The sequence below is a fragment of the Cryptomeria japonica genome, chromosome 2 (assembly GCF_030272615.1).
Source record: "Cryptomeria japonica chromosome 2, Sugi_1.0, whole genome shotgun sequence".
Classification (NCBI taxonomy): domain Eukaryota; kingdom Viridiplantae; phylum Streptophyta; class Pinopsida; order Cupressales; family Cupressaceae; genus Cryptomeria; species Cryptomeria japonica.
This window is the reverse complement of record NC_081406.1, coordinates 608,055,262-608,199,440: the sequence shown is the minus strand read 5'-3', so window position 1 is coordinate 608,199,440 and position 144,179 is coordinate 608,055,262. Positions and strand designations below refer to the sequence as shown.

Genomic DNA, 144,179 nt, shown 5'->3' with positions numbered 1-144,179 from the left:
ACTATCCTTCCTGAAATAATTAGTGGACATTGGATCTCCTCAAGTTGTTAAACTTCTGTAAAAGAGGACTAAGCTTTGATACCAATTGTTAGGTCCCGGAGACAACTGAGAGGGGGGGGTGAATCAGTTGTCAAATAAATTCAAACCAAAAACAACTTAACCAACTTAATGCTTAATACCGGTAAACTAGTTAAGTATGCCGGTAGACAGTGTTAACAGTTAATTGCTATACCAGTAAAGATTAATGCATGAAACATAAACATAAAGTCATCCACAACACATAACACCAATATTCGTATGTGGAAACCCTGTAAGAGTAAAAAACCATGGTGGGAAACCTTACCCACAATCAAATGATACTACTGCAGATAGTAAGTGTACATAAATGGGGTCTGCACATACAGAAAGGCCAAAATCCTAGAGCTCACTGCTCAATCACAAAAAGGGAGTCACACTGACTACAGTTGGATGGTTAAATCCAATAAGAATGTACTGCACAAAATAGCATCTTCATATGTTGGATTCAGTACTGGTGTAATGCTGATATGCTTTCACAAAAACCTAGCTTCACTTTCAAATGATGTCTTCGTGTATAGCTCTACTTAATCTCGCATATACCTTCTCACAATTCTTTTTTGCATTCCACATTCGATCTTACAAATAAGATCTTACATTTATACCATAACCTAAGACCAATTTTAGTAGGTCGGCTCTACAAGATATTACAATAAAAACATTTTACAAACAATATAATATCCGATGCAATAACTGATTAAACATGTCAGATTAAAGCATTTACCTAATTAATCAGTGTGCCATGCTGATCTCGAAAAGATAAACCTGTCGGTGTAACCCTGGACCTATTTGCCGGTAAAAGAAAATATGCAAATATGAATATACCAATGATTAATTCTTCAAAACAAAGTGTCCAAATGATGTCTTCGACATTACCAAGTGTCTTCCATATCATCCAAGTGTCGGTGATCATTATATCCTGCTAGTGAACCATATACCAGTAACTGTGCAGTAGTTACTTGCTTGCCGGTGAATGCTGCTGCATCTCCAAAGTGCTAGTGTTTTAGTAGGTGTTGACATCAATGACAAAACCATACCAAAATACCAACAAGTTTATCCCTTTAACCCTGATTAATTTATTTAGAGTGTTTAGTTCCATTTTAATCCTTTCTTTTACAATTAAATATTATTAAAAAATTGTATTATTGTTCCAAATTTTGTGGATATTTAGGACTACAAAATTTTTACTAGACCACGCATCTTGGTACTTCTTACTTTTAGAAGCTCACTCCTCTAATGTTTGATAAGATAGATATGAATGATTGACCTTAAACTACATGTTTTTAAAGATGAAGGCGCATTTGGCGTTTAGATGATCTTCCATGACCAAGTCAAAGGAAAGTGATATAAACCTATTTTAAAAATTATATTATCATTATACTCAAGCCATTTGGAAAATATAAAAAAATATATCCAATCTCTTAACTATTTTTCTCAAACCTAGCATTTTGTTTGCCCATGTGAGTGCTCCATTCCTAGAACTAATAGATAAAGAGTGTATTCATGTAGATAAATGAATTAAAATCAATTTGTGATAGTAAACATTCACATAGCATGTATAATTTATTTATTTATGATGGACTTTTAAATGCAATAAATTATCTCCTATAGTTATCTCCTAAAGGTGAGGCAATTAGGTCCATATATGATGAAAATCAAAATAAATAGTTTGAAGATAATATTAGTTACCTAAAGGATATTCCACTTGATTATTTGGTATATCATAACTATTTTGACAAATTTTGAAACCATTAGAGGTACCTTTTACTTCTGTAGATGAGGCATTCATTCATGTTGAAGTTGTGATAGCTTATTTGCCTCTTTATAGACAACAAATTATCCATACGAATTATCATATATACTTGTAACCTCCATCCCAAACCACCTATTTCACTCTTCTTCCTTTGTGTACCTCTTTTATTCTTCCATTACCTCTTTGCTTACCTAAATTCAATCCAAAATATAGTGTATATAGCATCAAAAAAATTCCATATTTGATTAATATTATCCACAACATATCGAAAAGAAAAATACCACACTTACTGTGTCATCAACCAAAAATAATTTACTTACATATTCAAAGAGTTCAATAATGGAGAAACATCCATGCAGTGCTCTACACATGTCCTCGAAGGTTCAAGAAATACTTATCCTCTATTGGTCCAAACTTTAAATCACTTTCTATGCATGAAAATAATTGCAACCATACACAATTTCCCACCCAATAGATTCTCTCAAACTATTTAACTAACTTAACATAGGGTCAAGGAAAAGCGGGCCAAAATAGGAATCCAAGTGTCTTAAAAGCCTTCAAGACCATAGAGGTGAGGATTGAATTTCTTTCTTTAGTGGTATCTTTCTCTAGATTAATTAGTTGGGGATTATATTAGGACCTTTTCCTAATTAAAAAAAATATATAAAGATTACATCCCTAAATATTGCATTCATAATTGAATAAATTTCTGCAATGTTGAGACTAAATTCATACATATATAAATTTTAATTCACACTCAAATAATAATTAAATAAAATAAGCATTTGTAAAGAAAAGATTTAGTCATTCGATGTTACATATTATCTGACGGAAAGATCCTAGACGATTCTTGGAGAAAGGAAACATCATTGATAATCATTTTTTGCAAATAATACTGAATCAAATAAATAATAAATGTTTAATGCATTTTTTAAAAATAGAACTCGTTCAATGCTTTCATTCACCGACAGCAAAGTCATTTGACCCACATCATCTCTCGCCATCGGAATTCCAACGACAACTAATGAAACATCCGACAAGGATGTTGTATATCTGACCTCACTTCCATGTCGAACGGTCGTCGAGGAGAAATCATAACATCCGTCGAAAATCCGACGGAATACGCCAATATTTGTGGTGAGGGGTGCAAATATAGCCGCCGTCGGATGAGTTCATTACATTGTTGGATGACCGACGCAAATGGTATCGTCGGGAAGCCCAACGATGATTTTTTGATGGTAAAGTTGGTCGAAAGTCCGACGTGTGGTCGTCGCAAATCCGACAATTAGCTGTCGGAAATTAGACCCAAATGTACTAGTGATTTATAGATTTTTGAGTGTATAAGCCTAGGTGGCAAAGATCAATGGTCATGATTAAATCTTAGTTTTTGGATGGGTATGAGAAAGAACCTAAAGGTTGAGATGTGATAGATAAAGGTGGAAGATGTCCCTCCTATACCTACAGGATAGAGGAAAAGATGGAAGGAGAAGCCAAGTGTCAGAAGGCTCACCTTGACTGAGGAAAAGACTTAGAGAATCTAATATTGGTTGGAGAATATTTAGGAATGGAGGGACAAGTGGAGAAGGACTCAGGTTAGGTGGACAAAACCTCCTCCAAGAATATAGGAGTGTTGGAGAAAAAATAGGGAGATTTAAAAGATTATGTGCACGTATATATTTTATTCATGAATATGGAAGTTGGAGGTAAGTGGCTCATAAATGATTTACTTTTATTGATTTAAATTAGCCACATGATGGATGAGTTGGCAAAGGTGGAGATGATGTGGAGATGAGGTGAGCTGGAAAGTGGTAATTAAATAATTATGAAATTACTTAATAATGGAACTATAGGATAGTGAATAGTGCACAAATATGATAAGGGTTGATAATTAAATATTAAATATTTAGTTATTGGCTTAGAAGAAAGATGGATAATGAATTAATTAATTAAATATTTCAACTCAATTAATTAATACAAGAATATTAAAGACTAATGAATTAAATAAATTAACCTTTTCAAATTAATTATTAAATAGAAGAATAATCATTAAATAAATATAAAATATTTATTTAATTGCTCATAGCCAATTTTATGTGCATACAATAATCAAAAACAAAAATAGCAATTTTTCTCTATTCAAAACAATCTATTTCATTGTATTTTTATCAAAATGCTATTGCCTCTTCTTTTTGTTTTGGGCAAGAGCTTGCAATATGGCATAGTATTCAATGCATCTTTTACTCTACCTATGAACCTTAACAAAGTTATGAGAAAATCTGCAAAATAAAAAAGATAATATATTCTGATGTTGTGGAAATGGGGACAAGGCAACAACAAAGTTCTATGTTAATAAGTTAGTTTCAACCATAAAACCAAAACAAAGAACTAAAAAGCTTTCCAAACATATCAAAAGAGATTTCAAAAAGCATGAAAGAAACTTTTAACAAAACAAAAGAAAGGAGAAGAACCTCCCTAAGATACTTCCATGATACCTTTTGATGCTTCTCCCTTGTTTCTCCCTCTCCATGTCCCAAATGAGTGTAGATCTCAGTTTTTAGCACTATCCATGGATGCCATATGGAGATTCAAGATGGTTGTAGATGATAAACAAATACTTATGCAAGTGTAGATAGTGATGCTATGAGAAAGCTCTATGCTAATACCAGTATAGTAACAATACTCTAATGCTTCCTCCTTTGCTTGAGGAGAAGGGTTCTATTTATAAAAGAAATGGGGAAATGAAGGGTTAAGATTGAGCAATCTTAACATGGGTTAGGATTGAAAGATATTCAATCCATGTGGGAATCTCAACCCAATCCCATGTTGACAAGTGTCACCATGAGGAGGTTTGAGAGGAGAGATAAGGAGCATTAAATGCTTGATGGGACATGATGGTTACCCTGGGGGGTTGGGTTAGGGTTAGGTTAATTGATATTTCTTTTATCCAAGGGATAAATGAATGTGCAAGGGTTAAATGGTTACGTTAGTCAAAGAAATAAGTACTTTGAAGAGACCCATGAGTCAAAAGGATGGTTAAGTTAGAGGAAAGTCTCTAACCAAAGGTAAAAGGTGAGTTAACCATAGATGGTTATGTAAGAGTCTTTAATAGTTTGGAAGAGTTTAGAGGTTAGCCATTTGAAGACATAAAGCCTTTAGTGGTTATTGAAGACTTTGGAGGTTTTTGAGAAGTGACTTCCTTTTATTTAGGAATGTGACAATGATTAGGATAAGATTAGGCTAATTAGAAGGAGTTAGAAGAATCTAGAAGGGATTTAGGCATGCAAGTGGGGGGAATTTTGGGATTTTCAATTAAAATAAAATCATTTATTTCAATTAAATGGTGTAATTTGCATTTGGATAGATATTTAAATAAATATTAATTTATTTAAATAAATCTTAATTTATTTAAATAAATCTTAATTTATTTAAATGAGAAAAAGGGGGATAAAGCATTAAATGCTTGAAGACTTTGAGGGAAACCATTAAAGTCTTAAGAAGACTCTAGAAAGAATCCATTAAGTTTGAAGACCTTAAGGGAAACCATTAAAGGTTTGAGAAGACTCTAGAAGGAAGTCATTAAGCTTGAAGACTTTAAGGAAAACCATTAAAGGCTTGAGAAGACTCTAGAAGGAATCCATTAAGTTTGAAGGCTTTAAGGGAAGCAATTAAAGGTTTCAAGTGGGTGAGAATAAATAGGAATAATTTATTTATTTAAAATAGTTGTGCAACTTGCATTTGTAGGAAAATGCAAGTGGGTGGAGGATAAAGGTGATTTAAATTTATTTAAATGTGAGAGATGGGATTTTGGGGATTTAAATAAATTAGAGAAGATTTAATTAAACAAATATGATTTATCTATTTAATTAATGGTCTGAATTTGGTAAAGTGAATCAAATCAAATAAATTTAATAATTTATTTAATTAAATAGGAGAAGAGGGTTAATATGAATTAAATATTAATTTAATTAATTGTTGATCGATGGTTAATAAAATCAAATAAATACTAAGTATTCATTTAATTAAGTAGACAGATTTGGGTGTCTACATATCCTACTATGAATTAAATAAATATATACATTATTCATAAATAGTTGATTGAGAGAACGTATTTACGCATTCAAAGAAAGAAACCATCTATAGATTATGCTATTGAAATTCAATCATCTATAATTGTAAGATTAAATCCATGCACATGGAGTGTAAATCAATAGCTTATAATAGATTCTTTCAAACATGATAATATTCTTGAAACGTTTAGAATAATATCTATATAACATGTGTTCATAAATATGAATGAAAATTCAAAATTATATATCACTTATATAAAGAAAACGTCAACAGATTTAATTTTTAAAACTTGGGATCACTAAAAAAAATCACACATATTTTGAATTTTAAAAATATATTAACTTAAATTCTAAAAGATATTTGTTAATATATTTTATGTTTATACTAGAATTTAAGTGCATTTTGAAATATCAAAGAATCAGATTGGTGGTGCTCCATATGGATGGTATATATTTTCTAGAAAAATTCTTTTGAATGTGTGTCATCCCCATTGATTCGACCTGTTTAACGTCTATTTCAAAAGAAATTGCACGGCACCTTGTCTAAAACTATGAAAAATCACTTGTTTGGTGAGGATCCAGCTGTACCGAGCTTAAGATAGCAATAGTCTATTATGTCCTTCATTATTGTTGCCATTGTAGACGTGGAAGAAAGAAGATTTTCTTGGTCCTCTACAATCTCTTCTTAAAGGGGAAAGAAGATTTTCTTGGTCCTCTGCAATCTGTTCTTAAAGGGACGTTAGTGGCGGTGAGGTTGGACTAAGAAATTGATGGAGATATTTCTCAGAAAGACAAACTACATACTTTGCATGCGCACCACACTGCAATCTCCAAAATTACCACCACATTAAAGACTAGGAAATAGATGGCTTGATATAGTCCATCAGTAATGTGGGTGAGGTTAACTCCATTGATGCGACCTATTTAAAGTCTATTTCAAAAGAGATTGCACGGCACTTTGGGGACAAGCCTGATAAAGCTGTAACAACTTTAGGGTAGCAAAAGTCTATCATATCGTTCATTTTTGTTTTGTGGGAAGAAAATGCCTCCCTTGAGATTCCAACTGGTCTAAACAGTCCATTATGTCGTTCATTTTTGTTTTGTGGGAAGAAAATGCCTCCCTTGAGATTCCAACTGGTCTAAACGGTCCATTATGTCGTTCATTTTTGTTTTTTTCATGGTATTCGCTGGATACTCTGCAATATATCTTCGTACCTATAATAGTCTATTATATTTCTCAGGAAGACAAACTACATACTTTGATTGCAAACCCTAAAATGGGGTCTTCTCGAGGATCCAGCTGTATCGACTTTAAGATAGCAATAGTCTATTATATCGTTCATCTTTTTTGTTTTTTTTCCATTTTAAACGTGGAAAAAGAAGCCTTTCTTGATACTCTGCAATCTGTTCTTATAGAGACATTAACGGTGGTGAGGTTGGAGGAAGAAATTGATATGGATGGTTTCGTACCATTGATGAGGATATTTCTCAAATATTGGATTCAAAGATTGCGTCTTCGATGGACTTAGAAATAGATGGTTTGATATGCAATCTTTTTCCTTTAAATATTGGATTCAATTGCTGCTAGCTCACCCACATAGTTTGCATGATATATCTTTTTTAATCTATAAATTATAGTTTTCAATAGATTTTATTACTACAACCTTTCTTAATTGTAATTGTTTTCACTCAAGCAACTTCCAAGTAGAATAAAAGATTGGATCTTGTATTTAAATAAGAAACATTAGAACATACAATTATTTGGGTTTCTTTAACGTTTACAGTTTCCAATTTTATTTTTATGAAAGAATATATAATTCTTTGGGTTTCTCTAACATTTACTATTTCTAGTTCTACTTTTGATGGAGGATTTTTCATCCACAAAGTCTTTTTAACTACCAAGAGGATTGGATCTTGATTTTGAATAAGAAAAACTAAAATATATAATTCTTTGGGTTTGTCTAATTTTTCATCCACAAAGTCTTTTTAACTACCAAGAGGATTGGATCTTGATTTTGAATAAGAAAAACTAAAATATATAATTCTTTGGGTTTGTCTAATGTTTACTATTTCTATCTCCACTTTTGATGGAAGACTTTTCATCCACAAAGTTGTTTTAGCTACCCAAGAGCACAAGTATTAGACCAAAACCTCTTTGGCTAAGAGCCAAGGACTGAGGGGTTTCTGTTCTGCCCAATTTTTCAAGGGCATCATCCCAGGCCCATCCGTTATGATGCCAGAACATTATAGTACTCAGAAATACTTGATCCCTAGTGGCTCATTAAGAACCATTCAACTTCATGAACAATGCAAGGACCCATTGACTGCTCTACTTTTATATAGTAAAAGTTTAAGATATATAATAAAATGTGCATATAACCTATTAAATCTTATATGTAGATTGAATTTATCATTGTCAATTTGTAACTTAGAAGGGTCTAAATGAGAGCCTAATTAATTTTAAATATTTGGAACTTTCCATTTTGAATTCCTCATAATTCCACATTTTTAATATAATCTATATAAATAAATCTTCTTTTATATTGATTATTTGAAATCTCATAGTTGGGAATAAGCTAATATGAGATTAAAGAAAATCAGATATTATTAAGAAGATATTTACTATAGGTTGAATATTACTCTCTAAATGTAAAAACCTTATAAATTTATAATAAGTATAATCAATTATAATTAAAGGAGAAAATAATTAGAGTGTTTTGGATTCCTCCTCGTGTAATGGCTAACAAGTTAGTAAATGAGTATTTAGTGTCACCTTATAGTAAAAATCAATAAATAGTCAAGAATATTTTAGACTAAGAATTAATATAAACTTTCATTGATTGGTTATATGGTTACCTCTATAACTTGTCATATGTATTCAACATTTTTGTACTCTAGTTAATATCAAAGAAAAAAGGGAAGATAGAAAGAAGATTTATTCTATTTTCTTCTATAAATAAGCTAATAAATATGAAAGAAACATTTTCATATTATGAAGTGTTTTTGTTTCATAAATATAGGAAGAATGTTTACCTTGTATCATTTTATAAAATAAATAAATAAAAAATTATAAAAAAGGTAATAGGATCTCTTCTATTGAGATTATTTTATAAGCTTAAAGTAAAGGATATTTTATTTATCAAATCTTATAATTTAAAATACTCATGTTAATATAATTTATTGATCCAGTATTAGATGTCACTTTCCCTAGATGAGAAGCATATTTAATAATTAAACCCTAATGTTATCCAAATACAATTGTGGCATGGGTAGTATAGAATAAATAATCAATCTTTAGTGTATCATTCTAACTATAATAAATGTTATGTAATTATTATTATTTTTAAATAGTTCAAATTTCCATATTTTTTAATGCAAATTAGAGATAGATTCCCCAATCTTGCAAGTGTCTTTGTCGACTAAGGCTTCAAATCTTGGATCAAGATTCTTTGTATATCGATCTCTCCTAAATTCAGCCAAAAATCATCAAACTATGCAACTAACTGGATTGGTTCTAGGGTTTTTTCTTGTTCAAAATTTGAAATTATGTCTCAATCCGCTCTTCGTAATTATTTCACTTTAGTAGTTATCTTGCATGTAGAGGGACAATATTGTGTTGTCCAGGGGCTTCCCTAATCCAAACCTTGTGTTGGTTTTTCCACCTCCACTACAATTATCATGATACTACCTTGGGATTTATAATGGTGGTGATACAATGCTCTTTAGATACTTCCTCCAATTGTTAATGCAATAACATGATAAATAATAACAAAATCTATCATGAAAAATATACTTGAAGATAAGTTGTATCTTGACACTCCTTCGACTCAAATCTACTCTTGATGAAGGAATACTTGCTCTTGAATGAAAATTTCTACATGATAAAAATGAATTAGATATAATGCCTTTACATAGGGCTCTCAAGGTATTTAAACATTTAGGACAACTTCCAACTATCATATCAAAATATTGCGATTAGATTACAAATGGCAAGAATTGACACTCTTAAATGTTCAAATTCAGGCCCCTTTTGGAGGGAGTAACACACTAAGCACCATTGTACACTTGGAATAGGGCATTAGGAAGCACAATCCAGCTAAAAAGTGACTAGAGAAAGATGGTTGCAAAGTGCACAAGCCTAACACATAGGAACAAGTCACATCATGAGCATATGATGACAGTTTAGATGTGATAAGGCCAAAATAAACTCAAAATGACACAAAAAAAGAGACACTAAATCAAGGGTCCAAATAGAGTGTGAAATTGTAGATGAGTTACAATAAATACGACACTATACTAACCAACAAAAAAATGTAATGTCATACTACTTCATGAATTAGTTCCTCAAAAATAATATCAAGATAAATGTCAATATCTGATTTTGATCTGAATGATTAATTTATAGAAATAAGTAATAGAGTTTTACATGATATTTCAATATTTTAATATCAACTACAAAAGTCCAAAAAATGGTCATATAAAAATAAATAAAGCACTTGAATTTATTCATAAACATATAATTGAAATTATCAATTTAAGAAACAATTTCCAATTTGACCAATAAAAAAACATGAAGCTCAAAATATAAATAAAAGTAGGTGAATTGTAAAGAATTAATAAGAAATGCCTCCATAGTTGATTAAAGCTTATGAAAACTATCCAATTAATCATCCATAAAGTCAAAACCTATTTTGACGATCCAACTATAATTTCAAAATATAATAAAAAAATCCATGTAGGTATAGCAATTATCACACATTATGCATCAATGATACATTTGGTAAGAATTCACAGCTACAACATAATGGGCACTATAATTATTGATTTAAATTGATGTGGAATTAACTCAATAAGAACAAAAAAAAATATCCCTAAAAATCATACAACTTGAACATAGATATTAAACAAGATTTTTTTAAGAATAGAGAAACAAAGAAAATTAAAAAAAAATTAACATATTAAGAAAGAAAATGTATTTTACATTGAAAGTTTGAAGAGACAAAATGAACTAGAAATAAATTATGATTGTTTCAATTATATTATTTACTAGAAATAAATTATGATTGATTGTTTCAATTATATTATTTACTATGTGAGGTGATCATAGAGGTTGTTGCTTCTAGTTACAAGATTCAACTTCAAAATAATAATGCACAAAATGGATGTGAGATATTTGTAAAAAAATAACGGATTTAATAGTTTCCCTCTCAAAATATTAATGGCAAAGAAAATTATGGAAAACTCGTGTTTATATATTGTATGATAGAAGTGTGCTTAGAGATAAGGTTTTGATCACAAAATTACACAAATTTTTTATAAAAAAATCTATGGTAAAAGTTTAAAAAATTAGGTTGAATCTAATTGTTACAAATGCATCTTCAAGTGAATCCCCACATAATGTATGTCAAGAAAATGTTGGAATGAAATCATGTGTAAGAAAATCCTCACATGTTTCTTTTGTATTTAAAAAATGTCAAATAATCTTTATTTTGCTCATTAAATTTTAAAATTCGACACATTTAACATAGACAAAGTTAAATAAAAATAATTTCATTAGATTAATAAGCAATTTCTATTTTGACAAAGGAAGTGAAGCACAAAGTTTAAGCTAAAGAAAAAGGAGATGATTGTGAAGAAAGTTAACGTATGCCTCTATAACTAATGTAAGTTTGTGGCAATTATCCAACTCCTCACTCTTGGAAGCAAAACTCTTTTTGATTATATTCAACTCCCAACACCAAATGCAATCATACAAAAAACATGTGATTATGGAGATAATGTTATCTAATCCATCAAAGACAAACAAAGAAATGCTCAAATTAAAAATAAAATAAAATACCTTAAAAATATTGATTAATTTAGACAAACAAAAACTCTAGTGATTTCAAGAAATGAAATGTTAAGTTTAGGGTTAGGACCCTTGTTTTCCATTGGTTCTTTGTTTCTGTCAAAAGCTTTTTTGTCTCTTTGTGGTTCTTTTAGGCTTACTGTTGGCGAGTCTTGCTCTAATTGTCTTGATGGTTGTTTTGACTGATCTAGATCCTCCCCCAAATTTATTTAATCAATACTCTAGTGATGTTCAAGAATTAAAGATAAAAAACAAATAAATAATTCTATCAAAATCTGTATGCCACCATCATGTTTAAATGAAGAGCTCCCGCCTTAAAGACGAATCTTGTCTACCACATTCATAAAGGCAATGCAAAGAGCAACTCAAATTTATGCGTCATCTTTTTGTCTCTATATTTGTGTAGTTGGAGTCCAAATCATGACCTTTTTTACTATATTTAGTGAGAAGAAATTGAATGACAAAGTGCATCCATAAAAATTAAACGAACTTCAATTTAATTAATAAATACAAAAAAATAACAATCAAAGATACATTTTGATCCCTGAATAGACAACCACCAAAGTGAGCCCATGATCATCAATAATGTAGGTGAGGTCAACTCCATTGATTCTATCTCTCTATTTCAAAAAAGATTGCACGACGCTCCTTTTCCAAAGACTGAAGCTATTCTGGCTCCAAAACAGACCTTTCGTACAGCGTGTCAGCAACAGGTTAGTCAATCGCAGCCGTTTATTGCAAAATCGATGGTGTAAAACGCGCGACTAACACGCGTGTTAGTCAATCCGTACTGCCGTTTTGGAGCCAGAATAGACACGTTCTTTTCCAAACTTATTCAATTCCTTGTCTTTGATAAATTTGTAACAACTTTAAGATAGCAAAAATCTATTATAACATGAAAATTGAACGATTTTCCATTTAACTAATAAATACAAAAAAAAAAAATACAAGACAACGGCCAAAATGAATCTATGTCCATTAATGTGGGTGAGGTTAACTCCATTGATGCGACCTATTTAAAGTCTATTCCAAAAGAGATTGCACGGCACTTTGGGGACAAACCTGATAAAGCTCTAACAACTTTAGGGTAGCAAAAGTCTATTATATCGTTCATTTTTGTTTTGTGGGAAGAAAATGCCTCCCTTGAGATTCTGCAATCTCTTTTCAAAGAGACGTTACCGATAGCCTCACTAACACAGTTTCCTGAGGACCCTCCTAACTGGACAAGTTTGTTGTTCATGATGTTTCTTAAATTATTTTGTTCATTCTCATTCAAAACGTGGAAGAAAATAAGCCTTGTTTGATACTCTGCAATCTCTGGTGAAAGTGAAGTTAGATAGTTCAAAATCAATGGGAAAATAAGCCTTGTCTTGTGGACCCACTGAAAATGAGAAAAACAAACAAGAAATGAACAAGCTTAGATTTCCTGAGAATCCAACTGTTCTAAACAGTCCATTATGTCGTTCATTTTTGTTTTTTCAAGGTATTCGCTGGATACTCTGCAATATATCTTCGTACCTAACTACATACTTTGATTGCAAACCCTAAAATAGGTGCTTCTCGAGGATCCAGCTGTATCGACTTTAAGATAGCAATTGTTTTTTTTCCCATTTTAAGCGTGGAAAAAGAAGCTTTTCTTGATACTCTTCAATCTGTTCTTATAGAGACGTTAACGGTGGTGACTGGTGAGGTTGGAGGAAGAAATTGATATAGATGGTTTCATACCATTGATGAGGATATTTCTCAAATATTGGATTCAAAGATTGCATCTTCGATGGACTTAGAAATAGATGGCTTGATACGCAATCTTTTTTCTTTTAATATTGGATTCAATTTACTGCTAGCTCATCCACATAGTTTGCATGATATATCCTTTCTTTTCCCTCATCTATAAATTATATATAGATTTCAATAGATTTTGTTTCTATATCCTTCTCCATTATAATTATTTTTAATCAGACACCTTTCAAGCAGATAAAGGATTGGATCTTACATTTGAATAAGACAAACTAAAATATATAATTCTTTGGGTTTCTCTCGATCTTACATATGAACTACAAAGGTTAAAATATATAATTATTTGGGTTTATCTACCATTTACTATTTCTAGTTCTACTTTTGATGGAGGATTTTTCATCTACAAAGTCATTTTAAGTACCTCTTCGACTAAAAGCCAAGGACTAAAGGGTTTCCAATAACAAAGGCTAAAATGTATAATTCTTTGGGTCTCTCTAACATTTACTATATCTAGCTCTACTTTTGATGGAGGTTTTTTCATCCATTAAGTCGTTTTAAGTACCTCTTCCAGTAAAAGGTTTCCATTCTACCAAGTTCATGAGGCGTGATCCCGGCCTCATCCCTTATGATGTAGAAGTCTTGTACTCGCCAAGTCTCATGATCTCTGGTGGGATCATTAAGAACTATTCAACTTCACTAGCAGACCAATGGCCCATTGACAATTCTACTTTTCTATATAATAAAATGTGCATATAACTTATTTAAATTTTAAATGTACATTTGAATTTATCATTTTCAATTTGTATGTTAGAGTTATTATTAATCTATTTTATGATTAGTTTTTTTATTGTTTAAATGTTATTCATTTTTTAATCATTTGGACTAATGCTTATTTTAGACTCTATCATTTTATTATATATTTTTTTTTATTTTCCAATACAATATTTTAATTACACTAAAACATTTCAGACATCTTAATATCTTTTTATCTCTATTAATATTATAGTCAAACCCTAAAGGATCCAACTTTTCCAAAGTCTTATGTTAAGAGACTCAATATAATCTCTTAAACAAATTGCTAAGTATTCTAAGGATCAACATTCCATTGCTATAATAAGTCCCCAAATGCCTAGAATGTGATCCTTCCTATCTCTAGATGGGATGGCTACTAAATGTAGACCATTCCCATCAAATTAGTTATCATTCCCTCTTATTGACATGCATTATATAGAGAATAACCTTAATGCAAAAACAACATGTCATAAACATACAAAACAACAATCGATATTTGATTATTAATAACCTTAATGTAAAACACAATGATCATCCTCAATCTTGATTCCTAACATAACCCAACTTCAATGCAAAAGCATCAAACTTCTAGTACCATGCCCTAGGTGGCTATTTTAAACCATGTGAATGTTTTTTTCACCTTTTGAACCAAGAGTCATTTTTCTTAAATCACAAAAAAATAATCTACCTATCACATATAAATTTCCTCCTCGAAATTCCCATGCAAGAAAGTAGTCTTAACATCCATTTTCTCAAGTTTATAATCATAAGCAGTAGCAATAGATAATAAAATTCAGCCTAGTAATAGGAGAGAAAAAATCACAAAATCAACTCCCTCTCCCTAGGAGTAGCCCTTGGCCACCATTTTGGCCTTGTATCACTCTTAGTGATCATCTACACCAATTTGTTTCTTATATACCCACTTGCAACCAATGGGTTTCCTTCCTTTGGAAAAAATAACAATATCCTAAGTGTCACAACTATCCAAGGTTGTCATCTCCTACTGCATGTCCTGCATCCAAGACTCATTTTCCTCCAAATAGAAAGCATCCCTAAAAGATCTAGGTTCATTGTCAATACTCAACAAATAAAATACATAATAAAAATCTGGTCGGCTATACCTATCAATTGGATTTCATTATCTTATGCACCTCCTCAAGGTAGGAGTATAGGTAACTGCATGTTCTTTTTTTGTGTGCTCATCTGATATCCTCAAAACTCTTTGAACCCTTTTCTTTTTCTTCATCATCAAATCCATTTAAATGTCTTATCTTTCTCCTTTGGTTGTGTTTCACATGATAAAGCTCTAAACTCCTTGAATATCACATCTCTAGAAAATATCATTTTATAGGTTAGAGTATTCCAACCTTATAACCTTTTACAATCTTACTGTAACCAATGAAGATGCATTTTTAATTTTTTGGATCTAGTTTAGATCACTTCTCTTCATGCATGTGAACAAAATCCTCACAAGAAAATACCCTTAAGTGGAAAATAGAATGATTTATACCTATCCACACTTCATAAGGAGTTCTATCAACAAGATTTGAATAAGGAGATTGGCACTGGAGCATCTTGAAGCCATAGACTAGACCCAAAGATGGAAGTGTGTGGGGTTTTCTTAAGCCTTGTAGATCATATAGATCATGTCACGTGATGGATATGAGGCTAGAGTGTCTTCAAGCATCTAGATTCGATGCACACATTAAAATTGAACCTAGACCCAAAGGAAGTTGATGTGGATCACTCTAGTGTTTGGAACTAATATACAAGCACTTGGAGATTCTTTGAAAATCATCATCAATAGCTAGGGAGTAGTTAGGTAGTAGTCATTAAGGAAAAGTGGATCTAGAATAAAATTAGTTTATCATTTTTCCGTGTAATACTCTCATGGTAGCCTATATGTCAGCATGTGGGGCCAATAAGATGAATGTTTTGATCATGTGAAGGCCTGCCAGTATGTAAGTTTGTTACATTAGATAATAAAACTCATACTTTCATTTTCATTCAATTTCCTATTATTTTTTGTTTATACTTTCTCTGCAAGGTTGGACAGTCCATTCCAGACCCTCCAACCTTGATTTCATCAAAGATCTATTAATCAAATAATAAGAAATACTTACAACTTTTTCCCAAAATTATCTATCAAGCTTAGCGCCACTTAATGTATTCCTAGCTCTTTCCATCAATGTTTGGTTTATTCTTTTTGCTCCCCCATTTTGTTGGGTAGTATAAAGAGTATTGTTTTGCCAAATGATTCCTACATGTTTACGAAACTCATCAAATTACTTGAAACAATATTCACTCCCATTATCAAATCCCAACACCCTTATCTTATAATCCATTTTTTTCTCAACTAAGGCTTTAAATTACTTAAACTTAGTGGAGACCTCAAATATTACATGTATAAAATAAATCCAACTATATCTTGAAACATCATTAATGAAAGTAACATAATACCAATATTTACCAAAATAGTCAACATCCACTAGTCCAAACACATTCAAATGAATGGTCTCTAATAATCTCTTAGTCTTCTCAATTCCATTAGGAAATGATAATATATCCTATTTTCAAAACACACAATGCTCACATAAATTATTTTTACTAATAGAATGATTAGAAATACCATCAACCAATTTTTTATTCGAAATGGTATTAAGTTGTTTTTCATTTATGTGACCCAATTTATGGTGTCACAACATACATCTATTTTCAATATTAGTTACATAGGCAGTGTTGTAAAAAGTAGAGACATTAAGCCTAAATAAAATCCCCAAGTGAGATGTTTTATCAATCACCAAACTCCCTCTTACCAACCTACTGCCAAAGTTGTCAAATGTCACATGCATTCCAAAATCAATAAACATGGATATTGAAAGTAAATTTTTAGAATATGCAAAGAATTATCAAGGGTTTTAATCCTTCCATCACTAAAACACAACTTTACCTTTCTCTTAAACCAACAATATTCTTTGTATTGTTATTACCAAGAACAAAATCTCCCCCATAATATGCTAAGTATGTGGAAAACCACTCCTTGCGACGAGTCATATGGTAGGATAAACTTGAATCAATAAGCCAAGAATCATTACTATTAGTGTTAGCTAAAATAAACAAAACATTAGAATAATTTTTGGGAGAATTTTTCATGGAGGAATTAACACTCTTTTTCTTATTCTTACACTCCTTCGCATACCTCTTTTACCATAATTTCAATATTTTAGTCTACTCTTTTTGGAGGTTTTAGAATATCCTTCACATTTGTCATTCCTTTTATCCAATATAGGCCCTTTCTCTTTGGACCTACTCTTCACATGAAAGGAATCTTGGGAGCCAACATTCATAGACTTTATCCTCATCTCTTCTAAAAGGTATGAAAATGATGTTTTCCATATTTGTTTGTATATATTACCACTTTACCACTATTTATGGCCCAAAAATTAAAGTTTTATAAGATTTAGGGAAAAAAATAAAAAGATACACTCATCTTCATCTTTTATCTTAACATCTACTTATGCAAGATGACTTATAATCAAGTTAAATGCATTTAAATGATTTGCAATAGAACCACCATCCTTCATCTTTAAAGAATAAAAATGTCTTTTGAGATATAATTTATTAGATAAACTTTTAGTTTGATCAATTTTACCTATCGTCTTCTACAACTTGTATGCAATTTCTTATGTGGAGACATTCAAGCTAACAAAATTTGCAAGACACAACTAAATGGTTCCTCATGCCTTCTTGTATAACTTCTTCCAATATTCATCTATCATATTAGATGGATTTGTTTCCTGTGAAACTAGTAGCCATTGATCTCTCTCTTTAAGGAAATCCTCCATCTTTAATTTTCGCATTTTGTAGCCAATGCTATTGAATTTCTCAAAACTTTGATGAGAGGTATTGGTCATGATATATAATCCTATTCACATGTCTATAAGAAACTACAATGCAAAAGCTCTCACAATATCATCCCTCTCTCAATAAAATTATTTTCTTTGATAACAAATATTGAGAACAAGGTGAAACTAACTATAATAATGAATGTGTTTGCAAATCCGAAAATTATATTGGCCAATTTAGATATATGTGATCTCACATTCAACAATAATGAAAAAATCAGAAAACTAAAGATAGCACTAGATTTACATAGAGAAAACCTTCCGAGAAAAAATTCCACACAAGAAAGATGACAAGTATATTATTAATATTCAACAAGAGATATACAGTAACACACTTTGTAATAAAACTACCATCTCATGGCTTCAATTTATAAGGGAAAACCACTAGCATAACCCAAAACAAGAGGTTAAAACCACTTTCAAAAACTCATGCCTAAGATAATGGATAGCCAACAAAAATGGTAATAAAATGATAAATTTCACAAGGCTTATCTTTCATATTTGAGGACCCAGCTCACAACCCAAGTCATCTTCCCAAAGTGGATGCCTAAGAATATGTTTTTCAATGTTGTACTTTGTAACCATCACCAACATGTTTTTGCCTCTTTGTAATGCAATTATAATTTGTCATTAGAAATAAATATTAATGTTTCGTGTTAAAATGGAATCAGGTAGTATTAGGACCTAGATCCACTTTCACACTAATATTGGAATACAAAAGCACCTAGAGAAGTATTGTACTTGACTAACTCTTGTGAAAGAGAGTCAAGTGATACTTCTAGGGTTTATATTCCTTATTTTCTATGGAAGTGAATATGGAATGTTGAGAGAATGCAAAATATAGTTGAACTATGAAAGAAAGTGGATGTAAAGGTAGTGTAACAGAATAATAAACAAAATAACTTGAGCAACAGACACAAAAATGGGGGAAGAATCTAATTATGCACCTGTAACTAAATTTTGTAGCTGATTTGACTAGACCAAGGTGACAGAGCACCTTGGTCTCCCTGACTTGAGTTGTTGTCAACAGGTCCAAACCCTAAAGTAGTCTGAGTGCCAACATTGAAATCTAGTGCAGAATTGTGAGGTCGGAGGCACCCTAATGCCTTGATCCTGGGACAAGGGCACCCAAGAACCTTGGTCTCTGAAAAACAAGCTCATATTTTAATGACAGACTTGTATCAACTTTTTTATGCTTCCCGAAATCTTTAGGCTCCATTGGATACCTATAGTTGCACTTGCAAGATAGAAAATGGTAGGGTGGTGGCTATATAGAGGTTTGCCTTGGTCAACCTTCCATTTGGTGATTTCTACCTCCACAAATAACCAGTATTGTAATTGGAAAAGTTTGTGTGCTCTTGAATCTTAAGTGTTTGACTAAGATTAATACGAGCTAAAATGTATAGCATGCAAACTAGAATCCTACTCAAATGTGTTAGAGTAAACTCTAAATGATTTTAATGAAAATGGTTTTTTTAATTACAATTAGGAAGCAGATCTTAAGCAATGATGTAAATCTGAAAATCAATATGAGGTAGATCTAAAGTTTAATGGAGAAACACAAGATTAACATGAAATCATACCCAATCCTGTAGGAAGAGGTACAAGCAAATCATCAATTGGTGATTCCCTTGTTATCCTCCAATGTCCCTTGAAGCTTCCATGGATGAAAAGATGTTGATGAAGACTTAATATGTAGTGCCCCACCCTGACTCATCCTTCTCCTTGTACATTTATAGACCCTATTGGCATAGCTTAGTTTAATTTATGATAATATTCGATGGTATTATACTATGTGCTGACTCTATTTATATTTCAGATGTTTATGATGATACTTGTTATTGATGATCATGATATGATGGAATTATATTAACGTTCTCTATATGCACTTGCTATGTTAGACAGATTGTATGGATTATGAATTTGATAGCATTATGATTATGCTAACCCTACTTCCTGATCATATGTGATGAGTTGGTGTTATGATGTGTCTGGTTATTGTGTGATTGTTTTCATGAGTAGAGATGATGTCATATTACTCATTGCGAGCATGATATGTCGTCGCGATTCTCTACCACTTTCCTTTTCATTATGATATATATGTATTATATATATTGTGTTTAGCGTTGATGTAGGTTTGCAAGTACCAGACATAGACTCCATCTGGCTTCACAGGTTTGAGCATGTCTTAAAATCCCAATGGCAAGTTGTCAGAGATGGAATGAGTTCCCTTCATATAGTCTAGGCTTAAGTTGTCTACCTTGGTCGTTAGTTGTCTTGGCATGATTCACCATGTTAACCAGTGAGTTGTGGTCTTTTGATGGGTTGTGAGTATGTGGTTATTTATTTAATTAATTAATGTTTGATTTATATAATTTATTAATGATTAAATTAATTGGTATTTATTGGTTTGTTGTTTATTTGATATGTAATATTTAATTATTATTTATTTATTCATTTATTGTTTAATAGTGCTTTTATATTTTAATTTTGATTTATTTTTTATTGATGGCTTCTATTTATTTATTTGGATTTAGTGTTTATTTATTAATTATTGATTTATGTTTTATTTGGTATTTATTGTTTAAATAATATTTATTCATTTATTTATTGTTTAAATAATATTTATTCATTTATTTATTGTTTAATGTTGCTTTTATATTTTAGTGTTGATTAATATTTATCAATGGCTTTTATTTATCTATTTGCTTATACCTTGGTTATTTATTTATTTATGCAGTGAATAATACTTTATGATATTTTATTACATTTCTCTTGTTACAAGGGTAAATGAGTTTATTGTTATTCCCTACCTACCGTTAAAAGTTATTGGTTGTATATGTATTGGGGATATAAATTATATTATAAGCTTGGGTAGGTAAGTTTTATATTATTTTATTTTATTTCGACTGGTCGATTTTGAGGCTAGGGTTTGAATATTTTTTCTTTTTATTTGGTAGCCTATGCATTGTATTGGGATACCTTTCTTGGAGATTTCTTTGCATTCTGGATTTTTGGAGCTTGAAGAATTTTGTCTGGAGCTTTCTTGGATTGGTTTTGCGCTTCATCAAAATTTCCTTACATCACTTCAAATCTCTAGGTTGGAGGTTCTTACCTTTGCATTTTATTTTTAGAATATTGTTTGCATCGTGTCTGCAAAAAAGAATGTTTTCTGAGTGTTTGGGAAATACATTTATATTATATAGTTTGGGTTTTGATTTGTTCTATGTGATTTATATTATATAGTTTAAACTTTAGTTGGGAAAAAAATAATCTCTTTTAATTGGTTGTGAGTTGTTGTGAACGGCCAGCACTGTGGATTTTGTAACTGGTAATGTTGGGTCTTTGTGTGTTGATATATCCTTTAATTTGAGTATATGTGGTCTAGATATCTTTTATTTGGTGTTTATGAGATCTAGGAGTGATTGTTTCTCCCTCTATATATTTTCTTTGTTGAACATTGTCGGAAGCCATTCTTTTGTGATTGCAATAAGTCTCTATATGGCTATTTTATTTTGAGGATTTTATGTCTTAAGTTTGCAAGGAACTATTGTTTTCATTTTGAGTTATTTTTGAGTTTTGGCTTTGTGTCTATGGCTCTGTCTGTGACTGATTGTGTCGGGAGTTTGTATGGCTAATTTGGTGATATCTTGGGTTATGATCTATGATTATTTATTTGGTTTATTTCATTCGTTTCCTTATGCCTTGGCGTCACTTTTGAGTATGGTTTTTGGACTTAGACATTTTCCTATGATTTATAATTTGAAGTCAAAATTTGGTCTTTTTCGTGCAAATTTTCTATCTGTTTCGTATGCATCATTCTATTTATTGTATGTGTCATTCTATTTATTGTATGCACCATTATGTTTATTGTATGTGCCATTCTATTTATTGAATGCACCATTCTATTTATTGTATGTGACATTTTGTTTATTGAATGTGCCATTATGTTTATTGTATGCACCATTCTATTTATTGAAAGTGCCATTTTGTTTATTGTATGTGTCATTCTATGTTATTTCAACATTTTTCCCAGTTTGGTCAATCTGTGAATTTTCTGATCTGTTATTGTCCCAAAGGCTTATGTTGGGGTTTTCTAATGTTTTCTAGTACTACATTTTATCTGATTTGATGTTATTCGGTGATTTTTAAGCTTTGATATATTGATAAGCCATACCGTAGACATTTTGTGTGTCTCCAACATGTTGATAAGCCATGTTGAGAGAATTGTTTTTATTGCTTTGTGCCAGCAAATTGATGTGCCTTTTTTTTAATGATTATGGCAGATTTTGATTGACTTTGATAAGGCTTTTGAAGCACTATTTTGATACGAGGCTCATTGTTGGATTATTGTTGATGTTGGCATTGGATTGTTATGGATGCATCATGATTATGGATCATTCTTAAATTTTGATTAGAACCTCTTGTTATTTTTGTTGTGTTGGAACATGCTAGGGGGAGTGTGCTTCCTTATGATGACCAAGGTCACGAGAGATAGGCTTGCATGAGGTTCCTTCTAAGGATGAATGAAGTCTAGATCGCTAGTGGACATTGGAATTTTTCCTTATTATAAACAAGTGATAAAATTAATAATGAATTAAATGGATTGGGTAATTAGGACTCACCTAATCATGATAATTAATAGTTGAGCCCCAAGACTTGATCCTAGGGAGGATATTTTAGGATAAGCTTGGAAAGGCCACTGCAGTGGTAAGTCAATCTCCCTTGATTCTATCATAGGTTGAGATGGCTCCACATGTCTATCGGGCTTATGCCTTGAAGGGTTGTGTTTCTATATTTGAGAGGATAGCATGTGATGACACTCCACTCCTACATGTGTCCTTGTTGGTTGTATTACACCTTTTCTATTGTTATGCCTCTAGGAGTTTCTATTTGTGGTTTCCACGTGATTGGTTGTTGTGTATGTGTAGTTGTGACCCTTGAGTTGTGAGTCTCCTTGGTAGTTTGGTGTCATCTTAGGTCTAGAGTGTGGGTTGGGACCTTGTGTCATCTCCTAGCATGGGGGGTGATTCCTTTGGTTCCACATGGTCGTGTGGTTGGTGTCTTTCCACCATTGGGATGTTCTCATTGGATTAATATGCATGGATGTGGATTCTCCTTCATTGTAGCTTATGGTTGATTATTGTAGTGGATGAATGAAATTAATATCATGGATTATGTAATGTGATCATATTGTAGAAGTTGTGGATGAGACTATGTAATTAAGAGAGCTATGCCCTTGCTGAAATGATCATATAATTATATAGTAGATGATGTTTTGGAATGGGCCTATGATTTGTAAAATGGATATTGAGATGTATTGAAAAGTAATTATCTTTGAAAGGGAACACATTCATGTTAATAGATATGTTATAGATTATCTTGTAATGGTTCGTAAAGGGATTCATTAGTTTTGATATCAAGGCCATGTAATAGGAATTTTTGTTCTTGTTTAAGATAGAAAAGAATAGGAAATTTGATATGGTAATTAAAGTATTAATGTAAATGTAACTATGTAACTTGCATTTAGTGGATATAAGTATTTGGACTCGTAGTATGATGAAATATTTAGATCTTGTAATGGAATGTAATAATTACCTTGTAATAGGATGATCTTTGAGTATGGATGTATATGCAAATATTGAATGAATGATCTTATGGAAAGGTCGTTATTCTTGATAAATGGATACTTCTAGATTGTAAGAATGAGCGGGTAGTTGGTAAGATAAATTTAGTTAACCTTAAGGAAATGATTTAGATTTTTTTAGTTAATGTGGAATGAGGTTACAACTCTAGTGGTAGAATAATACATGGGTGCATCTCAAAGTAATTGAATATTGCCTTGCTAATGGAAATAATGTAATTGTATATGTTGTATGCATTTATCATTACGTGTAAGTTATGATTGTTAGATGAGCTCGTATATTAAAGGTGGAAAAGAACCTATGTAAGTAGGATTTTTGTAGTGTAGGACTTGTAGTTGATAAATGATATTATGAATGTGATAATGGCATTTAAATTTATGGATGTGTTAGAAAGAAACAAGGAACCATGTATAACATTTAAGATGTTTGGTTAAGAAGGACTTTATGATTATTGCATTATGCACTTAGGAATCATGTAAAGGAAAAATGATCATGCTAGAATTATGAAATCATGCATAGATATGGGAGTATTAGATAAGTAAGGAAAATTATGTCTATGCATTATCAAGGTAGGAGAGCAGAGATCATGTTAATAGAAAATGATTAAGGGTTTTAGGCACATTTAGATTTGGTGCATAAAATGAAAATAAGGAAAAAGGGATTAGTCTTGCATTGAAAATATTAGCATATTATATTAGATTAATGAGTAAGTAGGTTGCATACCATGAAGGATAGAAGTAATTGAGTTGCATGTGCATAGTTAATGAATAAGAAATACTAAGTGTATTGCATACGTGCATGAATAATAATTAAGGATGTTAAAAGTCATAATGGAAATGGTTAGATATTTATTGCCTATGTTAGTAGAGTAAGTAATTTTGTTGAGATACCATAGGGGGATGATAGTGAAGATTATGTTATTTTTAATTATGCTTGTGTAATTAGTTTATGTGACATGTTCAAGTTCATAATGATTACGAGTAAATTGGCAGTAATTTATATTGCATAGATGATGTTATGTGTTGCATTAGATGTTATTTTAACAAAATAATTATCTCCATTAGTATGTTAGTTTTCTTTAATTTCTCTAGGGTATTTTGGTGAGCATTACATATGGTATCAGAGCCAGGTTGCAAACAATGGGATCTTTGGTTAAGGTTGTTGCTCTTAATCTTGCGTAGGGCGTCATAATATTTTCTTGAATTAAACTACTCATTGAGATGCTTGTGAAAAATGTCATTTGAACTTCGGTGATCTTAGATGTCTATACTTGTGTTTCTCCCTAATCTCTTCTATAAATCATAAATTTGTGCTAATGTGTATTCATTTCTTATGCATAACTCCTAGATGGAAGGAATGTCTATATGAATCTATGCAGTCTTGCTTGTCTTGTAGTTTCTATTGCTTACCTGAATGTTTAAGGTTTCTCTCCCTATAACTATTGATTATGTTGTATAATGAGAAAATATTGTGTGTATTCTCTTAACTAATGCTATGTTTATAAGATTAGTTGGTTACGTTGATTTTCTTATGAATAGTAAGATGTAGTGTTTGCATGATGCATATAAGAATAATTTAGTATGGACCATGATGTGAAATTGAAGAACTTGTGTGTGATGCATTTATATTTAAGAAAATAGTAGTTTAATAATGCCCTTCTCTATATTTTAATCTCATACTTAAAATGTAAGGAAGTTCACTAGTGATGTATGGGTACCGAGTAGAATTGTTGGATGTTAATATATATGTGTTCAATTCTGCATGTAAGAAAGGATTGTTTGAGTAAATCATATCTTTCAATAAGGATTTGGGATTTCTAGCTACATTCGTAATGATAGGAGACTTCAAGAAAAATTAAATTTGCATATCTTAGAGAAGGATGTAAGTAGTTGCATTTGGTGTGGCTAGGAAATTCAAATTCATCATGCAAGATTTTTGTGTGTGTATATTGATTGTTTGGAAATGCCTTCTGTCCTTTTCTCTTTATTTTGGTATAAGATTAAAGAGCTTGGGAATTTATTGATATTAAATAGAAGGAAAGCATAATCATCATTGGATGTGACTTTGCATACATTAGAAGATAAGCCTGGATGGAATAAATTTGCATTGAAGATTAAGATTTAGGCATTGCATCCATGACCTCTATTTTAAAAAGGAAGAATTGGTTAGATAGAATATCTCTTCATAAATAAGATAGAATATCTCTTCTTAAATAAGATAGAAACTTTTTACAAGATACTAGGTTAAAAGGCCATGTTATGATATATGTATTAAATGAAGTAAGATTGGTGCAGTACATATGTAGGAAATTGAAATGATACTATTGTGTCTTTATTTGGTTTGGTACGATAAAATTCTTAGCTTTGAGTAGGAGTTGTGTGGCTTAAAAGAAATGTTTTTCTTGATCAAATGGGTAGATTAAGAAAGGATGTTATTTCCTTGCCTTATTTGCATTCTAGTAAGTTGAAATGATAATAAAATGTATAAAGTTTTATTGTGATTCTAAGTGATAAAGTCCCTTGAAATGTTGAAAATACATAGTCTATGAATGATTATAACTAAGCAAAGATAGGAAATGAGTATGAATAGAATAATGTGTGTATTTATTTGAATTTGTATGACATCGAATGAAAAATAAACTAAGTTTCTGCAAGTAGGGTTGTGATATCATGGCTAACAATATGTTAGGAGATTACAACTAATAAGACGTGTGGATGTGATTGGAAACTGATATTAAATACCTCTTAGGTAATGAGACTTATTTGCTTGTTTAAATGTATGTTTGACTAAGTTGCTTAATGATTTTATGAAGGAAATTCTAGTCATCTATATGCTATTAGTTGTGCATTAAAAGAAATGGTGTACAATGTAGTATTTCACCAAGTGATTAATTGAGGATTCTCACATCTATTTCTATAGTAACTTGGTAAATGTGATCATTCTATAGATAGGATACCTTGAACAATAGTCATGGTATGAGTGTATTCCTTATATTTGTATGAGTATATTAGTCTCTTTATCTCTTCCTAGCATATATCATCTTTTATAAAGGATAAATGTCTAGACTTTCGTAGAGATTGCATTGCATTAAAGATGATTAAGGGAATATGGATATATGGATATAATAATGGTCTTAAATGTATGGTGTGAAATCTTTAACACATTTAGGGTGTTGTACCCTTGGGTGTTGTGTAGTGGTTACTCCCTTTGGCGTGATTGATATCGATCACCTCATGAAGTGGATTGGATGAGTTGTCTTTCCTTCCTTGAGTTATTTTGTAATTTGTGTGAAGTATTGTTGGAGTTAATTTGATTTTGTGATTTCTTTAGTCTTGGGTTGACAACTAATTTCTTCCTTCTTTTATATTTCTCTTGTGGTGGCACTTGTCACACTTCATTCTTGATTGATTTCACGAAAAAATTTCTTCTCTTTGTGATTTAATGATTGGATTTGAGGATATTCCTTTTGACTTTCTTTTTAATGTCTATGGTGGTCATTCTGAATGTTGAAGTATTGTGAGCCCTTGTCATGAGTCAAGTGTTGTCTCTATCATGTTCATTGTGAACCTATGATAGTGTGTGCAAGGGAGGACACCACAGATAAGTGCACTAGACTAGGCAAACAATTAGATGATGTTGATATTAGTTGAGTAAATGAAATATGTTAGTAGGATAAAATGTATTGGTAACTTTCTAGATTTTAAAGTAGATATAAGTGTGTATGGAATTGAGAAGTCTGTAATTTATGAGACAATTAAATGAAAACTAGAGGGTGAACTCACAATACTTGTTCCCACTTTTTGACCAACTTTGACACTTAGATGAACATTTTGCAAAAAACCTTCACTTTCCGACACCTATATCTTTTAAATCATTAAGAATTTGAAGATGATGTAAACTAGTGATTTGTAACATCCTTTTTGTAGATTCTAAATATATTTTTTTCAAATTTTTTTGAATAAAATTTTATTGATTTTTCCATCTCCCTCAAAAGTAGTTTTTTACAGGAAACAACATTTTTTAAGAGTGATGTGCATCCCGAAACGTATAAATTTTTTTCTATAAATGATAAAACCTTATCTTTTTTAAATTTTGGTTTGTAACATCAATACCCAGGGCATGCAGTTGGTTTGATAGTGATATGTTGAATATTTTTTATTTTATTAAGTTTTGAAGTCTGACTAATTATAATTTAGATATAGGTGTACGTTTGAACACATAACTTGCTCTATATATATCAAAATTAAGTTATATTTTTTTTGTTAGAAAGAAGACATCAATACCTAGGGCATAGATATTTTTCAAAAAAAATTTGAATTAGTTTGCTATTTTCCCCAATGCATTGAACAAAGAAGTTCATGTTCGGTGAAAAACCTACATTCATAAAAAATAAAATAAAAATATATTAATAAACTTAAATATATTAAAAATTATACTATTTGGAAAGCTTATAATAAGGACTAAATCCTTAAGAAAACAAAACTTCTAAATGAATTCGTTTGACCCCTCAAAAGCTAATGTAAAATTGGTTTTTTATCAGCATTTGATAGATGCAAAGGAGACTCCATTGCAAGTATGATTTAGAAGTAGAGAGGTTCTATCCAAGAAATTTTGATCTAAGAGCCTTTGATCTAACTCTCTTCAATTAATTACTTCAAATGGGACCTCTTAAAGCTTAAATAATTATATTTTCCAAAAAATGTATGATATCAGCAAAAATCAGGATGTACCAAAAAGTGGGAACCAGCTTTGTGAGTTCACCCAAGATGTTAATTTCATGCCTTCAAAAGCTTTTGTGTATACATCATGTATGAATAATGGATAAAGGATTCCTTTGGATGATTTGATTTGATGAAGGATGTACCTAATGTTTGTATTAGATTAGCACAGTAGAAGCATAGTGGATATTAGGATATCTGAATGTTATAAATCTTGTTCTTCTAAGTAAATGAGCTATGTATATTTTTTGTTATTGTGTGATGTCTCGATTATATCTTACTTGAAGAGGCTTATTTCTAAGAATTTCTCCCTCATTTAGGCTTATGACATGATTTCTTCAATAATATAAGAATGTGCTTATGTGTAAATGTATATCTCTCTTCTTATTTGCATGCAATTAGATGTTAAAGAGTGTTGCTATGCTTATTCGGTGTGAATTATTATGATTTTTGCTTATGGATGCTAACTCATTGACATAAATTATACTTTTGTTATGCAAAGTATGGTTAAATGAAGTTTCCTTGAGAATATTTTAATGACTTAGCATAATTATTGTAATTAGTAAGATTTTTGTGATTCGTTTACTTCTTGTGTGATGCATTTATTTTGAATATTTGAAGCCAAAAGAGGAAAATGTTGTTGTCATTATCTTACTTTGAGCTAGGAAATGTTTCAACTAAAATGATTTATGGATTGACTAATCCTTAAATAAGGAAGATTAGGTGTACTATTGATAATTGTCCTAAAAGAAATATTATAATTTGTCCATGTTTAAAGGAAGTTTTTCACTAATACATGCTTGTTATCAATTTAAACCTTGTGACTTCTAGGAGTAATTCGAGTCCAAGGGGGGTGTAATGCCCCGCCAGGAACCCAAAAGGAAAACAACACAACTAGGCAACTAAAGGGTGAAATAATTTTTATTTATTTTTTAAAGACTAAGTGCATTAGCTACAACCATTGCACGTTTAATAACACAGCGGAAGTCTAACATATGATTTCCTAAGGATTACCAATGAAGATTAATTCGTAGATTATATTAACACCACAGTTAATCCAATTGTCCATTTAATTAAATAAATTAAATGCTTAAGTTTAAAACTACACATACATCTAAATTCCATAATGAAGAAATGAAAGTATTCCAATGTATCCAACTTCCATAAAACATTTTAACATGAGATCAAATCAACTGAAATAACATACATTCCATTGACATACTATTACAATATCCACAAATACATGGCTTCTAATAATGCCACAAATTTACAAAGTTACAATGTCCAGGTTACATAAAAGGCTGATACAATGACCACAAGGTCTCAACTAAACAATGATCTCGAACAAGAGCTGGTACATGAACCATGAACCAAGAAACACCAGCAAAGCCTTTCCTCGCCTCAAGATACAATCGAGAACATCCAATGGGAAGTGGCACTACCACTTGACCATGTGATCCCGAAATGGAACCACCCCACCATGCTAGGAGATAGTAGAAAACCCTCAAGCAAGCAAAGTAAGACAAGTACGAAAGGACTACAAGACTCTGCAAACACCCATGTAACTCAACTCACAAAACACAAGTGACTCTAAGGAGAGAGTGTCATCGCATGTCTTATGGTGGATACCATGGTACAACCTCCATAGGTCCCGATCCCCATCCTGGGTTTCTCCTGGTAACCTCTCCCGAGCCTCCGGTTCCAACTAAGTCTCATGTGGACCCTACTAATCCTTTCATGAAGACAAGGTGGTAAGTTTGTCATTCCACGCCTTCTTGTAACATTATAAGCCCTATACAAGCACTCACCTATGCACGAGGTACATTATCTTAATTAATATTTATCTCACTCCCCCCAATATATTATTAGGCTATCACTTTTTAACTGACTTTCGACAGGTTATCCTATCATCCACTTCGAGCACGGCCCCTGCTCGAAATCCACTCTCTCTCATAGGACACTAACAGGAAAGGTCTCTCTATGAGAACTCTATGGCAAAACAAACAACCATAAACAATCCTGACAAAGCACGTGTGAAGGATACATAATCACTAACCCAAGATTGACCATTTGGACAAACACACACAATGGCTCACATCAATAAGGTTATACAACAACACCTAACCAAGGAGAAATAGTAACATAGGACACAATGACAATTCAACCGGAATTGCAATGAAATTAAACTTGACTGAGAACACCATTACACAAGATCCTAATACAGACAATCTTTTCTTAAAACAACCAAACCATAAATTATTTGCAAATAAAGATTTTTCAGATAATAAGAAAATACAACTATTTAATACAAATAAATCCATCTTGTCATTTGCCAATAAAGTTAAATAAATTCACATATGAATTAATCTCCTAATGTTCTCAAGCATAAATCTAAATCTAGACTTTACAAGCTTATCTGAAAACACCCAAACTATAATTTAATTATATTCATAAAATATAATTGTAACTATAGATTAAATTATATTCATATAATATATTTAAATGTTTACCTATATATAATTTACTTTTAATTATATTACAAAATATATGTTTATCACTTCAAAATTTAATTTCCACAGTATTATAAAAATAATACCAAACTTCATAAAATTAACTTATATAATTCTATGTATATATATATATATTTAAAAAGTCAATTTAATAAAATAACAATTTGTAAAAACAAACCCTACACAGATATCGAAAACACTATTTTTGGACTATACCACACGATTTTAGAAAGGCGCATTAAACCCCCATGCCACTGTGCACGGGAGCAAGTACTATCATCTGGTAGCACTGTTACCGTAGGTAGCAGGCACTACCGTCTGGTAGCACTGCTATTGTCAATAGTACTGCATATTACCGCCGGTAGCAGATGCTGCCATAGGTAGCTCCCTACCTAACTACCATTTTTTTAAAAAAATATATATATATTTATTTATTTTTTAAATATAACCTTTTTACAGTAATTTCAATAAAAACAATACTTTTCCAATAATTTCTTTTTTAATCCTTCACAATATATATATATATATATATATATATATATATATATATATATATATATATATTCTTAACCCAAATAAATATAAGGTATAATTAAATTTTCTTAAGGTAATAAACTATTTCGCAGAGATTCCATTAATAAACAAAACTGTCATAGCCAAAACTTAAAACAAAATCAAACGAGAGAAGATAATTTCTCAGGTAAATACCCTTTCTTACAAATCTTGCAATTCTCCATGCATCATGAAACCTTGCTAAATTTTCTATAATAATTTTTCCTAATTTTCCCAAAATCACATTTTTCCCATAAACTAGAAATAATCATCAAGCATGAATTTTAAATCAAAACCTGAATTAACCAGAAGAGGGTTTTGGAATTGACAATAATTTACACACACATCATTCAAAGAAAAATAGAAATATTTTCTAATAACCCAAAATCAAAGAAGCCATCCAACCTGGTATAGCTTTCCTGGAAGAAATTTGTAGAAGAGCCCTAATCTTTCCAATAAGCTTCCAATAAATTTCTTCACCTAAATTCCTAGCATGTTTCCTGTGTAACTAAAATAAAGATTTTAGAAAACTAGTCTAATGGCTCTTTTAAACTTTATGGAGTTAAGTTTAAGCTGGACGCTGGGCTCATTTCCACTATGACCGGAATGCCCCACACTGGACTTAATTTCTTTTGAGACCTTAAAGTCTCCAACAACGCAGTTAACCTGTTCCCGCAGAAAGAGAAAGAGATGGCTAAAATTGGCAAGGCCATTGGGGGCTACTATGAAGCTGCAAACATCAAGAAGTTATGAGGCTGGGTTCTGAATGCAATTATGGAGTACATCATGGTTGAAGGTCGTTTCTCCAGGGCCCACACCTACCACTTCGTGCTCTTAAACCATTTCAAACATGACAAAAAGGTATCCCTACCCTACTACCTTTTTCGGTCCCTCAACAAACACAAGATTAACCCTTCCAGTCTAATTCTCCACTATGGGCTTCTACTGCTCATCTATGAGCATTGAAAAACCCTCGCCCTGCTGGAAAATAAGAGGATTTCCGTCTCTCCAGGCAAGATAAAGATGGAAGAGGGAGAAACTAGCAAGGAAAAGGCATCCTCCAGCAAAAAAAGGAAAAGTGTCCCTGAGTTGGAAACAGAGGACATTGTTAAGGAAAGTAGTGGAATGGAGATGGACGACTCCAACAGTGAAGACAGCTGGAAAGATGAGGAGCTGGGTAATGAGGAAGAAAGTGGCAATTATGAGCCTAGTCAAGAAAGCCCTATCCTCAGCAAATGCCCTGGTAAGGACAATAGCCATCTGATGGAAGAAGCGGATCCCAAGGATAACAAGGAAACCAAAGTGAATTCTGAGAAGGAAATGAACAAAGGCTCTGAGAAGGACCTGACTGAGGATAGGGATAGCGAGGACAAGGAAAGTGTTGGTAAAGGGCTTATCCTAGATAACCTCAAGAATCTCTCTGAGGCTAGAATGGATTTTGATAGATGGACGTACGAGACCCTAAAAAACTTGGAAAAGAAAGGGATAAATATGGATGAAAAGAGGGAGGATGAAAATAGAGAGCAGATTAATTGGAAGCAGGAAATGGAGAATGAGGTAAAATCGTTGGAAGAGGGAAAAGAAGCGATGAAAAATATGATGGGAGTTATCCCAAGTATCCTCTCTGTTGTCACTAAAAACCTGGAGGAAATCGCCAAGGTCTTTGATCATACCTGCACTCCTAAACCGGTCGTGGATCTTGACCTGGAGGAAGAGACCATCCAGACTGGAAGCAGTGATGCTACTTTGGTGGGCAGTACTGCGAAGAGAACCAGGGCCAGTATCAAGAAAGTTGTGGTTGCTTCAACAAAGGATCCCCCTAACTTCAATGACAACATCAAAGAGTTGTATGAAATCAGCAACACCCTGGCTAAAGCCTTGGAAAAAATCTAAATGCTGGAAGGCCTGCTGGCTTTATGGGGCTTTTTTGGGTTTTCTTTGGTTTTCCGCTGGTTTTTTGTGGTTCTGTTCTTTTATGTTTCTCGTAGCTTTGTTGTTTAAGTTCTGCTTGTAAAGGGTTTCGGGGCCCCTTCAAAACCTACTTTTTCCTTAATCAAAAACTAAAATAAAGACCTATTCCCCCATTTAAACTAAAATTCTAGGTTCAATAGCTTTTTCTCAAAAAACCTAAATTTAGAATAAAAGTAATTTTTTTTCTTTTCTAATTTTATAAAAAAAGATAAGCTAACATGCAATAATTAAAAATCATTATTCTTTCTTTTATTTTCTCATGCAAATTAATTAATTTTATAAATAAAGAATTAAAACAATATTTTAATTCTAATTAATTCTTTTATTCATTTATTTATTTATTCTTTTATTCTTTTATTTATTTATAATTCTAGGAAATAATAAATACAATTAATCTAATTTATTTTTCCATTTAAATAAAAATATATTTCTAATATCATGCAGCTTGCAACTTAATTTAATAATTTCTTTTAGTTAACTAAATTTATAATCTCAATGCATAAACAATACAACTATGAGATAATTCCATAAACTTAAATAATTAAAAATCCACTAAAAACACTCAAATTAAACAAATCTCAAGCAATTACCCATAAAAAGATCAAATGACAAAATACGAAGGCCGAACAAACTAACAAGATGACCAACTGATGACACTCATACGAGTGTAACTAAGTAAAATAGGGTCAACTACTATCTCCTCCACTTCCATCGGAAAATATAAGGCACGCTCAGACCTATGAAGCCAGGTGGAGATGATACCCCATACCTACCCGGTACTTGTACCTACAATAATCTGCATCACCGAACCACACATGCATATATACAATATAGAAAACACGGCATACACACCGATGAAGGAGAATCACTAAGTTCCCTGTCTCACTGAAATGAGTGAAGGAAAATCGTCCCCTTGCATCCAATACACTCGCAAACACACAACATATAATTACACATTGCATAGATAAAGTAAAATGTGAGTACATAGCAATAATTCATAAAATGCCATAAATCACAAGTGCTGAAATACAGCAAATAAATTATGCATCTCATATCCAGATAAAGCATGAAATAATGTCATATAAGTTTGATTAACACATCTTGGTAATGTATCCACTGAAACTAAACAATAATAAAATATGAGTCTAATGAGTTCAAACGAGTAGGGGTAATACAGGGGGGAGGATGTAGTGCTCCACCCTAAAAGAATCAACTAAATACTATCAAAAAGGGAGCAAATAATATTTTTTTTAAACATTAATGAACTTAAAGATAAATTAAGTTAATCATTGCAATAACATTTGCACAAGCGAAAGACTTATCTTAAACTCCTAAAGGGTTTCCAATGAAGATTACTCGATAATCCAATGTCATGAATTGTATTTTTGATAATGTGTTATTAGGAGAAATAATGTAGATTTTTATTTATGAATTGAAATTAAAACAAATATGAGCATTCATTTTGATGATAATACAGTTGTATACAAATAATAGGAAATGATGTATGCATTTTACTCATGCAATATGTAATTAGATATCTCGTATTATATTAAATGAGGATCATGCTGATGAATTATTGAGTGCAAGTGATACAGGGATGTTAGGGTTCCCAAAGATACTGGGAGGGGGGGCTGAATCAATATCTAACCGGTTAATTGAGTTTCTTAATTTATTAAATGAAAAGCATTCCAAAACTGTGTATCGGTAAACCAAAATTAATGCAGTAAATAAGAACTACAACCACAACATGAAAGAGACACCATAACATAGTATTTTTAACAAGGAAACCCGGTGTGGGAAAAACCTCGGTGGGATTTGTGACCCACAATATTCGCTTACTAGCCAATAAGAGAATATTACTGTTACAATAGGGGCCTACACATGTAGGAAGGCCAACTACCTAAAGCTCACTGCTTAGATACAAAAGAGAAGTCTCACTGACTTACAAAAGTGGATTATGAAAACCCAATATCATGTACTGCTACAAAGGGGCATCTTCTATGCCAGATCCAATACTAGTTTAAGCTCTACAATAATCATAAACGCTTATCCAAAATCTACCTTACAATTCACACATTAGGTCTGCTATAATCTTTCCATATGCACACCTCCTAAATGATCTACAAGATCGCATACTTATATAAGTCTTATTACAATCTGCCATGTCGGCTTACAAAAAGATTTTACAATTAAATACAAAATACAATTAAACAAAATTCCTATCGGCCGATAATCAATCTTTTCGGTGTCGGTGAACTGTATGCTGGTGTAGAGTCTATCAGTGTCAGTGCCTACTGGTATCATATGATTGTAAGGTTGCCATCAATGACAATACCTTCAATCACCTACAATTTCTCATTGGAGTGTGCATTTGCCAACAATCTCCCCCTTTGGCATTGATGGCAACACTCATGAGAAAAATCCAAAAAGTGTCCAAAAATGTTATCCAAAAAGAATCTACCAAAACTTATCAAAACTGTGTTACCAAAATGTGTGCTCCCCCTGAGTTGATGATGTCTTCATTTTTCTCATCTCCACTACTCCCCCTTTGGCATCAATGACAAAGGTTGTCATTCAATGTCAATGGAGTTAGGTTCCTTCCTAGATCCTTGGAACCGGCAGGTTACAATCTGATAGATGTTCGCCAATGCAAAATTTTGACTATCAATGAACTTTTCGATGTCCTTTATTGTTGCTTCAATTCTTTGAATTGTACTAGTGAGTATGTGCATTTTATCTTCCGGTGTCTTAAGTCTTGGAACCAAAGCCTCGAAAATTTCTTTTCTCAAAGATATGAGGTAATCTAGTTTAGGGCCTAGTTTATATTTTAAATCCTTAGCCTTATATTTTATTCTTTCTTTATCTTTTTCTAACTTTTCAATTTTCTCCTCAAGAACTGCAATTTTCTTTTCAACTACCAAAAATGAATCTGATGTTCCTATTAAGTTGTTAGCAATATTATTGATTTCCTTTTGTGCTTTGCTAATCTCTAAATCTATGTCCTTTGTCAAAATGTCAGTTTTGCAGGTATCTCTGTACAGTTTCTTGAAATCCAAAATTGTTTCTCACAATGCCAATAATAAGGTTTCCATTTGCTCCTTATTATTCTTGATTGTTTCCTCAAAGAATTTTTCTTTTTCCTTATTCATTTTCTCTTTGAATGTATCTTCATTTATCTGGTCCAATGTTATTAGGTTGCCCGTTATATACTTAGACAATGTGTCTAATTGGCTCAAAGAATCTTTATTATCTATGTTACACTTTGGAACTATCATCTTCAAAATTGGTAAAATATCATCTATAGCTTTATAAGCTTGTGCATTACACTCTGTTATTTTTTTAATTGAATCCAAGAGTACCTCTGTTACATTTGTTGGCCTGAATTTAGTCATTGATGTGCCAAATGACTATCCAACTGTTCTCACAATCTGTAGTCCGTCGGTGGTAGTGATAGCTTTGCTTTCCTCTTTCTCTGGAGGATCTATTTGAGTTTGCATTTCAACTACCATAGGTTTGGGCTTTTCAGATGTAGCCGGTGGTACAGTCTGAGTAGGTACCTGTGAAAGAGCCTATTGCTCTGATGGTTTCTATGTTTGTGCTTCAAATGATTTCACTGTGTCATCCACTGCCGGTTTTTGTGATTGTTGCTCTAATCTATATGTCAGTTTCTCTTGATTTACCTCTATACTGTCTACTATCAGTGACTCAATAGATACATTCATGTGTGTACCTATGGTATCTACCTTTCCTGTATTCGGGGGATCATTTGGTGCTTCTATTTGTTGCTCATTTCCAATTTCAATGTTTTCAACTGCAACATTTTCTGTTGGTGGCTCTGTTGCCATATCCTTCTTGTCATATGTTTCCTTATCTACCACAAAATTGATTTCTTGAGTGTCAATGTTCATTGTGTATAACACCTCAGAATTAGGATTTGTATCCACATGTGGTGTATCCATACTCTCAGTTGTCAGTTGTGTGTCAACAGTTTCTACCGGTGGAGTATCAGAGGTTGGTGGGGGTAAATTATCTGTTATTTTTAGGCTCAGAGGTCCACCTACCTTACCTTTCCCCTTATCCTTTTGGTAGACTTTGATAGTCTTTGGTCTCTTAAGTTCTTCCTGTTTTTCTTTCTCAACAAAAAATATGTCCCACTTATCTGTTGTTTCCTCTGATATCTCATTTACTCTTCCTGCCATTAATGCTACATGTCGGTGTCCAGTGGAGAATACTATCCGGTTAGCTTCATTGATTATCTCATCAATCTCTTGAGTGGAGTTCATTGGCTGAATTGCAAGTAGTTTTTCTATTTTTATTTTCTTGTCTAACTCCACAATAGCTACCCTTCTAGCTTCTAGTCTTCTGTACAGATCATTTGGTATGTCATCCACAATTTCCATCAAGAATTTATTATAAATGTCAAGATGTAATATTACACTATTTTCTATGCTCTCTTTTTCATCATTGGATAATGTATTATACAACTTGCTAATATTTGTCAGTTTGCCATCTTCAATGATCTCTTCCAAAAGTTTTTCACAGGAGGAATAACATGTTTTTGTTTCCTCTTCTTTGGTGTCAATTTCTTAGCCGAAGGCCTAACTGCCTATTGTTTTTGTCTTGTCTTTCTGGGTGTAGGTGAGGGTGTCGGTCAGGGTTTTCTCTTTCTTTTTACCCTTTTGAATTCAGTCGGTATCTCACTGTCAGAAGAAGTTGCAACCAGTGAAAGATATGCTTCTAGTTGAAGTCCTTTCGATTCACTTTCCTTAATACCAGTTTTCTTTAATACATCTTCTTTTATTTCTTTTTTCCTGTTTGGTTCCCTTCCTCACTATCTATTCAGTTTTCTTAACTCTTTTATAGGATTGAATGCCACTTTCAATTGTTTCAGCATTGCCAAATACTTTTTCTATCGGTTCCTTGGGGGCTTCTAAGAGGGCTTTTGCATAAGTTTCAACTATGTTGTCATCAGCCTCATATCCCATCTTTGTAACCCAAATAGTCCTAGGGATTACTGCCTCCATCCAGATTTCATCTTTCTTGATCACAAAGCATATCTCCTTTTGATACTTATCAAGAATTGCTTGAGATAGCCTTATTCTTGTCTTCATCTTTGCTTTCAAGGTTTGGAAATGTTCGTTCATATTTTTCTCTCTGTCATCTCCCATGTTGTTTAGTATCTCAAGAAATTGTTTTCCTACCGAGATATCAAAACCAAAATCTTTCCTACCAATACCAGGAACTTGCTTGGTAATGTACAGCATTAAACATACAAGCAGGTTGCCAAATCTGAAAGTTCATTTCTTATCACCTTTTATTTTCTTTAAATTGTCTATCAGTTCATCTTTTAGCCACTCACATACATCAATCATAGCATTGTTATTCACCATGTCATATGCACTTTTAATACATAAGCTAGAGACAGAGTTTAGTCTGTTTGCATGTGTAGCCTTATAACCAAGAATCATACTGATAAATCTAACATTGATGTCCTTCACATCATTGACTCTTAGGGATCTTTTATCAAATGTTGTGCCGGTTAAGGTCATCACAGTGTCATTTGGAACCTTTTTAGTTCTGTCAGGCCTACTACCGGTGGAAGGTAAGCCTGTTACTGCCCTAACTGCCTCTTTAGTGATCTTATGGATGGAATTCAACCAAAAGAACTCACCATGTACTCTGCTCAAGAGAATTCTTATCACATCCTTGGGAAAATCAGGGATACTAAGAATGTCTACAAAACCTAGGGTTTCCACTACCTTGTGTTTCGGTTTAACATTTCCATTCTCATCACAAATTACAATCTTGTACATGTTCTTGATTTTATCATCTCCTAATTCCTCAATATGACAATTTATATAGATTCTAGGATCTTCTGCATAAACTACTCCTTTAGGTATTTTCGAAAATGCTCCTAGGGTATCATCTTTCTTCACAATTTCAGGAATAAGTTTGAACATGAGCCTAGGGTGCTTAATAACTTCAATCATTGTAGGGTTTGCAATGAATTCAGGTGCAGAAGAAGAAGCCATAGTTATAAATACCTTAATCTTCCTTTAGGATGATTGCTTGGATGAATTGCTTCACTTTTTTCTAAGGATGCCTTCGCTCGAGATTTTTGCACTCTCTAGAGATTTGAATGCTCGGTGAATGAAAAAAATGTTATAACCTTCAACTGCCACATTTAATGCCTTCTGATTAAGTCAAAACTTAACTCATATGCTGGTAAAGAAGTAATTCAACTTCTCACCATCAGCCGAGGGGTAAACTAGCATGTTTTTCAATTTGTTGTCATACCCCCAAAGGATTTTCCTTCAGTTAGAGGAAGAATCTCCTGTCGGTGGAGTGATACTCTATTTTGCCGATGGATTGGTATTCCCATCAACATTCTGATCTAACTTTCTGATTCATTGCTTTGAAAATTCTGTCTTTACCTCTTCAACTTTTTCTTTACCTTTCAAGCTAGGTCCTTTGTTATTTGTCGGTGATGCCTTACTTCTACAAAATTTTGCAATATGTCCAATCTTGTTACAAGCATAACAAGTCACATTGTTTTTCTGAATAGCTTTCCCATATCCTATGTCGGTATGTGTTCTGCATTGATTAGATAAGTGTCCAAATCTTCCACAAACATAACATCTTACATTCATTCTCCAATTTTCTGAATTATGACCAACTTTATTGCATTAAGAACATTGATTGGTGGGTGTATTAGTGTTTTGATAATTTCTACATCTACACTGATTTTCTCTATGACCATACTTGTTACAGTTAAGCATTTTCCATTGAATTTGTAAGCATTAGGTTGTCTTACCGGTTTGTTGTGATCATGATTGTTTGCAGTACCAGAGCTTTCACCAACTTCAAAGCCAAGGCCATTTGTATCTCCATTAGGTTTCTAATTCTTCAGCATGTCATCAAGTTCTTCTGAACTTTTCTTGAATTTCTCCTTGTGTTGGTTTGCAGTAGCCAACTCATTTTCCAAGAAATCTTTTTGTCTCATGAGTTTAGTTTTATCATGTTCTAAGTGAATTAGATATGTCTTTAGCATATCATTCTCATGACTGAGTCTTAGATTTTCATTTGCAGCATCATTGATTCTTCTAGCCAAATCATCTTCATTCTTCTTTCTATCTTCAGTGTCTTTACAAAATCTCATAACCATATCTTGCATCTCATTCTTCATTGTACTATTTTCTTGTCTCAAATTATTCACAAGGTCATTAAGAGTTTCTATCTCATCATCATCACTCTGCATCTTCTCAGAAAGTTCTCTTCTTTTGTTCCTATCAATAGTGAAATTTTTCTAAAGTCCTTGAATTATTTCCTGTGCAGCCTTCAGATCATCTTCAAGTTTCATACTCTTCAACTTTTCTGCACCATAATCTGCAAGAGATGTTTCTAGTTGCTTTCTCAGATTATCCATCTGTACCAGTGTCAAAATCTTCCTCAAACTATTAGGCTTTTGAAAATAGAGGACCAAGCTCTAATACCAATTGTTAGGGTTCCCAAAGATACTGAGAGGAGGGGGTGAATCAGTATCTAACCGGTTAATTGAGTTTCTTGATTTATTAAATGAAAAGCATTCCAAAACTGTGTACCGGTAAACCAAAATTAATGCAGTAAATAAGAACTACAACCATAACATGAAAGACACACCATAACACAGTATTTTTAACGAGGAAACCCGGTGTGGGAAAAACCTCGGTGGGATTTGTGACCCACAATATTCTCTTACTGGCCAATAAGAGAATATTACTGTTACAATAGGCGCTTGCACATGCAGGAAGGCCAACTGCATAAAGCTCACTGCTTAGATACAAAAGAGAAGTTTCACTGACTTACAAAAGTGGATTATGAAAATCTAATATCATGTACTACGGCAAAGGGACATATGCTATGCCAGATCCAGTACTGGTTTAAGCTCTACAATAATCATAAACCCTTATCCAAAATCTGCCTTATAATTCACACATTAGGTCTAATATAATCTTTCCATATCCACACCTCCTAAATGATCTACAAGATCTCATACTTATATGAGTCTTATTACAATCCGCCATGTTGGCTTACAAAAAGATTTTACAATTAAATACAAAATACAATTAAACAAAATTCATGTCGGCCAGCGCATCAGTAATCAATCTTTTCTGTGTCGGTGAACTGTATGTCGGTGTAGAGTCTGACGGTGTCGGTGCCTGCCGGTATCATATGATTGTAAGGTTTCCATCAATGACAATACCTTCAATCACCTATAATTTCTCATTGGAGTGTGCATTTTCCAACAAGGGACAGGTGAACGAAGATGAAGGCGAGAACATGACTCACGTAGAGTTGTGTTTAACTTATGACTTCAGTAGGCTAGGGGAATCTCACACACCACAATAGAAAATTTGTTTGTGCAAATATGAATTCATCGATGCATCATTGTTTCAATTGTGACTTCATCGATGCTTAATTTTAAATTGAAATGATTTTAGTAAAAATTAGTCATTATGTTGATTTCATATATGAAAATGTCTAATAGTTGAAAAATTAGAGTTAATTAATTAGCGACTTTACATTTCTATTAAATATGATTTAGAATACAAACTTTATGTTGACATGATTTCAATCGTATGAAGTTGATTATTGTTTTTATAAGTTATTGTTTGTTTGAAAATGAGTATAATGGTCTCGTCGATTAAGTAATTGTTTGTGAGTATAAATTTCATAATAAGTTTAATGAAATCGATATATATATGTAAATATATAAATTTCATATATATATATATATATATATATATATATGTACATATATGTACATATATGTACATATATATATATGTACATATATATATGTACATATATGTACATATATGTAATATATATATATACATATATATATATATATGTACATATATGTATATATGTACATATATGTACATATATATATGTACATATACATATGTACATATGTACATATACATATGTACATATGTACATATACATATGTACATATACATATGTACATATGTACATATATATATATATATATATATGTACATATATATATATATATGTATGTATATATATATATATACATATCTACATATCTACATATACACATATGTATATATGTATATGTATATATGTATATATATATATATATATATACATTATTAATTTATTAATCATAAAAGGATCATATTAGAATTTAATTACTAATGAATTAAATTACAAAGTTTTAATTCTAATATGTTTTTGTTAATATTAATTTTATATTTCAAAAGGTGGTGGATGTTTGTTCCACAAAAGGTGGCAATGGTGGGTTATTAGTCGACTAGTGGAATTCGACAAAGCCGACCTCCCCACCAAGTAATCAAATACACCCCATGTAACAGCAGATCACCCCACGTAACAGCAGACCACTCTGCTAGACTGCAAATCGACCTTAGCTAATTGCTTGTAATCGGTGGGAGGGAGTAAATAGGCACGTAGTGCCATGGAGATGAGTAATTGCATATTGTCCATGATCCATGGAGTTAAGTTAGAAAACTGCATACTCCACGATGATGGTGGAGAAGACCAACCATCTCTCCATGATCCGAGGTTGATCACTACAGAAGACATAACTTGGCCTCCCACCACTCCAAGCCATGTAGACTAGAGAGACCGCTAAACTAGTAGCACTTTGAGAAAGGAAGACATGGAATAGTTAAACCATCGGAATTGTTGATAATGCAGCAAAGACTATAAATTGATAACAATAACCGAGCCTTAGACGTAGCAGATTTCATAGGGAAATATAGTATAAATAAAGGCATAGGATCGATAGGTAGAGGAGGGAAAAAAAGGATAGAAAATAACAAGTGGAGCAGAGAGAAAGATAGTAAGAAGAGAGATTAGAGAAAGAGCATTTTAGAGCAAAGATAGAAGGAGAATAGATAGGAGGTTAAAGGAATATCTGTGAGAGAACTCTTGAGCCATCAAGGAAGAAGTAGGCCGATTTAGAGGAGGAACGAAAGAGTTCATTCCAAGCCAGTCTCAAGCATAAGGAGGTAGGATCTTTATTTCATTTTGGTTATTTTGCACTAAGAAATGTTAGTGAAATAGAGCTATGGTTGTAGCATAAGATTTCATTTATGATATTCCATGTTTTTATTGAATTTGTTTTATTATTCCTTGAATAGACATAGAAGGAAATCATTAGGTGGAATACATAGTGAAATAGTTAATAAACGCAATTATATTGTTTAAGAATGGTGAATAGTTTCAATGGGTTAGGAAAGATTTTCAATTAAAGAATGTGTACTAAAATTTAACTCATTTATATGAAAAGAATCATACTTGCGTTTTACCTTCTTCTTACTTAGTTCTTATTTGATTATTTTTTATGAAAATATATTTGCTTATCAAATTGCGAAATTGTTATTCTACGAAAGATTGTTTTCAATTAGGTGAAAGTAATGAAATAGTGTTTAACTTATGAAAGTGATAGGAAAGATGTTAGATCTATTAGTCAAAAGATTGTATTCTTTGAGGAAATGTATTCTTGTTTTGTGAGAACCAAGCTAGATAGGCTTGTGTATGGAAAGTTACCTTCTAGGACGGGTGCCGAATATGGAATCTTAGAGAGAATAGTTGCTTTTTCCAAACTATTTATTTTTGCTATGCATGCAATTATACTAGGCCGAGTAATGAATTGAATTATCCATTGAAATAGATGGAATTCTTTATTTTATGCTCTCTACCATATCCTTGAATGATAATTCTTGTTTCTTAAAAGAATTAGAAAAATGAAAATGCTTGTATCATCTAGGCACACACCAAATTCCCTCTTGTCTTTCTAACTCTTTGGTTAAAACAATTCATGCAGGGTCGGGTATTCTTGATTGACCAAGAATTTTGGGGAAGCGTAAGCTTCAAGGTTGGGTGGTAAAAGTGCCTAAATCGTGTTCTCATCTTCATTCGATGGACTAAAAGGAAGCGAATCAGATTGGAGATCGACGGATGTATCTCACTTTCTTTATGTTTGTTTAATACTTAAGGCAATTAGAAAGCCTAAGTATGGTATAATGATATGTAATGAGAAATTTGTACCTTCCATTGTATATGAAAATTTTATTTAACTCTTTGATATCTATGATTGTTTTATCAATTTATTAAACTTGTTTTATATTATGTATGAAATAGACTTCTTAATTGATCTATGAGTTTATTTATGAATAAAGAGTAGATTATGTCATATAGAGTAATTTACGTCTTTACAGTTTGGTATCAGAGTCGTAGGTTGTATAACACTAGGACCTATGAGTCACTTTGCAAGTTGAGTATTGAGAATAATAGTTTTGTGTTAAAACTTACAGAGATGGTGTGAACAAAACAGACGGCCCGTAAGTCAGTAGCTAGGTATGCTCACTATCTAAGGGTTAAGAAGGATCCTATATCTCCTGTCATGCCTATTATGGACAACCATCCAAGTGGAGGATGGATCAGTGAGGAGGAAAATTTTCCTCTCGTAGTGAAACTAGTTTCTAAAGAGAAAGAAAATGATGAGATAGGAGTAGTCCCTACTGAATCCCTCGATGAAAAGACTATCCCTATAGAGGAAGAGGAGCCCGAGTTAGAATATTCTCCAATTAGGCCAACTGTGATTATCTCTAATGAGTCAAAGGAATATTCTCTACTCAGTGATAATGAATGAGGGATATACCCCACTCAATGATGATGAGTCTGAAGGTTATACCCCTCTAAGTTCTAGTGAGTCTGAAGGATATACTCCGATGACTCTGCCAGAAGAGTGATGTATTATGTCATAACACTTTTATTATCAATAAATAAAGATGTCTCTCTTTCTATAATAAATTTGAGTTGAATGTTTTGTTTTTGTATGATTCCTATGATGATAAATATGTACTTTGGACCTTAGTTTATATTATAAACTTGGATGAAATAGATTTGCAAATTATCTAGCTATTTCTTATTATAGTTCTATATCGTTTCCTTCCAGTAGTAAATATGGATATTAATCTCTATAGTTATATTGTAAAGGTAGATTTTAGGAAGCTTTGATTAAATATAAGTTATGGAAATCGTAACCTTGCAAATATTCTTTCTTTTTTGCTAAGAAATATTAACATTCACTTATGCAAAAATTGTTGAATAACAATGGGCTCAAGGACCACAAGGGTTGGGTCTAGTAATGGAAATGAAAGACTCGACCAAATCCTTGATCTACTAAACCAACAGAGTGCCAGAATGAATGGACTTGAGCAGGAGGTTCGAAGGGTTGGAGAAGTCCGAAATGAAGCTCCAAGGGTTGAAGAACAACCCGTTAACCAAGCAAGGATTGAAGGAGAGCTGGCTAAGGACTTGAAAAGAATAGCCCCACCAAATTTTGATGGAAAAACTATTGGTGATGGTGTAGAGGCATGGGTGATAGAAATGGAAATTTATTTTGGTCTCTACAACATGTCCAATGAAACCAAGGCAATTTGGGTTGCTTACCAACTTTCTGGCAAAGCTACTACTTGGTGGGATAATGAAAAGTCCGAAAGGAAGTTGCAACCTAGAGATATCACTTAGGAATTATTTTTACAATCTTTTAGGAAGAGGTACCTTCCTTAGTTATTCTTTGATAAGAAGATGACTGAATTTTAGAACCCAACACAAGGTGGCATGTTGGTAACTCAATACCAGGAGAAGTTTACCAAACTTCTTAAGTATGTTCCACAATATCAAATGGATGAGCGATTTCACATCCGAAATTTCATCTTGGGTTTGAGAACTCATATTGGAGTAGAAGTGGATATTCATAATCCACTGACTATGGAAGAAGTATTTGAGAAAGCAACCAAGCAAGAGAAGAAGTTGCAGCAGTCAGGAAATTTTCGTAAAAATGTGAACAACAGACCAAATTTTGGAAATAGCAATTTCCAAAAGAACAATGGCAACAATCGACAAATAAGGAATCTGGCGAGGGAACCCAACACTCAAGAAAGGGGAAGATTGAATCAGGATGGTAACAAGAGAGAAAATAGTAACACCAACTTCAATGCCCGATAGAACTTGGACAAAGGTAGGCCAAGTGGCAATTTCGGACCTAGGGACGAGTGTTACAACTATGGAGGAAGTCATTATGCCTCAAATTGTCTACAACGTACCCCCACACAAAGAGGAGGAAATCAGCAAGGAGCCTCTCAACACCAGATTCACGCAGCAGTTGACAACCGTCAAGCTGATTTCCAAGCCTCACCTATTCAGATGACGGGTAAGCTTTTTGGGCAATCAGTTTCTATTTTAATAGATACAGAAGCTACTGAATGCTTTATTGATCCTAAAGTAGTTTCTAGATTATCTGTTAGACCTGATTATATTTCAAATGCATGGATGGTCCAATATGAAAATCGAGCAGAACAGAGGGTAGATACTTGTCTATTTTGCAGTGAACTAGAACTTTCCAGCTTCCAAACCCAGGTTAACCTTTATGTAGCACCATTAGGATCATATGATGTGATCTTAGGTATCAATTGGTTAACTGAGCATAAAGCCATAGTAAACTATGAGGATAAGGTCATTAGTTGTATAGATGATTTTGGGAATTCAGTTGAAATTCTTGGGTCTCAAAAGCCTCTTGAATTAAGACACATTTCAGCAATGCAACTCAAGAAGGTCCAAAGGAAAGGATGTTCCATAATTGTTGTCATGGTAAGTGATTTGGATAATGTTGAAAAGAGTCCTAAGGATTATCTTTTCCTTACAGAGTTCCTAGATGTCTTTCCAGAAGACCTTACCAAGTTACCACCTAAGAGAGAGTTTGATTTTTCTATAGAACTCTTACTAGGAACGGAGCCACAATCTAAGGCTCCATATAGAATGACAAAAATAGAATTGTATGAGCTTAAGACTCAATTGCAATAATTGCTTAGGAAAAGATTTATTAGACCAAGTGTATCCCCGTGGGGTGCACCAATGATCTTCGTAAAGAAGAAGGATGGCACTTTAACGTTATGCATTGATTATAGGATGTTGAATAAAGTGACTATCAAAAATAGATATCCTTTACCAAGGATAGATGGATTGTTTGACCAAATGAAAGGTGCAACGGTATTCTCCAAGATTGATCTTCGATCAGGATATCACCAGTTAAGGATTAAAGATGAGGATATTCCTAAGACTACATTTTGAATATGGTATGGGCATTATGCATTCACAATTGTACCATTTGGTTTAACCAATTCCCTAGCAGCATTCATCAACCTCATGAACAGTATTTTTAGAGAATACCTAGATGATTTTGTTCTAATCTTCATTGATGACATTTTGATCTATTCTAAGAATGAAGAAGAACATAAGAAGAACCTAAGGATACTTTTGCAACCATTGAGATATCGTAATCTTTATGAGAAACTTTCTAAGTGTGCTTTCTTTTAGGAAAAGGTGCATTACTTAGGTCGTGTCATATCTGCTGAAGGAATTTCAGTTGATCCTGCAAAGATAGAAGAAATAGTAGATTGGACAACGCCTCAAAAAAATTTAGAAGTTCAAAGTTTTATGGGACTTGCAGGATATTATAGAAAGTATGTGGAAGGATTTTCTAAGATAGCAGCACCTATTACTTCACTTCAAAAAAAGGAAAAAAGGTTTGAAAGGACTGAGAAGTGTGAGGAGTCGTTTCAACTTTTGAAGTAGAAATTGGCAAAAGAACCAGTCTTAACTATACTAGATCCCAATGGACATTTTATAGTAATTACAGATGCCTTGGGTGAAGGTGTGGGAGAAGTGTTGATGTAGGAACGAAAGGTGGTTGCATTTGAATCAAGAAAGCTGAAGCAATATGAATTGAATTATGCACCGCATGACTTAGAACTTCTAGCTATTATTCATGCATTACAAATGTGGAGGCATTACCTTTTAGGGAAGCCTTTTGAGCTAAAAACGGATCATTTAGGATTGATGTATATCTTTACACAACCTAACCTTAATGCAAGACAGAGAAGGTGGCTTAAATTCTTAAGTGAGTATGATTTTGGTATTGAATATATCAAAGGGAAAGAAAATAGAGTAGTTGATGCTCTCAGCAGAAGAAGACACCTATCTACTATGGTGACAACTAGAACAAACTTGAAACAACAAGTGTTGCAGAACCTTTCAGAAGATGAGCATTACCTAAGGGTTAAACAAGCCTTGGAAAAAGATTCTTCAGATCATCGTTATGATGGATATGAAATAGAACCTGAGGGTATTTTAAGGTACCAAGGAAGGATGTACATACCTAAAGGGGGAGATATGAGGAAGTTAATACTGTAGGAAATGCACAATACACCTTATTCAGGATACCCTAGAATAACAAAGATGGTAGCTAACTTGAGATCTTTGTATTTCTAGCCTAAACTCAGAAAGGAAGTGATTGAGTATGTGGCACAATGTTTGGAATATTAGTGAGTGAAAGTTGAACATGGTCATCCAGTAGGACTTTTATTCCAACATATTATACCATAATATAAGTGGCAAGTGATCAGTATGGATTTTATCCAAGGATTACCGATGAGAAAAAATAAACATGACACTATCTTAGTAGTGGTGGATAAGTTGACTAAAGTTGCACATTTCATACCTGGGAATCTCAAGGATGGATCATTTGTTCTTGCCAAGAAATTTGTGCAAGAAATTTTTCAGTTACATGGTGTTCCAAAAACCATAATATCAGATAGGGATACCAAGATGACTTCCAAATTCTGGACAATATTAAATGCAGCATTGGGAACAAGACTGAATTTTAGCTCAACATATCACCCTTAGACTGACGGCCAAACAGAAAGGGTTAATCAGGCAGTGGAAGGTCTTTTACAACTGTATTGCTTGGATCACCAGTACAAATGGGAGGATTACTTTCTTTTGGTTGAATTTTCTTATAACAACTCCTTTCATGCATCCTTAGGGACGGTGCCTTTTAAAGCACTCTATGGGCAAAAGTGTCGCACACCTATCAATTGGGATAGACTGGAGGATAGGATCATCATTGGTCCTAATTTACTTAAGGAAATGGATGAGCAAATGGTGTTGATCAAGAGTAGGTTGAAGGAGGCGGTTGACTGACAGAAGAGTTATGCAGACTAAAATAGGACTTTCAAACAATTTGCAACAGTAGATAAAGTCTTTTTGAGAGTCAAGCCTCATAAGAGCTCTATCTCATTTGGAAAATCATCAAAGTTGGCACCAAGATATGTGGGACCCTTTGATGTACTGGAGGCTATCAATCCAGTTGCTTATAGATTATCTTTATCCCCTTCTCTAGCTCAAATCCATAATGTGTTTCATGTTTCTTTATTGAAACCTTATCATGCTGATGCATCTCATATTCTTGATTGGCAATCTTTACAGGTACAGGATCCAGGGGTGGTGCTAGTGGAGCCCATCTAGATCAGCGTAGCATGAAGCTACGTAGCAGAGATTTCACTCAGTATAAGGTTCAGTGGGACCAATATTCTGAGGATAGTGCTACATGGGAGGATGCTGAGATGATTGACCGCCATTTTCCTCATTTGCTTTCTTAGGAAATAGTTGCTTATCATTTGAGATATATTTGAAACAATGATTTTAATTTTATGATGTGAACTTGGATAGAATGTATGTTATTGTTATTATTTATATTTGAAACTTGATGTATGGTTGACATTTTATGAGATAGAATTGCTATGTGATTGTTAATGGATAATAAGACAATGAGACAATGTCTCTTCCAAGAGGGGAAGGATGTCACGAACCATATTTTTTATAATGTGTTATTAGGAGAAATAATGTAGGTTTTTATTTATGAATTGAAATTGAAACAAATATGAGCATTCATTTTGATGATAATGCAGTTGTATACAAATAATTGAAAATGATGTATGCATTTTACTCATGCAATATGTAATTAGATATCTAGTATTATTAATTTATTAATCATAAAAAAATCATATTAGAATTTAATTACTAATGAATTAACTTGCAAAGTTTTAATTCTAATATGTTTTTGTTAATATTAATGTTATATTTCAAAAGGTGGCGATGGTGGGTTATTAGTCGACTAGTGGAAGTCGACAAAGCCGACCTCCCCACCAAGTAAGAAAATACACCCCATGTAATAGCAAACCACTCTGCTAGACTGTAGATCTTAGTTAATAGCTTGTAACCGGTGAGAGGGAGGAGTAAATAGGCACGTAGTGCCACGGAGATGAGTAATTGCAGATTGTCCATGATCCATGGAGTTAAGTTAGAAAACTATAGACTCCACAATGATGCTGGAGAAGACCAACCATCTCTCCACGATCCGAGGTCAATCACTATAGAAGACATAACTTGGCCTCCCACCACTCCAAGATGTGTAGACTAGAGAGACCACTAAACTGGTAGCACTTTGGGAAAGGAATATGTGGAATAGTTAAAGCATCAGACCTATCGATAATGAAGCAAAGACTACAAATTGATAACAATAACTGAGCCTTAGACGTAGCAGATTTCATAGGGAAATATATTATAAATAAAGGCATAGGGTCGATAGGTAGAGGAGGGGGAAAAAAAAGGATAGAAAATAGCAAGTGGAGCAAAGAGAAAGATAGTAAGAAGAGAGATTAGAGAAAGAGCATTTTAGAGAAGAGATAGAAGGAGAATAGATAGGAGGTTAAAGGAAGATCTGTGAGAGAACTCTTGAGCCATCAAGGAAGAAGTAGGCCAATTTAGAGGAGGAACGAAAGAGTTCATTCCAAGCCAATCTCAAGCGTAAGGAGGTAGGATCTTTATTTCATTTTGGTTATTTTGCACTAAGAAATGTTAGTGAAATAGAGCTATGGTTGTAGCATAAGATTTCATTTATGATATTCCATGTTTTTATTGAATTTGTTTTATTATTCCTTGAATAGACATAGAAGGAAATCATTAGGTGGAATATATATCGAAATAATTAATAAATGCAATTATATTGTTTAAGAATGGTGAATAATGTCAATGGGTTAGGAAAGATTTTCAATTAAAGAATGTGTACCCAAATTTAACTCATTTATATGAAAAGAATCATACTTGCGTTACACCTTCTTCTTACTTAGTTCTTATTTGATTATTTTTTATGAAAATATATTTGCTTATCAAATTACGAAATTTTTATTCTATGGAAGATTGTTTTCAATTAGGTGAAAGTAATGAAATAGTGTTTAACTTCTAAAAGTGATAGGGAAGATGTTAGATCTATTAGTCAAAAGATTGCATTCTTTAAGGAAATGTATTCTTGTTTTGTGAGAATCGAGCTAGATAGTCTTGTGTATGGAAAGTTACCTTCCGGGATGGGTGCCGAATATGGAATCTTAGAGAGAATAGTTGCTTTTTCCAAACTATTTATTTTTTCTATTCATGGCATTATACTCGGTCGAGTAATGAATTGAATTATTCATTTAAATAGATTGAACTCTTTATTTTATTCTCTCTACCATATCCTTGAATGATAATGCTTGTTTATTAAAAGAATTAGAAAAATGAAAATGCTTGTATCATCTAGGCACGCACCAGATTCCCTCTTGTCTTTCAAATGATTTGGTTAAAACAATTCATGCAGGGTCGGGTATTCTTGATTGACCAAGAATTTCGGGGAAGCGTAAACTTCAAGGTTGGGCGGAAAAAGCACCTGAATCTTGTTCTCATCTTCATTCGATGGACTAAAAGGAAGCGACTCAGATTAGAGATCGACAGGTGTATCTCACTTTCTTTATATTTGTTTAATACTTAAGGCAATTAGAAAGCCTAAGTATGGTATAATGATATGTAAAGAGAAATTAGTACCTTCCATTGTATATGAAAATTTTATTTAACTCTTTGATATCTATGATTGTTCAATCAATTTATTAAACTTGTTTTATATTATGTATGAAATAGACTTCTTAATTGATCTATGAGTTTATTTATGAATAAAGAGTGAATTACTCTATTTACGTCTTTACATCCAATGAACATTAAGATTTTGTTAATCCAATTAACAAAGAGATTGATTAAACCTACTCTTGATAGAATGATTACCACAAGAACATAGAAATTTAAATTCTATAAGAGATTAACCTAGCATGATTGAATATATACAACTGACATTAGCTACATTACATCACTAAGCTACATCCATCATAATCCATATTACTGCATTTAATTAATAACCTCATACATACAATTAAGATTAATATCACCTAAATTACATTATACATTTTAACCATAATGTCACTCATACATCCAAAATTAAAAGGAACCAGATGAACACAGACACCATGCAACACCAATTGATATCAAAGTTCATCCCTAATGGGCTACATCTCAAGGTCTTCTTCAAGTGCAAGACCATTCTAATAAATAAAAGGTGAAAAATTACATAAGGTTCACATCAATTGCATCCTGCCATCAAGGCATACAAAAGCAAATAATACATATGACCACATAGGGTCCAAGAGATACGTGAATGATCCAAGAAGAAGAAAGAGAATCCATCTAAAACATAATATGGAGTAAATACAAGAGAACAATTGGAGCACCAACGAAATTAAATCCTCGCAATCCATCATAAGCGTCACATGACCTAACATGAATATCAAGTACTCACAAAAAGCATAAACAAATAGATATGACTCCCATAATAGTGCTCCAACCAAAATCAACAAAAACTGCACACTAGTGAACATAAGGAAATAGTGTCATCACATAGCTTGGTATGGTTATCCTGAAAGACCTCCATAGGTCCCGACCCCCATCATTGGTTATCCTGGTAACCTCTCCCGAACCTTTGGCCCCATCCAAGTCTCATGTGGACCCAACACATCCTTTCGTGAAGACAAGATTGTTGGTTTGTCATTCCAGGCCTTCTCACTGCATCTTGAGTCTGTACTAGCACTCAACCCATGAGTGAGGCACAATTATTCTACTTAGTGTTTTCATCTACCAAACCCCCTAATAATTTATTAAGTTATCACTTATTTAGACAAATTTTTGATGGGTTATCTTGCTTACCACTTTAGGCATGACCCCCACTCGAAAGCCACTCTTCCATATGACACTTAACCACAAATCAGACAAACTCCCAAAACCAAGGTATACACAAGAAATAATATACAGAGTTCAAAGCAATAGAAAATCACTTGGCCAAACAAGCCCTTGCCCATGGTTAATTGATGATTCTCTGACTAGAGACATTACGAGATATGATAGCAACCTCATGAAACAGTTAAAACACATATCCAAGGACTTGCAATTTTTGAAAGAAAATGTGAATACAGTAAATGAATATACACATCTTTGCTACACTAATATGATGTTAATTTTTCCATTTCGTTTAACATACAATTTGGCCAAAGTTTTCTAATCCATCTGAATTTTCAAAATACTACATTTGAAAAATCACCATAAATCAAACACCGAAATATACATTTGTGCATTTGAACTATACATATAAAAATAAATAAATTAATATATGTATTTATTCATCTAAAATCAATATTTCACTAAAATGACAATATCATTAAATTTCCAATTATATTTTTATTTAATTTTCTAATTTCAAAATTTCCCAAATACATATGATTTAATTTTCTAATTTCTCCAATAGTATATTATTCAATTTTCAAATTTTCCAAATAATATTTTAATTTCAAAATTTCCATATAATATATATTATTTAATTTCCAAAATATCCATTTTCCATTTTACATTTTCAAATTTCCCAAAATGATATATTTTAAATCCACTAATATAAAAATATATATATTTATAAAATAATATTTAAAAACAAATTAAAAATTATATATTAAAAAATATATATATTTCAAATATTTTTAAGCACCTTAAAGGTGTTGCCCACATGGAGGGGCCCACCCATATGGGTTGAGCGCTTCCCAAGCATGGGAGACAGCGCTGCCCATACTTGGGACAACGCTCCCCAAATCATGGGGATCCCCATGTGGTGGTGGGGTCCAACCTTCAGGCTCCCCACTACCACATTAAAATATTTTATTTTATTTTAAATAAATACATTTTTAAAAGAAATGCATTTACAGAGACACGGGAAGACTCGGAAAAATTTGTCTAAGTCTACACAACAAACTCAAATTTTGTTTTTGAGTTATTAAATTTAACAATAAAAATTTAATTCCTTTTTTCTTTTTCTTTTTTTTTGAAATCAAACCCTCCCAATACCAAGTTTATTTAGAAAAAAATTCTAAGTCTAATAAGAACAAAGAATGAATTTTTTTGAAAACTAATTAATTCTCGGGCAACAAAATTTGAGAAAATTTTGCCAGCATAACACTATGAGTTTTAACACATTTCACATTTTTTTTTCCCATCTAAATTTCACCATAAGAAATCTAATTTTCTTTCTACAATCAAAATGAAATCTTCAAACAAGAATTTTTCTCACAAAACATAGAGAAATTTCACAATGCAACATGAAATTTTCCTTTAAAACAATACCCAATTTCAATTTGAAACCAAATCTTTTCACAAACAAAAAAATAGATTTGGGGGTAAATTAAAACTGATTTAAACTCATACTAATTTTGCATTCCCAAGCTAAATGAATGTTTCAAATAAATTTTGACATCAATTTATCAATTTTTTTCACACAGAGAGGTTTCTTCAATCAAATAATTTTTTTAAAACAAAACATAGATATTAAAGAAACCCAGAATCCAACCTTAATAGCTATCCAGGAAGAAATCTGAGAAGAGCCCAACCTGCAATCTCCCCAAAAAAATTTCAATCCAAACCAAAAACTCTCAATTTCATGAAAAATATAGGTTATAAAGAAAATTTTAACCTAAAAATCCATTTTAGGTTAAAATTATTTTTAACCAAATTAAATCATTTCCAAATAGTTAATATTCAAAAATGCTTCTCTCTCCCTCATTTAATTTTCTTAATTTATCTCAAAACTAAAATTTCTATTTTAAAAAGTCAATGAGGGTAAGATTTTAATTTTCTAATTTCCAATAAACTTTTTCCAAAATGCATACAAATGATTTAATTCACAATTTGAAAATAGCAATTAATCAAACTTGCTAGAAATGTAAATTAAACAATTTGAATTATTGATTGATCACGCAAAAGGGGTCTTGTTTAATTTAATCCATTTTATTTATGAATGCGCAATAAACATATTTAACTAATTAATTAGTTTAATATTTTAATAGTTAATTTCACAAACGCATAACATGCAACTCAAGAAAACTAGATAAACTCATGACTCGCATACCAGACATAGGTAACCTATGGATGACCGACAATGCTCACTATTGAGCTTGGCTAGGGTTAAAATGTAGGGTCGTACAACTATCTCCTCCGATCAATAAGGCACGCTCAAACCTGTGAAGCTAGGTGGAGATGATACATGGTACTTGTACCTGCAATTTCCTACATCAACGAACCTTACATGCATATATATACAAACACAGTAGACACACCGGTGAAGGATAATTATGGCATTCCCTGTCTCATTGAAATGAGTGAAGGAAATCATCTCCTTGCACCCCATACACTTACAAACATGAAACATGTATATAACACATCGCATGCATAAAATAAATGTTTAGTCCATGTCAATATTCCAATATAATAACATTTAACCATCAGTAAGGAAATAATGTGTAACATCATACACTAAAACTTAAATCAAAGCATAACGTATCATAGCATAATACTTGAATATAACATCACAACATGGTATATCAACCATCCAAGAAGCCACTAAAAAATCAACCAAGGTCAAACTAGTTTAAAAGAGTCTGATTAGGGAAGGGGTACTACATCCTCCCCCCTAGGGTTCGACTTACTCCTGGAAGTTGCAAGATTAGGTTAGAAAGATAGGGACACAATAAGTCATAGAACTCACATTATATGAGCCAAAACCTTGACTATCTTCTAGGAAGATGTAGGGTAAGTGCACAAAGTTGAGTCCCACTTTGGGGGAGTGTGTGCATTGGAAAGTGTGCCACTAGGAATAGGGCCTCATTATGCTTCGAGGACCCAAGGTGAAAATGAAAAATGGGGCCCCATTGTTAAGGGGGCCCTGACCATAACGGACCCCCATTTAGAAACATAACGAGGCCCTGTTATTTAAGTCAAAAAAATAACAAGCCCGTTTAATTAAAATGGGTCCTCATTTCTTAAATTTTGAAAATAGAGCCTACTATGTGCATCGGGTTTTGGTTCTAGAAAGGCATGGAATGCCCAACCCTTAGCCTTGGACCTACAAGTATAAGGTTGTATCAATGACATGGTGAAATGCTAACTTCTGGCATATGTTTGATGCCCATTATCATAGAATTTTTCAACAAAATTAAAACCCATTTTAGATTACACTATGTAGATTCTGAATATTAAAAAAAAATTAAGATTTGATTATTTTTTCTATTTTTTAATTAATTTGTACTAAATTTGTTCCATTAACTTGAAATATCAGTTTATCTTGTTTATTTAATAATTTTTTTGTTTTAATGTTTTTTGAAAAAAAATCATCATTAATCTACACAAAATTATTTTCAATTTAAAAAATACAAATTAAAAAATGATAAGTTTAGGTCAAATTATGTGGGTCGTACACAACGTGTTTTTAAAACAATAAATAGGGCCAATAAAATATTCAAAAAAAATAAAAAATAAAAATATGCTCATCAATATTTAGTATGTTACAAATCATTTCCCAAGAGTGTTTGAAAAGAAACTTTTGTTTGTGTCAAAAAGTGTGGGTCGTACACATGTATGGTATGGTCCTAAAACAGACATTTTTAAAAAGTGGTTTTTAGAAATCCCCTCTGAAAGTTAATTTATATTATTTGGGTATTAAAATAAATTACACATTTGGATACTAGATTCCGAGTGCTATATTTTTATTAGTGACTTTTTTCAAGATTCAATCTCTAAGTGCTTCAAATTTTCAGCTCAAATGTGGCAAAATCTGAAAAACAAGGAAAACACTTCCACTTTTTGGCCAAAAAGTGGACTCAACCTCTTGCACTAACCCTGCAATCTACCAAAAATAGTTTACTAACATACCGAAATCAACATTCAAATCAACTATCTTAACAAAATTATTTCATTCCTTTTCTAACTCAAATAGATTTTCAACACATTTTCCTTGCACAATCCTTAATTACTAAAAAGCAATGTGCTACACAAGCATGATAACAGTCACATCATCTTTCACTATCTGGATTACACATGCCAATTATTTATTCAACTACTAGGAACCATAATTTCATTAATTATTCGCATAAATCATACAATATCAACTAAAATTCTTATCCAAAGTGTATATCACAGAGTACAAACATCATAACTTACTCTACCCAAACATGAAAAACACTCATTTCACATCAACACTCATCATAATGATGATAATTTCACATCTGATATATCATCTTACACATATATTTTCCTTCCTACATTACTAGGGCAACATAACAAACTCAAGGTTAAGTACACAAATTCATCCTTAATATGGTAGCATACTACTTCTAGGGACATAATGTATAGATATCGAATGCATAAAGGTTCATGGTATAAACATCAATTCACTAGTAACACCAAAACATCAAACATTAAGGCATATTACAATCTCATTCTAAGAGAGCAAGTGAATATAATTACATACAACAGCACTTAATGTCAACTAATCCGATTAAAATCCATGCAAGCATTCCAAAACACTCATCAAATCCATGAGCCTGCAAATCACTAACATTTATCTAGGGCATAATGCACCATTCACTAAATCCATTTTATACTTATATCTACTAAACCTTTGATGCAAATGATTACAAACGAGTCTCATCATAGAAAGACACTTTTAGTTTTCTTAATTTAATATAACACTATTGGTTACCTTGTTATGCCTAAATCCACTCTTCGCAGTGTTCTCCCTTAACACACTATCAGAGCTTCAAACGAACATGATAGATTAAACACTGATCACATAACTAGGGCCAGCAAATTCAATCATTCAAAATGACCACCTGACACCTCAAACGAAAGTAATTCCAAATTAAAATTACCAAATCCACTATGAAATAAAGAAAGATGTCGACGATTTTGAAATTCAACAAAATCGAAACATGATGAGTGTCATAATTAAAATTACAAAAAATGAGAATTTAGTGGTCATTTTGTAATAAGAAATCTCAAAATAAAATGCTAGCCCATAGTCACATAACACTAGTCAAAAGACAGTTAAAATAATGTTGCAATAAAAACTCAAAACAAGGTGACCATCTTTAGTCACACCTTAGGGAGTAACCGCCACACAAAACCCAAGATCACATGTCTTGAGTGTGATAGAGAGTGAAAATTTAGACATTTAAGGCTATTACACTAACTACATTTCTTTATTAATGCAATATTTTATACACATGAAAGTTTATCTGATTATTCTTTATGTAGGCATCCATATGCCAGGAGGTAATAATATGCCATTTCACACAAACAAAGAATACACGCATTATGTAAATTTCATTCTACATGATATCATATTATAAAGTAATCACATTCCTAACATTAACCTTTTCAAGCAACTCTTAAGCATAAGTTTCAAATTGTTTAATGTTTTCCAAACACAATAAAATTAATAACACTTGGGTGCGCTATATCTATCACCATTTATCCACTCTACTAGGATTTTCATTACATAACACATTCTTACAATTCAAATAAAATAAGGAAGTACCATCATTTCTATATCTTTCAGTAATTCCACTCAGCATTCATATTACTAATCATGCAAGTTTTCTTCACGAAGCTTAAGACTTCCATCTTTCAACATGAAGCCAAAACACAAAGGTACAATTTCATATGCTTTATACACATTCTACACATCATGCATAATTCTATCTTAATCAATACTTGTTCTCTAACATGATATGTTAAGCAACAAAATCATATGACTAATCACAATATATATGCAAAAAGTATTCCACCTTCTTGTAAACGTTTTTTTCATGATATCCTAATATGCGATGTAACACTTTGGATTCTTAATCCAAAATAATTCAAAAATTCCTTAATATTGCTATACAATATTCATTAACAAGCAATTATATACTTTTATTTAAATCAATGCATTCATTAGTAGCATTTCTAAGAATCTTATAACTAGGTAGAGAGAAGAGGGAGAGAGTTTGATAGTCAACCCATTTCATTCATATGCACGTAAATCAACAAGGTCACACAAGCATGCTTAAATTTATCTCTATATGTCTATCATCTTTATTGTACGATTTTTATTCCACTAACATTTTAGAAAAATGCCAATTGGCCTATTATGACATTTCCAAATATTATGGATGCAACTGAATGTCCTAATTTTCCAAAAATGAACTCAAGATAGACAATCTTTTCTTTCATGCAAGACCTCTTGTGAAACACTCAATACTCCTAATTAATATTAAATACATCATTAACTGCAACCTTTCATTGAAAATCAAAGTACGAGAAGAAGGTGGAAGAGGAGTTATCAACTAAATAATACATAATTATGCATGCACATCAAACATGGGTTTCATTTGCACCTTCTATTCATACTAAGTCAATTATATATATACAAAAGCAAGTACATTATTGCCTTGTTTAAATAGGTCATCATTTGAGTCGGCATTATGAAACACATAATGAAATCCTTAATGAAAACACATCAATTCCCTCCTAGCCACTATAACATGATCCCTTTTTACACATCTGATTACTAACAAGTCAGTTTCACTTATCAACTGTTTGTACATTATCGCATAGTACCTAAGATAGAAATTAATTATGTTACTCCTACAATACACATGGTGAATTCCTTTATGATAACATACAATTTCCTCCCAATATCCATCATGATCTTTATAACCCATAGCCCCCTTATTATCCAAATGCACAATAGAATCATTAGGCCCACACAAGGGTTCATGAAGTCACAAGCATTCTCTTGCAATCAGAAAACATACACAAGTGATAAATACACATATAGAAACATTTTAATTCCTAGAGAGAAAGAGGAGAAAGGGTGATATACATTCAATTCTCTACATCATATGCACTCAACATATACCATACAAGTCCTTCAAGGTCACGACACTAAGTCATACCATAACCATAACACAAGCATATTTCATACTTTCATATTCAAGACAAACATTGTCCAACCCAATGGGTAAGGTTAGGGAATACAACAAATCAATTAGGGAGGTACATATGATTCTTTCTTAATAAAAGTAATTGAAAACCAAGATATCTAAAAAAAAATCAAAGCACATATAATCACTCAATAAACACCAACATCAAGAAGGTGAAAGAAAGGTGTGAACATACATGTTACACACAATTAGGGTTTTCTGAAAGAATAATCAAAACGAACAGAGAACGAGTCCTCAAGATCTTCAAGATCTTATGCCTCAATCACACGCATACAATAGGAGGACAATCATACAATGCAAAAATTATACATCTCACACCAACTAAGGGCACAACCTATACCAGAGATCCCAGTTTTTGCAACCTTTGGCTCTGATACCAAATGTAATGCCCCACCAAGAAACCCTAAAAGAATCAACTAAATACTATCAAAAAAAGAGAAAATAATTTTTTTTTTTATATTAATGAACTTAAAGATGCATTAAGTTAATCATTGCAATAACATTTGCACAAGCAGAAGACTTATCTTAAACTCCAAAAGGGTTTCCAACGAAGATTACTCGATAATCCACTGAACACTAAGGTTTTGTTAATCCAATTAATAAAGAGATTGATTAAACCTACTCCTAATATAATGATTACCACAAGAACATAGAAATTTAAATTCCATAAGAGATTAAACTAGCATGATTGAATATATACAATTGGCATTAGCTACATTAAATCACTAAGCTATATCCATCATAATCCACATTACTGCATTTAATTAATAACCTCATACATACAATTAAGATTAATATCACCTAAATTACATTATACATTTTAACCATAATACCATTCATACATCCAAAATTAAAAGGAACCAGATGAACACATACACCATACAACACCAATTGATATCAGAGTTCACCCCTAATGGGCTACATCTTCGGGTCTTCTTCAAGTGCAGAACCATTCTAATAAATAAAAGGTGAAAAATTACATAAGGTTCACATCAATTACATCCTTCCATCAAGGCGTACAAAATAAAATAATACATATGACCACATAGGGTCTAAGAGATACATGAATGATCCAATACGAAGAAAGATGATCCATCTGAAACATGATATGGAGTAAATACAAGAGAACAATTAGAGCACCAACGAAAATAAATCCTCACAATCCATCATAAGTGTCACATGATCTAACATGAATATCAGGTACTCACAAAAAGCATAAACAAACATATATGACTCCCACAATAGTGCTTCGAGCAAAATCAACAAAAACTGCACACTAGTGAACATAAGCGAAGAGTGTCATCACATAGCTTGGTATGGTTATCCTGGTAGGCCTCCATAGGTCCCAGCCCCCATCATGGGTTATCCTGGTAACCTCTCTCAAACCTCCGGCCCCATCCAAGTCTCATGTGGACCCAACACATCTTTTCGTGAAGACAAAGTTGTTGGTTTTCCATTCCAAGCCTTCTCACTACATCCTAACTCTGTACTAGCACTCAACCCATGAGTGAAGAACAATTATCTTACTTAGTATTCTCATCTACCAAACACCCCTAATAATTTATTAAGCTATCACTTATTTAGACAAACTTTTGATGGGTTATCCTGCTTACCACTTTGGGTACGACCCCCACTCGAAAGCCACTACCCCATATGACACTTAACCACAAGTTAGATGAACTCCTAAAACCAAGGTGTACACAAGAAATAATATACGGAGTTCAAAGCAATAGAAAATCACTTGGCCAAACAAGCCCTTGCCCACAATTAACAACTGATGATTCTCTGACTAGAGACATGACCAGATACGATAACAACCTCATGAAACAGCTAAAACACATATCCAAGGACTTGCAATTTTTGAAAGCAAATACGAATATAGTAAATGAAAAAACACATCTTTTCTACTCTAATATGATGTTAATTTTTTCATTTCATTTAACATACAATTTGGCCAAATTTTTCTAATCCATCTGAATTTTCAAAATACTACATTTGAAAAATCACCATAAAAAACACCGAAATATACATTTATGCATTTTAACTATACATATAAAAATAAATTAATTAATATATATATTTATTCATCTAAAATCAATATTTCACTAAAATGACAATATTATTAAATTTCCAATTATATTTTTATTTAATTTTCTAGTTTCAAAATTTCCCAAATACATATGATTTAATTTTCTAATTTCTCTAATAATATATTATTCAATTTTCAAATTTTCCAAGTAATATTTTAATTTCAAAATTTCCATATAATATATTATTTAATTTCCAAAATATCCATTTTCCATTTTACATTTTTAAATTTCCCAAAATGATATATTTTAAATCTACTTTTATATATATATATATATATATATATATATATATATATATATTTATATTTATTTATTTATTATATTTATAAAATAATATTTAAAAACAAATTAAAAATAATATATTTTAAAAAAAACTTTATTTCAAATATTTTAAGCACCTTAAAGGTGTTGCCCACGTGGAGGGGCCCACCCATATGGGTTGAGCGCTTCCCAAGCATGGGAGAAAGTGATGCCCATACTTGGGATAGCGCTCCCCAAATCATGGGGATCCCCATGTGGTGGTAGGGTCCAGCCTCCGGGCTCCCCACTACCACATTAAAAAAAGAAAACATTTAAATAAATACATTTTTAAAAGAAATGCATTTACAGAGATAGGAAGACTCGGAAAAAAATTTTAGAGTCTACATAGCAAACTCAATTTTTTTTTTGAGTTATTAAATTTAACAATAAAAATTTAATTCCTTTCTTCTTCTTTTTTTATTTGAAATCAAACCCTCCCAATACCAGGGTTGTTTAGAAAAAAATTCTAAGTCTAATAAGAACAAGGAATGAATTTTTTTGAAAACTAATTAATTCTCAAGCAACAAAATTTGAAAAAAAAAAAGCAACTGCACAAACCCCCGAATACACAGATCTGAAGACCAAGGCTCAAAAACTCTCATGAAGAGAATAGGGGCATGCAAATATGGAGCTCTGATACCATATTGGAGTTGAGGAAAAATCAACTCTACAACTCCCAAATATCACCTGCATGCAAACCTGTCACAGAAGGAGAGAAGCAAAAAAGCTATGGAGACTAAAATTCAGAGATCTAGAAAAAATGAATCATATTGATTGTGCAACAAGGATGCAATTCAATAATTACAGTTGTTATGAAAATACAAAGAGACAATCCTTATAAGAGGATACTCGAAACCCTAAAGGTGAAAACCCTAAAGAATTATAGGATTCCTAAGTTTAGCTTAAGCATAGAGTATAATAGACTAATAATTAAATAAATAATTATTAGCTAATAACACTATGAATTTTAACAAATTTCACTTTTTTTTTTCCATCTAAATTTCACCATAAGAAATCTAATTTTCTTTCTACAATAAAAATAAAATCTTCAAACAAGAATTATTCTTACAAAACATAGAGAAATTTCACATTGCAACATGAAATTTTCCTTCAAAACAAGACCCACTTTCAATTTGAAACCAATTCTTTTCACAAACAAGAAAATAGATTTGGGCGTAAACTAAAACCGATTTAAACTCATACTATTTTCACATTCCCAAGCTAAATGAATGTTTCAAATAAATTTTGACATCAATTCTTTTCACACAGAGAGGTTTCTTCAATCAAATAAAATTTTTAAAACAAAACATAGATATTAAAGAAAGCCAGAATCCAACTTTAATAGCTATCCAGGAAGAAATCTGAGAAGAGCCCAACCTGCAATCTCCCAAAAAAAAGTTCTATCCAAACAAAAAGAACTCTCAATTTCATGAAAAATATAGATTATAAAGAAATTTTTGACCAAAAAATCCATTTTAGGTTAAAATTATTTTTAACCAAATTAAATCATTTCCAAATAGTTAATATTCAAAAATGTTTTTCTCTCCCTCATTTAATTTTCTCAATTTATCTCAAAACTAAAATTTCTATTTTAAAGGTCAATGAGGGTAAGATTTTAATTTTCTAATTTCCAATAAACTTTTTGCAAAATGCATACAAATGATTTAATTCACAATTTGAAAATAACAATTAATCAAACTTGCTAGAAATATGAATTAAACAATTTGATTTATTGATTGATCACACAAAAGGGGTCCTATTTAATTTAATTTCTTTTATTTACGAATGCACAATAAACATATTTAACTAATTAATCACTTTAACATTTAATAGTTAATTTCACAAATGCATAACACGCAACTCAAGAAAACTAGATAAACTCATGACCCACATACCAGACATAGGTAACTGACGGATGACCGACAATGCTCACTATTGAGCTTGGCTAGGGTTAAAATGTAGGGTCTTACAACTATCTCCTCCAATCAATAAGGCATGCTCAAACCTGTGAAGCCAGGTGGAGACGATACACGATACTTGTACTTACAATTTCCTGCATCAATGAACATTGCATGCGTATATATATATACAAACACAATAGACACACTAGTGAAGGAGAATCATGGCATTCCCTGTCTCATCGAAATGAGTGAAGGAAAATCATCTCCTCGCACCCCATACACTTACAAACATGAAACATGTATATAACACATCGCATGCATAAAATAAATGTGTTAGTCCATGTCAGTATTCCAATATAATAACATTTAACCATCAATAAGAAAATAATGTGTAAAATCATACACTAAAACTTAAATCAAAGAATAACATATCATAACATAATACTTGAATATAACATCACAACATGGTATATCAACCATCCAAGAAGCCACTAAAAAATCAACCAAGGTCAAACTGGTTTAAAAGAGTCTAATTAGCGAATGGTTACTGTAGTTGTCAATTTAACCCTTGTGACTTCTAGGAGTAATTCGAGTCCAAGGGGGGAGGATGTAGTGCTCCACCCTGATTCATCCTTCTCCATCTACATTTATAGACCCTATTGGCATAGCTTAGTTTAATTTATGATAATATTCGATGGTATTATACTATGTGTTGACTCTATTTATATTTCAGATGCTTGTAATTATACTTGTTATTGATGATCATGATATGATGGAATTATATTAATGGTCTCTATATGCACTTTCTATGTTAGACGAATTGTATGGATTATGAATTTTATAGCAATATGATTATGCTAACCCTACTTCCTAATTATATGTGATGAGTTGGTGTTATGATGTGTCTGGTTATTGTGTGGCTATTTTCATGAGTAGAGATGATGTCATATCACTCATTGCGAGCATGATATGCCATCATGATTCTCTACCACTTGCATGTTCATTATGATATATATGTATCGTATATGTTATGTTTAGCATTGATGCAGGTTTACAAGTACTAGACATAGACTTCACTTGTCTTCACAAGTCTGAGCATGTCTTTAAATGCCAATGGAAATTTGTCAGAGATGGCATGACTTCCCTTCATATACTCTAGGATTAAGTTGTCTACCTTGGTCATCAGTTGTCTTGGCATGATTCGCCATGTTAACCAGTGAGTTGTGGTCTTTTGATGGGTTGTGACTATGTGGTTATTTATTTAATTAATGTATGTTTGATTTATATAGTTTATTGATGATTAAACTAATTGGTATTTATTGGTTTTTTGTTTATTTGATATTTAATGTTTAATTATTATCTATTTATTCATTTATTGTTTAATAGTGCTTTTATATTTTAATGTTGATTTATATTTTATTGATGGATTCTATTTATTTATTTGGATTTAGTATTTATTTATTAATTATTGATTTATGATTTATTTGGTATTTATTGTTTAAATAAAATATATTTTTATTTATTGTTTAATGTTGCTTTTATATTTTAGTGTTGACTAATATTTTATCAATGACTTTTATTTATCTATTTGCTTATACCTTGGTTATTTATTTATTTATGTAGTGAATAATACTTTATGATATTTTATTACATTTCTCTTGTTATGAGGGTAAATAAGTTTATTGTTATTCCCTACCTACTGTTAAAAGCTATTGGTTGTATATGTATTGGGGAAATACATTATATTATAAGTTTGGGTAGGTAAGTTTTATATTATTTTGGTTTATTTCGATTGGCCGGTTTTGAAGCTAAGGTTTGAATGGTTTGAAGGTTTGAGTTATTTTTGAGCTTTGTCTTTGTGTCTATGGCTCTATATGTGACTGATTGTGTAGGGAGTTTCTATGGCTAATTTTGTGATATCTTGAGTTATGATCTATGATTATTTATTTGGTTTATTTCATTTGTTTCCTTATGCCTAGGTGTCACTTTTGAGTATGGTTTCTGGACTTAGACATTTTCCTATGATATATAATTTGAAGTTGAAATTTGGTCTTTTCTGTGCAAATTTTCTATTTGTTTCATATGTGCCATCATGTTTATTTTATGCACCATTCTATTTATTGTATGCACCAATATGTTTATTGTATGTGTCATTCTGTTTATTGAATGATTTATTCTATTTATTGTATGTTTCATTTTGTTTATAGAATGAGCCATTATGTTTATTGTATGTTTATTGTATGTGTCATTCTGTTTATTGAATGATTTATTCTATTTATTGTATGTTTCATTTTGTTTATAGAATGAGCCATTATGTTTATTGTATGATTTTTAAGCTTTGGTATGTTGATAAGCCATACTGTAGATTTTTTGTGCCTCTCCAATATGTTGATAAGTCTTGTTGAGAGGATTGTTTTTATTGCTTTGTGCTAGTGAGTTGATGTGCCTTTCTATTCATGATTATTTGATGATTATGGCAGATTTTGATTGACTTTGATAAGGCTTCTGAAGCACTATTTGATATGAGGCTCATTGTTGGATTATTGTTGATGTTGGAATTGGATTGTTATGGATGCATCATGATTATGGATCATTCTTGAATGTTTATTAGATCCTCTTGTTATTTTTGTTGTGTTGGAACATGCTAGGGCGAGTCGGCTTCCTTGTGATAATTAGGGTCATAAGAGATAGGCTTGCATGAGGTTTCCTGTAAGGATGCATCAAGTCTATATCGTCATGTCACATTGGAAGTTTTTCTTATTATAAACAAGTGATAACATTAATAATGAATTAGATGGATTGGGTAATTAGGACTCACCTAATCAAGATAATTAATCGTTCAGCCCCAAGACTTGATCCTAGGGAGGATGTTTTAGGACAAGCTTCAAAAGGTCGTGGTGGTAAGTCAATCTCCCTTGATTCTCTCATAGGTTAAGATGGCTCCACATTTGTATCGAGGTTATGCCTTGAAGGGTTGGGTATCTATATTTTGGAGGATAGCATGTGACGACACTCCAATCCTACATTTATCCTTGCTGGTTGTATTTATGCCTTGTCTATTGTTACGCCTCTAGGAGATTCTATTTGTGGTTTCCACATGATTGGTTGTTGTGTATGTGTAGTTGTGATCCTTGAGTTGTGAGTCTCCTTGGTAGTTTGTTGTCAGCTTAGATCTAGAGTGTGGTTTGGGACATTGTGTCATCTCCTAGCACGGGGGGTGGTTCCTTTGGTTCTACATGTTCGAGTGGTTGTTGCCTTTCTACCATTGGGATGTTCGCATTGGATTGGTATGTGTGGATGTGGATTCTCCTTCATTGCAACTTATGGTTTATTATTGTAGCATATTCAAATGAAATTAATACCACGGATTATGTAATGTGATCATAATATCGAAGTTGTGGATGAAACTATGTAATTAGGAGAGCTATGCTCTTGCTGAAATGATCATGTAATTTTATAGTAGATGATTTTTAGGAATAGGCCTATGGTTTGTAAAATGGATATTGAGATGTATTGAAAAGTAATTATCTTTGAAAGGAAACACATTCATGTTAATAGATATGTTTTAGATTATCTTGTAATGGTTCATAAAGGGAGTCATGAGTTTTGATATCAAGGCCATGTAATAGGAACTTATGTTCTTGTTTAAAATAGAAAAGAATAGCAAATCTAATATGGTAATTAAAGTGTTAATGTAAATGTAGCTATGTAACTTGCATTTTGTGGATATAAGTATTAGGACTCGTAGTATGATGAAATATTTATATGTTGTAATGGAATGTAATAATTACGTTTTAATAGGATGATCTTTTAGTATGGATGTATATGCAAATAGTGAATGAATGTTCTTATGGAAAGGTCGTTATTCTTGATAAATAGATACTTCTAGAGTTGGTAAGATAAATTTAGTTAACCTTAAGGAAATGATTTAGATTGTTTTATTTAATGTGGAATGAGGTTACGAATCTAGTAGTAGAATAAGACATGGGTGCATCTCAAAGTAATTGAATATTGCCTTATTAATGGAAATAATATAATTGTATATGTTGTATGTGTTTATCATTACGTGTAAGTTATGATTGTTAGATGAGCTTGTAGATTAAAGGTGGAAAAGAACCTATGTAAGTAGGATTGTTGTAGTGTAGGACTTGTAGTTGATAAATTATATTGTGAATGTGATAATGGCATTTATATTTATGGATGTGTTAGAAAGAAACAAGGGACCATGTATAGCATTTAAGATGTTTGGTTAAGTAGGACTTTGTGATTATTACATTATGCACTTAGGAATCATGTAAAGGAAAAATGATCATGCTAGAGTTATGAAATCATGAGTAGATATGGGAGTATTAGATAAGTAAGGAAAAATATGTCTATGCATTATCATTGTAAGAGAGTAGAGATCATGTTAATAGAAAATGATTAAGGGTTTGGATTTGGTGCATAAAATGAACATAAGGAAAAAGGGATTGGTCTTGCATTGAAAAGAGTAGCATATCATATTAGATTAATGAGTAAGTAGGTTGCATACCATGAAGGATAAAAGTAATTGAGTTGCATGTGCATAGTTAATGAATAAGAAATACTAAGTGTATTGCATACGTGCATGAATAATAATTAAGGATGTTAAAAGTCATAATGGAAATGGTTAGATTGTTATTGCCTATGTTAGTAGAATAAGTATGATGTTAAGATACCCTAGGGGGATGATAGTGAAGATTATGTTACATTTAATTTTGCTTACATAATTAGTTTATGTGACATGTTCACGTTCATAATGATTATGAGTTAATTTACCTTAATTTATATTGCATAGATTATGTTATGTGTTGCATTAGATGTTATTTGAAAAAATATATATCTCCATTATTATGTTGGTTTGCTTTAATTTCTCTAGGGTATTTTGACGGGCATTATATAATAATTGTTGAATTTGCAGATCTAAGGCTTCACCTAACAACATCATTTTCACTTCATAAGGATCTCCAACTTGATGCTAGATTAAATTTTCAAATGAGGAAAAACTTGCTTTATATATGATACCCTAAACTTGGATTTGATCAAAATCTGACCTATAATTGATATATTTTTGCATGGAGTGAGATTTTAATTAGATAAGAATGCCAAATTATCCTCTTGAAATTTGGGGAAAAAGTGCAAGACCACGGCGGTAGGTTGCCCTAGTCTTGGAAATATTTTTTTGACTTTCAATGAACGAAAGATAATGGGGTTCTAATGTTGATTCTAGCTTGGTGGCTCAAACCATAATATATAGATATGCGAGATATGCTTTGAAAGTTGAAATTTGGATAAGAGTAGGATTAAATTAGAATGAAAAAAGAAAAATGGGCACACCTAAGATCAAAGGCCCAATCTATGGAATGTGAATTGATGAGAAAGGACTTAGGTTTACTTAAATTATTAATTAAATGCCTAAGAAAGTCCTATAATGCATAGTATAATGAGACACACTAAGATGAGTGCTAACTAAGCATGGAATTGGACAATTTGATTAAGGGTGTACAATTTACGATGCTACAATTACATTTTTTACTCTCATGTCCACTAGAACACTTTCCAAGGAATGTGGAGACACATTAGAATGACATAGGAATGCAAGGTTAATGTCACCTTTCAGGTAACAAGAAACATAGTCTTAATAAGTGATTCCATTTTAGTTTGGTGTGCCTACCTAAGTGTTCTCTAGGTGTGAAAATTCTTCATTTCTACTGAGAACCATTAAATTGTTGCACTTGGATAATTTAGGAATGGACTTGATGTAGGAGCATCCCTGGTTCTTGGCAATCTTGCATCAACCAAAAAAAATTTCTTTCAGTTTGTTTCCTATTTTGCAGTTTAACATTTCTTTCTACATTTCTTTGCATTTGATCACCGGATTTTGTGGAGCTAGATTTTGATTGTGGACATGTTCATCTACCTTATCCTAAGTCCACAAGACATTTTGATTTTTTTTCAGCAAGTTATCGCTTCTGGAATCTGAGACAGATTTCTGGCTTGGATTACTGGAACCACTTGGACCTATTTTCTCTTGGCGAATCTTGTGGATCATTCCCATAGCTTGTGGAGCTTCAATTCGTTGTTTCCAACGTTCCTTAGGTGTTGGCCGACCTTCCCTTACGTTTGCACTTCATTCTATGGATTTTCCAGAGGTATCTCTTTGGTGGAGGCCAAACTTGTTGTTTTACACGTTACATATTCTTCATCGGTTATTGTTTTTATCTTGGGCCAATGTGAATCATCCTTGATCATTTAAATCAATGTAATTGAGCATTTAGAGATTAGTATTAGAACATAGAAGATAAATCTAAAGGTTAGGAGGTCTAGAGTTGGCTCGCATTCCTGCTTGATCCCGAACATTATATTTGAGCATGTATGTAATCAGGCTAATGTGCCGAATCTTGTAAGCTCGCGTGTTGTCAGAAATTTGTAATTGATTTTAATTATATAATATAGTTTTTTTCTATATTGCCTCCATCACATTGAATTGTTTCTACTGTGTAACTCTTGTTGCACAATTCGGATTGTTCTCTTTGAGGACCTTCCTGTTGTGACTGCACCAAGTGGCATCAGAGTGAGATTTTGTTCCGAAGATTGTGTTGTCCTGTAAGATTTTGGTTCTAGGGTGGCAGATTGAGGATCTGGCCTACAAATAAAGAGGATTGGCACATAGATGGCACAAAGAGGAAATGTTAGAGGTGATGGAGCGCGTGGAGATGAAGACCCTACTATGATGGAAATGTTGAGAGGAATTGCAGCTCAATTGGAAGTTGTTGAAACGGCCTAGAGAAGAGGTCAACATGTTGAAGATGTGAGTGATGATGAGGAAGAAGAAGTAGCTAGAGAACAAGGAGAAAATCCATCGGCGAATGATTCGGATGAAGAAAGGTTTATAAGAGCATTGTCTAGAGTGAATACCAGACCACATTTCAACCCACCAAATTATGATGGCAAGTTGGATTTGGATGAATTGCTAGATTGGATCATGGAGATAGAAAAATATTTTGATTTTGAAGGCATCATTGAAGATGAGAAGGTGGGATATGCTTGCACTAAGTTGAAAGGACATGGATCTCTTTGGTGGGAACATTTGAAGGTAGATAGATAGAGAAGAGGTAAAGAGAAGATTAAATCTTAGGAGCAGATGGTTAACAAGTTGAAATCAAAGTTTATGCTTGTTTATTATCAAGTGAATCTGTTCTGGAAGTTGTAGAATTTGAAGCGGAAGGAATCTAGTGTGAAGGAGTTTACTGAATCATTCTACAAGTTGAATATCAAATTCAGACATACTGATGGTGAGATTGAACAAGTTGCTAGCTATTTGAATGGGTTGCAGATGTCTATACAAGATGAACTCAGTTTAATCAAGTTGCAAAGTGTTGAGGAAGCTTATCAATATGCCCTGAAAGCAGAAGAGAAGCTGAACAAAAGACATGAGTAGAAGCAAAGAGGTAGAGGTGGAAGATTTCAAGGAGGCAGATTTCAAGGAGGAAGAAGTTATTCCAAAGAAAGAGGACCCTATACAAATCATATCAAAGACAAGGAAGTTAGCAGAGATGGTATTTCATACCGGAAGGACGATAGAATTTTTTACCAGAGAAGGGAACCTGATGGATACCGAAATGAGGGTTATGGAAAAGAAGACAGAAAACAAGATAAAAGAGTGTTTAGAGGAACCTTCTTTAAGTGCGGAGGAGAAGGACGTTGTGATTTTGAATGTAGGAAGGTAGAGAGCAATGAGATAGTAGCATTGGTAGAAGAAGACCATACCTGATCAACTAATAAACCAGAAGATAGAGAATTATTGGTGATGAGGGGAGATTTATGTCATACTGAGGAGGATGAAGATCCTTTGCAGAGGAGGAATTTATTCAAGACCAAATGTAAAGTATCTGGTAAGTGTTGTAAAGTTATAATTGATAGTGGTAGTTTAGATAATCTTGTTTCGGAGGAGATGGTGAATAAGTTGAATTTGGAGAAATTGAAGCATCCTAAGCCTTATCAGATAGCATGGATTCAGGATGATCATAAGATACTAGTAAGGGAACAATGTTTGGTGAAATTGAATATTGGATCTTATCATGATGAATTTTTGTGTGATATTATGCCTATGGATATATGTCATATCTTGTTGGGTAGACCTTGGCAGTTTGATAGACATGCAATACATGATGGGAAGAAGAACATATATACTATTGTTACAATTGGATGACGTAGATCTTGTTACCCTTGGAGGAGCCTCTAAAGATTGAAGTTTGTACAAGTGCTAGAATTTGTTTGGTGGATGGAAAGAAATTTTTGTTGGACACAATGGATCACTGAGAGGGGGGTGAATCAGTGATTTAAACTCTTCACCTTCAACAAGGAGACATTGGTAATATAAAAAAAAACTGAGTGCTAACCAATAACTTAAACAATGCAAGTAGAGTGTGTAAAAGGACTTACTAAAACAATAACATATGCACAAGAATACATCACACACCACCAAATATATACGAGGAAAACCCAATGTGGGAAAAACCTCGGTGAGAATAGTTGCTGGAGATATTTTGCTCCAATCCAGCCTCACAATGAATTTTTGATAACAATATTTAGGGCTCCAACCCAAGGAGCACCAACCTCTGATTTATGAGCACCAACTCAAAGGACTACCAACCCCTACACAATTTATAGGCTACAACCCCTGCACTAAGCTACAACTTAGTGAAAACAATATAAGACTCACATATACAAATGAAATCATTGTTGCAAATGAAGTTTTGCAACCTTACAATATTCTCCTCTGCCGATTTCAGCCTTGCCAGTCTGTATATTCTCCACTCACTCTACAACTTGACTTTGCTGATTGCTTTTCTCAATCACCTCTCACAGTGACTTCCTTCTCTCAACTCACACTTGATCACTCTTAATTAGGCACAACTTCTGTTGGTTTGTCAGTTTTGTGTTCAATGCACTCTCCACCAGTTGTTCCTTATACCAGTTTACTTTGCTTCTCCTTATCGGTCAATACTTCACTCATAAAAACTTCAAGTGTTTATCCCTTCGGCTCTCAGACAACAATTTCACACTTGTCTTCACACCACAGTAGTAGAAAAAACAATCTCAAGTCATCATATTTAAACTTGAGCTTTCCTGCCAAGAACCAATTCAAACTTAGGCAATTAGGGTTTCCTTCACCCAACAAGATCTGCATAAGATCCAATCCAGTCTATCTTGGATCGATCACTTGTACTTGAGGAATGCATATGTACACATTTTCCGTTATCCAATGCATACTTGATGAAGATAAAAATCTCGCACATGATTTGCTTCCTTGAAATCTGTCGACTCATAAAAGGCTCAATTGTTTCCTTCTCGAGGTCTTCTTGCAGTTTGACTTCTTTTCTTCGATCTAGGTGCCAACTACTCCCTGATCTGCCTCTGTCATTTTTTCTTCCTTGAGACGCATCAGTCAGTTACAATCACGTGATTTTTTGTTGTTTCATTAATATCGACTAGCTGTTTCAATAACCATGTTGATGGAGGCTTCATCAACCTTTGCATGTTTGCCACCTCAACTCCACATGGCATCACAAAGGTCATATACTTAGCTCACCAACACATAGTCAATTTACACTTGACATTCAACAAACTCATACTAGTACATGCCTTTACCGGTGAGACCTTCTTCTCCTGCTAACCGGTAGTGCACACTACAATGGTAGCACATCTTCACCTCCAATGGTTTGTGATTACTTTAACATTTTGCCTCTTCATTATAAATAGGCAGCCAAACTCCAAACTAGGTTAAGCCCTATCGGTTATCACTCAACATGCTCACACACACATCCATCTCACCTCATATCGGTGAAGTCACTGATAGTCTCAACAACTAATTGTCTTTCACCATACCAATTGACAAGCCTTCATGTTAATCTTCTCAATGCCTTATTTTTCTTTCACCATATCGATACATTCTTCTTCATACCGGATGGCATACCTCTACCAGTAGTCTGCCTACAATACCGGTTGACATCAATGACAACTCAATGCTAACAATCTCCCCCTTTGGCATTGATATTAACATCTTCTTTTCCAGTTTCTCTCCCCCTTTGACAGCAATGGCAAAGGGAACCTTAATCTCTCCCTTAACTGTATCTGATTACAACACACTCTCCCCCTATGTCCATGCTTCATAATTCATGAGTCATAAGATAGTAGCCATGGTTGACTCCCCCTGAATCATGCAATCTCTTATGCAATCACGTGATGCCAGATGGTGGGACAACTCCTATCTTTTGTCTTAAATACTCAAATGGGCCCAAAGGAAGTGGCTTGGTAAATATGTCAGCAATCTACTCATCAGTTGGAACATATTCAACTATGACTTCCTTGTCTACTACCTTCTCTCTCAAGAAGTGATACTTGATTGTAATGTGTTTTTTTTTTTAGTGCATTACTGGATTCTTGGAGATGTTGATTGCACTTGAGTTATCACATTGGATGGGAATAGGTTCTAGTATCTCCACCTGTATATCTTTCAGTGTCTGCTTATAAAACCTATGAACAATATGTAGCAGCTGCTATGTACTCTGCCTTAGTAGTAGATAGTGACACTAAATCTTGCTTCTTACTGTGTCATGATACTAACCGGTCTCCTAAGTAGAAAGCACCTCCACTTGTACTTTTTCAGTCATCAATACTTCCTGCCCAATCTGCAACAGTATAAGTCTGCAAAGAGAAGTCTCCTTTCTTTGGATACCATAGCCCATAGCTGATAGTTCCTTGCAGATACCTAAAGATTCTTCTGACTGCATTTAAGTGTGGTTGTTTAGGAGAAGCTTGGAATCTTGCAACCATGCAAATAGCTTATATAATGTCTGGTCTAGATGTTGTTAAATACATCAGACTACCAATCATAGACCTATATAGTGTTTGCTCAACTTTTGGTGATTCATCTAGTTTGCTCAACTTACAACCAGTAACCATGGGAGTACTTACTGGTTTGTTGTCCTCTATTTGAAATTTCTTCAGCATGTCTTTGGCATACTTGGTTTGGGAGATGAAAATTCCTTTCTCCTTCTGTGAGATCTGCAAACCAATAAAATAGGACAACTCACCCAGCATGGACATCTCAAACTCTGTCTTCATCTGATCTACAAATTCTTTGCACATGATGTCCTTGTCTCCACCAAAGATAATATCATCCATATATACAACAACTATAATCATGTGATCTCCATTTACCTTGACATACAAGTTATTGTATGCATTCCCTTTCTGGAATCCTTCCTCCTTCAAGTATTTGTCTAATCGGGAATACCATGCTCTGGGAGCTTTCTTCAAACCATACAGGGCTTTCTTAAACCGACATACAAAACTCTCATCTTCATGCAACAAGTACCATTCCAGTTGTTCCATATACATTTCTTCTTCAAGACTTCTATTGAGAAAAGCAGATTTCACATCCATCTGATATACTTTATATCCCTTGTAGACTGAGAAAGATAAAAACATTCTTATCACCTCTAACCTAGCAATCGGTGCAAAGGTTTCTTCAAAGTCAATACCTTGAACTTGCGCATACCCTTTGTAAACTAAACTTGCTTTATACCAGACTACCTTACCTTCTTCATTCATCTTGTTTCAGTAGACCCATTTGGTACCTATGACATTCTTGTCTACTAGTCTAGGAACAAGTTCCCAAGTTTGAATTTTCTCAATTTGTCTCAATTCTTCATCCATGGCATCTACCCACTTTTCACTTTTTCTAGCATCATCAAAAAATTTGGGCTCTACTTCAGTCACGAGACAAAAATTTACCTGCTCACCTTCCCAGGCTAATCTCCTTATGGTCTGCACACCTTCATTCCTATATCCTATGATCTCTTCTCCCAGATGATTCTTCTACACATACCGGTTGGGGATTTTGTTTGGTGTATCTTCTACCGGTCCATTGTTAGATTTTTCTTCATTTTCAACATCTAAATCATCAATGTAAGGTGTCGGTGTAGAATTTCCTATATGTGAGTCTTCATCTATTCTCACATTTACACTCTCAACCACCCTTCTCAATCTCTTGTTATAACATTTGTAGGCTTTACTGTTGGTTGAGTGTCCCAAGAAGATTCCTTCATCACTTTGAGAATCAAAACTTCCTAATCCATTAGCATCTCTCTTGATGATGCACTTACTTCCAAACACTCTGAAGTGCTTAAGTGATGGTTTCCTTTCATTCCACAACTCATAAGGAATCATTCTACTATTCACTCTTAGTTGTACTCAATTTAAAGTGTAGACAATAGTATGAACTGCTTTCTTCCAGTATATATCTGGTATGAGCCTCATTTAACATTGTCCTGGCCATCTCCTTCACTATCCTATTTTTTCTCTCTACCACCCCATTTTGTTGAGGTGTCCTTGCAGCTGAATATTATCTTTTGATTCCATGTTTCTCATAGTACTCAACAAATTCATTGGAAGAAAATTCTCCACCCTGGTCCAATTTTAAGCATTTTAACCGATATCCACTTTCATTTTCTACCATCTTCCTAAAAATTTTGAATCTCTCAAATGCTTGTGACTTATCATGTAGGAAGGTTACCCAAGTCATTCTTGAGTAATCATCTATGAATAGCATGAAATACCTTTCTCCAACCAACGCTCTTGTCCTTGTTGGCCCATATAAGTCTGTATGTATCAACTCCAAAGGTCTTGAGGTGTTATATTCTTTTGTTTTAAAGTTGACCTTTGCTTGCATACCTCTAACACATTCATCAAAAAATGTGTGTGCTGGTTTTATGATCTAAGGTATGTTTCTCACATACCGGTTCTTTCTTATCTTAACTAGATTGTCAAAATTCACATGGCCCAATCTCTGGTGCTACAACCAGCTTTCATCAGCTTGTCCCATCATGCATTGGGACTCATAGCATTCCTTCAAATTGTAGACATTATGGTGCAGGGGCACCTCATCAACCCTGAAAGTGCAGACCTGGTCAAACCATTTTGGGGATGAATGTAACTCCCAAAAGGGTGTCCGTAATGGTAAGTTTTTTGTCAAAGTGTGTGGAATATTTTGGATTTAAGGTCAATTCTATCGCTAAATAGGGCTACTAGCCTAGGGGTTAGGTCTCCAAAGGAGATACAAGGATTTGGAGTCTAAACCCAAAACCAATGCTTGGACCAATCTTTAATAGCCATGAATGAACCAATTCCAAAGCCCCTAGGAGAACAATGTCATGGGATGGTGCATTGTAGGTGTTGAGGCCTTTATTCATCTTGAGTAGGCATAAGCCTAGTCGATTTGTGAGTTGTTTCACCCAAAGGTGTCGAGTCCTTCCTTGTAGGACCCTTGTGGTCATTTGAGGGGTCATAAACCTAAACCTATTGGACTCATCCTTAGGTGTGTGTGAAGGGTTCTACATCAAGTGGTATCAGAGCTTAAGAGTATACTTTGGACCAATGAAGAAGACAAGATGTTAGAGGAAGAGGGATCCCAGGAAATCCCATCAAGAATGACCAATGTTGAGTTGGTTGTCTTGGTAAAGAAGAAGATGGCAGAGAGCAAAGCAGTCAAGGCTGAGAATCGGGCCTTGAGAGATGAAATGGACTAGTTGAAGGACATAGTGGAGAGGGGAGAAAGAGTGTCTAGAAGTGTTGAAGAAGAGGATGAAGAGGAGATCCCTAGGCAGGAAGAACAAGAGGTTCCTACAGACTAGAGACCCCTGATGAATGTCCTCAAGTCCATGGAGAGAAGAACTATGGATGTAAAATTGGATCTGCTAGTGTTTGCTGGTAAGATGGAAATGAATACAGTGATGGAGTGGATAGACTCCTTAGACAATTTCTTTGAGAGTGAAGACATACCAGAGCACCAAAGGGTGAAGATGGCCCAATCCAAAATGAAAGAGGTTGCACTAACTTGGTGGAATTTGATCCAAGATGAGAGGGTGAAAGAGGGGAAGAGAAAAGTCGCTACTTGAAAGAAGATGATGGCTTTGGTGAAGGAAGCCTATGTTCTAGTGGACTACAATATCCAATTGCATAAGAGAAGAAAAAATTTGAAGCAGAAGGAGATGCATGTGAGTTCCTACATAGAGGAGTTCATGAAGTTGTGTGTGAAGACCAAGGTAAAGGAGAGTGAAGATGAGAAGGTAGCAAGATATCTCAATGAACTGAGATTTTCCATCCAAGAAGATTTGAATCTCCACACCCTAGAGACAATCCAAAAATGCTTTCAGTTGGCACTTAAGGTGAAGGAGAAGCTAAAGAGGAGACAAGAATAAAATGGCAAAGGCAAAGGGAGACAGAAAAGAGGGGGAAGAGGCCCTTTCAGAGGTAGAGGAAATGGTTTTGGATACCTAAGTGAGTCTAGTCAAGAAGACAATAGAGGAGAGAGCAGTTACAACCAAGGAGGAGGTTACAATCCAAGAGGGAACTTTAGGGGTAGGAGACCACCCTCTAGAGGAAGATCACAAGGTAGAGGACCTCCTAGATGCTACAACTGCAATCAAGAAGGGCATATGGCCAATAGGTGTTTGGAGAAGGCTACAAGCTCCATGGGAGAAAGGAGGAGCAACTTGGTGCAAGAATCTGATTGCCAAAGTGTGGTAAGTGCAAACACCTATCAAAGTGTTAATATTCCTGATAGCTATGGCTACCCTAAAAGAGGAAAGGCTTTGATGATGAGGAGAGAATTAACCACCATGAAGGTCCCTGATAAGGAGCCCCCACAAAGGAAGTCTCTTTTCAAAACTACCTACAAGGCAGGAGGAAATGTATGCAAGGTCTTGATAGACTCTGGGTCTACTGAAAATTTTGTGTTTCTTGAAATGGTAGAGAATCTTAAGTTGAGAGTATTGCCACATCCTTACCCCTATAAGGTCTCATGGCTCACCCAAGGTCAACAAGCAGTGGTAGAAGATTAGGCTTGGGTAGAGTTTTAGATTGGATCATACAAGGATAGATTGCTATTTGATATAGCCAAGATGGATGCATGTCATCTCTTATTTGGAAGACCATGGAAATTTGATTTTAAGTCTTACCATGATGGGGTTAGAAACACTTATTCAATCACCAAATATGGTAAGGTGATAGAGCTTTTACCTCTGATGGAGAGAGATAGAATAGAAGGAAAAGGATGCCAAAGTGTTGTTGGTAGAAGGAAAGCAGTTCATGAAGGAGATTGCAGAGAAGGATGCAATTTGCTATGCCCTCATTCCTAAGTCCAAGATAACAAAGAAGGAGTAGTTTGCAGAGAGGAAAGAAGATGGACAAAGGCACATAGACCCTGCAGTCAAACAGTTACTCGACAAGTACAAAGGCATCATCTCTAATGGAATGCCAAGATCCCTACCACCGGTGAGAGACATCGGTAATTGCATAGATCTGATCCCTGGATCTACCCTGCCAAATAAAGCAGCATACAAGCTTACCCCTTATCAAAATGCAGAGATGGCAAGACAAATTGAGGAGTTGCTAGAATCAGGACTAATTGGCAAAATTCTAAGCGCATATACAGTACTGGCAGTCCTTGCACCCAAGAAAGAAGGCACTTGGAGGCTATGCACCGACTCAAGGGCCATCAACAAGATAACTATAAGGTATAGGTTCCCAATCCCTAGGATAGAGGATTTACTTCATTTCTTGGGGAGTGCTAAATATTTCACCAAAATGGATCTAAAAAGTGGATACCATCAGATTAGAATAAGGCCAGGGGATGAATGGAAAACAACGTTTCAAACCAATGAGGGGTTGTATGAATGGAAAGTCGTGCAATTTGGGTTGTCCAATGCACCTAGTACCTTTATGAAGTTGAGGAATGAGGCCTTGGTGGAGTTCATAGGCAAGTTTGTGATAGTATACCTTGATGATATTTTGATCTTTAGCCACACTGGGGAAGAACACCTCAAACACATAGATATGGTCCTCAAAAGGTTGCATGAAGAGAAGCTAATGATAAATTTGGATAAGTGTTTGTTCATGCAGGAGGAGATCATTTACTTGGGCTTCGTGATCTCACAAGGTGAGTTGAAAATGGACTAGGAGAAGGTAAGTGCTATACTATCTTGGCCAACACCTAAAACCATGAATGATGTCTGGAGTTTCCATGGTTTAGCAACTTTTTATAGGAAGTTTATATGAGGATTTAGTCATGTTTGTTCACCAATGCTTGACACCATAAAAGGAGGACAAAAGTGAAGGTTTAGTTGGACCAAGGAGGCAGATGACTCATTTGAAACCTTGAAGAAGAAAGTTGCAGAACAACGAGTCCTTGACCTACCAGACTTCAACAAGATATTTCAGGTGGAATATGATGCAATCCACATGGCTATTGGGGTAGTACTCGGTCAGGAAGGAAGGCCCATTGCCTTTTTTACTAAAAAACTAAATGATGTCAAGAGGAGATACTCATCCTATGACTTGGAGATGTATGCTTTAGTCTGGTCATTGAAGAAGTGGAGGCACTATTTATTGCCTAAAGAGTTTATAGTTTTCACTAATAATCAGGCACTCAGTTTCATAAATAGTCAAGAGAAGTTAAACCACCAGCACATGAAGTGAGTAGAGACCCTACAAGCTTTCACCTTCACCCTCAAGCACAAGAAGGGGGTCAAGAACAAAGTTGCAGATGCCTTAAGCAGGAGGGTCTTAACTATCAATCAAATCAAGATGGAAAGTGTTGCCATTGACTCCTTGAATAATATGTATGATGTTGATGAAGACTTTGGAGATATCTACAAGGTATGTGAAATGTTTGGTGAGAGGTATCATGTTGAGTTTTTTGAATTTCTGATACAAGATGGATTGTTATTCAAAGGTGGATAGTTATGTATCCCTAAGTGTTCTATGAGGTTGAATATCATTAGGGAGAAGCATTGTGGAGAAATGGCAGGTCATTTTGGCCTTGACAAGACCCTAGACCTGTGAAAAGACACTACTACTGGCCTAAGTTGTAGGCAGATGTAATGAAGTTTGTGGAAACATATGTAATATGTCAGAAAGCCAAAGGGAAGTCCACTAATGCAGGTTTGTACCAACCCCTACCCATTCCTTCTAGGCCATGGGAGAGCATAAGCATGTATTTTGTGTTGGGTCTTCCTAGGACAAGGAGGGGATTTGACAGTGTCTTTGTAGTGGTGGACAAATTCAACAAAATGGCTCATTTCTTTCCATGTAAAACCTCTTGTGATGCCTCATATATTGCAGATTTGTTCTTCAAAGAAATAGTCTAGATACATGGGTTGCCTCTGAACATAGTTTCAGACAGGGATGTGATGTTCATAGGTCACTTTGGGAGGACTCTTTGGAAGACGTTGGGAACAAACCTAGCTTTCTCATTAGCCTACCATCCTCAAATGGATGGACAAACTGAAGTTGTCAATACGTCCTTGGGGAACCTATTAAGATGTTTGACAAGACAACGTGGAGAGAAATGGGACACCATTTTGTCACAGGCAAAATTCTCATACAATGACACCATAAATAGGAGTATCGGGAAGTCTCCTTTCCAAATTGTGTATGGCATCCACCCGAGGTGTATTGGAGTTAAGGTATTTTCCCAAGGAAGAGCCCATTAGTGCAGATGGTGAAGCTTTTGCATCAGCCTAAAAAAAATCAAAAATAGTGAAAAATCTGAAAAATCAAAAACAGTGAAAAATCAGAAAAAAATCAAAAACAGTGAAAAATCAGAAAAAAAAAAAAAACAGTGAAAAAGCAGAAAAATCCAAAAAAATCAAATATCAGAAAAAGTGCAATAAAAATAGATGGTGAAAACCTGGCAAACAGGCGCTATCTGTCCGCTAGCTCTTCCACCTATTAGTTCATGCATCTTTCTGCTTGCATTCATTTTCCATCAGCGCTGACCATCATAAAACCTTGGTACATACGCAGACATCCCAAGTGACTTCTTGTCACGGTTTGGATCATTGGATATATCATAACAACTTTGTTTCTAGGCTTGGGGCAAAATCCTACACCGAGCTAGGGGAAAAACTATTGATCATGCTGAGCTTAATCAAACAGGTAGAATAAACAGTTAGACAGCTCTTATCAAGCGAAAACTGAGATACATCCAACATTGAACAGAAGATCAAACTATCAACTATCAACTATCAAGATATCACAAAATTAATCTAAGCACATCACACACTTTTCAGTGGATAATATATTTTTCGATAATGATTTTCGCTATCATGATTTCTGAGTGACTCTGGGATGTCATTGACTAGAGGAACAAGGAAGAAACATGATATTTTTCTTGTCTGTTGTCTAAAAATTAATCATTAATATGTGAAAATCTATCTCGGGACATGATCATCGAAGTATCATTGAAGACATTTCCGATTTGCGTATTGAAATGATTAATACTGCCTAGTTTACGAAAGCAACACTCACGTCATCTCGGTTCAATTATACCTCAATGCTTGTGCTAACTTGCTATATCAAAAATCCAAGAAAGTAGTGCTCAAGTCATCATTGTTTAATTATATCATCGATGTTTGCACTCACTTCCCACATTTAAAAAGCTCAATGATGACAAAAACCCAAAATAATCAAGTGACTGGTCTAGTCGTGGCATTGCATTTTAGCTTGCATTTCATTCTTGCATGGGATCATAAAAGCTCCTTTTATCCAAGGTTAAATCTATCGCAGGAATCATCAAAGTATCATCACAGGTGTATACGCAATCAGACAAATGACTCATATATCTTCAAATATTATCAGCCCAGCGAAAATCTTATGTTATCTCTCTCTCAACAGAATCAACATCAGCATATCCAAAAATTTCTACAACTTGATATCAACAAACTGTCAGTTCTTTATCTAATCAACCTTATCAAATCAAATCAATCAATCAAACCTAATCAAGTCTGATCATGTCTTATACAGGATGTATCCTTCCTAAAACCAAATGATTTGATTCTGATTCATGTCTTATACAGGATGTATCCTTCCTGAAACCAGATGATTTGATTCTGATTCATGTCTTATACAGGATGTATCTTTCCTAAAACTAGACGATCTAATTCTGAATCATGTCTTATACATGATGAATCCTTCCTAAAACCAGACGCTTTCATCATCGTTGTCTTATACAGGATGAATCCTTCCTGAAACCAGACTGAATATAATCAATCAAGATTTATCAATCTTACCAATCTAACCAATCAAGCAAATAAAAGAACTCACATTTTTCATCAACCACAGCTGCAGAAATCAAATCAAACCTATCGGGATATCAATTTCACAAACACTCCAAAGATCAATTATCTCAATTGTTCTCCCGAGGGGGCATCATTGTACTGAAATTTACAATCAAGAGCTAGGTCATCCTATCAAATCAATATCATCATCAAAATGAGATTATTCTTTGAATCAACGCATCATCACACCTCGCTTCAAAGAGGGGCAAAATGTATACACCTAAAAATGATCTGAAGATAATTAATTAAATAAGCAATTATTTAATTAATCCTCCTTCCCAATTCAATTGAATTCATCAACAATTTGATTGAATTTTCCCTTTCATCTACTTATTAATAAATCTAAAGATTTATTTAATAAGTTCACTTTCATCTCCTTTAATTAATTAATTCAAATTAATTAATTCCCCCCATCAAATCATTTCTTCTAAATCCTTAATTAATTAAAACAAATCAAATCCATGAGTTGTTGAAATTAATTAGTCTTTTCATATTATTTGAATTTTTAAATTCAAATTCTCCTAACTTATACCACTCCTAAACCTAACCATTCCTAAACCTAACCCATTCTACCTACCTCCATGTCCCCTTTCATCCAACCTCTTCTAGAACCTTTGTGACACTTGTCACTAAGTGTTCCCTTTCATCTAACCTCTTCTAGAAGCCTCTTGACACTTGTCACCATAAAGATGACAGATGTTCCCTTTAATCCAACCCCTTTGCCAACTTCCTCCAATTTAACCATTGATATTGTAGCATCCTAAAATTGTGACACTTGCAATTTCGACTGCATTTGGGTCTTCACGATGGCGATGCAACACGGAACCTGAATGGAGACCCCGAAACTTGTTCATGACATCAAAAACTGCATTTTTCAGCACCCTGGCCTGATTCTCCTTGCCCCCTACTGTCCCTGGAGGTGGGACTATGGCGCCCAGTGCCCTGGTCCCTGGCCCTATTTTTGGGCCCGATCTCTTTTGGGTCTCGGGTCTTTATGTTTGCAAATTGGAAAATAATCTTCCCAGGTCGGCCTAAGGTCGGAAAAATCAGTCTTTTAACCCTAATTGACAAGTATATAAACTACATTTCCTATCCCATTTTGGTACATGGAAAAAAAGTGAAAACGATATTCAAACATTCAAACATTCAAGCATTCAAGCATTCAAGCATTCCTTCAAGCAATTGAGCATTCTAGGTCTCCATTCAAGGCTAAGTGTTGCATTCAAGACAAGGATTCAACCATTGAAGAGGAGATCACATACAACATACAACATTTACACCTTCTCATGTAAGAATACAAACATTCTTACAATAAGGTATCGGTACTTTATTACATTACAATCATTTACATTTACAGCATTTCTCATTTCTTGGTTAATTCCAAAATCGGGGTTTGACCTAAGGGAAAACCCCTAATCCCTAACCCCCCAATCGTCCTCGCTTTTCTGTGTGTAGGTTGCAGGTACGCGGTTGTAATTGAAGATCTGGAATCCTTGTGCAAAGACGAACAGATCCCCCTTCGTTTCACGGATTTTTCGGAGGACCGTGTGCATGCCGGACGCCATCGTCCCGTCAACTTTCGCTCAAATTTGCAAGACAGCATCGTCTCGACATTTTACTGCTATTTCCAGGTCCGCAGCTTCATCCTATATTCCTATCTCTGGTTATAAGTGAATCTTTCTCACTTTTCATGCGTTCCTAGCTTAATCTTTCTATCTACATTCTTTACAAAAGAGGGTAGCCTTGTTGTCTTAACCCTTGAAACTCATTTAGAATCCAATCTTGCATTGTGTGGGATTGGATCTTGTGGGTTTTAACCCCTCTTTTGAATGTAAAGTCTCTCCTAAGTGAAAACCGTCAACCCTAGTGACCCCCTTTCTCTCTCCTTGGAGTGGTGGGGGGAACACTTAGGGTTCGCTCACGATTTTCTGCTTTACAGATATCTTCAAATCAATCTTGCCCATTGATTCCTGCCACCTCACCCCTAGCCTTGGGAAATCCTATAAATAGACCTCATTTTGGAGCACAAAGGGTCCCAATTTCATATCATGATTGCATATCAAAATTCATATCATGTTTGCATATCGATGGTCCCAATTTTATTTCATCTTATGCATTATTGCTATAGGCATCTAGCTTCTAGTTTAGCATTCTTAGCAATGTTATCATGCTCAATTTTAGCTTAATTGCATCTCCATTCTAGCCTATTTTCTATAATAATCATGAAATCATATAGCTTAATCATGTTATCATTGCTAGATCATGCATCTTCATCATTTAAATCTTCCAAGTGTAGTCAAGTCACTAGAATTTGCATAATCAGATATGAGAGCAAAATTCATACTCGCATTTACTAGGAGGCAATAAGTCGATTAGCTATGGTTTTACATTTCTTTGAGTTAATCTTCTAACCATGCTTGTAATGATTTATTGAGTGCATTGTGTTTGCAAGAACAGGTACATTTCATAGAGCACGATAGTGTTTAGGGTTGACTCAAGCCCTATTTCTAGTGTCATGGATATCGATTATGCCCTTCCTCTAGTGTACTAATACTATTGGTTATCATAGATTTTCTCAAGCAACTAGATCCAGTCTTTATAAACATTGCCTTGGTCTAATTAACTGGATTTTACATTTTATGGATTTAAATCTAGTAAATTCAAGCAACAAAATAACTGAAATGTCTTTCATTGTAGGTAGAACTAATTTTCATATTAATGTATCCTACTACCTCACAATATTATGTGTATAAGAGTGTTCAATGTCATTCAAAATTTTACTTTAGAATTGAAATTTTAATAGAGTTTAATGATTTGCAAATCTAATAAAATTTAAATAATATCATTTCTACACTAACTATTTTCAAAATGAACCAATACAAAAATAGACATGAGATTCTCAAAATTATTAAAGAAAAATAATAATCAGAGACATTAGAGCTGGTTGACAATTTTTTTAATTCTCTGTGATGGTTGACAAATCACTTTAAAAAATTGCATCCAATAGATGTGTTATCATTCCTACCTTCAACACAAACTAACAATATATGTATATATGATTTTTTCCTTAAATGACAAAGACTAAAATATTCACTTTAAATCTCATATATCACATTTTTAATAATATTTTGTTTATTATATCAAAAAAATATTAATATAATATAATATTAATTTATTATAATACTAATAATTATTATGTCCAAGGGGTTGAATTTAATTGATTAAGGCATTGAGTTCTTATTCTGGAGACCAAGTTCAAATTCTAAAGGGATATCGAATACGGAATTCTAAGTTGTGACTCTTGGTCTTCCATAGCTGGCTTCTAATATGAAAGTGGTTTCTAAATAAGTAGATTTCTAAGTTGTGATTCGTTATTCTTCTGTACGTGATTTCAACCTTGTATTGATCTCATATTGAAGTTTCGTATATTACTAAGGTATGGTTCGTTATTCTTTCATATGTGATTTCAACCTTGTATTGATCTCATATCGATATTTTGTATAAACAAAATATTTCACGATATTATCACTTCTACTGTTTTTTCACTCTATAATCCATCACCATAACAACCATTGAGCCCCACCTCCTGGCCCCCTCCTGGCCAAAGCAAACAGTACAAACTACCTAACATGGCATTAAAAAAGGTATAAACCTTTGTGGACCCAGAGAAAATGTCCTCACAGATGAGCATTCAATAAACTGGCCTTTCTCTCTGTGATGAAGGAATATGCTCACATATATTAAGCGAATCTCTTACAGGCTTCTCATGTTGAACTCACAATCGTTGAATAACGATAGCAAATGGAACATATTGCACGTCCAATCAGCAGTCACACTAAACTGTTGTCTTTCTTCAGTACAACGCTACTATATTTGCCAACAAAAAATTATACTTTTTATTCTCCTATAAAAGCAGTACAGCAGACTGTAAAAAAATTGTTAGAAACTCTCCAAATAAGAGATACTAAAAAGACTATAATAGACACGTGTTAACTAATTTCTAAATCTAAATCTACATCTAAATTAAATAGACTAAAACAACAATGCTCTAGATAAATTCTAAAGTTATATGTAAATTTGATGAATCCCATTGTTGTAAATCTAATCCTTCCATCTATAATTTTGATCAAAATGATGGAGTTCTAAATTTTAGAATGGATTTAATCCCATCATCTTTAGATCTTCTAAACTTAGAAATAAGTTTTGCATGTACTTGTAACATATAGTAAGGGACTTGGTAGTGTTGAGGAACACTTTTAGAACTTATTATGATAAGCGTAAGAAAGAAATTAGTCTTCTCCTTTTTCATTATCCAATCCTTACTAATTGATTTGATTTTTTTTTAAATTTGGAAGATAACGAACAACAAATGTAATTGATGTGGTTACGGCAATGTTAAGGTTTTCATACTTTGATGCAATTAATGTTGAATAACCTAGTGTGAGAGCTAGGGTTTTGTCATGTATTTTAATGCAAGAAATGATGTGGTTGATGTGGAAAGTTAATATTGGTTGATGAGAAATATTTTTTATAGATGGGTGTGGTGGAGTTGTCCAAATGATGGATGGCTTGCTTGCCTCTTATCATGAAATGATCTAAGAGGTGATGTAGTTTTATACTTGTCCTAGGCACACAATTTAAAAGATTTTGTATGGGCAATAATGAATAATGACTAATTGGGGTAGGTCGGCTTAGGCCTAGGGTTAAATTTTGAAGAAGCACGACAATCTCACATTTGTGAACCTAACCTAGGTCAAAACCAAACCAAACAGTTTGAACCCAAACGAAGAATCTATAATTTACATCTAGGCATGTTTTAATAGCTAGAAATTTTGTATGAATGGATAAAATGTTTTCTAATGGTGTATGTATTTGAGGTTAAAATATGAACCAAATCAATCAAAAGCAATATGCTAGTGAATGTATTGGGCAAATTGTACCTAAACTAAGCATAAATTGAAGTGGAAAAGTACAAAGTTTGCATAATATGTTTTATTTACTTAAGAGCTATTTTATTTCTTATTCAAGAAAAAAATTATTTACTTTAAGAGTTTATTTTATTGAAGAATTATTTTATTTGTATTAACTAAAAAAAATCTCATTTATTTAATAATTATTTTATAGTTTTTATCTTTTAATTGTTAACATGCTTACACCTATCCATGTAAAAATTAGAGGAAAGAATAAAAAAATCAAATGTGAGTAATATTTTAAAAAGTGTCACAAAGTGACTACCTCTTATTTTAATAATGTTGTATTGCGCCTAATTCTTGTTAATGATTTGATAGTTGAAATTACATTTGAAATAAAAGGCTATTGGGTTACTTGAATTGTTCTTTGTCAACCAATTTGCTATCAATAAAGAAACTGGAAATAATCTGAGATAATCATGTGCAAACATCTCGACATTGTTACATCAAAAGAAACCAAAAATAAATAAAAAGATCTATATATCTTTTGGTGTGAAAACTATAAAAAAGACTTAAAAAAGTAAATGTGACAAGGGTCATATTCTAAAAGTTTTCATGAAGTGACTAGCACTTGTCTTGTAATGTTACATTGCATCCTTGACTCTGACCAATAATCGGTAGTTCAATTGCATTTATAGTCAAATTTGATGACAATTTGAATTGCACTATCATAGAAATTATATGTCATTCATCATAAACAACCTAAATTATTATTTGTCAACTGATGCAGAGGGAACAAAGACTTCTTCCCGATCTACATATTCAAATATCAATATCAATTTAAACTCATTCTTTAGAGGCAAAATAACAACTTCTTTCAATCATCTCTTCATTAATATCAATTTAATGCAATAACCCATATTCATGGTTCACACTTCAATCTTTAAAGTTCCCAGTCATAGACCTGTATTCTGTCATTCATAACTTTTGACCCATATATTATTTCAAATATCCCTTTGGTGAAAATGTAGATAACTATACTTATTAAAACATATCCAAAACTTAGGAGAATCCAATGGTTAGATTAAAAGTTATGGCTTCTGTACCGAGACCCAATACTGCTGTTCCCAAACAAAGCATGTGCATGCCCAGTCCGCCTAGGGCATCAAATATCTTTCACAAAAAATAACAAAATGACACCAAACCAATTTCATATGAAATATTTATGAATATAGATTCAGAATATATAATCCATTAAATTTTCCAATTCTTAAATCATGAGATAATGTCAAACCATTGCCTGCAACTCCATTGAAGACCTTTTAAAACCAGTTTTCACCAAAATATTCATAACTTCCACAAATCTAAATAAAAATGACTCAGACCAAATGGAAATGAAATATAATTCACATATCTATCCAATGAATCTATTTATAGGTCATAATAATTTCATATGAATCCGTACCATATTCTGCAACATGACTGTTCTCAGGAAACCTCAAATCTGCAAACAACAACTTTCACCAAAACTTCCATAATTTCTTCATTTAGAAACATAATCACTCCAAACCAAATGGAAAAGAAAGGTATTTCACATATCTAACCATTCATTATACATTTACAAAGGTTTCCAGGTCATACATGGTCGTGAAAGACCTGGAACCAACATAAAAACTGGAAAGCCAATCAAAATAGCAATAGTAGAATACACCAAAATGTATCAAAATGTTCTCCTTTCTTTCCTTTCTTTTCTTTATGATTTGGAACGACCATAAAATGAATTTTTATAGAATTTTGGTCAGTTTTGACCTTACAACTACCTCTCATAACCAACTTTTAACCCTTTTTCAACTTTTGTTGCATTTTTGCAACTTTGCTTGACAACATTTTATTGTCAAGTTGACAACTTTTACACTTTTGAATAAATGACTTCAGGGTTTTACAAAACACATCACATGACTCTTAAAATGACAACTAAATGAAAATTTTACAATTTTGTTTGCCCTTAGGCATTACATTTGATTTTATTACATTGAATATCATATCCAAACATATGGATTAAAATCTTAAATTTAAAATATCCCTCAAGATCTCCTGCGATGTCTTGATGTCTAGGTGCTTCTGCACCATCAACCCTTTTGTTGTCAAAAAAGAAAAACTAGAAATAGACACTATCACATGCAAACATGTCAACGTTGTTACATGGGAAACAACCAAAACAAAATAAAAAGATCTTTATGCCTCTTGGTGCAATTAAAGAAAAAAATTAAAAAAGTAAATGTGTCGAGGGTCATATTCTAAAAGTTGTCATGAAGTGACTAGCACTTGTCTTGTAATGTTACATTGCATCCTTGACTCTGACCAATAATTCGGTAGTTCAAATTTGCATTTATAGTCAAAGTTGAAGACAATTTGAATTGTACTATCATATAAATTATGTGTCATTCATCATAAACAACCTAAATTATTATTTGTCAACCCTTTTGTTGTCAAAAAAAGAAAACTAGAAATAGACACTATTGCGTGCAAACATGTCAACGTTGTTACATGGGAAACAACCAAAACAAAATAAAAAGATCTATATGCCTCTTGGTGCAATTAAAGAAAAAAATTAAAAAAGTAAATGTGGCAAGGGTCATATTCTAAAAGATGTCATGAATTGACTAGCACTTGTCTTGTAATGTCACATTACATTCAACTCTTACCACTAATTCAATAGTTCAAATTTGCATTTATAGTAAAAATTAAAGACAATTTGAATTGCATAAATATCACACTATCATAGAAATTATGTGTCATTCATCATAAACAAGTTAAATTATTATTTGTCAACCTCTTTGTTGTCAAAAAAGAAAACTATAAATAGAGGCAATCACGTGCAAACATGTCAAAGTTGTTACATGGGAAGCAACCAAAACAAAATAAAAAAATCTCTATGTCTTTAGGTGTGAAAACTAAAGAAAAAGTAAAAAAATCAAATTTGACGAACGTCATATTTTTAAAAATACCATGAAATGACTAACACTTGTCTTGTAAGGTCACATTATGTCCAACTCTTACCAACAAGATTCGATAGTTCAAATTTACATTTATTAGAAAACTTGAAGACAATTTAGATTGCATAAATAACACACTATCATAATTAGTCATTCATTATAAACAACTTGAATTATTATTATTCAATCATTTAACTATTTGAAAGAGAACAAAAATCACTGACAATCACATGCAAACTAATCGGAATTATTACACAAGAACCAGAATTTGTCATGCAAACTAATCAGAATTATTACACAAGAACCAGAATTTGTCATTCGGAAGGGTACGTATTTAGGTATTCAACGATGGAGAGAGCTTCACAACGTCATTGGTGATGTCTAAGAAAGACAAATTACAGACCTGCGATTATCTCTTCTGAAATGTAGATCTTTATTAAATGGTATATGTCAGGGCACGTTCTCTGAAGAAAGATAGAGACGAATTTGATGGCCAAACGATGAATTCAATGGTTGTACTGATATAAAGAAGCTAAAACACGCAATGATTTAACGGAAGGAAGTTCAACAACAAACCCAACAATAGCGAGAATTGTCGGTCGTCATTGATGACTTCTAAGGAAGAGTACAATGTATGTAAGATATGCAATCTCTTCTGAAATCGACGTTTATTGAAAGGTTGCAGCACTATTTCTTAACAAAGAAAGCGACGGCTTTCATGGGCAATCATTGAATTGCATGATTGAATTGCATGGTTGTGGGCTCAACCACGTCGCTAGATTTACGTCTATTAATAAAGCTCATGGTAATGTGTTTTGTATCAACTCCACTCTATTGCTACATTGTCTGTGCAGCTCGTTTTGGAGCTCTGCATCAAAACTCTGGTATGTTTCCCACCAATGTTAATGCAGTGCTTTTGATTTCATTATTATGCAGTTAAAAGGATAAGTGGGTTTTAAATGTTTGCCACTGTTTTGTTATTTTGAGTGAGAGTCTGTTTGTGTACTTTAGCTTAATTTCTGCATTTCATTGAGGAGGCACTATCTAGAGCAGCTCTGTGGAATACAAGCAACTAGTGCTTTAAGAGTTTCATTTGGGTGACACTAAGTTTAGTTAGAAAATGAGTGGATAACAAGGATACAAGGATGCAGGGAAACTCACATATTTAGCACTGGTTTCTGTAACACTGGCATATGGTGTGCTTCAAATGGGTGTTTTAATGGTGAATGAGTGGCTGTTTCTGTCAGATTGTTGTTCAGAGGAGTTAATTTCAGTTGCATTTCATTTTATTTAAATATAAATTGCTAATTAGTCAAATAGTTAATGGTAATTTGTTGAGTTTGATAATGGTAATTTGTTGATTAATCTAAATATTAAAAAAGCAACTGATTATTCTATTTTTATCAGTAAAAAATATCTGTATTTGCTGAATTGTTTAATATTTAATAATAGGCATTGCACCTGTATATAAATGTCATTAGAAATTCTGACAACCATTGATAGTTATCTAAGGTTGGAAGAAATCTATATCAGTAGAGATTTCTCTTTTAAGTGTTCTATCTAGATTTATTTAGCATTCTAAGGTTGGAAGAAATCTATATCAATAGAGATTTCTCTTTTAAGTGTTCTATGTAGATTTATTTAGCATTCTAAGGTTGGAAGAAATCTATATCAGAAGAGATTTCTCTTTTAAGTGTTCTATCTAGATTTATTTAGCATTCTAAGGTTGGAAGAAATCTATATCAGTAGAGATTTCTCTGTTAAGTGTTCTATGTAGATTTATTTAGCATTCTAAGGTTGGAAGAAATCTATATCAGTAGAGATTTCTCTTTTAAGTGTTCTATCTAGATTTATTTAGCATTCTAAGGTTGGAAGAAATCTATATCAGTAGAGATTTCTCTTTTAAGTGTTGTATCTAGATTTATTTAGCATATACATTCTTAGGAATTTTACAGTTAGACGAGTTTCGAGCAAGCCTTCTGCATTAGACCAATTGCCTTTTGAGTTGATAGTGATAAGTCTAGGCTCTACTTAGTGTCAGAAGACTCAAATTATACTCATAGAGTATCCCAAGGAAACAATTTAGCATGAGAATCTTGCTTTTGTTTCATTGTGCATGTCCTTCAAATCAAAGTTTTGAAAGTCATCTTTAAAAGGAAACTGGCACGTGGAAATCAATTCTTCTTAATTAATTTTGAGATCAAGATATAGAATTCCTACTCATTTTCTTCTTTCTTCGTTTTTTTCATTGTAATAAAAAACTATTTTTATTTTATAATAATGTTGTACTACTTTATTTTACATTCATTCCCTTGTGTGGTGAAGGGAAAGCAGCCTTGCTATGAGGAATATATGTGCATCAAAAGAAAACTTTTCTTTTACCCTTCCCTCCACTCCAATGAGAAGAACTTGTCATTACCCTTCTCTCTTTTGCACTCTATTTGAGAAGAACTTGTCATTACCCTTCTCTCTTCTACACTCTATTTTAGTTTTTGGCACATATCTCATTGAAAATCAAAGAAAATGGGCCAAAATAATCTAATATCAGTCAATCCATCCATTCGTTCTCTACCAAATGGTGATTATCTACAGTTAAGAAAGTGGAAATAAGAAAATGAACTAAGTGGGATACCCAATTAATGACATAACAGTTGGGAAAGTAAAGAGGTTATGTAACTTTTAGAAATCAATTTATCTTCCATTAACCCTAGTTACAAGAAAAAGAAACAAAATGGCACAAAACCAAGTGAGCATTTTAATAGCCAATTCACAATATAAACAGCCATGGAACATAGTTTATGGAACAGTTCTATTATTACCACACCAAGGTTTGGGTACACTATTTTTTTTCTCATTTGCACTTTTTTTACTTCTTATTTTTTGATATACAAGAGAATTTTCTCTTTTAGGAAACCCTATTTATTCAACCCTAGACAAATTATGATTCTTTGGTCAGTCATTGCATACAAATGAACTTTCATTTAAATATACAAGCTTTTATAATCATGTTAGTGACTAAAATAACAATGATGATCCCGGAATGTCTATGACTCCCGCAGTTCCCGCCCAAGCATTTTCAAACTGCCTTGCATTTGCAACTCCCGCGATTCCTGCCCAGGCTCTTCCAAACAACCCTCGCTCCCCTGTCATTGCGAATGGCGCATCTGTTGGGGTTGTCGCTGCTGTGGGTAGCGGTGGGGGTTACTCTACGCCGTTTACCGTTGCCTCCCCTCTTCTTTCTGCGGAACATTTTGTGCATGATGCTCCCCTGGAGGTGGGTTGTGTTGGTTCCTCCATGGTTGGTGCCTCGGATCTGGTTTTGGACTTGGGTGCCCATGCTGATGTCGATGCTCAAGTCAATGGAGACTCTCCTCATACTGGTGGGGCTCTTGACGACCCTCCTACGGCTACTAATGTTCTGCCCAGACCTTCTTTTGTTGGGAACCGTAGCTTTGCTCATGTGGCTAGATCTGCTGCCCATCCTTCCAAGGGGGTTCGTCCTCTTCCTTGTGCCAAGACTTCCCCTGTTGTGGTTTGTGGCCAGGAGGTTGTGGAGAATATCAATTTCTACCAACACAGTGCTTTGGTTTGCAGATTTGCTGGGTTTTGGCCTTCCCTTCCAGACCTTCATCATTGGGTGAGTGTTTCTTGGAAGCCTTTAGTTGCTTATGGCATTGAGTTGTTCCCGTGTGCTAAAGGTTTTTTCATTGCTTCTTTTACCTCTACTCTTGACCATGATTTGGCTCTGGGAAAGTTGTGGTCTTGGGGGGATCACTCTCTCTCCATTAAGCTTTGGTCTCCTTCCTTCAACCCCCTTATTGAATCTCTATCTATTCGTCTGGTTTGGGTTCGCCTCCCCAATCTCCTCCTCCAATTCTGGGAGCCTTCTTGCTTTGAGGCTATCGGTAACTCCATTGGCAGTTTCCTGAAGGTTGACGATGCAACGACCTCCATGGATCACTCTACCTTTGCTCGCCTATTGATTGATATTGACATATCTCTTGCCCTCCCCAGGGATGTGGTGCTTATGGTTGGGGATAAGCCTTGGGCTCAACCGCTGGATTATGAGGGCCTCCCCTTTCGCTGTCGACGATGCTTCTCAATGGGACACTTAGCTTCAGCTTGCTCTCTCTCCCGCTGCAGAGGCACTGCTACTTGGTGGAAGGACGCTACTGAAGATCACTTGACAATTGATGCTTCTGACTCTGTCTCGGTTGAATCCTCTTGAGATGAGGTGCCCCTTACTACTCATGAGGCCTTTGCTGAGGTTACTACTGTTGTAGGCTCTTTCGTCCCCTTGGCTCCTACATCTGTTGCTCTTGATCCTCAGCTTCGCTCTTCTCCTGGCAATTTTGTCCTTCTTCAGCAGCAGTTTGTTGTGTTTCTGCAGCATCAGGCTGCTGGTGTTTGTTTGCCGCAGTCTGGCAGTGTATCTGTGGGGTCTCCCCCGCCTGATTTGTCTTTGAATATTCTAATGATAGTGTTGCCTGGACGGTTGTTTGTCGCGGGCGGAAAGGAAAATCTACCCCCCTTCCCCAGCCCCCCCTTCATCAAGGTGTGGACTCTCCCCACTCTTGAGTTGGGTTGGTTTGTTGATGGTTTGACAATGGGTTTGTTTTCCCTGTCTAACTTTGTTTGTTTGGGGTTTTCACCCTTGCTTGGTTCGTTTATTTCAGTTAGCCGTTTAGCTTTGTAAAGGGTCCGCACCCATGTTATCGCTGCTTTTTTTTATCAAAAACAATGATGATCCTCACCTCTAGGAATTTGCTCAATCATCATCAAATATTGTTAAATAGGTGATGCTAAGTCAAATTCAAAATTCCTTTCCATCCTTAGACCCACCAAACAAGAACTAATAGTGATTATAACTATATGCATACATGCATCTATATGTTTTAAAATAAACAAATATGAGAAAAATCTAAAGAAAAAAAATAACCTACACTTCGTTAACATGGGAAAAATAAAAATAACAATGAAAAAACATATTGTCTTGGAAAATATTAAAAATGAAATAAAATTTCAAAAACAACAATGGAATAATGGTAACCACTTAACTGTCCAGGCTTATGTTTCTTCTTCTAATTACTCTTCCTAAGATGATGATGACTCCTCCGAAGATGTTGATAAGCCTCCTATTGTTGGTGTTACCTCCTCATACCCTTTGGTCCCTGTTGGGGAACCTTCTATGCCTATTGCCTCTATTCAGCCCCAGCCTTTTGTGGAGGATGCTCCTCCTCCACCTTTTGTCCTGTGTGCTGACAGGTTGTCTATGGGGTCTCCCCTTGTGCTTCCCCTTGCTTTGGTGTTCTTGATGACAATATTGCTTGGACTGTTGTTAATAGAGGAAAGGTCCTTTCTCCTCTTTCCAAACTCTTCTTTGAGTTGTGGGCTTGAGTCCTACCCACTCTTGATGTGGTTTTTTTATTGCTCATGTATGGTTTGTTCATGGCTTGGGTTGCATTGTAAGTGGTTTGTTAATGACCTGTGTAAAACTGTAAGTGACTTGCTTTTGGCTCAAGATTCTGTCTTTTGAGACTTTTGTTTGTAAAAGGACAACACCCTAGTTTGTTGCTTTTATTAATCAAAAACAATTTTTAAAAAAATTGATCAGTGATGATATATATATGTGTAAAAGAGTAAATAGGAACCTACCCTAAAAAACCGTCATCCACTACTATCATTGTCCAATTCTTACTAAAATCTAAAGAGTTCATATTGAAAATGACAAATTACAGACCAAAAAAACAAGACTACACTATTGGGCTATTAAAGCCAACCCACTAAATACACAGTAATGTTTAATAAACAAAATTGGGGTCCCCCACACCTACAAAAAAAACTAGAAACTACCCCATGCTTGCCTTCTTCTCTTTCCCAACCGGACCAAATCTCATACCTTTGTCCTCCCCCTGCCTCTTGGCCTCCCTTGCCATAAAAAGCTCCACCTCTTGTTCGCAGACATAGTCTTTCAGCATTTCCCATCCAACCGAGCCTCTTCCTTTCGAGCCTCCCTGTCTACTACATCATTCCAAAGAATGAATGGTAGAAACTCGACATTGCTCCCCTCCGGATGAATTCCTTCACCAAATCGTTGATGAAGGCCCTTGTCCACCTTCTCTCTTGCCAGAATGGACGTGAGCCCACATGTCAACTGCTCCGATACACAGGCTTTCACCACCCACAGTAGGTCCTCTTTCAAGCCCAATTCCAACCCCCATGCAATGAGCATTGAAACCAAAGCCACATTCATCCTATACCGAAATACAGACATCAAATATTGCTTGCCATAAATCACATCCAGAATCTAAATAACACTGGATCGCTAAATTTGAACACTCCCCCAAGACGTTTCTTCGATACCCTTCCAAAGTAAGCGAGTTGTTGCTTTGTGAAGTTCAGAGAAAAATTAGGTTCCAGGCTTCAACGCCCGCTTTCCTCACTGCTCACCATAAACTATTCCATTGAAAAAAATGGAGGAAATGGCAAGAAATCTTGCCTTAAAACTCCCAACTGCTTCCCCCGTCATGTCAACCTTAATTACTCGCGCATGATATCGTACCCATTCCCTGACTCCCAACTCATATCTCGGTAGTCTTCGTATAGCCCTTCACCACCCATGTCTTCCAATTATACTCCCACCCTCAAGAGGATATCGGCAATAAAGTCCCCTTCTCGCAATACATGTGAGATGCAAAAGTTTTAAAATTTTGCCAACTCCCCCTTTATGACCAGAATAATTTTATTTAACTTCCAGGAAGGGGCTTCACCCTTGGAAATGGCATTAATAATTATTTGTGAGTCACCTTCAAGGTGCAAGCAATCAACCGCCAATTTATGAGCCAATCAGACTCCCCACAAAGCAACCTGAACCTCTGCCTCATTATCCATGCCATCCGCCAGCCTCTTAGTTCCAAATGCCACAATATCACCTTTCCAATCTCAAGCCACCCATCAAGTTCCAGAGGGACCAGGATTACCCTTTGAAGCTCCATCAAAGTTGATCTTGATCTAGCTAACCTCGGTCTTTGTCATTCAACCTTTTTACTTTCCTTAGAATTCGGACTAACCCAAAGAGGCTCATTAACAGGGACAAAAACAATAAATCTTTTTAAAAAATTAAGAACCTTCAAATAAATTTCAAAAACTTACCTTTGATGAATATCCTTGATTGAAGTTATTTAATCCCTATAGCAATTATCAAAGACATCTTCACAATGATAAATAACAAATAAATAACAACAATGAATAATGATAAATAATGGGTTTTACAAAGCTAGAGTAGGGGAGAGGAGCCAATACGTGTGCGGGTACCAATACATGTTATAGTACATAGACAAAATGAGACCAATAGTGGTGCTCTAAAAATCTCATGTCAATTCTTTTCCCACAAAAATTCAAAAAATAACCAATGATGTGATGCCGCATCTGCGCACATGTAAACATGACTTAGTGCACACCTATGGATCTTATGACAATTTGGGACCATTTTGGACACCTTCACAAAACTGCATGTTGATGTGGCATCATATTTGACCATATGGACTTGAAATTTTGTTTTTGAGTAGGGGACTTGACAAGTAAGTTGTTGTATAAAATTCATTATTTTTTAAATGTCCACATATGATTTTGAGAAGCATGAAGTTAGGGTGCACACGTTCTGGCTCCTCTCCCCTAATGCGTAATTTTATAGTTGTGTTGTGTTTTTAGGTTAAGATTTATATTTTAGGACTTTTTGGCTTTTAAAAATAAAAACTCATTTATTAGCCTACAAGCCCTATGGGTTCAGCCAAGGTGGGAACAAAATTTAAAGAACTTACCTCTAGAGGTGAATATTCTTGATGCAAGCTATTTGATCATTTTAACAATAATCAAAGACATATTCACAATCCTTCAACAACCAACCTAAGTGATGGCAAACAATGAATTTGGAAAGTTGGAATTATAGGTGCTTTTTATCTTTGTGTTTCTGTTTGTAGGCTACTTTTTAGGTTTACATTTATGTTTCGAGACTTTTTGGCTTCAAGAAATGTGTTCTCAAAACTAAAAATAAAAATAAAAATTCATTATTTAGCCTATAAGCCTTGTAGTTTACCCAAAGCACTACCCAAGCAACCTAGACATCCTTTCAATGACGAGACATTCTTAGGCCATATCACTAGGTTATGAGGGTTGGAGGCAACAAACCCTACAACATAGATTTATAAACATTTATCATTTAATTTTTAATAAATAAAAAATATTTGAGGCTTAAGTAAAAAAATGGGATTGATACAAAATCTCCAAACACCAATTATATTTCAGCCTTCTACTACTATTTTTTGTTGATAAGTGTTCTAATTTGTTTCTCTAGCCTAACAATTATAAATAAGGAGTCATTGACCTTTGATCAATACCTACATCATTATGGGAGATGCAAACTCTATGCACGTTTATACACAAAGAAAATACAATTCTTATTCACAGCTAATGTCATTTCTTGTCATCTTATCATTGTAGTTGTCATTTCTTATTTCTAGTACCTAAGCATTTAAACTAAAAGAATTAAATAAACAATCATGAGTCATCCTTGGAGATTAGCATTGATGGAGAGTAGTGTAAGCTAGAGAAAAAAGAGTCCATCATGGCATTTTTTGTGTATGAGTAGTCATCATGTAATTGCTCCAAAGAGAATTTAAGTCATCCTCGAAGGCTAGTGTTGAGGGATAAGTGGCATAAGCTAGACCCATCATGATATTTTTTATGTATGAGAAATCAATGTGTAACTACTATGAAGTGAGTTACAAATCATGCATGACGGTTAATGTCAAGGGGTAGAGTGGTGTGGGCTAAAGTCATAGGTTCATCATGTATTTTCTAAATATGAGGTATCATTGTGTTAATGTTCCAAACAAAACATATTTCTATCTTTGTCATAAAGCCTAAACTAGAAGGAATAATTTATAAGGTAAATGCAAGAGGTTGGGTCCACATGTAGGGTAAGTTTCAGACTTAGAAAAAAATCCAATAAGAATGGGTATCCATTTCATAGAAAAAGAGAGTATTCATTTATGTTCAAGCTCCCACGCCAAAATTTATATCAATGAGAAATGGGTACTTGTTTTGATTTTCAAAATGGGTACTTGTTTTGATTTTCAAAATGTGCACCTATTTTATTTTCATAAATGGGTTCCTGTGTTAAAATGGGTACTCATTTCATTTCAAAATGGATACCCATTTTAAAATAGTTGCCCGTTACTAGTTAGATAATATTTTTGCTCCTTTTTAGAATGGGTGCGCATTTGGGAGCAAGTACACATCTCTTTAAATTTGAAATTTGAAACCCACAACTTTGCTTTTGTTTTAGGCTTGGAAATCCAACCCTTCACCATAGACCTGCAAGTACAATGTCATGAAAATAGCAAGAGAAGATTGACTTTGGCAATGACTAACAATTTATTTTTTCAATTTTTTTACAAAATTAAAACCTATTATAGATTATGATGTCTAGTTTTAAAATACGTAATCTTTTTTAGAATTGGATTATTCTTTCTATTTTTTAATTATTGTTTAATGAAATTAACCCACAAACTTGAAATGTTAAATTTTCATATTTTTTAATTACTTTTAATTTTTTAAATTTGTTTGTAAGAAAATTATATGACATTAATTGAGACAAAATTCTTTACACAATGAAAAAAAGTTCAAAAAATGATTAGTTTAGATTAAATTATGTTGGTTGTACACGAGGGGTTTTAAAAAAAGCAATTAGAGCCAATAAAAAAATTAAAAAATATACATTTAGAAAAAAACTTGTAAAAAAAAACCTCATCAATCTTCAAAGTTTGTTACACATCTTTTCCCAAAAGGAATAAAAATAATGATTTTATTTAAGTCAAATTGTGGTGGTTGTTATACATGTACATGGTATAGTCTTAAAAGGTGACTTTTAAAAAGTGGTTTTTATAGATAACTATTAATAAAAATTGATTTGTATCATCTACGTATTAGAATAAATTACATATTTGAGAACTTGACTCAAAAGACTACATTTCATACTACTAGACTTTTTAATGATTCAATATCTAAGTGCTTCTAATTTCTAGTCCAATTGTGACAATTTGAAAATGAAGAAACCATTCCACTTTTTGCACTTTTTATGAACCCAACTTCTTGCGCCTACCCAATAGTTCCATATTTTTTTCCATGGAGTATCCCATAACCCTCCTTATTGTTACATTAGATTGCATTTTTTCTCAACTAGTAAAAAGTTTGAGATCCAAACCCATGACCTCCTACGTACTCATTGTAAGTCTATATATCATGTAAAAAACAAGAAAAAGTGGTAAATGATTGACTTATTTAAAATGGAAAAAAAATGGCATTGGTCATTGAGCCAACGAAACATTAAGAAAAATCATATTCAAAGGGATTTCTTAATGTTTGAGTAGATGTGCCTTTCAAATGGGTGTATAATTCCTTGATTTTTTTATGAGCATATTTTATATTTTTTCTTTCACAAATGATTAAGAATTTTGGATTTTTATTTATCATTGTACATAGTTGCTTTCTATCACCAAAAAATTAAGAATTTGTTGAGATATGCATATTCTTAGGCTTCTTTGTTACAAAACATATATTTGTTTAGTGAATTGTGTCTATTCATAGAATGGCCAATTGGAACACAATAGGGCCAACGGATTTTCCTTGCATATCGCCTTAACATTAGATGGAGACAAAAGAACCATTTTTTTAGGGTTATGGTTCTTGAATGATTAAGGTTTTATACCATTGATCCCTTGCATTGAATTCTCTAAGCATGATTCTAGAGAAGCTATTGAGTGAATTGTACCTTTTCAATCTTTTTATTGGAACTTTGGAAAGAATCAATACTAGTAAGGATTGATGAAACTCCATGTAAGTTTACTTACATTTTATATGGTGGTAGATGCCAACATTTTACTTGGATCTTAGAAAATTGTTTCTCATATAATTTTAATTAACATCTTTAAGGAAATGGTTTCAAAACTATTGTCAATTTTAAGAATCCCACCTTTTTAAGGACTAGTAGGTCATGACCATACACATCTAGATGAGGATTCTCCTTTAACATTGAAAGTTAAGAACCTAGAATATAATTATTTTCAAACCACCAAGAGAATTAAAGTGATGTTTTGTTAAATACATTGATCTAAAAGATGTGTAGACATTTGAGTCTTGAGATGTCATTCTATCATGTGTGAAAAAAACAATTTAAGCACCTTAAATATGATTTCTCTCTGCATCTTTTAGAAATACATTTCAAATATATATGTTGATATGTTATTTCAGCATTCCAAATTTGTGTTTATGCCATGCATTATTTTTCTTTGAAATCAATGAAGAATTTCATATTGACCCAAATTTATTATATACATCACACAAAATAAGTATGAGGAATTATAAAGAAGAAATTTATGCCAGTAGAAATAAAACATATAAATAACAATAGTGAAGCTCCAAGGACTTGAATCACTTGTCCTTTATTTTCCATTTCACAAATTGTTTGTCTTAATTTTTCGCTTTGAATACATCTATCTAAAAATAACATCTCTCAACATTTTACAAGTTTTTATATCCTAATTTCACGATAAAGTATTATGATTATATCAAGCACTTGTTTTGTTTATTGCAAAAGTGTCCATATAGTATATTCAGTTATGTGTTTGGAATAAACAAACCATTCTCTTTCATTGTGTTTATGAATTTTATTGTTTTGGTTTGTGTATTCTTATCCTGATACTTGTGTTCCCATGGTGTTTGTCTTTCAAGGTCTCTCCTACCCAACATATCTATTTCAATCATTTTCATATTTGCTCATTAAGTGCCTAGAGATGATTTCTCACCCATGATCATGTGTTATTGAATAGTGAACATACTCATATTTGTAATCACAATGAGATTCAACAATCAATTTCACCCTACATTTAACATGACTTTACATCTTGTGTTTTCACATTTGACATTTAATGCATATTTCTCTTGCATTCTCTTTTTGACATTTTCTTTGTCATATATTGTCATTATCTTAGATATTCTCGACTATCATACAAATTTAGCATAGATATGTGAAAGCATTAAGCATGCGAGTATACATGTAGGCTCAAAGAAGAATCAAGACCAACAAGGACTAACCTTACATAACTTTGTATGGTCTTACCTCTAATTCCTTTATGAGACATAAGCCTAATTATAGGAGAAGAAAAAAAGAGATCATGTAGAGAATGAGCTAGAACAAGAACTAAAGAATATAAGGATGCAATTATAGAAGCGCTATCTTATTAAGGAAAACAAGCCTCAATAGTGTCCTTTCGATCCAAAAGGTTGGACTCAACAAACAAATAAAAGATATCTGATAAAAATGTGTCCCAATGTAGTGTTTTTGGTAGACATTGAAATGATCTTTGCTCAAATGAATCATTGAATGCCTTCAAAGAGGCAACATTGATTTCAATAAAATCAACAAACGGAGGTAGAATTTCAATGCATGTTGTCATTATACTCCTCATTCCATGATGCGTCCACATCAAATGCTTTAGTATAAACAACCAACAAGGATAATAGAGGTGGTGGAGTCTCAATGCATGTTAACTAGTGATGTGAACTACTCCATTAGTGATGTGAGCATGAACATATAAAAGGGGCATTCAGGAGTGTAAGTGAAAGGTTCTCCAAGGAAGTATCACTTTTAGATGGTGAATTAAAATCTTCATTCCACTACCAAATGATGGTCCAAGAAAAGAAAAGGAACTTAGTGTGTTCAATCTAAAAGAAAATATCCTTTAAAACAATGAGATAATTTCATAGATCTAATAATCAATGTTAAACCATTCGTTCATCTAATATGTCACTTGTTTAAAAAAGGAGTCTATCAAGATAGGGTAAGTTCTTCATTCTATGTTGAATAGTTCTCATCATCTAAAGTAACAAAAAAGAATGCACAATGTTAAGGACACATGATGAACCCATATTAGATTAGTCAATCAAAGGACCAAACAAAGAACTCCACCCAACATGGAATTTTATCTCAATTAAATACAAGATTCCCATTAATGACCCCCTGGACAGTACAAGAATGTGGCACTTTCTCATAGTGCATTTAGTGCATTGAATTGTGTTTGAAATGAGATTTACACTATCTAAAATCGACCAAAATATAGAAAATATAATCAAACTACAAAATAGGAACTAATGGACTTCACCACTATGTAATGCTCGAAAAAATATTTTGGCAATGCAAAAATTTACACAGTCCAATCCAAAAGAACAAAATCAAATCATTATGGATTGTGGAAAATTCATGGATTCAAAATATTCACTTTCAAAAAAATCTAAAAGCCAAGTATTCTAATAAAATTGGATCACGATGAGTTTAAATATTGCTCTCGCTTGAGCAAGTCACACCCCTACTACAGTCTATGCGCCCCATGCCCTTGGTATAATGGCTTCTTTGCCTATTGGCATGTTTGGCTCCCTTCCTGAGGCTTCATTATTTGCGTCTAGGGGTCCTGTGCTTTCTACCCTAGTCTCCTCCTGGCTTGCACATTGTTCCTATAACTGTGCCCAGATTGGATTTGGGGGTTTTGTTGGTTTCCTCAATTTCTAACATACTATCTTCTGATGGCAGCCTTATTCCTTTGGTTGTTGGTGTATCAACTTCAGATGGCGCTTGTGGCTCTACACGTGAGGGCTTTGTGCAAGGGGCTATTGCAAGGGCTTTTAATAAGGCTCATCTTATTTGCAATTATGTTAATGTTACTTGACCAGGACCGACGAGCATTACAACCTTTACAATGTGCCAAATCCCCTCCTATCATTGTCTATGGTGGGGATTTTTACGGGTGGTATGGTTAATCTGCAAGTTCGCCACCCTCTAGCCAACTCTTTTAGACCTTCACAACTGGGTCCAATCCTCGTGGATGCCTATTGTGAATGCTAATATCGATCTCTTTCCCTATGTGAAGGGTTCTTTCATAGCTGATTTTGCTTCATTTGAAGACAAAGATTTGATATTGGGACAACAATGGGCTTGGGGAGAGCACTCTCTCCATCAAACCCTAGACTCCTTTCAATCCCCTCACTGAACCACTTACTATGTTCGGTTTGGGTCAAACTATAAAACCTTCCCCTTCAATTTTGGGAGTTTTCTTGTTACGAGGCAATCAACAACTCAATTGGTTGTTTTCTAAATGTTGATGAATTTATATCCCACATGGGCCACTCCCCCTTTGCTCGTATCCTAGTTGAAATTGACTTATCCAAACCTCTTCATGAGGGGGTGGTGTTGATGGTTGGGGATAGGTCTTAGACACAATTGTTGCATGATGAGGGCCTCCCCTTTCATTATTATTGCTTCGCTATAGGTCACTTGGCTTTGTATTGCTCCTTGTCACGTTGGAAAGGTTCTACAAGTTGGTAAAAGGATGCTAAGGAAGGTCACATAACTATTAAAGTTCCCACTTCCTCAAAGTTTGATTTAGCCCAGGATGCTACTATGCTCCCTAATCTAGTTGTGGTTTCATTGAGCCCAGATGTATATTATACCTCCCCCTGCTACTATCTTGTATCTGGCCACACAAGTTACTCCCCCACAACAACAATCTTGTTCAATGGTTGTTGACTCTTCCTTACCTCGTCAGCTTGATGTCCCTCCTCCAACTACAATTGTTGATCCTCTAGTTGGGGGGTCATCTCATGTTTCCCCTAGTAATGGGGTGTTGAATGATAGCATTGCTTGGACTGTTGTCTATAGGAGGAAAGGTCCTCCTTCTCCCCTTACTCTTTCGAGTGTGGTGAAAAATGTTTTTGTTATACATGGACGAGACCCTTGTCTCTTGTCGGTTCCCAACTTTGATCAAAAGCTTCCTCTCTCTTCTTCTTCCTTTCCCCACTCTCATTTCTTGTGAGATTCGCTCCATTTGCCTTGGTGGTTGTCATATTACGGGCTCGGGCCCTTCTCCTACTTATCTAATCAAAACAACTATTATAATAAAACTCAATTTGCAAAAAATTATGTAAACAAATCCAAATAAATTGGAAAGTACAAGTGTGATATTGATGAAAAAATAGGGAATTACCAAGGTGGTGGGGTACACGAGAGAGTTGGCAAGCTACCTATGTGGCACTCCACGTGGGTTCCAAGGTGAAGTTTGCTCGTCAAAGTGACTCTTTGGTCACAAATCAAAGAAAAACTCCAAGAGTTATGAAAGTGTAACTAGTGATTTTGAACACCTATGCAACTAAGCAACAAGAACATAAAGACTATCAAATGGCAAATAGCATTCGTCATAGGATTGCCTTAAGCAATCAAGACCAAAGATAAGACTATGATTTCAATGTACTAGACATGACTAGAGTATTGTACATTGAGCTCTAGCAATATGAGGTTGTTGGCCAATATACTTCGACATCAAGGATACCATGAGCTATGCAAGAGGTGTTCTAATTGCCAAGGGATGCCAAAGGATTGACAATATTGTTGAGTATTAAATGTAAGGGAGATGAGTGGTGCCAAGGATGCCAAAATGGATGTGACCTATTGGAGCATAAGAAGAATGCCTCCACAATAGAACAAACCTTGTATCATGCAACGAAAAAACTCAAAAAATGAAAAAGAAGCCTCAAATTAACAAAAAACCAAATCTAAGCGACCAAGTCTTCCTTGAAAAATGCAAGTACTATATGGTACAAATTTGAGCAAACATGCAAATTGAAAAAAAAAAACTCTAGTAGCCTCAAAGCAATATACTTTGATCTCAACGAATAGATAGTGAATCTTATTGTTTCCAATGCTTTCAAACTCAACAACACATTCAAAAACTCATCAAAATGCCCGAAAACACATGCAACCTACAAAATTCAATGCAAGTCAGGCACCTAGAAAATCAATCACAACCTAGCTTCCAAATATTTGTTTTAAACACAATGAAAGCCAAAACTACTTTTCTTGGGCCTTCCAAACACAACAATGAGTTAGAAACATTGCATTATTCACCACAAACCAGCTCACCTCCCATAACCTAAAATCCTAGTACTCTTGTAAACTATACAAAGAATGGACTAACCTAAACATTCTGACATTAGTACCATGTTCAATTTTGCAAGAATAAAAAATAACCAAGACATAGGGTATTAAGGATAGCCACAAGATCACTAATCAAGAGGCAAAATGCAAATACTAGTAATTCAAGTAATGCAATATGCTAGATGCCAAAAAAAAATATCCACATCATGCTATGCTATGTTATGCCCCACTATGGAATAAATACGATTGAGTATATATAGGATGTGCGAGACTAAGGAGGTGGGAAATACAACCAATAAGAACTATAACATATGAATCTACAAAAGAGGAAAGGCGGACTCCTATAAAAGATGTTGACAACTCAACCCCCCTGACTCACTCCAAGGCAAGCAAAACTTTAGTGTAGGAAAATACATAACTGCGTAATGAATGAAAAACCTACACTAAGAGTGTCTGGATATCTGATCCAAAAAATGTAGCATTGTTGATGAAACCTTAAAATTGTAGAAGCATGAACAACAAATGTAGCTATCTAGACAAAACCTCAAAAATCTAAATATATAAAGATTCTTGATTGTAATCTCTTGTTCAATGCTCTATGATTCTCTACCTATCCATCATGTTCCATGTTTCTTTGGCATTACAAGTATAATTTGTTTGCCTCTAAAATGGATTGCTCTACCTCTCAATGGTCTAACTTTAGAGTCTTGAAGAACGGTGAACCTCTATAAAGGACCATTATTCCATTTGCTTTCATTCTTTGCTAGTAAACATATTATAAGAAATTTTCTATTCCATTATTTTAACTTCTTTTTTCTCTCTCAAAAGAAGCAAAGCAGATTTTTTTTACATTGATGGGTTCCTTGGTTTGTTTAGCACTTAAAGAAATATTTAACTCTCCTTGTACAATTTAAAAGTAAAGCTCTCTCCATCCTTGACCGACTAGCAATTGTATTGGCTCCTCACAAAGGCTGCATCCATCTTATACATGTATGAGCTGCCGAAACTATACTACAAGCATCAAATGGGCCAACATCTACCTCTCCTTGAATATAATATCCATTATCATCAAACTATACTTTGAATTGCTTGTTAACTTAGATTTCGACTCCCTACTTCACCCAACCTGATGAGTATGGATGGCCATGTGCTCCAACCCAAGCTATATGAGGTTGTTCTTTTGTGTTGTTTAGTTAGATTTGTTGTTTTTGGTTATGTCCACTGTTTTCTGTCTGTAGTATTTTGTGCGGTTCTTTTGCTGTCCTGATGTGCTTAATGCTCCATCTTTATAATATAAAAAGTTCTGGGCCCTTTCAAAACCCTGCTTATTTTAATCAAAAATTAATTCTTGTAAATTTTTGCTTGGGAACATACATTGAAGAGAGTGTCAAGCTTTGTCCTTTTAATCTGAATTTTAAATAGAAGATTTTAGTTAATTCGCCTCTACCTTGGTCCTCTTTACTAATTTAACATAACTGCATTTTAACGTAAGTGCAGCATGATGTTCTGTACATTGGAACTGCTTCTAACATATTTGCCTTCAACTAAGGAGACCTTCCCTTGGAACTGTTATTTGGGGACAATTTCCAACATTTATGATCGGTTTGCCTACAATGATTCTTAGCATCTTTATCATTGCAAATAATTGTGGTAATTCTCCAACCATTTTATAAACCTTTATCCCTTAGGCTTGGACGTCCCTTTGAAGATTTGAAGTCTTTATGTAGTGAGATCGAGTACATGCATTATCAATGGTCTTAAACTATGAAGTCATCATATGAACTTGATCACCATTCTTCAGTTTCTGTGTTCAACACCAATTTGATTGCTTCCTTCCTAAATATGGTGACGAAGTCTTGCACACCTTGTCCTTATTTTTCCCTAAAATGTTGCCATTATATGTCATGCTCTTTTTCATAGGATAATACGGAGATTTCATTAATTGCATAAATTCCTCCTACCGCATTAACTGCAATTTCTTTAAACAAAATAATGGGCATCGTATGTTTGTCAGGTGCAAAAGAAATCCATCATTCTTCACAAACTTGGACTCAAATATTCAAGGATTGATAGTTGTAGTTAGCATTACTGCTACATATTTAATTGATATTCTAATTTTATGGTTGGAACGGTATAATTCCTCAATAAAATTATAAAACACTAAGTTGAAGCCACCTAAGTTAGAAATTGTGACTTATAAGGAATACATTAACTTGCCAGCTCATGGTTGGGGTGTTGGCTTAATGAACATCCTTCTTTGGTTCTGTGCAGGTGATCCATTTCATGCTATGGCCTTATCTCCAGTCTCGATGTCTGGGTTATACCAGAGTAAGTATATCATGAAAAACTCAAACGACTCTGTTCTGACAGACAGCACAAGATTTCGAGATATAGCCTTCTATTGCTGGACCCGGATCAGGAATAAACCATGTACTAAGTGTCGTCTTCTTCGATTTGCAATATGTGATAAAATAAAATTTGAATGCAAACACAGTTATTTCGACCCTGGCACAAGTCGAAATGACAAAAAATCTCAATCCAAAAGAAAAATGCTTGTTTTTGGTGCACAAAAAACAAAAGTATGTTCGCAGACAGACCATTTCGCAGATCAAGCAAACATTTGTATTGGTAGATGGATCAGACAAAGTACAATCCGACTGGTCTTGAAGGCTACAAATAATATAAAAGCATGGCTAAGAGATGGTAGCTTTAAATACAGCAACCAATCAACAATGGCAACATTTTTTCTATTGTGGGTCCTTTGGCTTAGTCCGCCTTCCTATGCTGATGATGATGGGCCCGAGATCTATGGCTGTTTATTGAAAGAGTGTAGGTATTATACAATGCCCTAAATATCATTAAAAATAAGTTATTTCTTTTTATGTAATAAAAATTTGAGGGCAATATTCAGTATTCTATAATATTTTGATTTCAGAAATCTGTTTAGGTTATCTTTTGCATGTTGATGTCATTCAACTGGTCATCTTTTGAAATAAGATGATAAATAGGAATTATATATATGTGTAGTTCACTATCAACATGCATAAGAAAAGGAAATGCCGATAAATGTACTTCAATTCACAAGTATCACATTTCAAAGGTGGCTTTGTTTATATAAGTACTATTCGTAAATTAAATATGATATGCTTACTATGAAAATTCCACTAAAGAGGGAGCAAATACATTGGGCTACATTGGGCGTGACTGATCTGATTAATCTCCGTAAGTCAGATTCTTCCTATTCGTTCCCAAAAAACCATATTTTTTAGTGAGCATTGACTTTGGCTTAAAAGTAGGCCTCCACATTTAACTCGTTATATCCTTTAGGAAATCACTTAAGATTAAATGTTCAATGGAACATAATGTTGCTATGATGAGAAGCAAGTCTTCTAAAATACTAATAAGAGGAAATCTCATTCATTTCTGACAACTGCAAGCCTCAATGAAGAGCTAGTAAACAGAAGCATTCTTTGTGATATTCAATTCTTTTTGAAAATTCCAGTTTCCAACCTTCGTTTGGAATGGTTAAATTGCTTTGTCTGCTTATGATTTAGTGGGGCTGTCCAGAGTTGAATTATCAAAGAAGAGAGAAGGTCTCAAGATTTGGGACCCGTGCATTCTTAAATCTTTTCTGGTGAAAAATTAAGGGCTCTAAATCAGACTTATTTGCACTATTTGTCATAATTCAAAATGGGAGGTATCCACCTAAAAATGACCTTACTAACATCTTGTTTTGTCAAGGTTTATAGATTCGTTAAAATCCCAAATAGGGGTTGGGGTGGAACAGCTTAAGCATTCGTCAAGAGTTGTGTTGTGGTTTATTATTATTTCCTTGGACACCTTTCCCTTGAGTGTAAGATCAAATTTTCAATAGACCATAATATTATTATGACTAGCAGCAAAACTTCTAAAACACTAATAGAGAAGGCCTCATTTTCTTATGACAACTGCAAGCCTTGATGAAGTGCTAGTAACCAAAAATGCTAGCCGAGACATGTCAATAACTTTCGATAATTTTAAATTCCAGTGTTGAACCAGATTGTTAAAATTACTTCCTCTGCCCTTGTACTGGGATCATCCAATGCAGAATCTTCAAAGAAGAGGGAAGGTCTCAAATTTTGGGAGCCTTGTATTCATAAATATTTTCTAGTGAAAGGCTCTAAATCAAACTCTGAAATATTTTTCATGCTCTGGTATGGTCTGTATACACGACCTTCCTAGCATCTTATTTTGTCCAAAGTCTTGTTGGCTGCTTAACCTCCCAAATACATATTGGGGTGGGTTGGCTTAAGCACTTCTTGAGAAGTGTGTTGTGTCTTTTTTTGTTCCTTAGATTCCTTTCCCTTTGTTGGAAGATCAGAATTTCAACAGACAATAATATCATAATAAATAGGAGCAAATCTTCTAAATACTGATAGAGATCTCATTATCTTGTGGCATTTGAAAGCCTCGATGAAGACTAGTAACCAGAAATCCTATTGCAGACATTCTCAAATCTTTTTGAGAATTACAATTCACAACCTTGAGGAGAATTGGAAAAATTACTTCCTCTGCGCTCATTGTACTGAGGTTGCTCAGAGCAGAATGATCAAAGTAAAGATAAGGTCTCAAGATTTGGGAGCTTTGTATTCTTGAGTATTTTCTACTGAGTTTGAACACCACTAGATCAAACTCCTTTCCTAGTACTCAAATTTTGGATCCCTATAAGAGGTTGGAACTTTACATTAGAGGCTAAAGAAGTATTCAACTTGAATTGAGCATTCATAGTTTTACCATTGTTTGGAAAGCCATGCAAATAGAAACAAATTTAGTAAAGAAGAACCACTACCAATGGCAACAGTCCCAAACCCAAACCCCATGAGTAAAAGACACGAATTCCTTCAAAACCTTCAATTCCCAACTCGTAGCCCAACTCATGGATTAACAAGAAACAAGAAGCAAAAAATAGAAACAAGCAATTGATCTATCACTTTTATAGATGTCTTAAATATGAATTACTACTTTATTTACTTAATAATTATTTCATTTTATTTACATTGTTTAGTTTATTTTTATTTGAAGAGATATTTTTATTTACTTAAAAGAGTTATTTTATAGTTTTTTATTTAGTTGAATTATTTTATTTTACTTTAGAAATATTGTGTACATTAAAAAAACTAAAAGTTTAAAAACTCTTGCATCACTCTAGAATGCCTCTCAATGTAATAATAATCATCAACCTATCTTGTTCTACATCCCCCAATTATCCATAATCACCTACAAAACTATGCTTTGTGATTGAAAATAAATTTATGTTTGGCCTTGGACCACCATTATGGCCTTGAATTAAAATAGATCAAAGAACAGCATCTCAATTGGAAAGATGCAAAACATGTGTATCTTGATTCTTCAAACCTTTTATGCCTGCCTATGTTCATATGGAAGCAACCCTAGGAGATATCTTTGAAGTCAATTGTATATTGAGAGTATAAAATATATTTCCTTTTTATTGAACATTTTAAATGTAGGTAGGGGAGAAGACCCAATAGTTGAGCACCCTAACTTTGCACTTCTTAAAATCCTACGTGGAAATTTCAAATCACTCTCAATTTTTTACAGCAGCTTACTTGGCAAGTCCCTTGCTTATAGCTAAGGTTTCAGGACCACATCACCAAATATGATGTCCACATGCTTTTTGCCAAGGTGTCCAAAAATAGCCCCAAAAAAAAGGAGAGACAAATACTCGTGCGCTGATGGGGCATCACATGATTCGTTGCTTTTTACTCCATAGTTTTAAAACTCGTGGACTCGCCACGAACTCGCGAGTCCATGGGAACCACGAGTCGACTCGCCAAGGACTCGCGAAGCGAGTCCTGGCAAGTCCATCTGAAAGACTCGCAAGTCTTTTGCAAGGACCCGCGCGAGTCTTTTGCATGGACTCGCGAGTCTTTCAGATGGACTCATGCGACCCAGAAAAAAAGTCATGCAAGCTTTAAAATTGAGTTTTTTTTTTTTTTAATTGCCTTCATTTGGCATAACTGAGGGAGTGAAAAATAAAAGAAAAATAACACCCGACGCCTTTATAAAAATTCGGGTAGACTTAAAAAAGAGGCCGAAACATGTGAAAAAATTTGGTCTCTCAGTCAGGAATCATATATGGAATATAAAATTTAAGTATAAGTCCATATATACTGTCAGGATGTTTGAGGGTGGTTTCGGACCTCCGGGAATTATAATGCAAAATCTAGTTTTTGGAGGATTCTTCAATTTTCCAGACTTAGTCAAATTTCAGGATCCTTCGGCGATGCCCCTTGACCCCAACTTGGGGGCGCTGCCCCCAAACCCCCGTCGAAAAATATAGGGGGAAATTGCGCTGATGGAAGTAGGGAAAATTTAACCTCTGAGTCTGATTAGGCTCCATATAAAAGCATAATTAGCATTGAAGAAATCTTGGTATTATACATTTTAGAGTTGAAAGTTTGAAACTATGAGTATGTGACGTGTAATGTTTCAATTATGGCTCTTATGTTCTCTAAATGCATTAATTTCTTTATGTTTTTTTGTAAAACTACAGTTTTTTTTTGCCAAGTCTTTCACGAGTCTTTCACGAGTCCGAGTCCGAGTCCAAATTTTTGGTTTGCCGAGTCCGTGTTTTTCAACTATGCTTTTTAGTGCTTATGGATACATTTCATTCAATTATGGGTTCTCATCATCACAATAACAACTTTATAGTTGCAACTATTGGTGCAATATTGTCAAAAATATTGGGCATTAAATCAACAAATGCTCTCACAGCCATTGGAACATGCTCAACTACTAGGTCTTTTCCCCTAATCAATCATAAAATTGCAATACGTCAATCAAGATTTTTCTTTCATTCCAAATGCAGTTTCCTAAATCTTGTAATGAGATAGGACCAATCACCATAGCCCCTTCATCAAATAAGATCAAAGAATGACATCTCAACTGGAAAGATGAAAAACAGATATATTGATTCTTCAATCGTTTTTGGCCCTCCTATGTTTATATGAAAGCCACCCTAGGAGATATATATCTTGAATGTCAATTGTGTACTGCGAGTGTTACATAATTTCCTTTTTACTGACATTTTACATGCAGGTAGTCAATCATAAAATTGATAACGATTTTTCTTTTGTTCCAAATGCAGTTTCCCAGCTCCATATGCTTAGTTCCCCCTATGTTGCTGTGATTAAATTTAAAACCTTTTTTAATATTGATTATGTCCTTTTGCAGAGAAGAATTGGTACACTGCATGGCTAACCCAGCATGTGCAGCAAATGTTGCTTGCATCGAAATCTGTAATAATCGTCCTGATGAGACAGCATGTCAGGTCTCTCTCTCTCCTCCACACCTCCCATTGTTGTCTGGATGTAATTTTATTAACTGGCATTATGCTCGCACAATGTTAGATTTCTTCTTGCATTTTTAGTGTGATTTAGAATTGAAGTATTAATTTCAAGCATTGAAACCTGTTTCCAGATCAAATGTGGAGATCTGTTTCAAAATGATGCTGTTGACCACTTTAATCAATGTGCATTGTCACGAAAGAAATGTGTCCCTAAGAAAAAGGGTGAAGGGGCATCCCCTGTTCCGGATCCTTCTGCTCTTGTTAAAGAGTTCAATGTAGCTGATTTCAGAGGAAAGTGGTACATAAGTGGAGGCTTGAATCCATTGTTCGATACTTATGATTGCCAAGCACATGAATTTTATCCCACATCAAGGAATCTTACAGGAAAGTTGTCATGGAGAATATCAACCCCCGATGGCGGTTTCTTCACTCGTCATGCTATTCAGAGATTTGTGCAAGATTCCTCTCAACTTGGGATTCTCTATAATCATGATAACCAATATCTTCATTATCAGGATGACTGGTATCTTACTTTACCCTATACATGTACGAAATATCTCATAAAATTTCCATTTCTATCAGTACCTAATAACTGTAGTTACCAATAAAAATATATTTTATTGATATAATTCAGTTAGTTAGCTCTTATTTGCCTGTGTAATCTTGGAATGTTAATACTTTTCCTAATCAGTTGCCCCAATAGGTAACATTTTCTTCGCAAAAAATTTGTATGAAAAAGTGAATACCCAAAAAAATTTTATTGTTCAATGAAGACTTTATTCAAGTGCTATGAAATGGACCACATTTGATTCTAAACCTTACCACAGATGGGTCAACAATAGATACATACATCCCTGGTAATAAGTGTGGCATTGAATTCAGACCAACCACGAGATGACATGCACATTGTTGCATAACTTGTTTTCAAACAGATATGCATTAAAAATAAGTTGCCGATTCAGGTATACGGGTGTGGAACCAGAATCTGGTACAGCAGTACAGCAAAAAAAATCTTTGGGCATGGGTACAGCAATATATAAATATATATATGTTCAAAATTATATATATATGAAGAGTGATACTAACTAATAAATCCATAATTGCCAATAAATAGAATTTCTATTATCATATTCATAATTTGCAAAAATGATAATACTCAAGTCTCAAAACGTTGTTGCACAATGAAAATTCAACTTATAATCATAATTTGATATTCATATTCTTCTTCATCAAAAGCATCAAGGTGAACATTTCATTCAACTTCATTTGAACCACAATCCATTAGATTGCCACTCCCACTAGCTGTTACAAGTGCAGGAGCTGCCTCATCTACAAAGACTTAGGCAAGTTGTGCAATTGTAGCATCTAAATCAGTATACTCAGGGGTTAGATCCTAATTCTTTGTCACAACCTCAATATTCATGTTTCTTATGTGACAAAAAACGAAGGTTGGAGTGTATGTAGACCAAATCCTCTACTTTTTTGCACCCAAACGGCTACACTTGACCGAGTGGATGAAGGAGTAAGTACTCCAATTCCGCTCAGCTGAAGAACTTGCAACCTATTGAATTTGCATACAACATTTAGTATTTACTTTTATAAGTCAAGATTCAAAATTAGAAATTAAAACGTAAATTATACTAGCGATTGCACCTTGGTGTGCAATGGATATGCCAAAGAGGTGTGGAAGGTCAATTAGAGGAAAATTTGGTCAAATTTTTGCATAAATTTGTGTAGCACATAAGATCAATTGGTAGGCCACTTAGAAAATGATGTTGTTTGTGCAACAAAGGTCTCAATGGAGAAGTGATAGCCTCAAATCCACTTTGCATCCGCGTACAAGGATCCAACCATAACTAAAACAAAACCTTTGAATTAGGAAGATAATCAAGTAACATTACCAATAGACTTATGTTATGTTTGCAATCAGTTGAGAGGGAGATAGAGGTAGAGATAGAGATAGAAAGAGGAAGAGATAGAGGGTAGAAGAGCAGGAGAGAGGGGTAAAGAGATATAGATAGAGAAGAAGATAGAGATATAAATAGAGATGGAGATGGAGATGGAGATGGAGATGGAGATGGAGAAAGGGGAGAGGAAGATGGAGAAAATAGGAAAGATATGGAGAGATAAAGAGGGAGAGGATATAGCATTAGATAGATGTGGAAGCTCGAAAAATAAATAGAAAGAGAGAGAGGGAGAGATAGAAAGATAAAGATAGAGATAGGAAGTGATATATAGAGAGGGAGAGATACAGTGGTAGAGAGAGATAGAGAGATAAACAAATAGAGATAGATGGATAGATGAAAGAAGAAATATGGAGAGATAGATATAAAGAGGAAAAGATATATGAATATAGAGGCCTAATTTTAGGGATAAGGAGAGAGATAGACACATAGAGAAAGACATATTGTTACCTCATTGTCAGTTATTTCCAACCAAATAAATTGTTTATTTGGATCCTCTTTTTCAACTTCTATCATTCCACCCCATGTTTCTCTTATTAGTACTATGAATCCTCCATGTCCTTTACTTGTTTTAGTCCCTTCATTCCAAACTGAGATTTTATTTTAGCCTTCAAAAACAAGAACCTTGCATCCATCGTGTTCATGTGTTTCTATGAGAATGACAATGTCATTCCCCTCTATTATTGTTCATATTTTCTCCACCATGGAGTTCATGCCATCATAAATTTCACCCAAACATGAGCGAACAATATCAGACATACCTAATTATGCTCATGATGGGCTCAATGAAATTTAAAACACATTCCACACAAGCCCACCGCTCATCGTCTAGGATCAATGCTTTAATTTTGGGCTCTTTTTGTGCTTGACTACCTCCATACACTCCACAAGTTGTCGATGACCATAGAACTCAAGGCCTCTCACACCTTCAAAAGTCATCTTAAGATGATTGTGTGAGATGCAAATTGTGTTTCGACAACCTAACATAGTATAAAAAAATACACATACATATCAATAGTCAAAAAGTAAAAATCAATAAATTAAAAAATAAAATTTCAATTACCTTCAACAACTCCAAGTTGGAGGTGGTCTTGAATATGGCTTGTGACATTTGATGATTAGTCACAAACATTTGAATCTCCTTGGCCTTCGTGTAGAATTGTTTGACCCAATTCAATTTGTGTGTCAATCTTTTGCAATATCAAATTGAGTGAGTGAATTGCGTCCAAAAAATGTGACTATATGTAGCCTCCACTATAGAATCAGCTGCCCTACAATTATTAGCATTGTCTGTTATGACTTAGACAACATTTTTAGACCCCGCCATGTCAATGGATTCTATGAGGAAATTGGCAATGAAACTCACATCTTTTACTTGCCCCTCACAATCCACTGCCTTCTAAAACATTGCCCCTTTAGGGAACACCGCTATAACATTGATTAATGGTCTATTTTTGCAATCTTTCCATCCATCAGAAATGATGGATAAACATGTTTTGGGCAATGTATCATTGATCACTCTCAATGATGTCTCTACTAAAGCTTTCTCCTTTGCCAATAAGGTTGTTTGCACCTTTTCATATCCAAGACTAAGATAATCAATTAATATATTGCAAAGGATATTCACCATCTCCCACCAATAATGTTTTTTATAATTTTGAAAGGAAGTCCATTTCCATAAATGCAATGAACAATGCTTTGATCTGCAACCTCTCTAATTCCATTTCTAAAGGCCTTGTCCACTGGACCTCTTTTTCATGTAACCGAAACATTCTCTTATTTAGAAGATGGTGGCAATGACATGAAAGAATGTGGGCCAGCTGGTTGTGTGAAGCCACTAGGAAGTTTCTTTGAGCTTTTCTTCGAAAAAGGATGTGCAATACTCTTTGATTTGTTACTTCTCATGTCAACATCCTCTTGATCTTTAATATAAGTCATTATTAGATTTTGTGGCAACCCTTTTCTATTTGGCTCCTGACACGCTTTTATTCATTGTCACAGGATTGCGCATAAGTGAACTTTCACTTGAAAATATATGCTCATATACTGTATGATTGTTGTATATTGCCAAAGAGGCGACACTAAATCAATTTTAAAAGGACTCTTCATTTCATCCCAAGCAACTGAACTAGAACTTCTTGTGCTAGCAATTCTATGAACCTAAAATGAAAAACATTATTGAAAAAAAAAAAATTTAAATCAGCTTTATAACCCCTTATTATGCATAAAAAGTTCAAAAAAACATTCAAACTTACAAATAGATAAACTTGAATTGTTTTTAAAATATTTGAATGAATGATTTTAATTACGTCCATGACATCAAAGAATCTAAGAGACCAAGGGAGCCAGCGATAATCCATTTTCATGTTATTTTCCATGTCAACTCTTCTATTGTGCATCTTGATTAAGAAATTTGCAATATTATGAAGCCTTGTCTCCTCGAAGATCTCATTCAAACTATCCACCTGCAAAATGTTTCCCAAACTGAATGCATATCCTCATACGTTGCACAATCAAGGATGAAGCGTCGTTCAGTTTCAACAATCCCTTTACTATAAAAAATGCAGAATCGTTCTTCCTAATCTTCATTGGGGACCATCCATCTGCCTATCTCACATCTTAGATGATGGGAACCAACCCTCAGTTGAGCAACTAAAATCCTTGTTTTCCCCTTAATTGCAACCTTTAAAAAAGCCTTTTCATCATGTTCCCACAAGGGGTTGAACTCTTTGATATAATATGTTTTTTCCAACCAATTTGTTTTGTCTACATGGCAGCCATAATTTTTTCTAACACAATTTGTTTTTCTCTCCGTCGGTATTACGACATTCCTGTGGATTAACGTCCCATTTGTTCATCCACTTCTTGTTCTACTTCATCCAAGTCTTCTTCCTACGGTCTAAATGTTAATTTTAGATCAGACAGAGAGCAATAGCAGGAAAAACAAAAATAGGAACACAAAGAACATCAAGATACCCTGGGAAAACCTCCCTCTTGGAGGTGAAAAACCCAGCAATTAATCTCAGATTTCTATTAGACAAATCAGCATGAGTCTTTTACAAAACCGCTTCAACACTTGAAGCACTCAGGTTAGAGTATATACAGAAATATCAGAACTTATCTGCAAGATATGAATGCTGATCAAGGACAGGAGATGTCTGCTGTAGGTTCGCTTCCCTGAAATGGGGTTCGCTGTCCAATAGATGAAGTTCGCTGCCCTTGAGGACAGTTCACTGTCTCTAGAAACCTGTTCGCTGTCACTGTAAGGTGAATTGCAGACCTTATCAATTGTTTGCTGTCCCTGTTAGATGATTCGCTGCACTTGAGAGGAGGCTCGCTGCCACTGCAAAGTAGTTCGCTGAATTTGCTGAGTGAATAGATGATCTTGCTGAATGAGTGATGAAATGATCACAAGCCAACTTGTATATGTATGTGACAATGCCTTCTAATCGGTCTTAGGTCAGCTTTGTTAACTTTTGGCACCAAGAAGGATCAGACCTATAATTTAGGATCAGACCTATAATTTACAAGTTACATCCATATAGGTCTTGACTAATTACAAGTTACACATGAGTGGTTACAAGTTACATATGACGCCCAATTAGCGCCCGACTAACATTGAATCATTAATGCCTTCTAAGGCCGGCAAGCCACATAACCGCTAAGTGTACTAGGTCGGCCCTAGAAGGGATCCAGCCTAGCTACAAACACCAGCACTCCCTCTTAGCTAGGGAGGAGACCTTCTCAAGATCCGAGATACATGGCTACTCCCATGAAAGATGCAAATGAAATGAACACAACCACCATGGCTACTCCCAGAGGGTGGGTCCATCATGGCTAAGACCATGAATGAAAACCAAATGACATTCACCATAGCTACTCCCAGAGGGTGAACAAACACAAGTGTTAGGTCATGAAATTTCTTCCATGACATCCACCATGCCTACTCGCAGAGGGTGGAAGAGGGCTTTCACCTCAAACTTCTCCCAGAGAAGAGTGCATTACCACCATGCCTACTCGCATAGGGTGGTTCCACCATACCTACTCACAGAGGGTGGAACAAGGGCTTTCACCTCAAACTTCTCTCACAAAGAAGAATGCATTAACAAGGGATTGCACCTCGAACTTCTCTCGCAGAGAAGAATGCATTAACAAGGGATTGCACCTCGAACTTCTCTCGCAGAGAAGAATGCATTAACAAGGGATTGCACCTCGAACTTCTCCCTCACAAAGAAGAACCCATTAACAAGGGATTGCACCTCGAACTTCTCCCTCACAAAGAAGAACTCATTAACATGGGCTTTCACCTCAAATTTCTCCATCACAGAGAAAAATGCATTAACCAAATCTTCATGATAACGAGGCTCCCTCGGAAGCTGGAATGTCAGGCTCCCTTTGAAGCTGAAAATGTCAGGCTCCCTTTGAAGCTGAAATGCCAAGCTCCCTCTGAAGCTGAAAAAATGGCATTTCCTCCTTTTAGAACAAGAACCCTTCTGAGTTGACATTTGACCTTGGCTCCTCCTGAGGTGTCCCTATGTCAACTTCCACAGAAGAAGCTAGAGGAGTAGACCTAGATTTGCACTCTCGAGCAATGTGGCCAACTTGTCACACCTAAAACATTGAAAGTGAGATAAGTCCTTTTTTGGAACAGGATCTATCTGGACCTCTGTCTCTATCCCTCTTTCTTCTTTTGCCTCTTTCCATAGAAGTATGTGTAGCAAGGACTTGATTTTCCACATCGTAATGATTATGCTCAATTCCTCTTCATATCAACCTTGACTCTTCTTGAATACAATCAGCACGAAGGCAATCAAATTTGGGAAATTTGGATCTCCCACTTATGCCTTGGATAAATGGCTCCCAAGAGTGAGGAAGGCCATTCAACGCTAGCATAACAAGATCCTTGTCCACAACTTCATCTTCGATGGCACTAAGTTGATCTCTCAATTCTGCAATCTTCATGAAGGATATGACTGATTCTCCCTTTGCCATCTTGACTTGGTGAAGTTGTTGTCTCAATGCAAGTGCTCTACTTGTGTTGTTGATTTCAAACATCCCTTCCAATGTCTTGAACATATCTCTGGCTGAAGACATCTTGGAGATGATAGGAACAAGATGATCCTTCACGGAGTCAATCGGGATCTTCTTGGCTTTGACTGCATTCTTCTTGAATTGGAGTTTCTCCTCTTGATCTTCAGGCTCAAGCTGATCTTTTCCTTCTACAAACTGAAGTAGATCATTCTCTTCAAGTGCAATAAGGACTCTAACCTTCCACGAGGTGAAGTTCAAAGCTCCGTCGAGTCTATCTTCGACCTTTAAACTAGTCACCATCTTCAATGCTAGAAATGGCGTGAAGAATGTGAAGTAGGAGCACTGCTATCACAATGTCTGATCACAACTGAATCAACCTTAGCTCTGATACCATGTTAATTTTATGATCAGACTGATAACAGTAAGCAGAAAACAATAAATGAAACACACATTACACAGCAGTATCCTGGAAAAACCTCCCTCTTGGAGGTGAAAAACCCAGCAATTAATCTCAGATTTCTTTTAGACAAATCAGCATGAGTCTTTTACAAAACCGCTTCAACACTTGAAGCACTCAGGTTAGGGTATATACAGCAATATCAGAACTTATCTGCAAGATATGAATGCTGATCAAGGACATGAGATGTCTCCTGCAGGTTCGCTGTCCAATAGATGAAGTTCGCTGCCCTTGAGGACAGTTTGCTGTCTCTAGAAACCCGTTCGTTGTCATTGTAAGGTGAATTCCAGACCTTATCAACTGTTCGCTGTCCCTGTTAGATGATTCGCTGCACTTGTGAGGAGGTTTGCTGCCACTGCAAAGTAGTTCGCTGAATTCGCTGAGTGAATTGATGATCGTGCTGAATGAGTGATGAAATGATCACAAGCCAACTTGTATATATATGTGACAATGCCTTCTAATCGGTTTTGGCGCCAAGAAGGATCAGACCTATAATTTACAAGTTACATTCATATAGATCTTGACTAATTACAAGTTACACATGAGTGGTTACAAGTTACATTTAATCACAAGTTACATATGACGCCCAATTAGGGCCCGACTAACATTGAATCATTAATGCCTTCTAATGCCGGCAAGCCACATAACCGCTAAGTGTACTAGGTCGGCCCTAGAAGGTATCTGACCTAACTACAAACACCAACACTAACTCCTCCTCAACAACCATTTTGGGTCAGCAATGTTTATTCATGTTTTCAACATTTTTTAAGTAGCTTAGCAAACATATTATTGTTGATGCTTCCATTGGAAATATACCTACTTCAGCCAAAAGGATCTCATAGGGAATTGAAGATTTGGCTTTAAGATTGCTGGTGATTAAATGTTTTTGGATTCTTTCAAATTGTCTCCATTTGAGGTTTGACATGCTACTCCCCCAAACCTCACCCATAGAGGACAACCAGCACTACCAACAAACCAAAAAGAATTTTCTTGGTTTTCCAATCCCATAGCTCCTCTTTCTTGCACCTGTTTTTAAGTAGGTAAGAATCTCTCCATCCTCCTTGAATCCTTCTTTTCCTACAAGTCTCCCAACTGAGTTTATTATGAAAATCAACTCCTAGGTACTTGTATTCTTCCACTATCTCCAACGGGCTTCCCTCAAAGATAAAGTTAACCTGTTGCTTCTTTCTTTTCAAAGAAAAGATCATGACTTTGTCTTGTTGGTGTTTGCTTGCATCCCAACCAATTGATAGAAGAGCTCTAAAGCCTTCAAATGTTCTCTCAAACCATGAGCAGATTTTGCAATTAGAATAAGGTCATCTACATACAAAAGTTAACTTCACCACGAAACTTGCTAGCCAGATGCCTTATGCCATAGTCTTGTTTAATCATTCTTCTAGTTTATTAATATATAAATCAAAGAATGTGGAAGATAAAGGGCATCCCTTTTTTACTCCAATATCGCTGCCAAAACTCTGACATAACCCCTTTAGTTCTGATTTTGGCTCTAACCTGCTCATAAAATCTGTGGACTAAATTTGTGGACTGTTGCTCCAAATTCCTTTGGGATCCCAAGCTCCTCTATTTTGCTCCAAAGCTTGTTCTTAGGAACAGTGTCAAAGGCTTTTTAAAATCAACAAAAACCTTTTCAATGAAGTGCCTAAAAGTGATGCAATGGTCAATGGTAGAGTGTTTTGGCCTAAAGCTAGCCTATCCTTTTGCTCTTTTCCCTTCTTCTTCAGCCCACCTATTGATTCTACGTTCAAAAATGCTCCCAAAAAGTTTTCCAACGAGATGATTGATCAGAATAGTACGATAATTGGAAGGGTTATTGATATCACCACTTTTGTATATAGGAATAATAACACTAGTTGTCAATTCGGTGAGGAAGTTGTTTTGCGTGACGCTGTTAAAAATTCTCTTAATGTGTGGAGCAAGAAGTTCCATTCCCCATTTTAGAAATTCAACCTGCAGCCCATCAATATCTTGAGCTTTATCCCCAACTAATATTTTTATGCCTTGTTTTTTTATGCCTTGTTTGATATCTTCTATGGAGAAATGCTCAGTTGATGTGTCAATCATGGGAAAATTAGCCTTCACCTAGACCCGCTGATAGAGAATCTTAGCATAATCTAGCCAATGGGCCCCCAAGATGTTATTTTTTGTTGAAAGCTTCGTATAATGTAGCCAATGGGCATCTGAGATGTTATTTTTTGTTGAAAGCTTCATATAATCTATAGCCAATGGGCATTCGAGATGTTATTTTCTGTTGTTTTCCTCTTTTGCTGCAGCTCCCTCCAAAAACCTTTGGGATTGCGCTTCCCCAAGGATATTAACTCTTTTCTCCTCAAAATCACATAGCTTTCTTTTTTGTATTTTATCAGTTTTTCATATTTTATACTACTTTCTTTGTTTGACTCCTTCCCTTTAGATGTTTTTTAGCAGCCTTACATTCTTCATCATACCAAGGATTAGTGGGGAAAGAGTTTGTAGTCTTCTTCATAGGTCAAGATCTTCTACAAACCTTTAGAGCCTTGTGGATTATAGGTATCAACATACTGCTACAGATGTAATCAATTTGTCCTTTGTTTTCCAGGTCTCCTATGTTGTTTTTTGCCTACTTAAGGTGTTTCTCAAGGGCAGCAACAAAAAGTTCTTGATTTTATTGATTAACAAGAATTTTACCCTGTTTATGGGCTTTCATGTGTATGTGTTGTTCATGTTTCTCATGAGGGTTGTTTGTGTGAATGCCAAACTTTACAAGAGGCATCTGATTTCAGCTCCATAGGGCAATTCTTGATATTGAACTCCAACATCCTATGAATAGAGCTTTGAAAGCAGATTATGTAATCCACTACACTGACTGTTGTAGGTTTTACAAGTGAACCATAGGATCCTGACCAAGTTCTTATGCCATAACAGATAACCAAGCCATACAAACCGCATAGCCCAAGGAGCTCAGCCCCAAAGTGTGACACACTCCCGTGATCATTTTGTGAATCCCTTTCCCACAATTTCCCCAAGCCATAAAGGGTTATTATCCTCTCTTTCCTCGTTGTCCAGATGAATAGATTGATGGTTTGTTGTCCTAGCGTTGAAATCACCAATTAGAACAATTTCTCCTCAGGTGCTGAAAACGTAGTCTTTTTTTAAAGTGGCATAAGGATCTTTGCTATCTAGATTTCTCTTCTTGCAGAGTTTAAAACTTTTTGGTGCAAAATAACAAGCAGCCAGCCTAATTGCTACCTCATTGTCGGTTATTTTCTACCAAATAAACTGTTTACTTGGATCCTCTTTTTCAAGTTTTATTATTCCACCCCATGTTTCTCTTATTAGTACTGTGATTCTTCCATGTCCTTTACTTGTTTCAGTCCCTTCATTCCAAACTGAGATCTTATTGCAGCCTTCAAAAACAGGAACCTTGCATACGTCGTGTTCATGTGTTTCTGTGAGAATAACAATGTCATTCCCCTTTGCTATGGGCCCCAACCCCAGTCCTCTTCTCCATGGGAAGCCTCTACAGTTCAAACTTACCATGTGTAAGCGCTCCCATGGGGCCCCAAATCCCTATTTTTGTGCGATAAACGCTCGATGATTTGTGCTTTCCTATTTTTTAACTATGCCCACTTTCCTACATCTTTTGCTAATTTCGCTTTCTCCCATTCTTTCCTTCGATCTTCTTGTTGTATAAATAACAAGTCTTGTCTAGATATTTGTGAGTTCCTCTAGCAGCCCCCTATTTTTTAGGATTGCCATTTTCTCTTCCATGCTTCTTAAAACAACTCTAACATACCTATTACTTCCTTCTTATGATATCTTTTCAATCCTGTTTGCCTCTTGAATACAACTTGTCCATTTCAGCTTGTCCTTAAAGAAATCTCTTGCTAGAATATCAGTTCTCTCCTTTTCACCAAAATCCTTCAATCCTTTGATAATGATATTTGCTGCCTTGTCTTGTTTGTCTTTTTCTTCTCTTATTTGTCTTTTGATTTGTTTCTCTATGTTTTATTTTTGGTCAATTGATGGGCCATTTATAACTTGAGCCCAAGACTTGGCATCCTCTATCTATTCTCTTAGTTTGCTTTCTCTTATTTCAATGTTTGCCAATGCTTATTGAAACTCTTTCAACTGTGAAGTGCCACTTACTTTCATTGTCTCTAAGTTCTTTTTTTCTGCTGCTTTCGATTGTTCCAATACTTGTTTTAAATTAATTAGCTCCTGTTGTCCTCTTTCCATACTACTTTACAAGTTTATTACTTGCTCTTTGAGCAGCTTGTCATCCCTTTCAAGATTCTGACTATCTAGAATTTTCTTTAGCTTAGTTTCTGCCTGTTGTTGCTTCTCTTCTATAAACTCAATCCTCTTTTTTAAGCTCATGAGATCATATACATAGACCCTGGACAACCATAACAGCGGAGTGGTCATGGGGTTGTATGTGTCTTTAGAGTTTTCTCCTTTGCTGATAAAGTTTCAATTTTACTTTGTTTTGGCCTAGAATCCTCTTGCAGCAATAATTTATCTTTATTTTTCCCTTTAACAATGGCCTGATCAATTATTTCTCCTACCAGAGAAAGCATTTTGGCAATTTCGCATGTTTTTGGTAGGATCATAGTGAGTTTTTTCTTTGTGACTGCCTCATTTTTTTGGTTTGTCTGCGCCTCAAAATCCCTTTGTATTGTTTCGCATTTATGAAGATCAACTTTTTTGTCAGAACCAAATGCATTGGTTAGGGGATCCCTGGCAAAAAAGAATTCCAAGTCCCAGATAAATTCCCTGCTAGGATATTGGGATTTGAGTGTGTCTGTCCTATAATTTGGTGGTTTCGATTTCGGGGGATGCTCAAACCCTCCTTACAGAATCTCTTCAACAAGGAACCTGATATTTGCATCTGAAAACTGTCGGTTGTCTCAAATCTGTCTGCAGTAGAAACCCTGATCCTAGGGTTTTCGTTTGTCTGTTTTCCACTAGAAAAAGTGTTTCCTACTCTAGCCCCCTGGTCTCCATAATAGGATGCGTTGACTTTATCCTTGTTGGATAAGGGTTTATTGATCCAGTTTTAGAGATTGTTTAAAAAGTCCTTGATTGTTGCATTGAAAAGGAAGACAAAGAAGAAAAAATAAAGTCTGAGCATGAAAAGGAAAGAAAAGCACGTGGGTCTAACCTGTTTCTATTGATGCCTTTGGTTGAATCAATAAGTCTGGCCCCACTGCTCTACTAAGTCCCGCAAAGATCCCAAAAAACCCTCAAACCGTGTGCTATCTTCCACTGTATACACTTCGTTCCATGCGCTACCCTTGACTGCTCTGTCTTGAAAAAACTGAAAGATTTACCCACCTTTGATGGCTAAAGCTTCCTTGTCAAACAATTCCTAAGCTTTTGGAGTGTGTCTTACTCAGTAGACTTCACCTTCAAAAAAAATGAAGCAACCTCCAAAACCCAACAATGGTAGCTTTAAGGCAAAAAATGGTTTTCTTCGTATTTTGTGTTTGTGAAATGAGTTGCAAACACCAAATGTAGGTAGTTTAGGGCAAAATCTATCATTGGTGGGCATAAAAGAATTCTCAAATGTTTTATTTTGTTTAAAAATTGCTTTTGGGGGTTGTAGCTGCCACCCGGGTACATCCTGGGTTCACCCAAGGTACTGCCCAGGCACCCGGCAGTACCCTGGGCGAACCCAAGGCCACACCCACACCTGCACCTAGTCTTCAGGGGAAGGACCTGGTTACATAACATTAACAAGGCCTAAACCTTGGATTGCAATGTAGCATTCTTGCATTTTAAATGCATACCAATGGATGACTATATATCATAACTTGGCTTTCGAGTTTGAAGATATCCAATTATATTATTATTCCCTTTGTATTGGAATTGAAATCCAAAACATTGTAAAAGGATAACACATGAGCAGTTTGCATGCATATCTTGCAAAGCAGGCCCCTTGTAACTATTAGCTAATGTTTAAAATAAATTATCACAACCGTTACCATTAAGATAACCATGTGCATATCAAACATTACGCATGTCAATGCAGAAAATCTTTTACTCTTACCATTTGGCATGTGTTTATAAAAAGATACCGACCGACATGTGCATATCCACTTATTCCATTTGTGTTGGAATTGAAATCCAGAACATTGTCAAGGGACAATGCATGAGCAGTCTATATGCTCATATGTCTGCAAGGATAGAACCTGGCCATCCATCACCATTGTAAAATCAACCTTGCCAATGATCCATTTTAGTGTTAATGAGGTCCTTTGCTCCCCCCATTATATCAAAACCATGATAAATATGGCCAGTCATCTTGAAAGCATAGTTTACTCATTCCGAAAAGAAAAGTGTTCAAAAATTCTATATACCTGGTTGTATGGATACATGTCATTTAATGCATTTTTTTATCATTTACCAACAAAGAAACCTGAGCATAGGTGGCAACCACCTATGGTTGTGTATTTATATTTTAATTTCATGAGTTTGTCCCGATAATTCTCTTGAATGGTACTTTTTCACATGATGTACTTCAGTATGATAATTCTCCCCTGCATACAATATATTGATTCATTTATGTGTCTTCTTTTTCTTTCCATATTTTCTAGTTTTACGGTATATCTTCCAATGCAACTTTTTCTTTGAATCATATAATTTATGCTATAACTCACCATCATATTTATAGATTCAGCACCGTTTAGATTTTTGTTCTGCTTCATATTCTTACAGCTCTATGTTTTTTTAATGGATGCATCCACAGATTTCATAGGTTCCTGTATTCCCATATATGAATGTATCTTAGGTGGCTTGTTAGTGCATTTTGTGTCTCCCACACTTGGTAACTATAGTGAAATTCTATAGAAAATATGCTTTTCCCTAACTACATGACCGGTTTGGTTTAATTAGAATATTTATAATTTAAGTAAATTTTGAAAAGCTTGCATTTCAATTTAGTTGTCTAGGAATCCAAGTACATTATGTCGAAACGACTAATTTAGTTATGGATTCTATTCTGGTAGAGTATTTCATAGATGTGAAAAAAATAAACCTTGAACCCATTGCCTTAGGTCTTTTGGTATTATAGTACTTCATAATGGTTCCAAGTTTCAAGACACTCATGTTGTCAACATGAAACCCTAATACCAAGTTCTGGTACAATTCGGTACCCACATTTCTCTTTGACGTAACTTAGGCATTAATAGGATACTGAAATATAAATACTAGGCAAGTTTCTCCACGATGCAATACCCCAAACATGCAATTTCAAACTTACAGAGTTAAAGGGATTTCCAATGTTCCATAGAATTTTGCATGGGTTTTTAGTCAACACCTGAAACCCCAACACCCCAATTACAGAGTCCAATGCTTAAGAAACTTAAAATAGTGCAAAAGCAAGGAATGCCATATTAATGTATATATAAGAAAACAATACAAGGAATCCAAACCTCATGCTCAAAAATCTGAAACTGTAACACAATCTTCCGTACACTTGGCTTCTCTTTGTGAGACCAACATCTCAGGTACTCTCCCCTCGCACAATCTCAAACACAATAGAGACGGCCTTCTTCATGATCCCTTACTTGAAAACCTGGATGTTTTCGCTTTAATTATGTAGAGTGAATCGTCGCCTGGTGTTTTTGGTGGTTCTCCCAATCACCACTTGAAACCTCAAGAAAATTCCAAAAAGAGAGTTTGACGAGTTCAAATTCCACCGGTTAAGGTTTGCAGTCTTCATTTGTAGTACATTTTTATTTCTTCTTTTCTATGGAAGGTCCTGCAAATAAAATAAAATGATAGTGAAATTGTTTATATAGGAACACGCGTTTTTAGGTTGAATTTTTTAAATTATTGAAAAAAGATTATAATTTGTCATATAGGGGAAGAGCACCAGTAGCCTAACTTCGTGCTTCTCAAAATCTTACATGTAAATTTTAATTCACTTCCAATTTTTTAGAGTAGCTTATTTGGCAAGTCCCCTACTTATAACTAAGCTTTCAGCACCACATCATCAAGTATGGTGCCACATTAGCATGCTTTTTGCCAAGGTATCTAAAACAACCCAAAAAAAAAGTGAGACCAATAGGCGTGCAAAAGAGGCCCCAATAGTTGTGTCGCTGATGTTGCATCACTTGATTGGTTACTTTTTACAATATTAGTACATTTCCTAACAACTATTGGTACATTTCCTAACGACTATTGGTACATTTCCTAACAAAAATTGATATTTTATGTTTCAAACAATAGGTTTTATTTGTTCAATTTTTGAAACAAAAGGTATCAACAACCCTCACAACAATTGATACATGCTCAACTACTGATGCTCTTCCCTTAGTAAAAAAATTTAAAAAATAATCTTTTGAAATCCCTACTCTATGAAAATAGCTCCTAAAATCTTTATGTGGAATCACATCCTAAAAAAAATCAAATAAATTAAACATAATATTTAGTACAGTGGAATATATTGGTGAAGATGATAGGATTTCATTTACTAATGTGCTAGAATTTTAGAGTTTGGTCAAACGAATCCCTTAGAATTTGTAAAATGATTACCTTATGATGTGATTCAAATTTGTGTATACAAGACTAATCTTTGCGCTTGTGAAATTGAAATAGCACATAGAATTGAACCCAAACTCACAAGAGTGAACAGTTGAATTCTAATAATTGGAATTTTCTCACCTTGTCTTGTTGTGCCTAAGTCTAAAGTGGGATGAAGTTTATAGATACCATTTGAAAACTTGGTAAAGGAGGGTCATGTTTTTTCAGTCATGCCCATAGGTGGATTCATTCAATGTTGATGAATCAAGATTGGAGTAGTATGCTTATGATGAAGATGCAAGTTAATGATGCAAATAGGATGGTCTACAAGCCTACTATGATGTTGATGATTCCTCTATCTCCTAAGTCATTTGCAAATGAATAAGTAAAGTTCTTAAAGACAACAAAAGACCACATAAATCTACACTTTCATATCTAATCTAGGGTTGCAAATGGAACATCTAAGAATTGAGATTGATTTCTAGAATGAGTAATGATGGGAACAGGATAAAAAAAGGTCATGAGAAAACTTTCATGCAAGAATATGCCATTTGTAGAGATTATTATATAAAGTACTCTATATTTGAACAAGACCTAAAACATAAGGGACATGGGTGAGAATGTGTAATTTTCACCATCACACTTTAACAAGGACATTTAAGTAGTATTTTATCTCTAAATGAATTGTTAGATATGTATTTTATTTTAACACAGTTTTAAAAATACTAGTCAATTACCAATGAGGTTATTTGTCTTTATGAAAATCACTTGAAAAAGATCATGTTATTTTTTTTATTAGAATTTATCTATGACTAAAAATTGCATATTATATCATACACATCTTTCACAAACTCAAATTCATCTCTTATTAGTGGAGCCTTGGGACTTGTGCTTCTATTATAATATCCATTTAATCTTAAATTATGTTAACTCCATCTAAAATTAACTCAAGGTGTGCTCATGATATCATTCCTTTATTTTGTGCAAAATTAGTTTCCTTCATGATCTTATCTTTAAGTCCATAGTCCATTTTTTTATAAAAAACATTTCAAATATTATTTATTGTTTTATATGGATTAGGAATTGTGTTGTTATCATGGAAAATGAATTGGCAATGTTCATTGTGATAGGAATTTATCGCATTCCCAATAAAGATTGCTTGTCTCGAATCTAGTAGAAAATTTTATAACTTGGTCTTGTGAATACATAATCAACATGTTATTGTCTTTCTTTAAGATTTTTAAGATTATAAATTATTACTTAAGCTTCTATAAATATAAAATAATATTTTTATGACTATGAGAATATCATGTAAAAGGGAAAATTGTGGACACAACCTTTATTATGAAGAGAGATGGCAATGATATAATAGGTATTTATAAAAATATTATTCTAATTGTCTTCCTAGAATGAATTTAAAGAGATGGTAATTTAATCTACAAAAACATTTATTCAAATTATTTTTATAATGGTGATCTTGACATTTGTCATTACTGATAAAGTGTCTAAAAAATTATGCAGGTATATACTTTCATCTAGTATAGAAAATAAACCAAATGATTATATATTCATTTATTATCAAGGAAAAAATGATGCTTGGGAAGGCTATTCAGGTGCTATTGTTTATACGCGAACTCCAGCTTTTCCTTCAAGCATCATCCCTGAATTAGAAAAGGCTTCTCAAAGGATAGGACTGGACTTCAAAAAGTTCAAGAGAACAGATAACACATGTGGCCCTGAAGTTCCTTTATTAGCTAGATTAGAGAAAAAGATTAAGGAGAGGCAACAAGCAATTGCAAAGGAAGTAGAAGAATTAGAAAAAGAGGTTAAAATCATTGGAAAGTCATAAATGATTATATTTCAGAGATTTGGAAAGTGAATAGAGAAACTAGAGAGGATGCATAAAATTTCCAAAAATAATTGAAAAACAAATGAGGTGTCCTACCATGACCTACCTATTTCATTTAGTCATGTTGCCCATATGATGAATGACTTGTTTATGTAGATCTATTTGATGAATGACCTTATTAATCAATTGTATGGGCATTAGTACAAGTGTTATTCGATATAAATAATACATATTAGTGCATTGAGAGATGTTATAGTTTGTATGTTGTGGTGACACCTTATTTTATGTATCCAATTGATGGATGGATCATGTTTACAGTAGATGTATTATATTATATCATTGACTTAATATATGTCTATGCTTATTGTTACTTATGTTATTTGGTACTAATTTGTGCTCATCTTTTTTTATTGTTATTTGATATGTTGTGTTGGTTGATCAAAAATTTGAATGTCTTACAAAACCTAAACCACAATTATAGAGGTCTTCAATAAATTGTCATTTTCCTAATGTGGAAGCTTAATTATCAGGATTGCAATAATTTATTTGTATCTCTTCTTTCAATGCATTTTTTTATAATTCATGTAAATAAGGATGATGGAAGATCTATATGAGTTAGTGGGAAGATCATGGGAAGTGTATACACATAAAATTGGTTATGAGCAATTAAATAAATATTTTATATTTATTTAATAATTATTCTTCTATTAAATAGTTAATTTGAAAAGATTAATTTTTTTAATTCATTCTTCTATTAATTAATTAAAATATTTTATTAATTAATTAATTTAGCCTTTCTTCTAATCAATTAAATATCTAATATTTAATTACTCTTCTATCCACTATCCCATAGTATTCTTAATTAAATAATTTCCTAAATTATTTAAATCTCTCCCTCATCTGCACATCACTTCTTATTTGCCAGCTCATCCATCATGTGGCTAAAGCCATTAATATTTTTTATATTAATATATCATTATCTTCAACATTCATTTCATTCTCCAAATAATGTGTACGTACACACATTCCTCAACCTCCCTATATTCTCTCCAACCTTCCTACATCTTTGGAGGAAGTTGAATCCACTTGTCCTCTTATCCCTAAATCTTCTCCAACTATCCTATATTCTCTCAATCTTCATCCTCAATCAAGGTGAGATGAATGACACTTGTCTTCTCTTTCCACCTTTTCCTCCATCTTGTAGGAGTAGGAGGAACATCTTCCACATTTCTCTCTCATATCCCAACCTCTTGCTCATAGCCATCCAAAATTGCAAGATTTGATCATGACCGTTGATATTTGCCACCTAAGCTTATGCACTCAAAAATCTATAAATAGAGATTTCCTAAGCCATTTTTAAAAAAAACTAATAGTCTAATAGTCTAATTAGCTAATCTTGCAGTCATTCTAGGAGTCTTATCTTGCATCTGTGAGTTTGAGTTTGAAGCAAATAGCTTTTTTAGAGTTTTGAGCACAAATCATTTTCATAGCATGTTGGCTTAATAACATTTTCATATCATAGTATCAGTTAACTATCAGTCCATTCTTCATATGTCATCTTGGAAGCTACCAGTGCTTGTTTGAGAGCAAAATCATCTGCAACCAAGAACAGTGGAGTTAGGACACAATGAGGTGTAAATCATGGAAGGTGTAATCTTGTTTATTTTGTTTATTTTATGTTACTTCATTGGTTGAAGCTAAGTTTCCTGTAGCTTTCTATATTTTATGATGGACTAGAATAAGTTTCAGGATACTTCTTTGGAGTTCAACTTTAGCCTCAACATTTTTGGCGCCCACCATGGGGCTTAGGCCTCACACAAACTTCTAATATCTAGTCTTTTTCTTGCTAAAATATAGTTTAACGCATTTGTAACATGTTTTCACGCTTGTGTGAAATAGGACAACACTTTTGTGCAATAGGTTAGCACTTTTGTGCAGTAGGTCATTGCTTTTGTGCATTAGGTTAACGCATTTAGCATTTAGGTTAGCGCTTTTGAGTTGTAGTATAGCGCATTCGCTAGATTACGCTTCTGTTCCATTCCAAGGCAAAAATTTGAATTTTCATGATATGCTAACAAAAAAAATTACAGGTCTGAATGTCCAAGAATTGAGAATTTAAAAACTATTGATATCTGTGTGTGCAAGATTATTTTGAAGCAAATTTCATGCATTTACACATCTAGATAATTAGAGAGTTATTTTGGAGAGTAACATATCATATCTTTCTCATCTAGTCTAAGTAGGAGGAAAATCAACAGCATGCAACTTGCATTTGAGTGTCTTCTTTAAAGTAGTTGCACATATATTTTAGAAGGCTTAAAATAAACCTTTGTCTTTCATGCCTGTTGAAGTAGTAGGCGAGTATGCTCTCACCCTCATGTGGTGATCAGAAAACTAGACCTACTTCTTTTATGTGTAACCTTAAGAGGGCATGTCTTCCCGAATGCCTTGAAGGGGCTAGTGAGAAGAGAATGACCCAAGTGAGTACGACTAGAACCAAGTTTTCTAACTCACTATAATCAAATCACCTTTTGAGATGAAAATATCAGGGGACGGAGCATATTTGAGTCATCTCATATCGAACACTTTGTAGGGCCTTGAGGTCTCAATCATGCTTGCATGACTACATCTTGTTTGGTACTTTGTTGGGCTATAGGACTCAATCGCGTTTGCGCGACTTCAAAGGGTATCTTTGAACAAAAGCCTTTACAAAAAAACCATTTGTATTAGCTGCCAAAATCCTTCTAATTGTTGGCACAGGAGGTCGGACCCTTAAAGCAGCTCACACACATATGGTTCTTAGTAGAGATATGAAGTTTGCCATGGGGAGTTTTCATGGAAATTGGTACTTGGTTTCCCTGGAGAAGTGAGTTTTGAGGGTGGAGCCAGTGGGGTCAAGCACCTAAATTTCCATTTTGAATAGCATAGTCTCAAGGGAAACTCCATGTGAGATTCAACAATTATTGTCTCGACCTACTATAAGTTTTATGATTGCTTGTGCACTTTGCTTTCCAAACATTGTTTCTTTTGTGTATGCAAAGCGTTCTCTAAATAGTCAAAACTCGAAAAATCGTCATTCTAAAATAAGTCAAAAATCTAACAAACTTGCTGGAAAATTGAAAAAAAAATTAACACAGACAGAATCTCACTTTTATCCCGCAGAACAGTGCATTTGTTGCATAGAACAACATTTTTGATCAACAGTACAATGCTTTTAAGCTCTAGAATCACACATTTGCTCATTAAAGAAATGCTTTAACATCTTGAACAACACTTTTGCACCATAGTTTAGCGCATTTAGGATATAGAGCAGTGCTTTTATCCCACATAACAGCGCATTTATCATGCAAATTAGTGCTTTTAATCAATAGGTTAGCGCAAACGTTTTCCTGCATCTATAACAATGAGCATTTCCGTATATCAGACCAAAAATTCAATATTGTTTTCAAATACCCTTTTTCGATTAGATTTGTCTTCAACTATCACAAGTCTTCAAACTAGTCAGATAATTAGGTTATCAATCAAACAGGCTATTTCCAAAGGTTTTCATAAGCATAAAACATCCAACAAGTTAGTGATTCAACCATCTCAAGTGCAAAAATCAACATCATTATAAGTTTCTCATCGGGATATATCAAATCCTTTATCACGAAACTTGATCATATCAACCTTTGTTCATTATCTTGGATATATTGTTCCTATCTGAACCTAGGTTATATGAAAGAAAAGATTGCACTCACATTGGAATCAAACAAACTTGTAAACCATCGTATGCTTATATGACTTTTAAATATCACCTTAAGAAAAGAAAACCTAGTTATAAGGCTACTTTGAAGAAGGCAAGATTCTTGTACATCAATTGCAAAATCTTATTAAAACATAGGACATTCCTACACCATTTTTGTCACTGTTTACGTGGTTACAGAATGGAGTTTGATGGAGAACTTTTGCAAGCACATGCCTTTCAACAACAAGACACTTTATTGCAACGCACTAATAACGATGGTAAAATCAACAAAGCTTATCTTCCCAAACTAGTGATCACTATTTGAGTGGCATTTTAGAAGATCAAAACTTGAGAAGTTTAAATCAATCACATGCCAGTTTGGACTAGGGCTCAATACGAGCAATTCAGAAAACAACAAAAACAAATGGAAGAAGAAGATTCAATGTTTCAAGCTTTTGGATACATAGATGTTGATGAAGAGGTAATCAATAACACCATTAGAGACCTTGAACAAGATCACAAATTTGATAAACTAATGGAAAAGTAATTGGAAAAACAAAAGGGAAAGTACATCCTAATGTTGGCAAAATCAGAAGATAAATTGCCACAAGACTTTAACATAGAAAGTTTGAAACAAGATGCAGAGACAAGTAACCATCAAAACACTAATGATCCCAATAACGAGGATGTAAATCGAGTAAATCGTGAGGAAACAAGAGGAGATAAAACAAGAAAATACCATGATGATACAAGAAGAGAGCATGATGAAAGAAAAACTTATGAGGATGCAAGGAAAACCCATATTGATAATCCTTTATTAACTCTCACTCAACAAATGCAAACCTTACAACAACAAATATATGATATGCAGAATGGAACGAGTTCTAAGAAATATTCATTAGAGGACATCAACCCATATCCTTTTGACAAGAGTTTAAACATGATACCGTTCCCACAACATTGTGAAATCCCTAAATATGATAAATATGATGGGAAATTGGATCCTCAAGATCACATTAGGGAATTTTGCACAATCAATGGAATGGTTCTCAAGACTACCATCTGGAATTAAATCTTTTGAAGAACTTGTGAACAAATTTATCTCACAATACTCCTACAATGTAAGAAATGAGATAACAATGCTAGATCTATGTAACATCAAGCAAAAGAATGGCGAACCTTTCATGGTCTTTTTACAACGATGGAAATGAATATTCAATAGATATCCAAGAGATGTACCCGATCAAGAGAAAACGAACATATTCATTAACAACCTTATCAATGAAATGAGTTACCATCTTAAAATGCAATGTCCTCCTTTTGCTATAATTATTGAAAATGGTCTAAAGATAGAAGATGCCATGGTAAAGAAAGGAGAGTTAAAACTTTACAAAAATTGCTACAACAACAACAACAACAACAATGGTAATAATAACAATGACAAACCTAAATTTTGGTCAAAGAATAGGATTGTTACCAATGGAGGAAATGATGACAACAATGCTACCAAACAACAACCAATCTTCAACTTATCAAGTCAAGTACCAAACAACAACAATCAAGAGAACAATAAATCCAAGTCTTTCTTCTCCAATCCTCGCAGGAAATTCACAAACATTGGGGAACCTTTGGAATCAGCTTTGAAAACTTTTCTTACAAATAAATTGATTACCTTAACAGAAGCAAGAAATTATGAACCTCAAGTCAAACCTAATTGGTGGAATGACAATCATTGTTGCAGTTATCATCGAAACAAAGGACACCAAACTAATGATTGTCAAAGATTGAAGCACCTCATTAAAGATTTAATCGATAATGGAACTATCATAGTGGATGGTCATAATATGAATTAATCACATGTAGCATTCAAAACTCCACTTCCAAACTATGAAAAAGGTGAACAATCCAAACCAAAAGATGACAAAGACAAAGCTAAAGTAAACTACACTTACACATATGATGATGTTGTGAATGTCATCATTGGCAAAGACAACACACCTTCAGAACCAATCAAGATTATTACAAGAAGCAAAGCGATGGTTACATTTTCGGTTATAACAAATGAGTCAACATCCACTTCAATACAATATAACTTAGTGGAACAATTGCATAAGATACCCGCTCAAATATCAACTTTGGTTCTCCTAAATTTCACCTATGCAAAAGGAAATATTGGAAAAAGCTCTAACAAAAACAACAGTTTCAAAAGACCTGGATGTGGATCAATTCCAAAACATGGTGAAACACCTCATAGCCCCACATTGCTAATCCATTATTCTGAAAATGATGATGCATCCTTGCAACACCCTCACAATGCTCCCATACATGTTGAAGTCACCATTCATAAAACCCGTGTCAAACGCGTACTCATAGATGGTAGAGTTGGCTTAAACATTTTTACATTAAGTTTAATAAAGGCTTTAGGATATTGAGAAAATACAGTAGATCCAAAGAAGAAAATAACTATCAAGGCTTATGATGAGGAAGAGCGTTCTTCTAAAGGGACTGTGGTGTTGCCAATCAAAATAGGACCTGTGAAAAGAGATACATTGTGCCAAGTTCTGGACTTGAATTTATCTTATAACATTCTTATGGGAAGACCATGGATTCATGACATGCAAGCAGTTCCTTCCACCTATCATCAGTGTGTTAAATTTCCTCGTAATGGACAAGAATTCACTATAGCAACAAATTCCAGTCAATATTGCAATAATATGAAACCAACACAAGATGCAAGAGTTCCACATAACAGAGAAGAAGTCTATCTCACTAAAGAAACTCAAGAAAAATTATGGGAAAACTTTGAGAAAAAGTTCAAATTAAATGATGAAGGAATGGGAAAGTATTATTTGCATAACTTACCACTTTCACCTAAATCATATGGAAAACCTACAAAGGCTTAACCAAGAATCACACAAAAATTAGTTGAAATGTTTGATGGAGAATTTGTTAGAGCTGGAACACTTGCGGAAGAAACTGAAAACAAAGATATTCTTAGTTGGTTGTACAGAGATGAAACCATAGCAATAGTTGCAGGAGTTGATATTCCCACATGACAATATGGCAATGGTTACAAGATCATGCAAAAAATGGTATATGAAGGAAAAGGACCAATTGGCAAGTGACAAGAAGGTATTTCAGAACCTATTTGTCCTCACACACAATCTAAAGAAGATAAATCAAGACTTGGGTATCCCAAATCAAAGCAAAGGCAACATAATTATCAACATCCAAAGTGGAGAAGAAAAGAAATCCCTAAAGAAGAACCATGGAAAGAAAGGCTACATCAAGCAGTAAATACAATAGCTAATAAATAGAAACAACAAGAATATTAGAAACAACAAGAAGAAATTGCTATGAAAAGAGAAGAAGCATCTTGCAAACAAGTTCAAGGAATACAAGCAAGCGTGAAACCTGATCGAGATATTCTAGATGCAGTAAAAGAACAAATGGCCAAAATCAAAGAACTCTTCTCACCATATAACATTCTTGTCAGGTATAGTGGTGTGATTCTAGACAATGATACGGAAACGGATTCAAACGAATATGAATGGGATCCGGATCCATCATCTGATGTATCGGGTGAAGAAAAGGATGAATAACAAATAGATGTTACAAATGAAGACTCATCTTTCACAAAACAAAGAGTAGAGTTGGAAATAAGACAAGAAGAAATCAAAATTCAGAGGAAAGAGGCATATGAAAGACAACAAAGGAAAGAAGATGAGAAAGATCAAGAAGTGACACCACAAGAAACACAAATAGTCATTAATCAATCATCAAAAGATCAATAGAATATAAGATCTATATCAAATGTTGAGCAAGAAATAATAATGTATGGAAGAACCATAGAAGAACTAATAGAAAGTAAAGCATAAATGACTATTATTCCAAAAGAAACTGAGTTCGAGAGAAGACAAAAGATAGCAAAATAATCCTCTATGTCAAGTATACAAGTATGCCAACTTCAAGCCACAAATGAATCTATTGAAGTTAACCAAGAAGGAACATGTAGTATCAAATATGTATGCATTGATATAATCCATTCATTTGAGGGATAAATGTTAGATGATGAGTCACTTGAGAGCGAATCCCAAAATACCAATCCCGATTTCATTAGATCTAATTGGAGAGAACTTGGGAGAGACTATCCTTAAGAGAGTTCTATCTATGCTATTATCTACTCTATGCTAAACTATGACTATTATGTCATGAACCTTGAAATACCCAAGAATGACAATGACTATGACCTACCCCTAATTCATCTAGAACTGATTGATTGGGATAACCAGAAAACCATGAATTAGATGTCTTTTCCAATGATCATGACTAAGTTGTATATCTTAATGTCGTTGAACCAATCATACCTAAGATATCTTCCATCGGTTAATCGAGTAATGCTTCTTGTAGTCAGGAGAGTGCCAAACTTTCCAGTTGCAAAATTGAAATAAAACAAGTAAAAAGACTCTGTATTGAAAACCATTTTATGGCAACACTAGATCAATCAAGAGGAAATATAAAGGACGTATCTGACGGTGAAAACCTTCCTGAGGCGCCAGAAGATGGAAAATTTGATACCCTCCCTATTGGCATATCTGGTGAAGATAATGATGAGGAGACTATTGGCCTATGAAGATATTGATGAGATGAGAAGATGACCGGTAAAGTTATTTTTGGCATAACTGATAAGTTGATGGAGATTGTTGGCTAGATGATGATGATATAGTTGTAAGTTGTTTGAAGACTTCATTTGTATTATCATTGATTGCAACCATGTTTGTTGATTCATCTAAGTCATCTAGGCCTATAGGTAAAGCCTAACCGGTAGAGGAATGTGTTAGACAACAAAACTACTAAGTTGCAGTAAACCAGTAAGCAGAAACAATGTGATGATCAAGACACCCGTATGGACGATTGGTGAGGAGTTAGGCATTGCAGTTTTATAGGAGTGTTGAAGACAAGAACATGCATCTATGTTCCACACAACATCAACAAATTCAATATATTGAGCGAGTTATGATTGATTGTCATAAACTGTGTGAAGAAGAATGTATACCAGTAACATATCTTTAATGGGTAATGATTTATGGTTTGGTAGTGAATCTTATCATGTTCATAACTTAGTAATGACGTTTCAGAAACCCTGTGTAATGATAAGATGATGAGTTCATACAAGGATCAGATTTCTTGGGAAACAACAAAGTACTTAGCAAAATATGACAAGGGTTTGATTGCTTTTCAAATCGATGTGTGGTGATGAGTGGTGATCATTCAATGATGGAACTTGTCTAGGAATTTGTTGTAATGATCTGTAAATGATTTGTAATGATCAGTAATGATCTGTAAATGCAAATTCAATGTATTTTTAATGTAGTTAGGGTTATGTAACTGACCTAAATACACTTTTCAACTAGGTCAATTACCTAACCCCAACTACTTTCAAAATACATTAAATTTACATTTACAAATCATTACAAATCATTTACAGATCATTACAACAAATTCCTAGACAATTTCTATCATTGAATGATCACCACTCATCACCACACATCGATTTGATAAGCAATTAAACCCTTGTCACATTCTGCTAATCACTTTGTTGTTTCCCAAGAAATTTGATCCTTGTACGTGCTCAAACATCATCTTATCATTACACATGGTTTCTGCCACGTCATTACTAAGTTATGAACATGATAAGATTCACCGCCAAACCATAAATCATTACCTGTATCCTGCCTAAGGCATGAGAAGATGGAAATTTTGACACCCTCCCTGGAGAGATCTGCTATATTAATAGAGCCAATAGAAGCAATAAACATTGGTACATCAAAGGACCCCAAGGTCCTTCATCATGTTGCATCATTATCAGAAGGAGAAAGGAAAGACTACATATAATTCTTCAAACAAAGATAGATAAATTTTGCTTCATCCTATGAAGACATGCCAGGACTTGATCCAGATCTTATCATGCATCATCTCAATGTAGATTCAAAAGCAAAACCAATTAAACAAAAGCTAAGGAAGATGCATCCACACATCACTCTCCTTGTCAAAGCAAAGCTACAAAAACTATTGGATGTGGGTTTCATAAGACCCGTCGCCTATCCAGAATGGGTCTCAAGCATTGCGCTAGTGTCAAATATAGATAAAAGCATAAGAGTCTGCACCGATTTTAGAGGTTTGAATAAAGCATGTCCAAAAGATGATTTCCCACTGCCCAACATTGATATAATTGTAGACTTATCAACAGGTCATGAGATGTTTTCATTAATGGGTGGATTCTCGGGATACAATCAAATAAGAATCACCCCTGAAGATCAAGAAAAGACAACATTCACTTGTGCATGGGGTACTTGTTGTTGGAATGCTATGCCATTTGAGCTTAAGAATACAGGAGCAACTTATCAAAGAGTCATGACAATAATTTTCCATGATATGATGCATTACATTTATGGAAGATTATGTAGATGACATACTTGCAAAATCTCATACAAGGAAAGAACATTTGAACATCTTGGGTAAGATCTTTGATAGGCTTGAACAATATCAGTTGAGATTGAATCCAAAGAAATGTGCATTTGGAGTAACCTCTAGAAAAATTCTTGGGTACATTATATCAGCTTGTGGAATTGAAGTAGATCATGAAAAAGTCAAAGCTATCATGGAAATGGAGTCACCTAAGAACATAAGTCAATTGCGTTCTCTACAAGGGAGATTGTGATCAATCAGAAGATTTGTTACCTAGCTAGCAAATAGATGTCATCCATTCACTCACCTATTACACAAGAATGTTCCATTCAAATGGGATCATAAGTGCGAAGAATCTTTTTTGCAAATCAAAGAATATCTGGTGAATCCTCCAATACTGGTATCACCAATCAAAGGGAAACCCTTGATTCTTTATATCTCAACAACAAATGTATCACTAGGAGCTCTCTTAGCACAACATGATGAAGAATGAAAAGAAAGAGCGGTATATTACATTAGTAGAACACTTGTAGGCTATGAATTGAACTATACATCAGTTGAGAAAACATGCCTAACAATTGTATTTGCAACTCAGAAGTTGCGACACTATATGTTGACTCATTCTATCAAATTAATA

The 144,179-nt window shown here is 34.0% G+C and overlaps 1 protein-coding gene across 1 annotated transcript; it reads left to right on the top strand.

Annotated features, from left to right (window-relative positions):
• Positions 1 to 92,601: 92,601 nt before the first annotated feature.
• Positions 92,602 to 133,595, top strand: LOC131043863 (violaxanthin de-epoxidase, chloroplastic). Its single transcript, XM_057977090.2, has 5 exons — positions 92,602 to 93,014; positions 110,444 to 111,005; positions 115,406 to 115,502; positions 115,652 to 116,043; positions 133,020 to 133,595. Exons 1-5 carry the CDS (start codon positions 92,882 to 92,884, stop codon positions 133,345 to 133,347), a joined length of 1,512 nt encoding a protein of 503 aa, XP_057833073.2. The 5' UTR covers positions 92,602 to 92,881; the 3' UTR covers positions 133,348 to 133,595.
• The last annotated feature ends 10,584 nt before the right edge of the window (positions 133,596 to 144,179 follow it).

Excerpts from the sequence above, each read along its gene's own strand:
- LOC131043863 (XM_057977090.2), top strand. The coding sequence starts at position 92,882 with ATGGTTGTGGGCTCAACCACGTCGCTAGATTTACGTCTATTAATAAAG. Across the intron at positions 115,503-115,651 it reads CTGATGAGACAGCATGTCAG|ATCAAATGTGGAGATCTGTT; the intron begins GTCTCTCTCTCT and ends ACCTGTTTCCAG. Across the intron at positions 116,044-133,019 it reads CTTCATTATCAGGATGACTG|GTATATACTTTCATCTAGTA; the intron begins GTATCTTACTTT and ends AAAATTATGCAG.